Genomic DNA, 144,179 nt, shown 5'->3' on the forward strand with positions numbered 1-144,179 from the left:
GATCGATTACATGCAATTGAAGCTTACGTCGACAGCGGTGCCATCGGCAATTATGTGGATCATGAAATGGTTTTGAGGATGAATCTAACTCTTTGTCCCAAGGCTGTAAAGGACGTCATTACTACGGTGGATGGTACGGAGATAGCCTCCGGGCCAGTAACGCATACCACTCAAGAGGTGACGCTAGTAAGTCAAGATGGACACCATGAGAAGATCGTGTTCGATGTGATCAAGGCCCCTCAGTTCCAGATTATTCTAGGAATACCTTGGTTAGAGAAACACAATCCTCTGATCGATTGGCGAGCAAGAACGGTCCAGTTTCCAGAATGTGTCTCTACTTGTCACCCTCCACCTGGTGTTGCACTGGCAGCAATTTCTTCAGAGACTCCCCAGTTACCTCCCGAATACCTAGAATACCAAGATGTTTTCCGGAAGGAGCAGGCTAACTCTCTACCTCCTCATAGGTCTTATGACTGCCAGATAGACCTGATACCTGGATCTACTCCTCCTTGTAGTAGAATTTATGCCCTCACCGAGCCTGAGAACCTTCACCTTCGACAATACCTGGATCAATACCTGGCAAATGGGTTTATTCGTCCTTCCAAGTCCCCTGCCTCTTCAGCTTTGTTCTTCGTTGCAAAAAAGGAAGGAGACCTTAGAACTTGTATCGATTATCGCTCCCTGAACCAGATCACCGTTAAGAATAGATATCCGTTACCTTTGATCCCTGAACTCCTGGACCAAGTCAGAAAAGCATGCATATATACAAAGCTGGATCTTAGAGGAGCTTACCACTTGGTACGAGTAAAAGAGGGCGATGAATGGAAGACGGCCTTCCGCACCAAGTATGGGCTATTTGAATATCAGGTCATGCCCTTCGGACTTTGCAATGCCCCGGCCGCCTTTCAATATTTTATGAACGATGTCCTCAGAGAGCTCATAGATGTGTGTGTTGTTGTTTACATCGACGACATTCTCGTTTATTCTTCATCGGAATCTGAACATCGGAAACACGTGAAAATGGTCCTCGAAAGATTGCGTCAACACAAACTTTTCGCTAAGTTGGAAAAATGTGTTTTCAACGTGACTGAAGTTGAATTCTTGGGATTCATATTATCACCTGGCGGAGTGCGTATGGATTCAAAGAAGGTCGATGCAGTTCTCAAATGGCCATCACCATCCTCCGTAAAAGGTGTGCAAAGCATGTTAGGCTTCGCTAACTTTTACCGCAGGTTTATCCCCGAGTTCTCTTGAATAGTCCAGCCCATCACTGCCTTGTTAAAGAAAAACAAACGTTTTGAATGGTCTACCGAGGCGGAACAAGCTTTCCAGGATTTGAAGACTAAATTTATCTCTGCACCAATCTTAAAACACCCTCGCCCCGAACTCCCCTACATCGTGGAAACTGATGCTTCAAGCCTTGCCATGGGGGCAGTTCTATCACAAAAGGACCCGGTAACCAATCAGTTGCATCCCGTGGCATTTTGGTCCCGCAAATTCTCGCCTCCTGAAGTCAATTACACGATTACTGACAAGGAACTTCTGGCTATCAAGTCTGCCTTTAAGGCTTGGCGGCATTATCTGCTGGGGGCCCGACACACCGTTACTGTGATTACGGATCACCGAAACCTGCAATATTTGAAAACCGCAAAAGCCCAATCCTCTAGACAACTCCGTTGGGCATTATTCTTTGCCGAGTTTGACTTCATAATTACCTATCGACCTGGTACAAAGAACGGTAAAGAAGATGCCCTTTCTCGGATGGGAGTGGAAGAACACTTGATCAACCCTAAACCTGTACCAATCATTCCCGAACAAAGAATTCTGGGTGTAATCGCCACAGAATCCATAGAGGAAGTTAAGGATAAAGCCAGGCAACTTGTAACTCCAGCAGACATACAGAATTGGCATCTGCAGGGAAAGGACTTTGCAGTAAAGGACAACTTATTGTATTTCCAAGAACGATTATACCTACCCAGCACAGATTTACAGAAGAAAGTAATCTCTTGTTATCACGACTCTTTAATGGAAGGTCATCCCGGTATAGCCAAGACCTCAGAAAAGATCAAGCGCTACTTCTGGTGGCCGTCTTGGAAAAAAGATATCAGAGACTTTATAATGTCCTGTGGAGTATGCGCCCAAAACAAGAGTCAAAAGGAAAGACCAGCAGGCCTCTTACGCCCTATTGACATCCCACCTCGCCCTTGGCATACGCTTTCTATGGACTTCATCACCGATCTACCTCCATGCTCCGGATACAATACGATTCTAGTAATCGTGGACTTATTCTCCAAGATGGCGCATTTCATTCCGCTCAAAGGCTTGCCAACAGCAGCAACTCTGGCCCGAGAATTTCTCGAAAACATCGTCCGACTGCACGGTTTTCCTTCGGTTCTAATTTCGGATCGAGGTAGTCAATTTATTTCTCATTTTTGGCGAAGTTGCTGTCGGTCGGCTCAAATTGATGTGAGACTATCGACCAGTCACCACCCTCAGACCGACGGACAAACCGAGAGGACCAATCAAACTCTGGAACAGTATTTACGCTGCATGCTGCAACAAACTGAAAAAACTTGGAAAGATATCCTTTGGATAGCAGAGTATGCCTACAATAATTCTGTCCATTCGGGAACTGGGAAAACCCCGTTTTTTCTTTTGTACGGCAGTCACCCTCGAACCTCGGAGTTGGATCCCCTCCAAGATCTTGAAACACCAGCAGTAGACTACCTGCATTCTACAATCACCCAAGCCTTTAAGGAAGCTGTTTCTCACCTTCAAAGGGCTAAAGAACAATACAAGAAAGGAGCAGATCAACATCGGAAGGAAGCCCCTCACTATCAAGTAGGGGATCAAGTCTGGTTATCCACCAAATATCTATCTCTAAAAGGGCCACGCACATTCAACCCAAGATACCTTGGTCCCTATTCCATCACTACCATAGTAAACCCAGTAGCGGTCAAGTTGGACTTGCCCCCGCACATGAAGATACATCCGGTCTTCCACGTCTCTCTATTAAAACCCGTGCAACCTCAAACCCGACTAACCAAATCTCCAAAACCTATCCTAGTTGATGGAGAACTCGAGTTTGAAGTCAAAAGCATTCTGGACTCCAAGATCTCCAAATCTAAACTATTCTACCTAATTGACTGGAAAGGCTACGGCCCCCAAGAGAGATCCTGGGAACCTGCTGAATATGTCCACGCTCCTCGCCTAATCAAAAGATTTCACCGAACATTTCCTGACAAGCCAAAACCCCCGGAGAAGCCCGGTTTGGGAGGGGCCTTGAGGGGGGATACTGTCATGATCTCTGCTTCCAAAAGGTCAGGGTTTTCCCAACTCCCTTGGAAGCAGATCCATAACCCAGGTTCCGAGTGCCAACCAGTCCCAATTGGGACCTTTTGGACCCAGTCCTGGCGCCAGTGGCACCAGGCTCATAAATATGCCCAGTCCCAGCGCTGGAAGCGCCGGGCTCATAATGCTTGGGTGGACTTACCTGCAGCAGACCATGCTGCTTACTTGCCTGCCAGTTGAGCCTCTGATCCTCTTCTGTTTGGAACTACTTTTCCTGTTGGGTGGGGCTGGAGCCACTCCCTAGATTCAGAACACTGGAACTCTTCTGGAAGGCAGGAACTCTTTTCTTACCAGGAACTCTTTTCTTACTTAGGCGTGGCTGTGGAAGGAGACACCTAAGCACTACAGGAGGCTATTTAAACCACACCCGGTGGATGAATCTTGCTTTGCGTTATTCTGCACCCTCTGCAGCAGAACGCTCATCGTGTCTTCTGCATCCGGTCCTGGGCCTAAGGAAAAAGGCTTACCATCCTGAATCCAGTCTTCAGCAACACCTATAAAGACAAGAAAGAACAGGTTAGCATTCCGGCATCTGAAAGGCAAAGGCTGACCTACTCTTCGTGCGCTCCGAAGGTCTTCACACTGCATTCCGGCATCTGAAAGACAAAAGCTTACCAGCTCTTCGCACGCTCCGGAGGCCGTCGGCAATGCATCCCGCATCTGAAAGACAAATCAAGGTGCGTTTAAAGACATTGGGGAACTTTAATACTCACGTGCCATTACTCCTTTCCACATCTAACCCAGTGGGTATCCCGGCACCCTGCAGCCGCTCCGAACTTGTACCTGCAAAATAAAAAGACAGTTAGAGCGCATCGTGAAGCTGGCAACAAGCGCTTACTTACGTGCTTCCAGGCGCTTCTATTCATCACACGGGCTCCATCTTCAACTCACTTCAGCCCGTCATCCGCCATCGCCGGAACCCTGCAAAACAAGAGACATCATTATTAAAGACTTTAAAGACATTTGAGTTACTCGAAACTTACCGTTCGTGCAGTAAACGACGGACAGCAGTCCTCTGAAGTCAAGAGGCCTGCGCTACCTATCCAGTGAAGGAACTGGTTACAGCACCCTGCCCCAAGGCAGATGGAGAGCTCGGCATTCACTTACCTAAGACATCTTACTCTGCACGTCAGGCATGCAGGGCACAGAGGTCCAGCCCAAAGAGCCAACCGGGTGCTGCACATCACCTTTGAAGACACGGTAGTCGCCCAGTCAAGACCAGCGCCTCTGCGAGAATCAGGTGAGCGTTACAATGTGCCTTTCGTGGAGAGCGACGTGTGTTGCTGCTTCCTGTTGTTATGCGCGCCATCACAACTTCACAACTTCACAGCTATCAAGGACGTATCTCTTCTTTTGGCGGGGGTATTGGCTACGCGTGTTTTTCTGCATCGCGCTAGTCAGACGGTGAGTCGCACATGCTCTTTTTCCCACTGCGGGTGCCCCTGTGTATCGCACCCATTTTTCATGTCATAGTAGCCTGCGTGTCCCACGCGTACGCGTTATTCGTGTTACTGGGTGCCACCGCGTACTGCGGGAGTTTGAATCCACGCACGTAGGCTGCAGGGTTACGTGCACGGTTTTACTGCAGTTTTGGGGTGCCTGAGCATTGCGTGACCCGTCACTATATCACCGGGGTAACATACAGCCTTGCAGGTGCAGGGGGGGCTGTTAACATCTTGCTTCCCACCCCTTCACCCCAATTGCCCAGGTCAATTGTGGTGTACACCTCCCATTGGCACCACTCCATCTGTGCCGGCACTACTACATCTGTGCCATGGTTGGGAGGCCACCAAAGGTGAGGGGCGCCTCAGCTGGGTGTCCTCCTCATGGCGGGCGTTGTCGGGGACGTGGCCGTGGTGACCAGGGAGTAGGGGGACTCCAGGGTGTCCAGGGCGGCCACAGAGGGGGAAGAGGCAGGGTGCGCCACTTGAGCACAATGTTGTGCCATGTGTCGGTGCAGTCATGCCACCACCCAATGTGATTCCGGGGGATGCAGCTTCTGCATCTGGCACTGGCGCCCGTGTGACCCGGCAGTCCATTCCATCGACTGCCACGGGCCCAAGGGTAGTGGTAGCTGCAGGTGCAGCTGTGGACACCGGCACTCAGGCTCAGGGTCTGCCAGCGCAGGCTGCGTTGGCACTTGAGGAGCCCTTGGTAGATCTCCAACAGGCCAGGAGGGAAACCATAGGGGCAGGCTGGGCTGCTCAGAAAAAGACACGTGCCCCTGGGGCAGTCATGTCATCTGCTGCCCGAACAGCCGGGTGTTGGCAAGTGCACGGGCAGATGCACCCAACAGCACCCCGGTCAATGACCCTGCCACAGCTGATGTTGCTGCGCAGGGTCCATTAGTGGGCACCCAGCTGCCACTGACACAAGTCAGGCCTTTGGTCATCCCTCCACCTGCCACTCCCTTGGCTCAATCCACCGAACCCACTGGCCATACTGGTCAGGGCGGCATTAGCCAGCCAGGGTCTGCGCCACAGTCCAAGAGGAGGAAGGTTGCACCTGCAGCACAGGCTGGGACCCAACACACAGCCACGACCTCCTGCACGTCGAGGAAGAAGCCTTTCTGCAAGCAGGAACTGGACTTCCTCGTGGACTAGGTGCGGGGCCACAGCCGTGACATGCTAGTGGGTGCCAATAGTCAGACTACGGCTGCCCAACGTGACACCCACTGGAAGCATGTTGCGGAACATGTCAGTTCATTCGGCCATGAGGTGCGCACGGCGCAAGAGTGCAAAAGGCGTTAGAATGACATCAAACGCAGCACTAAGGCTAAGCGTGCCTCTAATTACAACTTCACTCTGGTGACTGGCGGTGGGCCTGCACCAGAGGAGGAAGAGCTCACTCCGCATGAGGCACTCATTGCGGAGTTCATACCACCTGAATTGTTCGAAGGAGTGGGAGAGATGCTGCACTTTGATGCCCAGTCCAGTGAGTGTTGATGCATGTTTGTTGAGGACGTGTGTGTTTCACTTGTGGGATGTGTTGTGCATGATTGCCACTACATGTGACATGTACATGGTTCTGATGTGTAAGTAATGCAATGCTTCCGTCATGCATGTCTCCTCTGCCTGCATGCGGGGACTCCATGTAGGCATGCTCCCTTGCCCCTCCTCCGCCACTCTGCACCCCAGTTCCACCTTTGTACTGGTGTTCTTCAATCTTGCCAATGTGTACTTTCTTGTTCATGCGTCCTGTGTAGATGCTAACTTCCAGCGTAGAATCTGCCAAACATATGCCATGTGGTACAGCCTTAGTACTTGATGCAGGGTATCTTACTTGTACTGTGCATAGGTCAGATGTCCCGCAGGGACATGAGTGCCCATTCATGCTCCATGTGCATTGCACGCATGCCCCTATGTGTCATTGACTGGATGATCACTGTAATACAAGTCCTTGGTTACATACATTGCCTGCCATCTCATCAGCCTTCCTATGTCAACTGTGGATCAGTCCTGCGTTGCACACATGTTTAGGGTCTGACAATCTGTGTGGCTCACAGGCCTCAGCCTGTTCAATGGCCAATGACTCTGTCCAACTGTTGTTGTGTCTTCTTCACACATGGGCGGAATCCAGAGTTTTCATCATGTGTCCTGCTTACTGTCCCAGCATCATTTGCAGTGTTGTCACTTGAATCACATTAAGCTGTTGATGCCAGTCAACACTGCCTGTCAATACACAGGTGTATGGTCAGCCTTTTGATACCATGCTAGGCATCCCTGCTTTGGTACTGGGGTGGAGGGGTGCTTGGCTTTTAGATATGGTACACATTGAATGCACAATGCACGTGATGTCTGAATTTGACATTGCACTGCCTTCCCATTTCCTGGCACACACCATGGAGTCCTTGTACATGTAGGTAGTGAGTGGCGTACACATTTTCTGCACTGCATAGACCCACTTACATGGAAACTGCCACCTTTCAACAGGTTTGTTTGTTTGTTTGTTTGTTTAGTATTTATTATGCGCACCGGACCCTGGGGTATAAGGGCGCAGGAAGTAAGAAGATGTACGGCTTAGAGCATAAATTACAGGTTACAGTTACATGTTACAGATAATTACCAGTTACAGATGCAAGTTTACAATGCAAGTTTACAATCATATGGTACAGATGCTGTGTAGCAAACAGGCGTGAGCATTATCATAATTTCAATTAGCAATAGCTGTCGTCAGCCAGTTAATTAAAATTTGCCTGAATTTGGAAAGAGAATGTTCTAGCCTCGCGGTAGTGGGTAAATCGTTCCACAATTGAGCAGCTTTGACTGGGAAGCTAGCTCCGCCTATGGTAGTCAGTTTAAAGCGAGGTACTTGGAGGCGATTGGTGTAAGCAAGTCTGGTTTTTCTTGTGGGGTGTGATCTGGTGAATCTGTCCTTAAGGTATTGAGGGGCTTTGTTGTGTAGAGATTTGTATGTGAGAGATGCAGTTTTAAGTCTGATTTTCTCATGGGTGGAGAGCCATTTGTGTTTCCTTCTTGTTTCTGTAATGTGTTCTCTCCTGGGGCTATCCAGTGCCGCTTGGAGGGCCTTGTTTTGCTGTATCTGGATTTTGTTGATGATGGATTTAGAGGCTCCTATGTACAGTGCGTTACAATAATCTAGTTTAGAGATGATAAGGGCTCTGGCTAGTGTTAGACAACTGTGCTGGGATAGGAATTGTTTTCCTGCTCTAATGAGCTTACATGTGTAGGCTGTTGAGGAAGCTAGGGAATTTACCTGTTTGGAAAATGATAAGGTAGAATCAAGGTAGATCCCTAATGTTTTAACTTCTTTAGCAACTTGTATGCAGTTCCCATCTATGATGAAGGAAGAGTAATTTGTGCTTAGTTTATTGATGAGGGGTGCGGTGCCTAGGATAAGAAGCTCAGTTTTATCATCGTTCAGGCATAGGCCGTGGGTTGCCATCCATGCCTGAACGATGCTGTATATTTTGTTCACCAGTGCTAGATCTTCTTCGTAAACCCCCGTGAGTGGGAGGAGGATCTGGGTATCGTCGGCGTAGTTAGTATACGTGATACCCAGATGGTCCAAATCATCAAACAGGGGCTTAGTGAATATGTTATATAGCGTTGGTGAAACGCACGATCCCTGTGGCACACCGCAGGTAATAGGGATGGGGTCTGCAGCTGCTGTAGGTGAGAAAACCCTCATGGTGCGGTCACTAAGGAAGGATTGTATCCATGCTATGGCCTCAGTGGAGAAGTGTGCTGCTGAATCTAGGTGGTTGCATAGGACTTTATGGTCCACTAAATCAAAAGCGGCCGATAGGTCTAGTAGCAGGAGGAGTGCTGGTTTTCCAGAATCTCGTACTTTGTCTATTTGGGCTTTAAGGTCAATCAGAGCAGTTTCTGTGCCGTGAAGAGGGTGGAAGCCAGATTGTCGGGAGCCTAATAGTTGGTTTTGTTCCAGGAAATTCTGGATTTGGATATATGCCACCTTGTCCAGTATCTTCAAAAGGAACGGTACCGTAGTAATAGGTCTATAATTGGTAGGTATAGTGGGGTCTAAAGTAGCCTTTTTTAAGAGTGGGAGCACCCAAGACTCTTTTAAGTTACTGGGGATAATGCCTGTGGTAAAGGAGGCATTAATTAACTTAGTAATAAATGGTGCTAGATCTCGTGCGGCATCTTTGATGAGTTGTGCTGGACACAGGTCTCCTTTGCAGTTGGACGGTTTTAGGCCAAGTATTACTTTTTCTACTTCTAGTATGGAGAAGTGGAATTGCGTAGTAGGTTTGAAGTTAGAAAGTGTCTTAGTAGGCGGTAATGTATTGGATGCTAAGGTCTCGCGTTTTAGTTCTATTTTCTTTTGGAGGTTTCGGACTTTGTTAGAGAGAGCTTGCTGGATTTCAGAGCACCACTTTTTATCTTTAAGACAGTTATCTTGAGGTGTTACTGGGTTTTCCAGTTCTCTGAGTATGGCAAACAGTTCTTTTGTGCTTGAACTAGCTTGTGTAATTCTGTTATTGTAAGTCTCTTGTTTAGCTAAGATGATTTCTTTTTTATAATGAGAGGAGATATTAACTAGTTTTAGTTTATTTTCTGGAGTGGGGCTAATTTTCCACGTATTTTCCCATTTCCTTTTTTCTAATCTCAGATTTTTTAGGAGAGGGGTGAACCAGTTGTTCAGGTGGCTCTGTGGTTTGCTGTTTCTGAGCTTGAGTGGTGCGATGTCGTCAAGGGTTTTGTTCATGATGTTGTTAAATTCTTCCACTAGGCTGTTAGGGTTAAGGTTCTCAGGTAAAGCGTCCAAGGTGGGCAAGATGCCAGGGAGTAGTTTGTCTAGTGTCATGTTTTTTTTGTTTCTGGTAAGTGCGGGTGGTGCACACGGTTGTTTCAGTTTAGGGGTGACGGTGTCCAAGGAGAATGAGATAAGATGGTGATCTGACCAGATTTGGGGTGAGATGGTGAGAGTAGATATATTGCAGTTGTGGTCAGCAATCCAATCGAGGGTTCTCCCTTTAATATGGGTGGGCTCAAACACTCTTTGGGTGTATCCCAGTTCTGTTAGGGTGTTGGATGCTGCTGTGGCGTGTGAGTCGTTGATATCATTGAAGCCAATATTGAGGTCACCTAGTAGTATTGATTGAGTAGTATCTTTGAGGTTTTCTGATAGGATGGTAGTTAAGTCTTCTATGAAGTTCTTGATAGGACCTGGAGGTCGGTATATCAAGTGAAGGTTAAGAGTTTGAGAGTTAGCTGTTGATGTCTTGGTAGTCATTATCTCGCAAGATTCAATGGTTGGTGAGGGGGTGAGTCTCATCCCAAGTTTAGTTTTGACGATGATGGCTAGTCCGCCACCTCGAGCTCCGCACCTATCCGTTCTGAGGATAGTATAATTGTTGGGCACAGCTAGGGATAGTGCTGGACCTGATGCCTCATGCAGCCAAGTTTCTGTAATGGCTAGGAAGTCGTAGTCTTCTGTCGAGATGACTTCAGATATTTCTATGGCATGGGCGACTAAGGATCTAGCGTTTATTAAGGCTCCTTTAAGTTTAGGTGTGCGGTTAGGGTGTGTAACAGTATTTATTGCTGCATTAGGAGTGGCATTTGTTTCTTTGTTTGTTTGGTAATTGTTGTGTTTAATGTAGTTATGGGTGAAAGGTTTGCGAGTGGGTTCCTTTTTGGCTCGAATGGTGTTAGTTTCGTATTTGATGAGCGGATCAAAGATTCTGGGTAGTCTTGCTCGTAGTCTTAGGTTTCTGTCGGCTATGTTACATTGTATGGTGGATTGTTGTATTGTGGTTGCTATAAGAGGTGACATGGTGAGTCGTTCCAATAGGGCGAGTGAAGAGGCCAGGTATACTAGATAAGATAGTATAAGGAGCATTGTATAATGTGTGAGAGTCCTGTATCTAGATGGATGGCTAGAGTTCTAGTTTTGGGTAGAGTGCAGGCAGAGTAGCTGCTACGTCTGCTGTGTTAAGCGACCAAAGGGCACGACACGGTTGCAACGGCATTAATGGGGTGCAGCGCGATATGGCGCATAAGAGTAGTAGCAATCGCACCATGCACACGAGCAACAAAAGTTAGCAAGAGTGAATTCGCCAAATTTGTATGTATATGCTAGCAATAAGCAGTTGACATTCCCATGAGGACCGTAGGGTAGACTAAGCGACTAAGGGTATTATGCTTTACTCACAGCGGGTTGAATCCAGACAATGCAGGTAAAGAGTACTGGTTCCACGGCTCCAGAGGCGAACAGGGGCAAACAGGAAGGGGCCTTACTCTCGAGGGCCTTCCTCGAGTGGGCCGGCTTCCGCCTGCCGGTGGCCTTCTGGGTCAAATGAACGTGTTGCTAGGCAACGCGATAAACAATGATGGCGACGGCCATCTTAGGATCGGGTGCCTGCTAGGCGGATGCGCGGGGTGGAGCGCACCGCCGATGGGCTTCAGGCTCACCTGCAGTGGGCAGAAGGAGGGGGGCTACAGATGATGCACGGCTGCTCCAGCAGACCGTGTTGATGTAGGTCGGGCTACAGATGATGCACGGCTGCTCCAGCAGACCGTGTTGATGTAGGTCGGCAGGATTGCAGAGGTGCATCGGGTGCACAGTGAGGGGCTCCTGCCCTCTCAGGCGTCTGGATGGAGTGGTCTGATCACAGAAGCAATTCAAAGTTGACCCAGCATGCATGCCAGGTTATATGTTGTGTGTCACATATCTGCCTGATGCGTTTGCTGTCGGTGTGTATTGTGTGCTTCTGACATGTGTCGTGACCTTTTTTCTCTCTATTTTTCAGGTGATGACGCAATGGAGGTGGAGGATGGTGTTGTCATGCCAGACACAGGGTTGTTACCACTACATCAACCCGGCACTAGTGGGGGTCGTGGGGTGGTAGGCCACGAAAACCCCCAAGTGCTACAGTCCATCTTGTCTCTGGCTGCCTATGAGTCCAGCCTTGATGACAACTCTGACGTCCATGTTGAGTTGGATGAGCATCAAGTCCATGTGTCAGGGGTGAGTGATTCTGATGTGGACACTCCTCTGTCTGCGACACCTGCACTGAGGGATCAGACAGTCTTGGTTCCTCCTCCCGTGGTGGATCGGGACGCAGGGTCACCCTCCACACCAGTCACTGATGTGCCTGGGACATCACGTTGATGGGGGCATGTAGTCATGCAGCCGCGGGCGGTGCCAACACAGCGAGGACCCCTGGTCCTTGGTTCCCACAGGGGTCAAGCCCGGCAACGCGGTCACCGCGCGCAACCGCAGTATACTGAGTGGGAGCAAGACATGACTGCCAATTCAGAACGGCAGGGGGCAGCAATGGAGAACATCGCTGAGAGCATGAAGCGTGTGGCCCGATCTGTGCTCCCCCTTGCTAGGCAGGTGCTTCTCCAGCAGCAGGCGACACGGTCCACGGCCCACTCGCTCAGGCTGGGCATGGCGGCCTTAGACAGGGCACGCCAGGCTGAATTGTCGTCTCTGCATCAAGCAATTGCTGCTCACGCAGAGGCGCACATGGATGCCCTGAGGGAGGAGTATGCTTCCCTCAGATCCACTCTGGGTGTCCTTATGATGTCCCAGAGGCAGCAGGCAGAGAAGAGGTTTGCACAGCTTGAGCGTATCATCTCGGCTGAGCTACAGGCTTGCCAGGAGGTGCAGCGGTTGTCCAGCCAGGCCTTGCAGGAGGAACTCCGTGTTACACATGCTACCTTGCAAGAGGAAGCACGTGTATCACGTGAGGTTCTGCATGCAGACCTACATCACATCGCCACACAGAACCAGGCTTACCCGTCCGGCAGACTTGCTGCCGACGAGGGGCAAGCTGCGGCTAGGCGTGGCCAGGCTACTGTGCCATGTCCTCCTTTACAGGATGAGCCAGACTCGGAACCATCTATCTCCCACATAGGTCGGGCTGTGCAGGCGTTGAGCCCATGGAGAGTTTTTTTTTTGGCTCAGCATCATCGCATGTGGATGTTGAGCAGCATCCTGTACCTCCCACCTACTTGGTGCCTCCCCTCCCCCCGGGTCGTATGTGGCCATTTTTGATTTTTCTTTTAGTTAAGTTTCTGTTTGATAGTTAGTTTAATTAGGTAATGTAGGTTTTCCATAGTTAGTGTAATTAGTTAATACAGTTTAAAATTGCTTGTCTATTGTGCTTTCATGTGACGGTGCGGTGCTTTGTGGCTTTTGAAGGCATCCACTGTCTGTTCCAGCTGAGCCCTTCAGGCTTGTCTTGTGTATGTGTTTGCTGCTTGGGGTCATTGACTCACATATGCCACTCCTGCCTCCCTTATCCATGGGCTCGCAAGGATGGTTCGGTATCACAACCTTTTACACAAGGGCTTTGGACTGTCATATCTGTGGCATGTCTGGTGCTGTGTGACTTGTGTTTACACCCCTAGTGGGGATGATTTTGGTGTTATTGTCCACTGTTCAGCTTTTGCTATATGGGGTGTTTCATGATTAATGTGTACATTCATTGCTGTGCATTGTGTAGTATGTTTCTTATCTTTACTGTACACGTGCTTGTTGCAATTCATGCTGTAGATAGTGTTCCACACTTTGGAGGTGAAAGACGGACTGATGGTGTGATTTATGATGTGACTCTCTGACATGGTCAAGTAATGAGATGCCTGAAGAGACACACACAGATGACTTTGAAGCATTAATCATGTGTTTCATGCCCTTTCTGCAGGGGGATGAGCCTCCAGAGCACCGTTGCCAGCAAATATGGCCCATTGGACGACGGAATTCTGGACACGTTTGTTGGTGCCCACATGCACATGTGTGCACAAGGAGAGGCACAGGGATTGCAGACCTACATCCTAGAACTGCTGACATGTTCCAAGGAACTCCAGGCAAGGTGAGCAGCACAGGGGGTCCACAACACAGCACAGCAAAGCTTGCACCAGGCGAGTTGCACATGCAGGCTTAGTCACAGCACTGAGGGTGAGCTTGGACGAATATTGGTGTTGAAGCACACAATGCAGCTCAGATGTGTTGGTGGACTGATGGCTGTTGATTGTAAGGTTGTCAGGGACACCTGCAGGGGCAGTGGCACATACCCTCTGGTACACCAAGGTCCATCGAGGCACTTGTATCAACCATGTAGCCTTCCGAGACATGGAAAGGGGCAGCTCACAGGGACATACAGCAAGGGACATACTCGGGTGCAGTGCATTTCATTTCCATGTACATTATGATAAATGCACTGCCAACTTTGTTTCGGTCATGGTGGTACACAACTTGCATGTTGTGTGAATTGTGACACATTGGTGTTCCATTTGCCACGCACCCACCAGCGGCTGACTTACTGCATTGACTGTGTATGACCCATCACAGGGGTAATGTTATATATGGGTACGAAGCATCTACACCAGATTGTCTGTTTGTAGAGTAGTTTGTTGCTATGGGGCATGTTTGGTGGTGTGTTTTTGTGTAATTGGCACGTACAGGTTGTTGACTGTGGCTCTCTTTGCAGCATTGCAGTGCTCCTGTAACCGGACCTGAGAGTGCGCAGGCAGGAGGCCAGCACTCAAAACCAGAGCTAAGTGTCTTGTTGTTTTTTTTCAAACTGCTCTGCATAGGCTTGCTGGGGGGTGCACTAATGCATGGATGTATGTGTAAATCAATTTGGTATGTTTTTTCCCCCCTAATCACCCGGAATCCTATGCAATTTTGAACCCTGTACCCTCTACCCGGTGTTCCTGCTTCCCGTACCTATCCAAGCAACCTTCCCTAACCTTCTTTCCCCGCTGGGGTTGCAGATGCCTGTGTAAGCCACAAACTTGCAGGCGCCAAAACCCTAGAGGGGGTGGTTGGTTCGTGCCACTCCTAAGCCTGGACTACAGAAGGCCATGACAATGATGTCCAAGTTTGTTTGGATTGTGTATGTGTTCATGCAGGTAGTACATTTTTGTGCATTCCCTACTTTCATGTGTCATTCCTCCTCCCCTCGCCTGCCACTCATTCCAATTATCCAGAGTGCCAACACTGTCCCGACTGCATATCCCTGAACCTCCTTCCCCACCAGTGTCTCAGGGGCCTGTGTGAGTTTGACCTTGCAGGCACCCGGGACACGGTGGGGGTGGTTGTTTCGTGACACTCCCACGCCTGTACACGGGACCTGTGACAGTACACATCCGTTCATGGTGCATCATCCTATGTTATGTACCACACATGGTTCACATCCTGTTGTGACATTGTTTTACTGTGCTACCTTGGTTGTTGCATCATTGTGGTAGTACTTGGCCTTTGTGAGGTACTGCTACGTCAAGTCATCTACTGGAGGGTGTTCCGGTTCATTTTTATGCCTTGGATTTTGTGATTTTGGAAATGATTGTAGATTCTGAGGGTGCAGGCACCTTTTTACATACAAGGTGGGAGATGGTGACGAAGGGTAAAGGTGATCCTGTGGTCAGGTGGAATTGAGGGTTGAAGGCTCCATGACCCAGGTGCAGTTGTTCAGTGGGTCATGGTCATTTGTGAGGGAGGGGGGGTTGTTGTTGATAGTTGCCATGCCCTGCAGTGTGATGGGAACCCTGACATTCTAATGGTGGTATCCTATGTACATGTTGTATTCTGCTGATCAATGCCTGTTCATGTGTTGTGTTTACCTTTCAGGTGCGAGGGGATAGTTATGGTTTGACATGCTGGGGTGTACACATGGTGAATGTTCACATGTGATGTGTAGAGAACACTGATGGTCACTTGATTGCACATGTATATGTTGAGTGCATGTCCTTGCTGACCCACACACTTGCACTCTGATGCACTACATGTACTACCACCCTTGCATATCCACGTGTACACTGTTTGCCTTCTGGTGAGCACTGTGTCCCTGCAGCACATGTTCTGTGACCAATTGTGGATCCTGTACATGCCTAATTTGCTTTTTAATGTGGTCTGTCGCTTAGATGTGATGCTCAGGGTGTGCATCACACACAATGGCTGTTCACTGTGCTGTGCGCTGAGCAGTGTGTTGCAGGAGTAGGACACAGCACACAGAAGCTGCAGTGTTGATTTTGCAATGCACAATGTGCATGTAGACGGGCATTCATTGTTATGTTACGTCTACAACTCTTGTAATGCATTTGGAAATGACTTATTTTGGGTGGGAGGTTGTTGGTCAGTCATTTCATCTGATTCCAGGTCAGGCATCATTGTCTGATGCCACTGTAAATTTTGGACATGGCAATGTGTACCTTATTGTTACTGTGTTGGTGTATGGGTATTGCTTGCCATGTCATGTTGTGGTTTGGGAGGGTTTGAGTGACATAACAGTGATGGCCATGGCCTGTTTTGCAGGTGTGTGTGATGCACACCTTGCATGTCAGGGTCATCCGCTTCTCAAAGCAACTAGCTGGGGGTAGATCTCTCTCCGCGGCAGGGCCCTCCCTCTGGAACAGCCTTCCTGCCTCACTGGAACTTGAGGGGAACCATCTCTGGTTTGGGAAGCACCTCAAGACCTTCCTCTTTGCTTCTGCTTTCTCTCTGCCTCTCCCTTGCAAAATTCTTCACTGGCACTGCACTGGATCTGCAACTGGGCCACTCTCACCGACCTCGGTCCCTGGCCCAGCCACTCTCCACTTGCACTGCCTCCCTGGCAACCCCTGCACTGTGGTACTGTCTCTCTATCCCTACAGCCCCCACCTTCCCAGCACTTGTCTGCACTTACCTTTGCAGTTGCCACCAGCTGGCCTATGTATTTGTTTTTTGGTCTACTTACCCTGTACTGCACTCCCCTCCTCCCCTTCCCCTTGCACTTTTCCCTTCCCCCTACCCCTGCACTTGCACAATCTAAATGACACCTGGCCTAGTAGTACCGTTGTCTGTCTTCCCTTGTCCCCCGCTCCCTGCCTCATCGCACCTTGAAATACTATATGTATAGGCCATATCATGTCATGTCATATGTGTGCCTTTTGGTCACACAGGATAGCTTGTGTTTAAGTAGCTAGGGATGCAGACAATGTGGCACTTCCATGGCAACTATCTCAGGGTGGTAGGGTTGTGACAGTTGACTGTCTCTTTGTCATCATCGATTGTCACCTGGTATGTGCCAGGCCTGTGTGCACTCCGCAGGGGTGGGAGTTTAGGTGAAAAATGTGGCCACAAGCTGGGTCCGGGCTTCCTCACCACGTGCCCTGTCCCCTCCCATGGGCAGCGCCTGTGCCTGTGGTTGGGGATGTGGGGGCACCACCATGTCCACCGGGACGCCCTGCCGTGTTGCAACATTGTGCAGGACACATGCTGCCACAATGATCCTGCACACTACTGGTGGTGCATAGAGTAGCTGCCCGCCAGAGCGGTCAAGGGAGCGGAAACGTGACTTGAGCACTCCGAATGTGCGCTCCACTATGGCCCTGGTTGCAATATGGGCGGCGTTGTATCTTACCTGGGGTGGTGTGGTGTGGTTCTGGATTGGCGTCATCATGTGGTTGCTCAGAGGGTAGGCACTGTCCCCTGGGGAGGTGTAAATGGTTGTGATTATTGGGGTTTGTTTATTTGTGTGTGTGTCACATGCATGCGAGTGCAAGGCATTTGTACTCACCTAGGAGCCATGTGTCGCCATGCTGCCCAGCTTCCAGTGCCCGGCTCAGGGTGGACATTCTGTATATGAAACTGTTATGGGTGGAGCCAGGGTAGTTTGCATAGACAGAGGTGATGATTCCCTTTGCATCGCATACCACCTGTACATTGATGGAATGCCAGTGCTTGCGGTTTCGGTAGATGTGCTCAGTGGCCCTAGGTGGACGTAGGGCCACATGGGTGCAATCTATGGCACCGAGCACTTTGGGGAAGTGTGCCACCCTGAAAAAATCCAGGACAACGGCCTGCCTTTCTGCAGGTGTTCTGGGCATGTATATGTGCCTGCGGACTGAGGGGCGCGCTGTCATGATTGCCAAGACCTGGTGTAGGCAGCTTGACTGGGTGGCCTGTGAGACCCCCCCCACTATGGCAGTAGTCCGCTGAAATGACCCAGTGGCCAAAAAATGCAGGACATTGAGCAGTTTCTCCAAGGGGCTCAATGCTTGGGAGCAAAGGGTGGGGGATGTAAGGTCATCGTCCCACTCCCTGACCAGGTCTAGGATGATGTGGGGTGGAAACCTATACCTGCCATAGACCTCATCGTCAGGCATCCCAAAAAGGCTTGTCCGTGGTGCGAAAATGCGTGCCCTGGCTATTCTCCTCCTCCTGCGGTGTCCCACGATCAGTGCGCGACAAATGGGGCATTCATCGTAGCTGTATATACGTGTTTGTTGTTTGCGCGCACTTTTATACTGTGCGCGGGGACGCTTCCGCCTGCCTTTGTGTGGCGGACGCGTTGACACCTGTGTGCGTCTTTTGCCGTGCGCGGGTTTCCCGTATTCGAATCCATGAATACGGGTTGTTCGCGTGCGTGTGAGCGTTCCGTGTAGTTCCCTTCAGTACTTCCCCAGTTACGCCTTCTTTTTCACGCGTTATTCCCCATTCCGCGTGTTACGCCCACTGTTCCACCCACTTTGGGTGTGTGCGCCGCGCTATGTGCGCTTTTGCTGTGCCGTGTATGCCTGCGTGCGCCATGGCTGGATTGGGCGCACGGACAGCGGTAAACACGCACAGCGTCTTCCTTGCATCGCACACGTGCGCGTGCGCTGCGTTTCCCGCACTTGCGCCTGCTTGCGCTGGGATTTTCGGCGCGCGTTTGCTCCATGAATCGACCCCTGTTTCTCGAAAATACACCTATCTGTTTACTTTGCAATGCTCTTCATAAAAATGCGAACACATTTTTTCTTGTCGTTTGACATCTGGGAAAATTATATATTGTGTGTTTTTGCCCATGTAATTTCCGTTCATCCACGTGTCCAGCCTCCTTCCTTCCAATCCCAGTTTGCAACTCTTTACACTAGCTATAGATTGTCTTACATCACAATGGAGGGAGCGCACCTGTTCTCCCATGTTATCCTCCTGACCCTTCCTCCTCCTTTCCTTTAATCTGTGGGTCCATTCCAATTGACATCGATTTCCTATTTTTTATAAACGTAGTTTTTTTTTTTCCAAACTTTTCTGAACTATCTCGCAGGTTTTCAGACATTTGTGATTTCCAACTTTTGTGTTAAAAATATTGAAGCACAGCACAGGGACCCACAATCATAGAAGATCCTTCAATATGTATGTGTGTATGTTTTAATGAAGTTAGGTTTCAGCCCAATGCCAGGTAAACCTTCCACCATGTCTAACCTGTTAGGTATATAGGGTAAACAAAGGTAAACACATTTAGAGATTCTACAGACAAGCATGAAACAAATGTGGTGTTCACAAAGTTTCCAGTGAGGGGACATTGGCAAACCTGAAGACTTGTTAATAGGGAGGGGCGGATTTACTAAGCCTGATTTCTGAGGAGTCAGGCACATCCAAACATCCACCACCTGTAATGAAGAGAAGAGTAGAGACGAGAAGAGAAGAGAAGAGAAGAGAAGAGAAGAGAAGAGAAGAGAAGAGAAGGAGAGGGGTGGGGAGGGCAGGGAAGAGAAGATATGAGAAGAGAAGAGAAGAGAAGGAGAGGGGTGGGGAGGGCAGGGAAGAGAAGATATGAGAAGAGAAGAGAAGAGAAGAGAAGAGAAGAGAAGAGAAGAGAAGAGAAGAGAAGAGAAGAGAAGAGAAGAGAAGGAGAGGGGTGGGGAGGGCAGGGAAGAGAAGATATGAGAAGAGAAGAAAGGAGAGGGGTGGAGAGGGAAGGTAGGGAAGGGGAGGTAAGGGGCGGGAAGGGACGGACAGAGCACTACCTGGACCATTATTCCAAAACAGGGGTGTTGCTAGTTTTGTAAAAGACCTGGTGCTACATTAATGTCAAGACTATCAGGACTCGGGGCTTGCTAGCCTTTTAGTTGTAGCCCCTGAGCTTCTATCAGGGGCTACAACCAGAAATCCGCGTGCTACAACTCCCTCACCCCCCCCCCCTCCAATACACCCCCTACACGCACAAACCCAGCAACGCCTATGTTCCAAAATAAAATAACATTGTTCTGGTTACTTGTGAGTGGGCTCATCAGTTTATTCTAGTCGTGGCTGATTACTGTCACGATGCTCATCTACGCTGTCAAAGACATGCCACTTCAGCTGTTCTTAAATTGCTTTTGGCAATCTAAGAGTTGAGTGGTCTACTAAATTATAACTTAATATTTAATGGATGGGCAAACCTTCTAGCAAAGTGTGGCTTGTCCATAAAGGGCGATGGGGCACTGACCCGCCCATCATTTTGCACATCATGGAGGGGTTACATAAAAATGGCATAGAGAAATCTAGTACCTAGACAGCTTTACTGCAGGCGGCCAGAACAGCCTGATGCTGCAGCACAGACAGCGTCCATCTACACTGCATGCACTCCATTCTGACAGGTGCGCTCGCTTTGTGAAATCAGACAGCTGTTTCCCCATTTCACATGGCGAGGACTCGAAGTCAGATGCACTCTCTTTCACCTAGATGCGTTTGTCATAGGCTTCACCCAAGTCCTGCTGGGCAGGGGAAGGCTGATGCACCATACATTCTATCTTAAATAACTATTTGCTCGATGTTAGTCTCACACGTCAATATGTATACTCCATTTGGCGTGCACTTAACACACCATACACATGAAATACTTTACAGTTCTGTAGTGTGGTAGTTCTTTTAATTTATTTCTTTTTTGTTGCAATGTACTGCACTATAGTTAAGACATTTGCTGTCTAACATATTTGTACAGAGGGATGCATTTACATTATTTCACACTATTCAGCAATGCTACGACTACATTTCAACATGTGATTATTAGATAAGTAGAACCATAGTGTTTAGACGTTCACAAATAAGCAGGTAAAACGGGTGTGGAGGGTCGCGATTCATGCTACAGGCTAGCTGTAAGCGACCTCCTAGGACCTACAATGGGCCGAGGGAATTGAACGTACAGCTGCAAGGGTTATGTAATCATTGGGTGGGAAGGGGGTCTTGGTGTCATTTTATTCTCGAAAGGTTCTATTGTCACAACAAGAAGTCATTGGAAGATGGGCTTAGAGTACTGCATAGATTAGTCAACTGGAGTATAATTGGCCACGTTGGGAAAGGATCCCGCTTTGTGGGGAGTGAATTCCATGAATGGTAGGGTGAGAGGGAGGCCGTCGAAATACAGTGGGTAAGTTGGCCAAAACATCTGGAATAGTGATTTGCATGACCGGAGGTAGGGAAGAAGGGTGACCTAAAAATATACGCTGCACGTTTCATGCAAGGTTGATGCCAGGCTTCACATTCTAGAGGCGATAAAAAGTCAGAATAAGACATTCAAGTTCATATAGTCACTTAGTTTGCTGTAATAAGAGGGTATATACTCAAGTTTGGTTAGTGGGAATGTTCCAGGAATAGTATACGGTTCCAATTGGTTAGAACCATTGAGCAAATGGTGGGTGTTGTTTAGAGGGTGTTATGTTAAGTTAAGTTAAGTACATTTTTAAAGCACACAGTCACCCGAAGGTATCATGGCGCAAGGAGGGCCGAAAGACAGACTGGTCAATCCCTGTTAAGAAAGAGTTTTTAATGGGCGTGGCATGTTGTTCCACAATTGGGCCGCAGCCACAGAGAAGGCCCGGCCTCCTATGCGCGAACGACAAAAGGACGACACGCAGAGCAGGCCAGCAGAGCCAGCCCACAATACCCGATTAGGGTTAGCCAGACCACAATGCCCGATTAGGGTTATAACAGGCAAATTTGACCCATAAATATTCAGCTCCTAGATCGTGCAGAGCCCGTAGAATGAGTGAGATATGTGTCCCATGGGGGATCCCGTCACCACTCGCGCCGCCAGATTTTGAAAGTGGTGTAGCCGCTGATCGAGGCCCTTAGACTGGCCCAAGTATAGCGCATTACAGTAGGCTAGGTGACTCAAGACCAGAGCTGCCACCTCCAGTGGCCTAAGATTTAAAGGTAGAAAGGGAAGCACCTTTTGCAATATTTTCACATGAAAATGATCAGCTTTGCACACAGCGGGCACCTGCGCATCCATAGAGAGAGAAGATGAAATAACCACTCCCAGATGCTTAACTGTGACAACCGGGACAGGGAGTGGGCCAAGTGAAGACAGCAGAAGGAGGACACCCAAAGTGCAGGATCAGGGGGAGCACTCACCACCAACACCTGCGTCTTGTCTCCATAGCACCTGACACCTAAGGAGCGGATGAGACACACCAATGGCCAAATGTAGATATTAAAAAGGATAGAAGACAAGGCGGAGCCCTAAGGAACCCCACAACCAAGGGGGCAGGAACATGAAAGAAAAGAAGGGAGTGAAAGTATTTGGGTTCTCTCTGCCAGGAATGAGGTACACCAGGCCAATTCCTGGGCAGAAATCCCGACCTGTGCTAACCGGGCCTGCTGGGTAGCATGGTCCACAGTCTCAAAAGCCACTGACAGATCGAGTACAATCAGGGCGCCGACCCCACCTGCATCAACCAGCCTAGCCATTTCGTTCTATACTGACACCAGAACACTTTCTGTGCCCTGGCCAGGCCTAAAACCCTGACTGGGTGGGGTCAAAGAAATAGGATGACTCCATGAAGGATGAAAAAAGTGGCGATAACAAAGATTCCAAAAGTTTTATAGAGAAGGGCAAGAATAAAATAGGGTGAAAGTTTGCAGGAAGTGCAGGATCAAAAGAATGTTTTTTGAGAAGGGGAATCACTGTCGCTATCTTCAATTCCCGAGGGATAGAGCCCATCTGGCAAGATGCATTTATGGCCACTGTGATCTCACTCAGCAAATCCGAGGAGATATCCTTCATCACCACCAGGGGCACCGGATCAGACGGGGCCGCTGACTTAAGTTGATGAATGGCAGCAGAAATCGTGGTCTCTGCTAACATCGGAAAAAGAGACCACCCCACGGTTACAGCCAAACTGTTTACAGCTGGCGGCTCCCTAACAGGAGCGGACGCCATCACCGCCAGTGAGATACTGGCCCAAATGGTCACAATTTTAATGATAAAGAACTGAGACGATGAGTCACAGAGTTCCTCAGATGGACTCACTGAGGACACAAGGTTAGCCATAGATGTCAAGGATTTAATCACCAAGAAGAGTTCTCTAGGTTTGCACAGGGCTAGCTCATTTTTCTGTGCCACGCATACCTTCTTTGCGGCCAAGTTGGCCACAAAGTAAGCAGCCGCACACACTTTATATTGGAATCTAAAACGAGGATTGTAGGCTCTCCGCCATTTCCACTCAACCTGCCTTAGATCAAGACAAGCCAGTTTAAGCTGCTCGTAAAATCAAGGTTCAGAAGCGAGTTTCCACGGCTGAATTTGCCTTAACCCCCTTAAGGGGGTTAATTGTGCCTCTCACAATGAGAGATACAACATGTAGAGGTTGACCCCCGAGGCCACAGGCACTGGGCCTGAACTGACGACACAAGGGCCTGAAGATCATCCAAACGCTGCGTGAGAACTGCATTAAGAATAAAGGTCAGAAGATAGTGATCAGACCACAACACGGGCTCCGCCGAAGAAATAGATAATTGTGTTTTTTTGCCCAAAACAAGTTTCGAAAGTATTCCCCAACTTGTGAGTAGATTGAGAGACAAATTTATGAAGGCCAAGATCGGCCAAACTGTTCAAAAAGAGGCGCAAAATTGGGACCCGTGGGCCATTTAAGATTAAGATCTACAAGATGGGCAAACTCGGGGTGGTTCAGATATTTAGTTTCATGTCTCTTCAATGAATTGGTGAGAATGGATTAAGAGGTTCACATTGTAGTAGACGTTATCCATCTGGTATATTTTAAAGATGAGTATTTTCAAGTTTTTGTGAGATGTGATGAATAAAGGGGAAAAGTGTAGCTATGGCGGAATAAGTGAGTTCCATATTGTTGCGGCCCATTGCTGAAAAGGTTTACAAGAGGTTTGGCATTCCCAAGCATATTTCTTCTAAATTTCTTACGGACTGAGAAACCCTAGAAATTAAGTTTATTTCTGCTATGTACTTCTGTGTGTTAAGATGAAAGTCATGACATGTAAATTAGCCCATTTTGAACACACAGTGCACATCTATTAGGAGCCAGTGTCATATTATAGAGATTGGGGTGACAAGTAACAAGCGCCAGATATCATCCTGGCTGCATCATTTTGAATAGCTTCTAGTGAGGCCAGATATGTTTTAGGAAGGCCTACTCTTAAGAAGTTGCTCTAGCCCAGCAGTACTATTATTAAGGACTTCAATGAAAGGTTGGATTCCATAATACATTCTTTTATGCTCTTCAGCATAAACTGTAGCGTAGTTGGAAAATGTGTCCAAGGTGTGGCTTGGCAGATTCTGATCACATACATATGTTTTCTGTTTGCCCGATGATGTCGTCATTTTGGCAAAAAATAACTTACCTCTTTCTAAGATTAAACACTGTACCATGAAGCACAATAAGGAATTCCTTTTGGTATTAATTCAGAATTTGCTTCCTACACAAATCTGACACAACAGCTTTTCCTGTGATATGTGTTGTTAGATTGACTATATGCTGTGGTTCGCGTCTGGCAAGCATCCATAGTCTTTTTTAGTTATTTACTGAGCTGAAACTAATTAGCATAAATTACCAGATGGGTTCTCTGTTATTATTAAGCTCTCAAGGGATTGAATGCAGTTGTTATATACTTGGTCGTGTGAATCAAATAATAGGTTGGTGTATTGTTTTTTTTGTTCTTAATTACTTTGTTTTCCATCTCTCTATATAATCCAACTATTGTGTTGATCCCTTTTCTGGTATTTGTGGTGTGACAATTGGTTTGGTCCTATTATTAGGTGTCTCCATAGGTCCAGATTGTTCACATGTAGAGAAAGAATTTCTATTGTAGAGAAAGAATGTCTATTTAAATACATGGGCACAGAAGTGAGGACTGCACAATACGCTAATCCTTGGAGCAGAGTCGGGCAGAGGGACCCTGAAATCTGTCATGCTCGCTAGGTGACTTATTACAAGACTGGGCCATGCTATGCTGTGAAGCCATTGAATGAAAAGTTGTGTGATAGACTGGATTACTTCAATTTGCCTACACACAGTCTACAAGGTGAGGGCATCCATTCCATGTCCATTTGCCTCCACTAAGATGGATCCTAGCAGGACCTATCCTCAACAAGCATTGACAAGGGCAATAGGCTCCATTTCTATTATAGATATCATATATGCATTTGCCAAACCTTCACCAAATGCTGAATTTGACCATCATAAAACCATGTACTCATGTTTATGTTTAATAAATGTATAACGTTCACACTACAAACCAAATTGCCTCGAGGTGCTAACAATAAACGAGAACAATTATATTTTAGTAAGAAAAGGGCAGTAGGAAGGCCAGAAGAAAGACCAGATAATGGATTAAACCAGGAAGGGAGAAAAAGAAAAATGACAAAAAAACTGGAAAAAGAGTAAGGGAGATAAATAGAGAATTGAAGGTTAATTCCATTAGATGATGGTGTGCTAAACATATTTCGGTACTGTTCCGTTGAGACATGTGAAAATGAGACAGGTGACCTTTAAGTCTATCCTGTATTGAGCGGTTGCCAGTCATTTGGTCGAAAACAATTGGTCGACTGGACAACTGGTCGAATCAATTTGGTCGAAAACCAAATGGTCGAATTTTTTTTTTTATTTTCACCCCTTTTTTGTTTTTTTTTGGGGGCGTCCCCCCAATCCCTTTTTTTTTTTTCTACACGAAAACCCATAAAACACATATATAAATAAAAAAAAAAATTCGACCATTTGGTTTTCGACCAAATGACGTCGACCAAATTGCAGTCGACCATTTTGTAGTCGACCAAATGACTGGACAGCGTATTGAGCAGGTTCCCTATGTAGGCTTCTGTGCAGTGCACTCACAGACTTGTGGTTTTTCAACATAAAAATAAGCTGAGCTGATATATTCTGAAATTGTAGGCGCTTTTGAAATTGGTAATCAGGTAAACCAGCATACACAATGTTATCATCAGTGGTAGCTGGTGAACAGTTGCACAGGATAGGAGTACACATTCCCCACGAATGAGCAAGAGCGATTGAGAATAGCAAAAGAGCCTCAAGCAATCAAGTGTGCTTCACAGAGCCTTCCCCAGAGAATGTTTTCTAACTAATGGGTTCAAATGATTCATTTTGTACTACACTTTTTGTAAAACAAATCCTGAAGCTTTAACATCAGTTCTGAAGGGCAACATATTAACACATTTCAATAAATGCAAAGGCACTAAAATTCTGGCATAAATGTAGGCAAAGGAAGTACTTTATTAGTACTTCCTTAGCTTATAGTTATGACAACATTCACACTGTAAAACACACTTCACAATGTCTGTGTCCACAATGCCATTTATCCTAATGCTGATCATTATGATATATACTACAACTGCTTTTGTAACAAAACATGTTCATGCTGGTTGTGCAAATGTATTGCAGTATTACCACTGTAAGCACCCACTCAAGTTGGCTGTGCCCAATAATGTTATTATTGCCACAATATGGAGACGTTTTCAAATTGGCTCTGTCAATATGTCAGTGTTGCCATTGTAAGGAACCATGTGCATTGTGGCTATAGCAATATATGGCAATATTGTCTCAGTAAGAACACTCTCATGTTGGTTGTGCCCAATAATGCCTGTATTGCAACTCTAAATAGGCATGCTCATGTTGGTTGTGTCAATATATGCCAATTTTGCCAGTGTTAGATTTAATATTTCCATTACAGAAAACACTTATTTTGGCTGCTTTTGATAATGAGTATTGCCAGCGCAAGAACAAACTCATGTTGACTATGCCTAGTAATGCCAATATTGACAGTATAAGGAAAACACATTCATGCTAGCTATATCAGTGCATGCCAATATTGCCACTGTTATAACACATTCATGTTGGCTGTGCCAATAATGCCAATATTGTCAGTGTAAGAAGGCATTTTCTTGAAGTTTGTGGAAACAAATGTCAGAATTGCCACATAATGTATTGCTAGGAGGCATCTCTCTGCTTGAACATTCCCAGGCTCTCCTCAATTCTCCCTTCACTTCCTAACATTGCACTGCCCTCTTCCCCACCACACACATACATGCATGCTTATAGATATGCACACAAACACACACACACACACATTTGCATTTGCACACACACAATTCCTTATATTTACCTGCTCCAGTTAGAGATGGTTGTCCATCCAATCTCCCATGGCACATAGCCCTTGAGACAGGGCTGTGAATTGGTGATAAGCTCCTGAAATGTGAGAATGAATATGCATGTCTTGCAGGGAAGAGCAGGACAACTATTATGATGTATATTATCTTGTCAGAAATAAATGAGAAAACACAGTTTTGTGTTGTGAACTATGACACCAGTCACAGATTGTAACCTTTGATGCAGGCTGTTGTTGTCCACCATGACAAAGTGGGTGAGGCAGATGAGCATAGAGAGAGAATCATGTACAACAGAAAGAAGAAGGTCATCTTAAACATTGCTGAGAGTAGTTACTGTGCCATGTAGAGAACAACATCCGGATTGACAGACTACTGGCAAAATTGTCGATAGGGGCCACATCAATAGCAGCTTAACAATGGACCCAAGCAGCATTTGAAGGCCGGACTGACTGAAGCCACTTGAGGATTTTTGATTCCTTGTCTTTCTGAAGTCAAACTGAAGAGGCCTATAGCAGAAGGGCTGTCCATGAGTATACAAGACACATCAGGATGGGGAGAAGGGTTGAATGAAGGAGCAATTTAGTCTTTAATTTTTGCTACTTTATCAATGAACAATGCTTTTGCAGAACGTTTGAGTCAAAGGGATCATAGTGATGGAACAATACAGAGAAAGTGCATGAACTATTAGGAATAGGTTCCTAGGCTAGTTGATGGAGCCAGTGATCTTTTTAGAGTAATACAACAAATACTTTGAATTAAAAATGGCTTCATGCTAAGTAGTACTGACACATTGGAATTGAGATGTTATTAGCAGGCTTTCCGATTTTTTCCAGGCTAACTACATTTGTGGAAGGATTATTTTATAAGTAGTAGAGAGTCAGTGTTGTGTCTTGTGATCCCTGCCTTGGTCCTGCATGATTGCTTGCTTGAGAGAATGCCTGGTGGAATGTATGCCTATGGAATGTTGTGATGTGAGTGCTCCTGTAAGTTCCATGAATGTCAGTTGGAGTGAAGGAGCTTGTGAGGGTGGAGTCCGGTGGATGTTTCCTCTGTACCTTCCTACTTACTTAACCTTGAACTTACCTGATGTATATACCTTGCCACTGGAACTTCATAAAGAGTTTCACTTCCCTTGCCTGCAATATCAGAGTTTCATTTCACACCACTGCTCAAAGGATACATAGCGGTCTAACACCACAGAGATGTGGAGGACAGAACAATATATAGAACACTGGTAAAGAAGCATTCAAAGAAAGGTCCATGGAAACTTATTGAGAGGTGATTCTTAAAAATAGTGGAACATGTTTTTTTATTTTTGTAAGGCCAGAAGAAGAATATTTTGGTGTATTTCTTTTGTAAATTGAGGAAGAAGTGTGAAGCCGATGCAGATCTTGGATTGACCAGACTAGGAAACCAGGTTGAGAAAATGATTTCAATGCAATGTCCTTTAATGTGAGAAGGGGATCCAGACCTAATGTCATTTCAATATGTTGAAAAGTTCCTTTGAGGCATTGGTGTATCTATCAAGATGACGTTGTCTCCAAAAATCAGACCCTGGTTAGAAGCATGAATGACTGGTTGAGGAAAGACTGAATAATGCAAAAGAAATAATTGCTGGGGTCATAATGCAGAAGCATGTAAGTATTTGGTAACAGGTTTCAGGATTAGTGGAACGTTTAATGGAAATTAGTAAAAAGCTGTTGAAGGTGGTAAGGATATGAGAAGGGAGGATATATGAAGAATGGCACTCCACCATCACTTCCTCCTGGACAATTTTAAAAGATCAGTAAGAAACTCAAGGGAACCAAGTAAGGGAAATTTGGCAATGAGTTGGAGTATAATTAATATCCAGTATTGGATTGTGTATGCTAATAGCAGGTGGAATGGTTGATCAGGTAGCAATTAGACCACATGTGAAAGGAGAGGGGAGTCAGGCTAAATGGATTGTTTTTGGTACAGTAATATAGAATCTCAAATTGAGTGGGAACATTGAAGTTGCTGACGTGTATGATGGCTTCTATTTTGTAAACAAATCTTGCACTCATGATAAGATGATGAGAGGGATATTCAAGGCAATTCAATTATTGGGCAGCATTTCAGCAGTGATGTAATGTCAGCAGGCACCACAATACTAATGGCAGTCACCAGGGGGCAGTATGTAAGTGTCAGGGCAGGTATGAAGCTATTCAAAGGGCAACTTTTAGTTTGCTGGAGAAATGAGGGTGCACATGTTGAGAAGCAGCAAAATACTCAGTGCAGGAGCAGTGGACTCTGTATTCATTGTGTCACACTTATAAGAACGTGGATGTTAAAGGATAGCCTTTTTTTATATGATCAACTCAGAGAGTCTGAAGGATGACACCCACTGGAGTTTAGTGTCTCTCTGGAGCAGATAACGTAGATAAGAAACAATAATTCATTGACAAAGCCAATGGAATTGGATGTTATGTAGGGAATGGCATTAAGTATCCGGACACTGACACCATTTGCCAGCTATTGACATCATATGCCCCGCAAGTATTATCATTTGTCAGGTAGTGTGTAACATAACATTCTCTGGAACTCAGATGACAGGTATTGCTATGATGTACCAGGTTATGTCATTAAAGATTTCAAGTTTTTGGTATAAATCTTGAAGCACTCAGAGCATTACCAAGTATTTCCATCAAGCTCCAACTATTTGCACCATTGTCATCATCTTCCCAGGTACTTAAACCATTGCCAAGCAGGGTTGGATTGGGCCGTTGGCCATCAGGCCTGTGGCCGGGCTGAAATCATAAGCCCATGCCTTTGTTTTTTAATGTAACTTACGTTACTTTAAGTAACATAAGTTACATTGATTGCATAGGCAGCTGCCTCGGCCCGGCCCGCTCTCCGTGAATTCAAGTGGCCGTGGAGTTACGCATTTGCAACTTAAGTTGCAAATTGCTTTGCTTAGGCACCGGGGGCAGGGCGGGGGAATTTCCTGAGCGTGCCACAAAACCCTTGCACGCCACGTGCCGCCCCGGCAATCGCACAATAGCGGGCATTCGAGGGTGAAGTTAAGGACCCCCAAACATCGCCAGGACTGTCTACGGCTACTACTGGGGATATAACTGCACTATAAGGACCAGACAACCACTGCCTCCAAGATGCCAGTGCACGGGGGGCACGTCGCCCCTCAAAACACCTACTTGGACACCATCACCAGGAAGTTCGATGGTCAGAGTAAGTCATGCCCCCTACCCTCTTTTATGGCTCTACGTTTATGTACATGTTTAGGTTTTTGTTTAATACCCTTTTGCTGACATCGAGAATATATTTAAGTGAGGGAATTTAGACGGAATGGATTGCGCAAGACCACAAAGGTGGCTGTGCGAGGAAGCCGAGAAAATGACATGGTTTCCCTGGTTTCATTGTTGACTATGTAGATACTAGAGCACATCTCTGGGTGGATGGGCTGTGCTCTTTTTCGTTGTCTGTGCATTCATTGAGGAAGATGCTCTAGTAGGCAAATTAGGCGCATGCTCACTCACAGTTAGCAAGTATCTTGGCGCCAGAGTTCGGCAACTGTGTACTGGGAGACAACTTTGAAGAGGAGGTGGCAGTAGTTATAATACAAAAAGGCAGGCGTTTAGGACTCAACGAAAAAGGCGTGTGCTTATAACTTTCTATGCTATGCCCAGAGCACTTATAATGGTTTGAAGTCTACACATGTGTCTCTGTGTGTGTTTGCGTGCTCGGGGTTCCGAACTTTATCATACAATCTGGACAGTCGAATCCTTTGAGAGGAATGTAGCTCAGTGGGTTAAGTGCCTGCTGCATGCAGTCGGCAAATTGTAGGTTCAAATCGCAAATGTGCTCACAATTACGTAACGCCCAGTTCAATAACCCGAGTATCACGGAGCTGGATGCAGGAACGATATTTGACATGTAAAGTGATTTGAAGCTGAAAGCAGCCTGTTTCTGCATATCACGAAGGCTCACGCCTGATATCCGACTAAATTAGTCTCAGTCCTGTCTGCTTTTCGTAAGCAGCGGCCTGCAATCCACACAGGCCTTTTGGAAGCATATGCCAGTACTCCGCAGCTCTTGCAAGTTTGACGATGTGTTGTGCTCTTAGGGGATTAATGACTAGGGCACACAATGCGTGTGCTTGCGCCCGTGCGTGCTCCTCATTTCAAGTTCACGCGCTTATGCCCACAGTGCTTCTCTATACACGGTGGTGTGCTCGCCTTCGCTCTTCAGGGTGCTAGTTGTCGGAATTATGTGCGTGTGGTATATGTATGAACGTGCACATGTGTGTGCCTCTTGAGTACTTCTATTATCCCCTGCTAGGGGAGGTTCCGGTCGTGTGCCAGCCAGAGTTCAGCAACACGACACCGGGCGCTGCCTGGACTGTTTGTGTTACAGACACCTGAGAGTGCAGGAGACAGGTGCTGCAGGGTGACAGAGGAGCTGGTCTGGAAGGAGGATAGAGACCCAAGGGACCGCTTGCCGCACATCAACAACTCCTGGTATTTCCCTTAGCAATGCTGGTCACGCAAATTACGCATTTTAAAGAATATTTATTCAGTAACATGGTCAAAACTACTAGATGCATAAAGTAACTAAACAAACTGGTCCCAAAAAAGTAACCCACTTAGACCAAAAAAACAAGCCCACGCTCGCATTTGTGTTTTTGTTTCAGGCATTGCACTGTTGCCATATGCCCGAGCCAGTCCGAGCCTCGGGGTGAGTCTTTGGGCGGGCACGTGGCGATAGGGTGATAAAACTCACCCACTGTTAGGTCACAGCACCCGTCTTCAGGATCATGAGCAAGGTTTTATTTCTAACATTGTACGGCAGAAACAAAATAAACACTGAAGCGCGTTTGCCATAATTGCCATTTTAAGCTCAACATAATGAAGCTCATTTTTTAGAGCTCACAAGTATGCAATCTTGTCTTGTTGACACTATGGTATGGGCCTAATCCACTGAGCTTTTTCCAATAGGGTTTTGCCAATAAAACACGCTTCTGTGAATTAGGCCGGGCCCCAGTATCAGGATTTTGAACTGTGACCCCAGATTACACAAAGATCTATGAGGCCTGTGCTGTGCAATACCCCTTCCCCCCTCTTTCGCCTCCCATAACTGGCATTTCAATTTTAGAGTAGAATAAGCACCCAGACCATTTCGGACTATGGGCCTCATTAGGACCCAGGCGGTAAGGGGTTTACGGCGGCCTAAACAGCGCCGACCCTTACCGCCTGATTCCGAGGTCCCTTAGCGCCATGGAGGATTTAACACCTGCTTTTAGCAGGTGTTAAAATCCATGGCGCTAAGGGACCTTGTTGTTAATTACGCCACCGTAATTTACGGTGGCGTAATTAACGCCTTCCCCACTCCGATTATGCCCTATGGGGCAAAAATGGGAATGGGGAAGGGTAAATGGGTTAATGGGAACTTACCGCCCCGCCAACCTCGGAATGGGGCGGTAAGTCCGCCAACCACCATGGCGTAAACGTAGTTTACGCCATGGTGTTAAAGGTACGACCCAGGCGGTAACTTACCGCCTGGGTCGTAATGAGGCCCTATGTATTTTGCTTTTCGGAAGTTGCAGTTAGGGAGAGGGGATATGTGGGGGCAGAATTGTGCGACGAATCATTATGGTTGTCTATGTCCAGGCGAAGCAGGCATGACATGTGGTATTAGTGGCTAGAGAGCCATTTTGGTGCAGCCAGTCTAGTCATTCCTCAGTTTGGTATGACTTTTTTTTTTAACTGCGCATTTCTGATAAAGCAGTCCTGCTAAGAGTAATTACCTGGCTAGACTGGAATTTGGGTAATGCCAGTCTAGCCGTTTCTTACTGCAGCATTGTATTTTTTCTGGTTGTATACAAATTGTTTGTTTTACAACTGTTCGAATGACAATTGACCTTTTCACGTGTGACCGAATTGTGAAGGTCAATTGTACCATATATGTGGGGGGAAACCCCCCACAACCTCCCACCCAACGCAAAACCCCCCAAACCCCCCAACACCCCTTTATTACATATATATATATATATATATATATATATATATATATATATATATATATATATATATATATATATATATATTCAGTCAATTGTGAAAAGGTCAATTGTGACCCTTTAAATTTGATCAATTGTTCATTCGAACAATTGTAAACGAACAATTTGGGTAACACCTTTTTTCTTGGGCACCTGTGATAAAATGATATGATATAAGTCATATATAACACACCTGTAAACAAGTCTTTCTAGGCAGGAAAAGACAAGGGAGGGAAGATAGAGGGAGGACAAGACAAGTGATCTTTCTAGGCCTTGTGTCATTCAGATCGTCCAAGTGCGAGAACGAGAAATGCAAGGGGAAAGGGAGGGGGGAAGTGCAAGGGAGAGGAAAACAGGGCAGTAATGATCTGAGTAAGTGCAGCCAGGGCAGCGCGGCTCTCGGTAGTGCAAGGAGAACAAGGGATTGTAGGGTTACAGCAACAGCCCCTAAGTGCGTGGTAGGCCCGGAGGCAGTGCAAGGGTGACTGATCAAGAAAGGGCCTGGACTCAGTGAGACTCTGAGAATAGCCAAGCAAACAGTCAGTACAGCAGACAGGTAGGTCAGTTGGAGGAAGGTCATCAGGGGAGGGAGAGAGAGAAAGCAGCAGGAGGCACCTGCAGAGGAGAGAGATCTACCCCTCACGCTCTGCCTGGAGAAGCATCTAACCCTTGGAGGGTTGGAGGTGCTGGGAGAAGGAATAAAGAAGGAAGGTATTTTGGAAATGAGCATTGTATATAGTGTGGGCCCCGATCCCAGAAAGCCTGGTAGACAATGCAAAGTGTCTTGAACATGATCCCTGCAGCCACCGGGAGCCATTGGAGAGATTTCAGGGCTGGCGAGATATGATCCCTGGGCTTCAGTCCTGTTCTTAATTATTTGCAGAGGGCGGAGAGTAGAGGAAGGCAGATTGAGACAGAGTTTGTTGCAGTAGTCCAGCCTAGAGAGAAACAGGGCTCTGGAGACAAAGAGCTTCTGGGGGAAAGTGATAAAGGGAAGAGTCAATTTTGTGGAGGAGCATCTGGCAGTGGAACTTCTTGCGGATGTCCGAGATGTGAGGAGAGAACGAGAGAGTGGAGTCGAAGATGACACTAAGGTTTTTTGCCTCGCAGGAAGGCAAACGAGACAGCCCAAGGGGGACGACCAGAGTGAGAGAGGGAAAGCAGGGGCAGGGTCCCCAATGAGAAGGATCTCCGTCTTACTGGCATTAAGGCATAGATCGCTGGAGGTGGCCCAACCCTGAATCAAGGATAGACAGTCAGGAATGAGCGAGAAAGTAGAGGCGCCTGAAGGAAAGCAGAGTGTCATCCACATAACACTGAAAGTTAGAGGAGAAGGTAGAGATTAGGTGGGCCAAAGGGACCAAGTAGAGGTTGAAAAACCAGGGTGAGAGGATAGAGCCCTGGGGAATGCCACAGGTAGAGAGAGAGAGAGGTGGCAGAGAGAAAGGGACAACATTGGACCTTGGAGGGGTAGTCCAAGAGGAAGAGGGTTAGCTACTCCAGTGCCTGATACGTGATGCCCAGGTTCTCACGTAGTCGATTGATCAGGATGGCATGGTTGACTGTGTCGAAAGTGGAGGAAAGATCAAGGCGGATTAGGACAGATGGAATGCTGGAATCAAGGTTAGAGAGCAAATGTTCATGGGTGTTCAGGAGAGCAGTTTCCGTGCCTCTGGCAGCTCTGAAGCCAGACTGATGGTCATGTCATGGAGACAACCAACAGATTTAGTCAGGGACGTCATTTAGGGGTCACCAGAGGTCGCAACTGCGACCTCTGGTGTCTCCCTTGTGACCTCTGTGATCTCCCCTGCGACCTCTGACCGCTAAAAAAAATATTACAAAAAAAAAACAGTTTTTTATTTTCTTTGTAATGCAATCTCCTGGACTGTGGCCAGCACCATGTGGCTCTTAACTTCTGGAGTGGCTGGCTTTCTTTTTCAAGCCCCTTAAAAAAAGAAGAAACATAGGAACAGGAGTGCCACAAGTCTACTTGTATACAAGTATATAAGTGTACTTTTAGCACTGACCCTAAATAAGAAAGAATAGGAATACCAAATAATGTGTCTTTCTGGAATTCTACAGTAATTGCTAGACTCATTAAGGGTTTATTTCAGGCACACTTCAGGGGGTGAGTCACTGATTTAGTCTGTTCTTAAACGCCTCAACTCAGCCTTTCATCCTTCTGAGGTTGATAAATGAGTACCAACACAGGTTGGGTGATATTGAGTGAATATTTTCTCTATATAAAGCGCTTAAGTGTAAATGCTATATAATAACACATCATTGTCATTTGGTCATGGACGTCTGCTTGCATTCACAGTAATTTGGTAATATGGGCCTACACACTGATCTTAATGATACATATGGCGATACATTCTTGTATGAAATGTATACATCACATTATAGTGATATCGTAACCATAGTTTTCGTAGTGTACAATGCTATGTGATGCCTCTTCCTGTTTTGTCAACGTGCTAAAGGTCGTGTTCCATCGCTTTCCGCGATATTACTTCAGGGTGGGGCAAATTACATCACTTCCTGTGATGTAATTAGGGGTCAAGGGTTGTGTGATGTCACTTCCGCCACCCCTGGCATTTTGGTGAAATGACGTCCCTGGATTTAGTGTGGAGAGTAAGCTGGGAAATGGCCAGCTTTTCCAAGAGTTTGCCCAGGAAAGGGGTGTTGAAGATTGGGCGATAGTTTGCCGGGCAAGTCGGATCGGCAGACAGCTTCTTGAAGAGTGGATGAAAAAAGGAGTGCGTAAGGGGAGAGGGAAACGTTCCAGTGGCAAAAGAGTGATTACAGAAATCGGCCAAGGCTCGAGCGAGTGTGTGAATATGGTCCTTGATGGTTGTGGAGGAGCAGGGAAGCACCTGTTTGGACGAGACTTTCATAGATCAGGCCTTGTCTAGAAACCTCATCAGGTATTGTCAGAGAGAAAGAGGAGAAAGGAGGAGTAGAGTTAGAGATGGCCAAAGGGGGGCTGAGAGATGAAGAGGGAGAGGAAGAGGAGATAGAGGACAGAATTTCCTGAGTTTTAGCAGAGAAGTGAGAGGCCAGAGCCATACAGAGGGCCTGGGAGGGAACAGGAGAGGCAGAGACCGCAACAGGATTGACCAGTTTCTTGCAGATTTGAAAGTGTTCAGCCGTGTTATTAGAGGCTGCAGAGACCCAGGCTTGAATGTGTTCTCTCTTCTTGATGAGTGTTATTGCTTCGACTGGCATTTTGGTGCAAACAATCTGGGTATGTCTAAATGTGGCCTGGCATGCTTTACTGTAATGTTATTACATGTCTACACTGGTCTACATTGTGCAGCCAGTGGGACATGTTTTCAATGTGGCATGGCATTGTTAATAGCAAAGCATTAATGTTCCTGTGCACTGTTGGTGATATGCATGTATGGGATTGGCCTTACCCTACAAAACAATTGCAAACACTCTGGCTTTTTAGCCAATTTTTCTATGAAAGTGTGTTGTATATTGCATCAGAACACATATTTATATATTTCTCCTAGTACAGGCAACCCCTTCAGCAGAACATTTGTGTGTATTGGGTAAGTGTGATAATCTAGGCCGGCCCAGAGTGTGGCACGATTCATTATTTGTTGCCGAGTTGGGGGGGGCCCTCTGCATGGCTCGCAGGGGGGCCCTCACATTTTGTGTTACGCCACTGGTGTCCTTGGTCACTTGACAAAATCCTTATGCCTAAAAGCTTGTGTACAGTGTAGAAATGTTTGACCATAGCACATCAAGCGGCATGGCCACTTGATGTGCTATGGTCAAACATTGACTTATTTGTGCCACAATGAATGCTTTGTTGTAATGTGTCTATCTTTCCCATCTCCCTGGCATGCTGTTCAGGATGTTTGTTTGCATGTAGGAGGTAACGAGCTTGGGATGTTCTGTGAGTGTGTTGCTTTCCCTATTTTTCCAACCTCTGATTCCGAAGCCTGAAAAGTAGAGGCACGCAGGCTTGACATGCGGCCAAATTTGCACCAGACCTGCAGATTAACTTAACTGGTCTGCTGTTAAATCTCAGTTACCAGTTTAATGCTATCCACTACAGATTAATTGCTCATTTTACTATAGCCAATATGATAGCTCAATGGGTTGAGCCCTCGCTACTGTGATGTGTTTGTTATCTGCAGGTTGCAGGATTGAATCCCAGCAATGCCATCTCAGCCTTTCATAATTCTGAGGTCGATAAATGAGTACCAACACAGGTTGGGTGATATTGTATGCATATTTGTTCTACAAGAAAAAGCTGTGCTATACGATAACATATCTTTTGGCCTTGGACGTCTGCTTGCATTCACAGTAATTTGACAATATGGATCTATAAACACAGATATTAATGATACATATGGTGATCCATTCTTGTATGAAATGTATATCACATTATTGAAATCATAACAATATTGTTCGTAGTGCACTTAGGAACAATGCTATAACCTCTCCCTAAACATCATTCAATAAGTGTGATTCCTTGCTAAAAAGAGAAAAAGCATCTTTGAAAATGTTAAATTATTTTTGTGACACACTGACCTGTTATTGAAAATAATGTATATGTGAATAATGTAGAACAAACTATTAAGTGCAATTACAGCAGCAGTGCCAAGTCCATTAATCCCAGTTAGCACAGTAAGGCCATATTCTAATATTTATAGCCATCACAGTAAAGCTAGTGATCTTTATGTTAACTGAAGCCAAACTCCAATTTTCCCATTTAGTACTTCAACACCAGAATCCATTGTGGCCGTACGAGTGTGTGGTGCTGGGCAGTGCATGTGCACTACTGGAGGCTGCGTGGGTGTAGTGCTATGGGCAATGTGTGCAGGGCTAGGGCTGTTGCTTTTGTGGTACTGTGGGAAGTGTGTATGTAGTGTTGGGTTATGTGGGTTTAGGGCAGTGGTGTGTGTGTGTGAGTGTGTATGTGTGTGTGTGTGTGAGAGAGAGAGAGAGAGAGAGAGACAGCGAGAGAAATTAAACACTGCAGAAATGAGACAGTGGGCCTCATTATAAGCGTGGCGGTGACGGTATGAATGGTGCAGGTAAGGCACCGGCACCGTTCATACCATCCCGCCGAATTACAAGTTATGCTCGTGGGTGCCAGACAGCGTAATTCGTAATTGCGCCAGCACCGTTATCAACGGTGCCGGCGCATCCATGCTCCCCACCCCCATTCTGCCCTATGGGGCAGAATGGGGATCGGGAGACTGGCATTACCGCCACCGGCGAATGGGCGATTAACGGCCCATTCAACTCGTAATGGGCCGGTTATTGCCCAATCGCGAGAGGCAATGCCGGGAGCAAACATGGTGGTAGCCGTGCCTGCCATACAGTCACGGCTACCGCCATGCTCATAATCAGGCCCATTGTGTTTATGTAGTGCTAGAAGCATTGCGTCAGTGCAATGGTTAAGGTGGTGCTGTTAGTTTGTGTGCTGCTGAGGAAGTCAGACACTGCAACTGCACTTCATGTTAGGATAAATATCCATAATAATGTTCTCAACAAAATGAATAACCGTGTTGGGTGATTCACCACAGCGAAGCCCCCATTGGTTTAGGCTGATCAAGTATCCACTACTACAGCATGAGCACTCCATGTGCTACAGTCAAACAACACCCAAGGCTGTGCATCCTTACTTATATTCATCGCCCCTCCACATTGTTATACCCAAAGATCTACCACATTAGGCGATTCAAAAAGTGAATCAATACACTCTGCATCAAGGCCAGGAGATTGCAGTGAGGTTGTGGGTTTATGTGTACGGGTCTGGGTGCAAGATTCAAGCGGTCAAAACCCAGTCTCTCGAAGTTGTGCCAAAATCAACCAGCCAGTGCCCACACAACGGCCAGAGACGAGAGACACTGCAGAGCAGGCAGATAGACGGGACATACAGGCACGAGGAATCCAGACTGAATGGGGTGTTACAGAGGCACCCTGAGGTCTCTGGCAGGCAGACCAAGTTCACCACTGTAGGTCCAAAGGCAATTTGAATATGACGTGGAGCAGATCACTATAGACGAGGAGCACCACCGAACAGGCAGAAGCCTCAGAGATACCTCTACAAGGACACGCAGAAGATAAGGATGTGAACACATTAAGCTGCGGTGAGATGGGAGGTGCTAGTGAATGTCAGAGTGGATCACGCCTTGCCAAACTCCTCACTGGGTCTGATATAATGATATGTTATGCACAGTTTGTGAATTGGGGATGGGAAGTGAAATGACATTTTAAAAGGCAACAGGGAACCGTCACATTTTATTCTGCATTTCTACACCCTGTGCTGCCTCTATAACAGGTTTCATAAACTCCACAGCAGCTCATGCTTTGCGTATCCGTTTGCCATGCACTACTTTGCATATAGGAGGATGTATCCAACACAAATTCTCACAGTAATCTCTCCGGGGTGTCTATTTTTAACCTGCTCGTGAACTCTCTTTCTGTGTCTGTAAATTACTTTTTCTGATACATATCTCCAGAATAAACAAGGTCCTGTGCAGACCTATTCTGCTGTCCTTGCCTGGTTCATGTTTTTGGTAGCTGCGAGTGTCTAAAACATCACCTGGGGTCAGTGGTAACCGTTCCATGCCCAGACTATCGGTACCAGCTTCAAAAAGCAGGATCAGCCAGTTTAACAGCAGGAACCTTGTTGCACCAATGTGTAACAGTTTTATGACACGGCACACTCCAGCCAGGTACTTTTTCCACTGACAATGAATGTGGGGCACAGTAAAAACGCCTCTGACCTTTATTTCAACCATGGGTTTTTTGTTTGAGTAGGCACTCAACCCGCCTCACACCCCCCTTAACAAACACCTTGTGTCACAATGGGCTAGGAACCAGGCTGGTATGTAACAATATGATATTTATTAATTGTTATGGTTCAATGGAAAATCAAGCAAAATCAAATAATTGGGCAGCAGTCACCAATGGAGTGACAATACAAATAAAAAGATCCTCAGAGCGCAGTTAATTGAACTCCTAAGACAATGTACGGAAATCTTTAATACCAAACGTAAGCAAGATTGTTTTTTTGTTTTAAATAACAGATAGCACTGATGTTATGCACTCCCCCTGCAACACTCACCCCGAAATTCAGCTAACTAAACCCTTTGTGGATGAAAGGCAGTGGCAAGGAGTCAGAATGAAGAGGGCAAATTCGAATTTAGAATTTAGCCCACAACCCCCAGATGGGGGATCAGAAACGAAATTGTAAACCTTATTTGTGAGCAAAATGGCATAAACGGATTACACTTGCTACTTGCACAGCGGTTTATCACTGTGATGGGTTAGCTAGTACAGAAATTTGTGTTGCTACACTCGAGTGATTAGGAAGCTTACAGATACTAAGCACAGCACCAAGGCAATGTGAACACAGGTGAGAAAATCGATTTTGAGAAAAACAGAATGCAAAGGAAACACACTCAGCAGAATGACAATTCTTATCTACGCAGGGCTTTTAATTACAGGCAGCCATGGAAAGGGCTGGGCTTTCAAAATCGAGAATCGTATTTCAGGAAAAGCAGCAGAGGCACTTAACAGATAGGATTCTGATAGAAAGGGGTTACTCTTACTGGGATTACGGATTGGGTTTTTCTAGGGAATCGGAATTGGTAGGAAAGCACAATGCACATCGGAATTGGTAGGAAAGCACAATGCACATGCACATTTTGTTTTGTTAAACAAGGACTATTTCTGTTTAGACTATATTTTAATGGCTATAATTATATAATTAAAGAAAGGCACTTGACAAGAGGTGGTTGATTTCGAATGGCAACGAGCTCACCGGGGATCCCTATATAGGGGAATTAATGAATTCAATTGCAAAATAATACTAATGGTTTAACAGGCCATGGTAGGCTATGGGAGGGCTTATCAAAAAATTGCACTAACATACACAGGCTAATTCAGGCTAATACAGATTTGTCTGTGGAAAATTGAACAGATTATACTGGCAATTTGGGGGATTTTGAATGGGATTTCAATGCGGGTGCAATGGTCAAAAGAGTGGGATATGCAATTTGGGGATTGGGTGATGTGATACTTACAATGTGTTTGGGGTTCAGGACTGCCAGCAATGTATCTGGACGACCAAGGTATCTGGTCACTCTGGACGGCTAGGCCAAGGGCTCTGGTCATTGGGACAAATGGGCCAAGGAATCTGGTCACTGGGCTCTCCTGAATTGGATGCTGGACGGCTAGGCAAGGTCTGGTCATTGTGAATAGCTGGATGGGAGCTGAGCAGCTAGGCAAGGGATCTGGTCACTGAGCTCTCCTGAATGGGATAAGCTGCCTTCCCTCCTTTCTCCCTGGATTCTGGGGTATGTGCCTGGATCTGGATAGATGGATGTATTTCTGTTTCCCTGGATCTTGAGGTCAGTGTTTCAGTGGATTGTCAATTGATTGTCCCCAGTGTTCCCTGTCTCCCACTTATATAGCTAAAATGACATCATCAGATTTACACCCTGGGGGGCAAGTACTATGGACTTACCCCTCTGCTGGGATTTGGCAGTCTCAAAGTGTCCCCTCTTTTCTCTGAGCTGATTGGTTCAGGGGAAATGAGATAATTTATGTGTCTGCATTTATGACCTTTCTTTGTCTCACAAAGCTATTTTTTTAACCAAAAATGAGTAATCAAGCAAAACTTCAAATCTGTACCAGCCACCGCCATAAGAATCAGATAAGTTGGAATCCATGTGTCACAGGGAATTGGACAATCTAATCGGCACTTCTGTGCAATGTCGCATCTCCCTTTGGCACATTTGTGCCCTTTTTATGAACAGCATAATATTTAAAATCCTGCCAATGGCTACACATATTTCCAATTATATATTGCATTGTCCCACTTAGTTTCAGATTTGTGCCATTTATAACTCACCCCAAAAAGTGTCTTTCATGGCCTTTTCAGTTCACCACATGCTAGAAACATGTGTTTAGTCTCTTTCTATGTGTCTAAAATCACATGAAGACTGTCATAATATCACATTACTGCTTATTCAGGTTGCTGGGAAAAATGTCTCATAATATAAATGTCCTTTACTGTCAATGGGGTAGATTTGTCACAGATGTGGGTGGTGCTACAACCCCTCCTCAGCAGCTGTCTCTGCCGGGCTTAGTTTGCAACAAAGGGCTTTTATGATGCCTTTTGAAGTTTTTCAAAGTTCCCCCTTTATAGGGGTGCTGGAAGAAATCACATCTCCCTGATATGCACCACCCCTACTGGCTCCCTTTGTTCATTCTGGCATGGCTGCCAGCCAGTCTAGAAGGGCTGTGAATCCTCACTCTTTGGCCTCTTCATGTATCCTTGTGGGCCCGTTCACCTCTGGATGCAACATTTCCCACTGTTGGAGGCAGGGCTTTGTCATTGAATTTAGTGCCTGGGCCAGAAAAAAAACAGTTCTACTGGTTTCTGAGTCCTTTCCAAGTACTGCTTCTTATGGAAACAAATATAATGTACATTAGGTAGCCATGTAACTGGAAACCCCCACCCACATATTCAATAGTGTTTCTGTGCGAGCAACAGCTTTCATTTAACATTTGACTTTGAAATGACATTTGTTTCTCTTATTTTAAAGAGCAGATTCCTACGTGTGCAGAACTTTTCCTTTCCAGTTGCAAACGTGGTTCTACATCCTGCAGGATTATGTTTTCATTAATCTTGGGTAGGGCTTTTACATACACTTTGAGTTCATGGACATGAACAGAGACTGCATACAATTTCTTTGAAATTGACATGGGAAAGAGAGAGCGCCACGCTTTTTCTTTCCTCTGCTGTAATTTTGCGTGTGCTGGATCATTTCAAAGAAAACAAAAGCTGTGTTGAATGAAAGCATAATTCTTTGCTCTGATTAGTGAAGCAATGCCGTTCTTCAGATGTATTTACTTACTTCTTGTCAGTTTGATGAAATAGACATGCAGCGCTGTATTTCAATTGAGCGCACACTTTGTAGTGTTTAAATGAAGAAAAAGAACAAATTGCAACGCCGTCTGAAATGCTGTGCATAGCCTTTAGTCTTCAAAGGGCAAAACAGCCAATGCAGAGGCACTCTGAATGTAGGTTATTTTCTTTTTGTTTTAAATGAAAAAAAGCAAATGTAGCCATTCTTTGAGTGGCAGTGTTTAAAGCTCGCCACACATGTGCCAAGCAGACAAAAGCACCACTGTTGTTGTGGTCCTGTTTAAATGCAGTTTCTTGTTGTAGGGGAGTTCTGATTTGGGCCTTAAATGTACCCCAGAAAGGCTCCCTGTCAACCTTAGACTAGGCTGTCAGTCTAACGTTGAACGAGAGCCTGGGTGCAGCAACTGAGCCTGGGTGCAGCAACAGAGCCTGCCAGGCAGCTTGCAATCTAGCTTAGTTGTCCTGTTATGTGTCATTGTGTTGTCCAAAGCTATTCGAACATTGCAATGACCGATGAACACCAGCTTGGACAAAGGCATCCACTATGCTGTTGAGGGATTGATCGGAAGGATGGGAGCGCTTGGAGCCCCATCCTCTGAGGAGGCTTCTATGAGCTGCAGTGCTGCATCCTAGAGTGTCTGCTGCACTTTGTGGATTTCACCTCCCTCAATGAGAGTGAGATCGATTAGGCACTCCAGAGAATAGACATCATTGCAACCCTTTCAATTTTCAAGTAAAAAATCATCACATAAAGTGTTTCACCATCACAGACCAAACCTTAAGGTGCCAATGAAACAAGAATTACCGACATAGTAAATATCAGTTTCCTGGACAGAACCATGAAGTTCAGATTCAATGAAAGGTCTCAAATGTTGCCACATAAGATATCAATGGTGATCAACCCAGAGGTTCTCCTCCCAGTGCATAAAACATTGCCATCATTTTGGACAAAGTTGAAAAAGAAGATTTAATATCATGTGTTAGATGCAAGCGGTTGGGGGGAGGCAGAGCATTTGCAAAACCATGCCACATTTAGCACTGAACAGCTTCAGGCATTGAGTGCATTCCGGGATCTGGTTTGAACGGCTTGGGGCCATGGACCCAGAGGACGGCAAAGGAGCATATCACACAGGTAAAATACAGGATGCTTTGAACCCATAATATTAATCAGAGCCTCTAAGTGTTATACTATTGGACACATAATCTGGCTAGTATAGTGATGGCTGTTTTTTCTCTTCTTTTTTTGGTTCTACCCTGCACGAGAATTGACGAACAGGGATCTAACTCTCACACTTGATGTTGACACACATGGAGATTCCCAATAAAGGCAAAGTGACTAATCTCCTGTATTCTTCACAGGCTGCAACCCGTATTAAAGATGTTTGTCAAGACATTTATTACATCATTCAAATACTATATGCTGTCTAACATACTTTTGAGCTATCTCACCTACGATCTGAAAGCCCATCCCCATAATTAGCAAATGTTTCATGTGTATTATTTTCTACAGGTCAGAGTCCCAGGAACACACCTGTTTTGTGCCGTACTGACATTTGTATATACATTGAGGACTGACATGTCTTACAGTACCACTCACTGGAGTCCTTTTCTGTCTGAGAACTGAGGGGTTTGCTTTGAACAGTAATAACAGTAATGCACAAATGAGCTCCGATTCGGAATCACTGCCTTTGCCTACTGCTGCCTAATTTTTTGTTTATTCAGTCTTGAAAGTTTCATTGCAGAAGATGACTGTTAGACGAGTTTTTCAAATGATAAAGCAACAAGTATAATTAAAACATTCTGATTATGGTTCTTGATTATGCCGAATGAATAGGAATACATGGTAAACAACAGCAAATTCGATTGTCATGAGCCAGACAGACCAGAAATTTCAAATCATATTTATTGATTTTTTAGGACAATCACTTGTAAACGTCCAATCAGCAGACACGACTTTGCTTAACATAAGACTCCCTTGAAAATAGAATCTGCAGGAGGCAGATCACTGATTACATATGTATTCATTTAGTGGTCGAAAATGTGTGTATCTGTTTTGTGGATGAAGACTTTGAATGACTGTTCTTGTATGAGGGATTGCGTGTGCTAATAATGTGAAGATGACACTGATACACAATGGTAATTTTGAGCATTAGAACCCTTTTCAATAACACAAAATGTACATTTTGATATCTTTTATTGGATTAATTGAAAATATTATGCTCAGATGCTACAATGCATTAGCTTTCAAGTACAATGGACTTTTCTATCTGATGGTGGTCTGAGAGTGAAATGAACAACCACAAACCCACCTGGACCAAAAGAACATTTTCAGTTTAATCATTGCTGGGTGAAAGAAGAGTATGTGTAGAATGTAGGTCTGGCACAGCTGCCACCTTATCTACAGAGTCATATGTCTGGCAGCAAGACATATCATCTCAGTATTTTATATCCAGTTAATCCCCCAAAAAGTTATGAAATGTTGCATTTTGTGTCCTTTTTAAAACGCACCTTACAAGATGTTAAACCTTTTTTGAAAACGTTCTTTTACAAAGGTTTTTTTTTAAAAAAAAATAGATATGTCTTTGTTTTTTCACTGGAAACACTTTTATTTTTTATGAAATAAAAACTGTGAAATTTTATATCAGGTATAGCATTGTGTGTGAATGTTTGAGGCTGTGAATTGTTTTCAAGGGGTTCATTATATATCCAAATAACATGTGACAGGATTACACCAATGGATTTTCCATGCTGTAATTTACCCAAAAACAGAACTAGCACATGCTTCCCAGATGACCTTTCCAAGAACACATTTTTTTGTAGAGGTCTCAATAAACATTGGAGAAAGACAAAGCTGCCACCTCATTTCAGTGCCTGCCACATCCACAACAGCGTATATGAACAAGCCTTCAAGAGAGCCAAGCAATGATGCCACGAAGGATGCATGGATGCCACTTCCATTTTGTCTTAGGTACTCTTCTGGAATTTGAAGGAACTGAATCCACTGATCAAGGGAGGGTCATTGAACTCAGGAACCTTTAGACTTGCACAATCTAAAATCTAGAAACAGCATAACTAATACGTATGGTGATGGCCTCTGCACAAATCGAATGGCACCCTCTCTAACCCGTTTGAAGAAAATCAATCACTCAACTGGAGATTCCTGTTGTAAAGAAAGGCTTGACCTCCAAACAGGCATTTTTAGTTTAAAGGCAGTTCCCTCCTTCTGGAAATCATTGCCACTTTTATATTCGACCTGTACCTTAATTTCTACAATTCTGCTTGAAATCAAAGACTTTTCTCCCAGAATTAGAATAACTGCTGATCCCTGGGTTGTTGTCTTTTAGGGGTTTTATTTTCCTCCTGTTTTTAGTTGTTGTGTTTTATGAAGTTCATTGTACTAGCTTGAAATGTGATGTATCCAGTACAGCACACCAAATGCTACTTGTGACAATGTACGAGCTTTATTAAACACTGTTCATAAAATAGATTCCAGACGCATCTCTAATACACTGGTCGTTCTAGATAATACGCCATGCTGCACTGCAACACCGAATTTGATTGGATGATCAAACATATGAAAGAGATCCATAGAGTGAAATGGGACAGATGTTTGAGGAATCAAACATGCACCATCAAATACAGAGGTATAAATGCTACTAAGAGTATTCTGAACACACATGAACGTTTACATACTCTTGAATCCTGATGACCATTGCTGGTGTAGCAGAAAAGATTCAGCAAATGTATTTCAGCTGTTGATAACCAGCAACAAATTGCTGGAGTGATGACAGGACATCATAAAGAGAATTGATTTGATGTTGGCACCTGGAATAAACGGTCCCCATGAGTTGATCCTCTCCAAAGATATGACAACACAGTACGGCTTAAACAACATCCAAATGCAGTGGATTGCAAGCTGACTGATGGCTTCAAAAAAGTGCATTAACATACTGAAAACTCACAAATTACAACCTGGAAATGGAACACAAATCTAAATCTATTTGACCTATTAACCTATTATGTGAAACATCTTCGAACCATGTTATTGAAAAACCAATTGTGTTGTTGTTCTGCAACAATTAAAATGTAAAGTGTATTTCAACAATATGCACTTATGCAGACTTGTGTAATGGAATGTGTTTCAGAGGTAGACATGTTTGTATTTTACACTTAAATCAAAGCACACACTAGGGTTTAAATACTTCAAAATACAGTCTTCATTTTCCCCCGAGACACACGTCATTTACAGATCTAAATACTTCCTCTACATTAAATGTGGTGCATGGTATTTTTCTGATCATGTGCATGTAACTTCCAACCTATATATATGTGCACTTTCAATCTACTTATGTGTGCAAAGCTGTCAATGAACATTTGTTTGAGCAGCTTTTCATCTATTTTTTTTATTATTTTGCTTCACATTTTGAGTTGGAGATTCAACATTCTCAAGCAAAAGATACCACATTAAAAAAAGATGGTAGTATTGTATGCATGATTCTATGCTGGCAGGATCTATAGATTGTATTGTAAATGGTGCTTCCATTTACAAAAACACTGTGCATTTAAGTTTGCACCAAATTCTGTCTGTTTTAAACTGTGCTTCTAACTACAACAATGCATTGGGCTATAAGGAAATGACATCTCTTTTTTTACTCAATTTAAAAGGGTGACATAACCTACCATATTTAATACTGCACCAGTAACTTTGTCACATGTGTATCCTTCGGAGCTCCAAGTCCCATTGATTCCTGGTATTTTACTATGTATATTCTATAGGGTCAATTTTGATTTATCTCACAGCTATACTTACATTCTAAATGTGGCTTCTCAATTTTGGGAATCATATTGGACCCTCAATCTGGGGATACTACCTCGGAAAGGTAGTTTTCAGATGGCTGTCTGGAAAACAATATGGTGTGCTCCTCACTTCCTCAAAGGCCTCCTTTATGCCACCAGCCTCGAAACCACTTTCTAATTGGTCTCTATCACAGACATTTCCCTTCAGTTGCATATAGAAATATTCTTTCTTCAATATTAATCTCTAATTCCTAGTGCAATCAATTTTAAATCATCTACTTCTCCCCTCTTTATTGTGACTGGGGTGTGACAAAGAAGGGAGAGGGAAGATCTCTTAAATTTACAAAGAGGCATTTTTCTGATTTTAATGTAACTCTGGATGTGAATGTTCCCGTTTAATAACGTAAAGTTCACTAAGTTATTCAAATCAGAACACACACTTCAAGATGCTGAATGTCCCAGTACGTTGTATTTTTGCAGAGAGACTCAGTTTCCTACTTTTCACACATTGTTCTCATTATGCACCAGATGGATTTTTAGGTTAGGGGCAAGACTTAATTTTTATCTACAAATAGCAATTTGTTTTTGTTTGGTAGGAGCTATTGCTATAAATATATAATATGTTTAACTTAACATATTCTGGGTTTACAATGCAACATGTACTTTCTTATTCTGTGAAGAAATGCTGACTCCGGCCACCACAGGGCACTGTTGGTACATCCCATGTGATTTCTCCATGATATTAATACATGTCAAAGGTAGTTTATTTGGCTTTTTAATGGAGATAAGAAAAGGTGTGCCATTACTTTTAGCTTAATTGAATGTATGAGGGGCCCAGATTTGATGAATGTGACAGGTCTCTTTGTACCTTAGTGATTAGCCAGATATGACAGTGCTTATCCCTGGTCTTTCAGAAGTAGTTTGAACATTAGGCATCAGGGTCTTATTGCGGCTTCATATCTTGTGGTATGGTTGGGGGGCTTGAGTGAGGTGAATCCTAGCTCGACTCTGCTTAAGACCCATCCATTGGTTTAGGCCTGTCACATTTCAAGTTAAATAAAAACACAGTACTTTTCAGAGTGGAGTGAATGGCAAGGAAGCATGCAATTAAACTTTGATGATGCCTCTTTTTTTACTTTTTACTTCACATAAGTTTAGCCAAACTAAAATTAACAGCAAAATGCAATCATCGAAGATTAATTTTCTTTTTAATATACTGTCCAAATGCATTTTTGTTCTATAAGCTTACAACCCATTTCACAGTGATGAAATTCTGGAATTTGCCCTCATGGTTCTATTTAGGTCTGCTAAATGTTGTGGATGTGGCAAACACACTCTTTTTACATTTGCATTTTTGTATATGTGCTTGCATACTGACCAGACAATAGTTGAACAAATACATGAATATCATGTGTGTCTTTAAAACATAAAATCCAGCCTTTTGGCACTTTCACAAGTAGAAAGGTCCACTTAAAATAGGTATGGTTCTCTGCATGTCTTTAGTATCAACAAGCCAGTGTCTGGAATGCTAGAAAGGCTTACGGTTTGCCTTTCAGGTGCACACATAGCCATTGTTACCTCACATTTCAATGGGGAACACTTTTTCATCATGGCAGCAAGGGAAATGCACTATGCAACACGAAGCATATTTTTTTAATGGCCGCCTCTTTCAGAAAGCCTTTCTGGTGTTATTTCACTTTAAGAAAATTACCTGTGCTGCATTGTCTTCTACACTAGTTTTATGACATTGTGATACATTGATGCACGTCTTTCAGGATAAAATTGATCGTTTCTACAGATTCACTGTGTCTTGACACCCTCCACACCTGCAAACCATCAACCATGCTTGCATTACTCACAGAGTATGCCCAACCTCAACACAAGCCATCAGTAAGCTTGAAGAACTTCATGCCTTTCTCTTCAATACATGAAACCTGCAGCTCACAGTATGCAATTTTAGGACACATAGTCATCATGACCAGATAATTCAAAATATAAAATCATAATTCCATAGCATCACAGTGCCCAAAATGCTTAAACATATCTATATAACCTCCTCTAACAGCAAATATTGACTGAGAGGTACTATACACCTTCAGGCCTATCTCTGGTCCGATGTTTGCAGTCAGAGCACTAAAAACAGTAGCCACCTTACAACTCTCAGGATACAAAGTCAAATGATCTCCCAGATCTTTATCAATAAGGTTTATGTCTGATATGTGGCACCATAATTATGATATTACACATTTGGGCTGAACATATGCCAGCCAATAAACAGGGCAAGGATTGAGCCTTGGTTCACCTCAAAATATCTGCTGCTTTCAATACCCTGGCTACACCATCCTCCTAAGTGACCTTGAATGGTCTTTTGGTATGGAAGGTACTGTGCTGGTTTTGCTACCCTTGCTTCACATGAATCACGTGCACAAAGTGAAATGGTCATTCTTTCTGACTGCAGTCACAAATATTGTTGTTGTGTACTACTAGGGCCAGCACTGCCATTTATCTACTTCAATATTTTCATCTTTAAAGGGACCCTGCCCATGGTTAACCTATGATTGTTATTTTTCACACAACCATAGTTTCAAGTGATAACAATATTGAGATGGATGGAACACAAGTCTACCCTTCGAACACATCAAACACACTCACCAATTGATTGTAATTGGTTATATATAATGCACTTAATACCCAGAGGTTTCTAAATGTTGACTCAGGGATTAAACCTGTGTTACTCCACAGTGTCTTGTGTAACCAATTACAATCAACTGGCGAGTGTGTTCGATGTGTTCGAACGTTAGACTTGTGTTCTCCTAAAATGATACTTTTGTACCGTAAGAATTGACCATATGGTATACTTTCAATAGTCTAACGTGGATGAAAACTTGAGGCAAACAAAAGACTATTCTGGTCTGTCAGCCTATTCCAAATTGTACTTTCCAATCTCCCACCCTTTGCATATAGCTGTACATCCAATATGGTACTCTTTTGTGTGGTAAACCTAATTCTGGGTGCCAAATTATTCATGAAATCAAGAAATTCTTCCAATTTGAAGAAGAATATGATATACTATTGACCATGGATGTCTGCAGATTGTACACTAATATAATGCATGCTGCTGGGTTGGGGGCCATGGAATGGCTCTTGTTAGACTCTGAACATTGTAGAGCTAATAACATCTTCACATTGGGCCTCATTACGAGTTTGGAGGCAGCCATGCCCTTAATAAGGGCATGGCTGCCTCGAAACTCTAGTCCATGGTCCCTGAATGGGGAAATACCGGGCCATTCCGACTTTGGAGGGCCCGGTATTTCACCATTCAGGGACCACGGACCCGGACCATCCCCGTTCCCATTTGAGCCCCTATAGGGCTCAATGGGAATGGGGAGCATGCTAACAATGGGCCTGTTAATGACGGGCCCGTTGTTAGCATGCTGGTCCCCTCGTGGGACCCGCAAAGGACGTCTGGTCTGACCAGATGTCCAGAGCGGGTCCCGCGAGGAAACCTTGTAATGAGGCGGTACGGGGTTAACGGTGCCGGCACTTTTACTGGCGCTGTTAACCCCTTACCGCCTCACTTGTAATGAGGCAGATTGTGTTTACTAAAGGCGGTATTGTCTAATAGCTTCTTTCGCTTTAAAGATAAACTTTATATTCAAATTTCTGGAACCTCAATGGGTGCAGCACTGTCACTGAGTTATGCGAACATCTACATGGCGTATCTTGATAAGGAGTTTGTTCTGAATGACATCAGAAGGACTAGTCTTCAATGTCTATTCAGATTCATGATGATGTTTTTGGAGTGTGGGTAGTCCCACCCGAAAGCTTGGAAGAATGTTTTGAATCTATGAATAATTTGGCACACAGAATTAAGTTTACCACACAACAGGGTACCACCAAAATTAAATTTTCATTTCAGGAATTTTCGATTGTTCAATCAATTGATTTCAATATCCTTCTCAAAATGCTAGCCAAATATAACATCTCATTTGATTGCAATTAAATTACACTCAGTAGCTGTATACTAAGAAACAGACTTGATATATGGATTTCTAAAATTACCCTGATATGGTTCATAGCGGATGCCCAGTTATAAAGTTCAATATTTTCCATAAAGGGGCAGTTTTCCATAAAGGGACTTATGAGAGTTTGCCATCTCTTTTGTGGTATACTTTTAATTCTGTATAAAACTGGAAAGTACTGAATTAATTAATTGAGATGCTCATCTTGAAATAAGCATAGGATTACCCCTGTATGGATATAAATATATGAGTAGAATAGTAATTTTAATCAAGTTAATGTGATTTCTTAATGATAATGGAATATGTTGCCATTTATTATAGAGTACTATTGCTTCTTGTATAATCACCTCAAGATGTTTATGCACTAATTGGGTAATATCCTGATGTATATTAAGCCCCAGAAATACACCATTACAGAATTGTCTCATTTTTTTGAGGTGTAAGCGTGTTTAAATTATATTAAGTTTAAAGCCAGAGACGGAGCCAAAGCATGTGTAACTCCAATGAATTCAATGCTCAATGTTCCACTCAATTTTCAAAGAGGTTATTAACATATCATCAGCATATTATGGTAGCTTCTGGTTGCAGCCATTTATAGGAGAGAGAGATTTGATCTCAGAGTCATTCTTCAACAAGAGTGCAAACGATTCAAGACATAAAATAAGGGGGATTGGTGGAAGGGGGCACCCTTGTCTTGTACCTTGTCCTATTTCTTTACCATTCTGTGATAGATCCTTCCCATTACAAACTCTTGCTCTTGGTTTCCCATATAATCCATTAAATACACCAATCTATTCAAGAGGAAGTTTCATTTTTCTTAGTGTAACTAGCTAACCCTATAAAAGTCTTCCTTAGAATCCTAATGGAATCTAGAGCTGAGGATTTTGGCAAAAATGTAACTATCAACAATCAGTACAGACATTTGTTTATATGATGTATGCAATTGAGGATCTTTGCCCCCTTACTTCCCTTCCCCACTTCAATGTATGGCTTCACTTTCTGTCTGGAACTGAACTGCCACTGGCCATCTTAAGATCAGTGACATCACTTCGGGCAGCCATTTTGGATCAACCCCATCTCCATCCAAAGGGCACAAGATGCTTCTCTGAGAACACCAATCAGGAAGAAATCGCCTCATCCCAGCAACACCAGGTACAATATCAGAGAGGCCAAACACTGATGGACTAGGCAAACAGGTGACAAGAGCTTGTGTCATCCCTTCTGAACATCCTAGGGGTACCTAAACAGGGGAGTCCTAGTTGAGGGTGAAACATGGAAGAGTGAAGGCCAGCCATTGAGCAGCCTCTTTGCCTCTTGGCCTATGAGGCTTTGCTTTGCATTTCTCCCTGTTGCACATGTGAGAACCCCAAGCTTTTAATTACTGTACTGTCTCTCCACACTGTGCTTCTCACCTATAATGCATTCACTCCTGCTCCACCTGCTGGTCCACCTACTCACCTCTCCCTGCACTTTCTCCAATCACACGACAACTTCCTCCTTTCCTATCACTCTCATAAAACTCACTTCCACCTCCTTCCAACAAACAAAGCCAACAAGATAATCATACCTTTTCTAACACTTATACACCTCACCTCTATTCCTCTGAAACTCAACTTCTCTACTCTTCCTTATCTCATCAACTGAACATTGCAATCTGGAATGCTCAGTCTGTATGCAACAAAATGCCTTTAACACTGGCTGCTTTCACACCGGGTCTCCTCCCCTAGATCTTCTTGCTATCACTGAAACATGGATTTCTCCATCTGACACTGACATTCTGATGGCCCTACACAACTCCAGACTATCCTTCATTCACTCTCCACAACTGACTAGCAGAGTTTGAGGTGTTGGACACCTACTCTCTTCCCGCCTGAATGCCTCACAAATCTCTAATGCCACGTACTCTCCTACTTCTTTTGAATTCTCCATCTCTACTAGTGTTCTGCCTCACTTGGTTCAAATCATCTCCCTCTATCGCACCCCTGGTCCCACAAACCATTATTTTATGATCTTGGGCAACTCCTTGATTCTCACTAAACATCACTTTTATTCCCTTAGGTGACTTTAACCTTCCCTCTCCAACCATTTCCCATAAATCAGAACTTTAGTATTTTCATGGTGACCATGCTCTCCACACTATCCATAACATATCTACCCTTACAGGGGTTAACTCTTTGGCTCTCATATTCATCTCCACCTCCCTCTCAGCCACTAATACTACTGTCACACAATCCATTTCTGAACACTCAATTGTTACCACCACCAACTCTTTTCAACCCTCTTACTTTTCCTCACCACTGGCTTTACCTATTTTTAAAAGGAAATTTAAACTTTCTGTCATTCCCCCTTTCTCTCTGACCTACAGTTCGCACTCACCTCCTTCACACCCAATACCTCTTCAATCAATACTTCCATACAGCTTCCATTCCGTACTATATTCTCCTCTCACTTCCCACTTCGTACTTTCACCCCTAAGTCTCAGCATCCTCAGCCATGGGTCACCCCATTCATATGTTCTGTCTGCACGGACATGCGTCGGCTGCAGCGCAAAGGTAGGCATGTCCACTCGCATAAGGACCTGCAACTCTTCCTCTCTGCTCTGAACCCTGTAAAGTCCACTCATGATAAGGCGAAAAGGGAATATTATCTACCCCCATTGACTCTCACTCCAACCATCCTCCCCGGCTATCGGGCAACCTAAACGCATTATGCACTCCTCCTCAGTCTACGACTATGAACTCCACTCTCACAGCTAATGACCTAGCTGAATACTTTGCTGCAAACATTTTCAAAATGAGAGACTGTCCCCTGTTCTTCCATACATTCCCTTTGCCCACATCTTACACTCTGACTACTCTACCATAATGCTCTGACTCTATCTCCCACTTTAGTCACACTAATACTGATGAAGTGCTATCTCTACTAATGAAGGCTAACCCCTCCTGTGCCCTGTCAGACCCTCTTGCTTCTCAGCTAGTCAAGCCTGTTGCCATTTGGTGTTCTCTCACCTTGCTAAACTACTCAACCTGTCCTTCCATTATGCTAGCTTTCTCTTTCTTTATTCTTGGGGTTCAGAAGAGAGCCCTGGCCTGGATTGAATCCTACATCACACATCACAAGGTCTCTGTCTCCTGGAGCAACAACACCTCTCAACTCACTCCTCTAACTGTTGGTGTTCTACAATGCTCTGTCTTGGGTCCGCTCCTCTTTACACTCAATGCCTCTACTCTTGGGGCAGTAATCGCCTCCTTTGGGGTCTTGTGCCAACACTTTGCGGATGACACCCAAATCTTCCTCTCTTTTCCTGAACTCCCCTCTTATCTCTGTATTAAAACTTCCACTGTCTCTCTGCCATTAAATATTGGATGGTTTCAAGCTCTCTGATGTTAAACTATACTAAAACGTAGGTGCTCTTCTTCCCTGTAAAAGCTCTCTCTCATCACTTCCTCTGCCCATCCAGGTCCCACCTGCCACTCTCCCCTACTCTTCTTCAGCAAGAAACCTCAGTGTCATCTGTGACTCTTCTATACTTCCATCTCTAAAATTTGAACAGCAGCTCGTCTGAACCTTCTAAACATTTGAAATCAATCACCTCCTTCCTTTCAACAATGCCAGGCATTGCTTAACCACACTTGTTTTCTCTAAACTGGACTACTGTGCCAGCATAATGTTTGGTCTCCCCAACTATAGTTTCTGTCCTCTCAACAAGATCATTAACTTCACTACCAGGACTATCTTTGAACTCCCTCACTTCACACCTACTTCCTCGTACCGTCATCATGCTAGATGGTTGACGATGCAAAACAGGGGCAGATTTAAATTTCTTCTCACAGTTCACAAACCTATCCACAGTAGGGCACCACTGTGTTTATCCTCCTCTATTCAACTCTACAAGCATTCTTGTAATCTCTGCTCTTCCTCCTCAACTTCCCTTTTAGCTCCTCAACCTCCCATTGCTTCCTCTCACTTCCGCTCTTTCTCTCTTTTTGATCCACTTGCATGGAATTCTCTTCTCCTGGACAGCTGAGAAACAGTCCACACAGATTTCTTCAAAACCAAACTACCTACCTCTTCATCCCCAAGTTACCCTCTTAACCTACCTCTCATCTGCCTGCTAGCTAACAGTTTTCCCTCACCTCTAATCTGTCTTTGTCCCTCAGTTCCTCTGCCTCCACTATAGCTCTTCATCCATTATCGTCACATCCTGAGCAAAGCTACCTGTACCACCTACCTGCACTTGAAAAATGTCCAATGTTCATTGTCCTATGTATGTCCACTTCTGTACTGTCCCTGGTGACTGTTCTATTTACTCCCCTACACAACCTGGTCAGGATGTCCCTCAAACTCACAGCATTGTAGAAAGCTCACTCCTTCCCGTCACATCTGATTTCTTATCTAATGTATGTTTGTTTGTGATCAAAAGAGCATTGTTACTGCTGTATGTAAACATAAATAAATGACACACCCTCTGATCTTAATCACTTATTTATTTCGTGCCCATTTCTTAGCCTATTGTTTGCTTTAACATCCCATTCAAACCTTTCTAACTCTCTTTCAGTTGAGATTGAAAGATGCTGATTATTCAACTTATTTTTCAAGCAAGCTGGATTTTTCAACCGGACCTGAGCCCCCAGTGCTTGAATTTTACTTATACCATTCTCCAAAATCTAACTCAGCCGGTTGTTGGAAGTGACTCAGCAGGTAATATAATGTAGGAGTATGAGCTAGCATATATAACATGTTTTGCTCTTTAGAGTTTCAAATGTAATTCGGACAGTTTATGGTAATGTGTAACAGTTTCTCACGTTCTCTGAACCTAGGGATTCAATGTGCTCTGCATATTTGTTAGTAGATCCCGTTTGATTTGCTGGGTCCAATAGAGATGCTTTTAATAGCAAAGAAGCACATTTCCTTAGATCAGTGGGCACTTATAATGTCAACTAAGGAACCTCTGCTTTCGTTAAGTTATTCCTCTGTTTCTTATTTTCCAACCGCCCAGTGTAGGGATGAAGTGCATTGATCTGTGTGTCCCTACCCATCAATCTACAGTAAGCAGTTGCTGTATCAGCTTTTAACAACTCTGAATGCGCCTCATCTTCTGTCGCTGGATCTTGTAAAACTTTTATATGACTCCCTATCTTCTCCAATTTAGAACCCAACTCGTCAAATTTGATGTCAGCCTTACAATGGTCATCTATGATCAGGGCTTGTGCTTCATGAAGGGCTCGTCATATGGGATATTTTCAACTTCTAATGCTTCCAGAGAGGACATTGAACTTCGAGATTGATTCTGACGACCTTGAGATTAAGCGTCTTTCTGTCGTTGTTTTGAAGATAAACACAAGGTCTTTCAATTCCGTCTAATTTTCTGATGTTAAGTCAGAATCTGAGCTTGCTGAATCAAAGTCAACTATTGCGCTTGAAAGGATGGAGTTTAGCTTCTCCATGTCGAAGGTTTGCACAGTAGAGCAGTGTCATAGCCGAAGCCTGAGTTGCTCCCCTCAACCTTGGTTGTTCAGACAGACTGCACAGCACTACAGCTTCACCTCTGGTTTAAACCGAATGTATGCCAGCTCAAAGGCACTACATGTGTGGAGCTGTTCCATCCACTCTTCAGCAGCTAAGAGGGTAGATCTGTACTCCGTTTGAGCTCCATCAATACCTCTGTGTTTCAAAGTGTGCCACAGATCCATATGAGGAGCACTGTGGCTCTCGCTAGCTGCTGTCAGTAAATAAATATCAGAGAAGGGGAGCTCACAGTATCATCTAAGATACTGAAGCGTTTAAGGGACCAGCTGGTGACACCCACCAATGTTCCAATCCCATTTGACTCCCTAGTACCATGATTGCAGCCACCACGCGGGCATGCAGTGATTGTATTCATTCTGAGAATTCGGATCTCCTTCAGCACCCTCCAAGGAGATGTTCCCCGTCCGTGAACTGGCTTTGGGGACTCCTGTTCTCAATGCATCCTCATATTGGCGAGACAAGAACCACACAGGGTGGACAGAGTGTCCAACCAAATCAATCCTGGAGGATGCTAGAGGGCTGGCAGTGGGCCGCACTAGTGTTTTACTCCAGCACCATATTTCCAGTCCCTAACCAACAGTTCTTAGATCCATAATTTCAGATTGACCATTTACCCTCTGAGTCCTCCTCTGATGCCTTTTATATCTTCTATGACAAGAAATGAAGAGATATTAAAAAAATTTGTTCTATAAAATCAAATTTTGAGGAGTGCAGCAGATAAATGAGCATGAATGTGCTTAAACTAAACCCCTCTAAAGCTGAGGTGCTTCTGTTAGGTTGCTGCCAACAGTTGTTGAATCTATGCCGTTGACCCATACCCTACTCATTATTTAACATTATTTGTTATTAACTACCTAATGCTCTACTAAATTACCTCACACAGACAATCAATGTGATTCCAAAGTACACAATAAAATATCAATTCCGATGTATGGTCCTTCTTATTGGGTTTATATGCAACCAATCAATCACCCCGGCTGCTCCAAGGATGCACTTTTGCGGTAGTTCCCAATTGCGCGGCAGACAGTTCTATTTTTAATCAAAATTTCCTAGCATATACATAGAATTTACAGGCGTGAAGCTTTACAGCACTGCGTACACAACGTGCATTATTACAACTGTTCAACAGCAATCCAGTGTAAAGCCATAATTCGTTCTAGTATCTCCCTGGCATGGGCGTGAAGATATTGGACTGTAGGTGGTAGGGCATGGGGAGGGTGCTACTGTCCTTTTGTTTGCATACCTCATTGGTCAGATTAGTTGGAGCAGCACCTGGTATGGGGGCATACGTATCTCAACGATTTTGCACACTCACATTAATGTTTCCAACGTGTTAGACTTTCTGAGCAGTAAAATGTAAAACTTGTTTCCCAGACGTATTTTACAAACAGATATGCCACACCTTGTATCTACTCCGAAGGCATTTTCTGAACAATCAAGAAGGTATGACAGGAACGTGGGAGAGATCGTTTTGCAGCACAATAGTGCGGCTTTATGTTCTTTTGAGAATGGGACACCATCTTGGTTAACTATTAGTTCTATAATTGCCAATTGACATGTAATCAGCAATTGTAACACACATATTCATGCAATAATGTAGCTCACAATAGTATGATATTAACGATGTAGGCAACTTGCCCAACTTGTTTCGTGTCATTTTTTGGGATGCTGTGTAAAGGGAGCCGCTGGAGTTGTGGGTGGTGTGGGGGTGTAATAGTGGGGTTAGGATACTTCCACAATTGTGTGAAATTGCCACTGCAGTGGGTAACTACCAGATCCTTTTAATCACCTTTTGTCATCCAGGAAGTGACCTCGCACAGTATATAGACTGAAAAAGGGCAGTGATGAAAGGGTTCGGGCGAGCTGCCTGGGATGCTAGAAAAACAATTGGTACAATTTGTACAATTCCACACATGGTGCAATTGCTCTGTCATGCTAACTGCAACATTTGTTCTTTAGCACCATTCATTTTAATGAACTATGAATTAATGCTTCGCCTAAATCCTTATACATGTTTGTTTGTTTGTTTGTTTATTTATTTCTATAGCGCTCCGGACCCAGGAGTATAGGGGCGCTTAGTACAAGGTTACAAGGCACGGTACAGGGTAATAAGCAGTGAAGCTAGAACAATTTAAATAACAGTTATATACAGGCAGTGAGGGTGAAAGCACGCGGTAGTGACATAAGTGAGGAATAAGCAGTCAATACATTCTAGAGCTAGGTCTGACTTCAAGGTTGGCTATTTGTCAGTAGCCACCCAATGACCAGTTTCCTAAATGACTGGAAGGAGTTGGATGCTTTAATGCTCAGTGGCAAGGAGTTCCAGAGTTGGGGGGCGAGGACAGTAAAACTCGAGCCTCCGGCTCTTTTGGAGTTAAATCTAGGCACTGCAAGGCATAGGGTGTTAGAAGATCTCGTGGTTCTAACGGACGGTTTCATGGTGAGTTTGTCGGTCAGGTATGGGGGTGCTAGATTGTTGAGAGCTTTATACGTCAGGCAAAGTGTTTTTAGGTCGATTTTATGTTGGATAGTGAGCCATCTGCATGCCGTTCTGGTGGCTGAGATGTGCTCACGTCTAGGGATATTTAGCGCTGCCCGAAGTGCATTGTTTTGAAGGACTTGGAGCTTGTTAATTGACGCTTGATTGGCACCTAGGTAAAGACTATTGCAATAGTCTAGTTTAGATTGTATAAGGCCTCTGGATAGTATGAGGCAACTATTAGGGGAGAGAAATGGTCTACAGGCTCTAATGAGTTTTCCGGTATATGCCGTGGCAGAGGCAGTAGCATTAATTTGTTTGGTGAAGTTAACGTTGGCATCGAGATAGAAGCCAAGTGTTTTCACATTTTTGGCGACCGGGATGGTGTTGCCATCGATTATGATGTTCGAGTAGTTAGGACTTAATTTTTGTAGGTTATTCGGTGAGCCAACAATGAGCAGTTCGGTCTTCTCGTCATTGAGGCAGAGGCCATGTGTGGCCATCCATGCCTGGATGACAGAGAAGATTTCATTGATCCTAGCTACATCCGTATCGTAGTTGCCCGAGATAGTGAGGAGTATCTGGGTGTCATCCGCGTAATTTGTATAAATGACACCCAGGCGGTCTAGTTTATCGAAGAGGGGCTTTGTAAAGATATTGTAGAGGGTGGGTGAGACACATGATCCTTGTGGGACACCACAGGATATGGGGATAGGGTCTGCTGCTGCCTCCAGAGAGAAGACCCTCATAGTTCTGTTGGCTAGGAAGGACTGTATCCATGAGACAGCAGAGGGGGAGAAGTGGGCGGCAGAGGAGAGGTGGTTACAGAGTATTTTATGGTCAACCAGGTCGAAGGCCGCTGAGAGATCTAATAGGAGTAGGATGGCAGCCTTACCCTTATCTTTGATTTCGTCAATCTGGCTTTTAAGGTCGACAAGAGCAGTTTCGGTTCCATGCTGAGGCCGGAAGCCAGACTGACGCAATCCGAGTAATTGGTTAGACTCTAGGTAATGCTGAATTTGCAGGTAAGCAACTCTATCGAGTATTTTTAGCAAGAAGGGAACAGTTGTAATGGGCCTGTAATTTGTGGGGATGGAGGGATCCAGAGTCTGTTTTTTTAGTAGCGGGAGGACCCATGATTGTTTCAGATTGTTGGGTACCGAATTAGTGGAGAAGGATGCGTTTATGAGCTTGGAAATGAAGGGGGCGAGGTCTCTAGCAGCATCTTTTATGATCTGTGCAGGGCAGCTGTCCCCTTTGCAGTTTGATGGTTTGAGGGAAGTTATGATTTTTTGCACTTCTAGTGCGGTTACGTTTTTGAAGGTGAATCCCTGGTTGGTGTTAGGGGTGGTAGGTGGGCTGGGCATGATGGTGCTAACGGTGGGGCTGCTATTAAAGAGTTGAAGTCTTTTGTTTTCGATTTTAGTTTGTAGGCCAGTAATTTTGTTTGCCAGGGCGTCTTGGATATTTGTGCACCAAGATTGGTCCTTCACAGACGAGTCCATAGGTGGATTGGGGTTTTCTAACTCCTTCAGGATAGTGAATAGCTCTTTGGTACTGGAGCTGGCATTACTTATTCTTGTGTTGTAGGCTTCCTTTTTTGTGCGGATAATTTCTTTTTTATAGAGGGAAGATGCATTTATGAGATTGACTTTTTGTTCCTCGGAAGGGTTCTTTTTCCAGAGGGTTTCCATTTTGGACTTATTTTTTCTTAGTATTTTGAGTTCTGGAGTATACCAAGAATTGAGGTGTGCCTTAGGTTTACTTTTGCGTAATTTTAGTGGAGCAGCACGGTCAATAGCATTGGTCATGACGCTATTGTAGGTGTCTACTAGAAGGGTAGGGTCTGATGTGTTAGGGATCATGTTAAGGGTAGGTAGAACTAGAGGGATGAGGGCTTCACTGGTGATGTTCCGTTTGTTTCTCGTCAGGCATGCTGGTGCAGGCGGGTGTTGTCTGTGGAGGGGGTTGTTAGTGCTAATGTCGAATGAGAGTAGGAAGTGGTCAGTCCATATCAGTGGTTGTGGGTCTCTGCAGATGATGTTGCAGTTGTGGGCAGTGAGCCAGTCTAGGGTTCTGCCTTTTTGATGCGTGGGTAAGGTGTTAAGTTGAGTGTAGTTGTGTTCGCCAAGTACATTAGCGAGGGAGGCAGCTGGAATGTCATGAGGGTCATTGTAACCCAGGTTGAAGTCACCGAGGATAATATTCTGTGATAGAGGTTTGGATTTTTCGGCTATGAGGGTGGTTATGTCTTCTTCGAATGAACCTATAGGCCCAGGGGGTCTGTATAATAGGTCCAAGGTAATGGAGTTCTTAGGGGAAGTTTGAATTTTGATAGATAAATATTCGCAGGACTTTAGAGTAGGGGCGGTCATCGGTCTAATGTCAAGTGAGGATTTGAAGATGAGTGCTACACCTCCTCCACGGGCATCCGGTCTGTCGGCCCTGAGGATGGAGTAGTTGTCTGGAACTGCAAGAGATAGAGAGGGGCCTGCTGCAGTATGGAGCCAAGTTTCTGTGGTAGCTAGGAAATCCAGGTCTGCTGCGAAGATGATGTCTGCAATTTCCGTAGGGTGGGCCACAAGGGATCTAACATTAAGTAGGGCTCCTTTGAGTGGCACAGAGTTTGCAATGGGGTTTTTATTGGTGATTTTAGTGATATGATTCGTGGTCATTTTGCTGAGTAGGTTAGGGAGTCTGCATCCTAGTCTGTCGTTACGGGTCATGATGTTGGGGTAGGCTACAGGGCTATGTTCAGTTGAACTACGCAAGTTTAGGATGTTGTCAGAGTGGTCATCTGTAACGAGGCTGCGTGGGGTATTACCTAAAGTAGCGCTCGTTTTGGTAATAGGGTCTATGGATGCGCTGTGGGAGAAAGGAGGTAGGGAAGGTAGGAAGGGTGTAGGGCAAGGTATGGGGTAATGTCTGGGACAGGCAAGCTTGGCGAGTCCATTACTGAATGGGATATAGCTATTTCTACTGCATGGTGTGCAGTCCGGCATAATGCAAAAGGGGAACATGATGAGAATTAGCCAGGCTGGCATAGTTTGGGAGTGGATTTGGGTAGTATCTGGCTAGCAACCAGAGGGCCCAGCACAATCAATGTGGTCGAGTAGCGACCAGAGGCACAACTCAGTTACAGTGGTCCGTTAGCGACCATAAGGCATAACTCAGTTAAGTTACAGTGGGCACAACTCAGGTACAGTGGTCCATTAGCGACCATAAGGCATAATTCAGTTACAGTGGTCCGTTAGCGACCATAAGGCACAACTCAGGTACCGTGGTCCGTTAGCGACCATAAGGCATAACTCAGTTAAGTTACAGTGGGCACAACTCAGGTACAGTGGTCCATTAGCGACCATAAGGCACAATTCAGTTACAATGGTCCGTTAGCGACCAAAGGCACAACTCAGGTACAGTGGTCCATTAGCGACCATAAGGCACAATTCAGTTACAGTGGTCCGTTAGCGACCATAAGGCACAACTCAGGTACCGTGGTCCGTTAGCGACCATAAGGCACAACTCAGGTACAGTGGTCCATCAGCGACCATAAGGCACAATTCAGTTACAGTGGTCCGTTAGCGACCAAAGGCACAACTCAGGTACAGTGGTCCATTAGCGACAATAAGGCACAACTCAGGTACCGTGGTCCGTTAGCGACCATAAGGCACAACTCAGTTAAAGTTACAGTGGGCACAACTCAGGTACAGTGGTCCATTGGCGACCATAGGCATGACAGGCCAGGGTAACATAATCAGGAGCCAATTGTATGCAATGGGGCAGGGTGGTAGCTATGTAAGTATCGTTGGGCGCAAGTTATAATAGGCAATGGTGGTAGTTCGGGGTTTAGCAGATACCAGTTTGGAAAAAGTCAAGGTGAAGTGCAAGAAAAGGAATGTTGTTTAGTGTTCAATTTAGAATGTAACCGCAGATATGTACTCACGGGAGTTGTTAACTGGTGGCCGAGTGTAAACTGCTTTTCCGACTTTGCAGGAGGTTTCACTCTGCCAGGCTGGTGGCGCAAAGTGGCGAACAGGGGCAAACAGGAAGGGGCCTTGCTCACTTGGGCCTTCCTCAAAGTGGGCCGGCTTCTGCCTGCCGGTGGCCCTCTGGGGGAGAAGTACAGTGTTGCTAGGCAACACAGTAAACAATAAAGGCGGCGGCCATCTTGGAGTCGGGAACTCGTGTCGTAGTGCACACGATTCCGAGTGCCTACGAGAGGGGGCACGGCGTGGGTGTGCACCGCCGGTGGGCTTAAGGCTCACCTGCCACGGGCGGGGGGATCAGCTGGGCGCTTCCACGCGCTTCTGAAGTTGGCTTCAGATGATGCACGGCTGCTCCTGCAGTCCGTGTTGTCGATAGGCGGCGGGACGCGGGTGGTGCATCAGGTGCACGGTGAGGGGGCTCCTGCCCTCTCGAGCGTCGGGATGAAGTGACCGAACGGGGCAAACAGGAAGGGGCCTTGCTCACTTGGGCCTTCCTCAAAGTGGGCCGGCTTCCGCCTGCCGGTGGCCCTCTGGGGGAGAAGTACAGTGTTGCTAGGCAACACAGTAAACAATAAAGGCGGCGGCCATCTTGGAGTCGGGAACTCGTGTCGTAGTGCACACGATTCCGAGTGCCTACGAGAGGGGGCACGGCGTGGGTGTTTAAACATGTGTTTAAAGATGCTAAACAACCAAATAACCTCCAATAATTAGGAACCAGTAAGTCAAAGACTTCCATGCATAGAGCAGTGTTAATAATATGAGTTTAAGGTGTGCACCCTTATTCTTAAAATGTTCTCACACGTGCGTGTGGTATTCTAAGTTTCCTTAAAGGTCCCCTGTAGTCCCTCTCAACATTCTTTGTGAAAATGTTGGGACTTTTAGTAATCCAATTGTTATTACACTTTGTCGTTTTGTTTCCATACTTGAAGACCTCAAAACAGACATTAAGGGATTGATTTCACCAAAAAATGGATGTTCATTATTTTGTTATGGGAGTCTCATCATTTACTCCGAACATTGGAAGCATAGAAGTACTTTGAATACCCCCCCCCAAAAATGGCTTTCACATTTTGTAGTCTAGAATTTTAGATCTCTATTTCCAAGTATATGTAACTGAAGCACTGCCTTGAAGGATGCGTAAACCCATCAGGCATCGACGATCTTCTTCCAGATGGACCCACCATATCAGACAATCTCTTAGAGAAGAATTTTCCCTACCACAAGCGCGGTATGGAATTTTTGGGAACTAACGAAACCCAGACAAACTCCTAGTGGGCTTCTGGATCTCGCATATCTCCCCAGAGAAAGGTGACCACAAACCTCCTCCACATGTTCTAGGTCTTGGATTATTTTGGCCTGTCACTAGGGAAAACCATAGAGGAGGAATAACCTTAGGTCTTCTTCATGGTTGAGGGTTGTGGAAAATGGGTCAAGTACGAGTAGTTGTCAAGCGGCAAGAAGGTCCATGCTCTAGGTGTGACAGCGCTGAAGACCAACATGCGCTGGTGGAGCAGTTTGGCCTACCAAGCACACATGTCCTCAGCAGAAAGTGACTGTACAGTAACCACTGTCACCTCCAGCAGTGGTGAGGAGGAGGGCCCTGGCATTTCCTAAGGACAGGTTGTAGCAGAGCAGTGACATTGCACACCATGGTTAACCCCTTCATCTGTCCATTCTTCCAAATCAGTAGATGTTGCACTGGCAACTGTGGCCAACTGCAAGCCCATTTGGTCAGTGCTGCCTCCACAATCATTTGGGTGGTTCACCACCGACAGCATTCATCGTTTGGCAGTAGAGCCTGGACTACATCAGCAATGGTGAACCAACTATCTTTATTGCGAGCAGTCACTTATTGCTAGAGAGCTAGACCATATAGTGGTGGCAGGCAACCACAGGGGTCATATGAAAATCCACCACCCTTCCCACCTGCATACTGTTTTGCGGGTGGAAGGAATGATGCAGTTTTGGGGAAGGGACTGGCCTCACAGGGGTCTTCCCCACTCGCGAGAATGTTAGGGGTCTGTGTCTGTGTGAGAGATGGAGGACTTTTACAAATTCTCTGTGAGAGAGCTTGATAACGTTAGAGGATAGCTGGCCCTTTGAAAGAGCTCTTAAACCTTAACAATTGGGTGTGCCCTGTGGTAGAACATATGAACCTTACTGAATGGCTGTGCTTTGCAAAAACATGAGAATCTTGAAGCGTTTATGCGCTCTGTGACAGAACCTGAGAACCGTAGTGGGTAGATGTGTGTGAGAACCTTAAGGGGTGACTAAACCCTTAGGGGAACCCAGTGCACCTTAATGGGTAGCTGTGCCATGTGAAAAACGGACAACTTAAGTGTGGCTAACCCTGTTGGTGAACCCATGACATTTGGTGGACATTTGCATCGTGTGCAATACGCAAGAACTGCAAGGGGCGACTATGCCCTGTAGGCGAGGATTATAAACATTCCTTACAGGTGGTATCCAGTCATTGCATCAAATGCATTTTTTTCAAAGGTAAAGGTTTTATTTTAATTGTAATGGGTTTTAAGGGGTAAAACAAATAGGGGTTCGGGGGACCCCCACCCCATTAAAAAGAAAAAGGAAAAAAAGGCATTCAATGCTTTTTTTCATTGTTTTCTTTTTAGATGCTAAGGCATTCGATGCAATCACTAAAAACCCTTGCAGATTTGTCAATGCCCTGGACTGTGCATGACCGTAATTGGCCAGGGTCTCTCATCCACAGTCCCTGCTACAAGTATCCATTTCCCAACCACAAACACTACTTGTTAGTGTCTGAACCATGAATCAAATCATCATCCAAGCTATCTCTTTGATTTGGGTAGACCTTGTTCTATATTCTTCTGCAAATATGTAACAGTTAATTTTCATGATTTGTGAATTTTCCAAAATTAGTTTTGTTCAGGTTTCTCCTGTATTTGGCAGCAATAACCTTGGATGCACGAACAATTCCCTCATACTTCACTGTTGAGGGAGGGGCAGCATAGCAATTCAACATCAACTTGCACAAGTGTTGTATCCAGGCCAACCAATCGCTGTAACAAAATTGTAATTGGTCATCATCCCTTTCCATTGATGATGTATAGTGGGGATAGGCAGCAATCATGTGCGGTGTTGATGGCACACTGTCTCTTCCTGTTGATGGAGGAGGGTGTCCTACATAGTTACCCCTTGCAGGCTGTGTCCACTCTGCTTGCAAAGCTTTCAACATATATCAGTGATGCACTGCCCATTGATGCTGTCTTCATCTGTGAGCTTATCATAACCTATGTAGTTGGAAATATTTGTGCTTGTAGGTGTTATTTCTGCTACCTGCATTCTTGTGCATTTGAATTTGTGAGCGCTGAAGCAAAGCATCTTTGCACAGTGTTCCTCCTTGTGATGTGTGATGGAACAGCTAATTCTCCTGCCCTGGGGCATACAGATGAAAAGTGGCTACTACTACTTTGGAATAACGTAAGCAAGTAGGTATTTAATGTTACCTTTCAATTCAACTACCCAGGGAGCACCACCCAAGCTTGAAAGAAGTTCTCTCACCAGCCATGTCACATCAGCACAGGCACTCATTATGGTGTCCGGGTTGAGATCAAGCAGAAACACCAGAGTCAGGTATGCGTTGTGATGGCTTTCCTCTAGCGCTCTACTGCAAGTGTTTCAGTAAGCTGTGATTACATTGCAATGGTCATATAGCCTGTCCAGGATTTTCAAAATAGATTTCCAACATTTGATCGCTGAGATCTTCAGGCTGTGAAATGGCACCTTGTGGCATACTTACAGTTGCATAGTAGATTTTTTGCATGGTATGCCAGCTTAAATTGGATCTGATCTTCTGAGCCAAAGCAACCATTTCTTCAACAGTCTCACACCTATTAAGAAAGACATGTGTAAAGGAGGCGACTTCCATTTTCTAGCCAATTCTTTTTTATTTTCTTCCTTTATTCTATTGGTTTAAATAAACCTTATACATAGACATTACACCATTATATCACAATACAGTACAGCATTCCAGTACTTCCAAATTAGTGTTACTATGACATGATTATAGTGTTACTATGACATGACTATATGCCCACACAAGCTCCCTTATGGCTGCCTTCACCACCCCCACCATGCAGTAGTATCTTTTTAAGCCCCCTGCGCCCAAGAGACAGGCGCTTGCCACGAGGGACACGCAAAATTTAAGATGGCGGCTGCTGCGGTTACCGGAGCAACGACACAACAACATTAACTATAATATACTGTTCTTATTTCTGTAAAGTTGTGTCTCCTACCTTTTTCTTTTGTTCTTTTTCCCCTTAATTTTTTAGGTTTCCTTTTTTCCTTTTCCTTTCTCTCCGTTCTGTAGTAATCATTTTTATTACTTTTGAGATTGGAAAATGGTTCTGTGCAATATGTTTTTGAATTATAATTGCATTATGCACTTTATGTTCACTTTAGCTCATAGGATGCCTACTAGATCAATATGCACTTTAATTGGATATATCCAACACTGATTGTTTGATTGTATGCTGTTTTATCATGATCTCAGCACTACGTTTAATGTTATTAGATATATGTATAATAAAGATTGACTGATTTTATATGATCCTTGGCCTGGCCTATCCCCTCATTGAGCTGCTACATTGAGAACAATTCACCCCTCTTGATTCCTCAGCGGTTTGATTCACGTGACCCCCCTTCGCCTTTGCTCATTGTTCTGTTACTCCCCTGGGTCCACGTGGTTGGGGACGCTTATCCTGGTTTACAACTCTGAATATGCCAACAGGGCAAAATATACAAACTTTGAGAGGGACCAAGAAGGCAAACTAAAGAAAATAAGAGACTACAACTACCAAAAAGTATTGGTGTCAGATATGAATTCTGAAGGGGACAAGAATGCAAACTAAAGAAATCAAGAAACTGCAAATACCAAGAAGTATTGTTGTCACTTATGATTTCTGATAAGGCCAAGAAGGCAAACCAAAGAGAGTAAGAAACTACAAGTACCAAGTAGCATTGGTCATGCAGAGGTCTATGTAAAATCCTTGCAGTTTTGAAAGTTTTGGACCGTGAAAAGACAACTGAGACAAAATGTGGGGAAGGGAACCCCCACAAGGCACAAGACAGGTTCGAGCCCGGGTGAGCAAATCCTGTGCAGAACTGTGTGATAATGTGAAATGTAGAGGACAGGTTCAAGCCCGGCAGAGGGAAGCCTGTACAGAACTGTGGGATAAAGTGAAAGATGAAAGACGGCCCGAGTCTGAGAGATGGAAGCCTTTACAGTGAATGCCAAAAGTAGAACTGCATATTTATGATAAGCCGGATGAAGCCTAACGACGTGATTGAACTACCAGAAGCTTGAATCCCAAACCTGAAGTGTTGAACTGTTAAACTGTACTGTTAAACTGTACTAGTAAGCAAAAGTATGCAACACTAAAATAACTGTGCCATCCAACTATACTTTTTATGAAACTCTCTAGACCCTGTGGTGCTAAACGTGGGGAAGGGAGTTATTATTTAAAGCCATTTTGACATTTCATTTGAGAAGCCATTCTGACATTTTTTTTGAGACACTATTTCCCATTTGCATTTCCTTAACACATTCGTTATATTTAGAAGAAGGGAAAGGTTATGTCTTCTTAGTATAGGCCTTTTATGTTGACTATACTGATTGGGACTGTTTGTTATTTATTTATTTAATGGTTGGGATTGCTCCCATTCTAGAGTTAGGGCCAGCTAGGAATTCTACCAACCAAACAAAAATGAACAAATAAAGGTTCTTGAAACTTGTATTCATTGTGTCTGTGTCTACCAATGATACCATACCTCTCTTACAAAACATATAAGGGTGCAAAGCTTAAAAAGAGACGGGACATTTTAGGTCTCTAAAACCTTACGAAGAAACTAAAGTAGTGAAATGAAGGGAGAAGGGGAAGAGGAGAAAGCTATTGTTCCACCCCCTTTCAATAGATCATTTCCATCATTAAAGCTGGCTGCAGGATATGCAAATCCTAGACGGGCATCTCCAGACAGGGAGACGACAAACAAAAATAAGGCAGAGCCAGAACCTAATTCGAAGGTTAAGACAGCAAAAGAGAATAAGAAATATTGAACAGACATTAAGGAAAGCACACAACAGCAACTGGACTCAATGTTTAAAGAAGCAGAAAAGGTAATGGAGAGGGAGCTAGAGAAAAAAACACAAGGGACGGGGAAAGGGAGAGGACCAGCAGGAATGGACAGCAGGACATATCAAATTTGAATTGATGACTTGGAACAGGACATGGAAGAGGATAAGCCAGACATGACAGAAGGTAATAATACAGCATCAGACTGAGAGGACAGCAGTGACAATGACAATCAGGATGACACATTCAACACTTGTGATTTAACAAGTGTAGGTAGAGGAAGGAGGAGAAAAGAAGGGGAAGAAGAGGAAAGAGAGGAACAAACAGGGAACCGGGGAACTAGGCTTCGAGGCAGGAAAGCAAGGATGGCATTAGCAATAAAAACAGCAAAGAGGGGTTAAGCCCAGAGCACAAACTCAGTTGTCCCTTCTACAGAAGGCAAAGGGGAAAGTACATTACGTACACTGGTAGACAGTGGGCAAGGATCATTTGGTCTACAGTTTACCTTTACTAATGGCAGAGACCAGCAAGTGGATATATGTATTCGAGAAGGAGACAGCAGAGATTGCAAAGGACATAGGTGTCAAGTTTTTATTGACAGTCTTGATGGGGATTTAAGTGACAAGATTTGGCAGCAAGCAGGGAATACAGAGATAAAATTAAGCACCAACATACATGACAGGGCACCTTTTAACAATTACCGGGCACACGTGTGGAAAGCTTTGAGAAAGCAGTATCCAAATACGTCAGATATGGGATCAATATTAGCACGTAAAATGAAGCCAGGTGAGGACCCTGCAGAATGCATACAATCAATAGAAGAAATGTGGACACAAGAGAATAAATAGTCATGGGACAATACAATTCCTTTATTCTATCACATTCTATTGAGGGTGATCCCCACAGATGTGCAGGGTTCCCTAGAAAAAGTAGTGGGGATAGAAGCAAAAGGATGGCCGAATATACAGGAGACTATCATACATGATAGTAAAAGAAAACAGAACAAGACAAGGAGGCAGTAGACAAGGCAGTAAAAGCAGAAATTAACTTGTGCAGAAAAACTGCCCAAAATAAGCATGGAAGGGGCAGTGCTCAGTGAACCAGTTAGTAGTATTCTCCCACCCAAGACGGGGTCGCGGGGGGTTCCAGTAACAGCAGTAGCACAGAATAGGAGATATACCCAATCACCATAACCCACAATGGAGAGTACAACAGATGCAACAGCATCCCGGATGTATAAATGCACATCAGCCTGATTTGCATATGCAGTAGGAGAAAACCTGTACATGGGACAATATCAGATAGGAAGGGGATAGTATCCAAAGGGAAGGGGATTTGGATATAGGGGTATGGGGCCCCATTGTGGAGGACAGTATTTTGTTTGTGGAAATTTTGTTCACTATTTCCGAACATGCCCCCTCATTCAACAAACAAGACAGAGAGGAGTGCAGCCACAGCAGCAATACATGCAGACATCCACACAACCTCAACAAACGCAAATGATACCACAACAACAGATGCAACTGCAGCCTATACAGACATAGCTCGTAAAAACACAGGGACAAGTATTAACCCAAGGGGGATGATAGCTGGATCAAAGGGCCCCATAAGTGTATTGCAGGCACCAGCGCGGGCACACACACAAGAGAAGGTCACAATATTGGGACAGAATGAGGTGCCCCATTACACCGGGGTTGCAGTTGTAGGTGGAAATCCATTAATATCTTCAATCAATACGTTTTCCCAATAGGGTTGCCCATGGGAAGTATGAGTGTGTCCTGTGCTAGTAGTAACTGAAGACCCAGAGGAGGAGCCTGAGGTTGCAGTCCAAATAGGACAGATGGGCATTTTCTTTCTAATACATACTGGAGCAACTAGATCCTGTATAAAAGAAGGGGATTTCCAATTATCCAACAATAATTGGACACGCAAGGCTTTCCGGGGACCATCCAAGCGTTCCTCTAACAAAAGATCTACCCTTGACAATAGGACACAAAACTTTAGCACCCTTATTGTATTCAAAAGACATACCTATCAACATATAAGAAAGAGATTTGTTAATCAAATTGAACACCACAATTTCAATTTCAGACACAGTGATGGTGTGCACCACACCTGGGATGTATCCAGCCCGGGTGGCAGTGATGATACAAGCATACTATGCAGAGAGCACATTGAGAGGGATACTCATGCACTCAGAGTTGTTCTCGTACGGAGTGCAAGTACTGCTAGCATGGGTCCCAGGAATACAAGGAAAGGTCTTTTGACTGTCAAATGCATTTTTATTCAGACCTCAGTGCCCTTCAACCATCACACCAGGCACACACACACTGATATAGCTAGAGGAAGTAGTAGCGCGAAAATATATGGTTATACTGATTGCTACAGATGGAATCAGCCAAAAAGACCAAGATTAAAAGACTGAATGGGAGATTTGGCCGATTCTGCCGTTCGAAAATACTGAACAACCGAAAAGTTCAACCAAATCCCCCATTCAGTGTTGGGGGCTGCAGGGATGTCCCCTGCACCATTGCTCACTATATTTTGAGTGGGAGTTGCAGGGGTGTTCCCTGCAGCCGGTCCCAAACAAACCAAAAAACAAAAAAGGAAAGGACCCTGTGGTGCCTGTTCTCGATCACGGAAGTGAAAGGGAACAGGCATTGCAGGGACACAGTGAGTCAGCAGCAAGGTAAGTAGGGGGGTTGGGGTGTGGGTGGGGACGGTGACCAAGTCAGAAATGTCGAGGGGAGAAAAGACTGGAGATTATTTCAGAAAAATAATCTTCAGTCTTTTCTCCTTCGAACATTACCATCTTGGGCTTTCAACCCCGATCCGCTACAGATGACGATAACATGGAGTAGCAATCAATACTGTGAATTGATCTCACACTAACACTAACAGGAGTAACAGACACAGAGTTATTCACTATCCAAGATGAAGAGGTGGGAGAGATAGTGTTTCATTTGAACATACCCTGTCCAGTACAGATAAAGGAAAGAACAGTGCCCAGATGACATGACTGGTGGAAAAAGAGACAAAATACATGCAGCAGGGTTTGGAAAATGTTCCAACGAATCTAGGAACCAAGGGACCCATGACATGGGAATATTGAAGGGGGCAGAAGCAGTGCACACTAAGATAAAGGAAGGCACACTGCTACAGTCGCGAGTGAAGCAATACCCCTGTTCACAATAATCAGATGAGGGTTTATATGAGACACTGCATAATTTATGGCAGCAAGGTTGCATACAGGAATCTATAACACCTGGCAATATGGCAACCTAACCAATAAAAAAATCAAAAGGGTGTGGCATTGAGATTCATACAGGATCTCCACCCTCTTAATAATGTAATCGAAGCTGAATTTCCTCTAATTTCAAACCCTTTGACAATTTTCGGCAGCATCCCAGCAGAGGCATGCTACTTTACACAGTAGCAAATTTGAAGAATGCTTTCTTCGCCATTGCCCCACATCCAGAATCCAGGTATCTCAATGTGTTTACGTATTGCGGGCCCAGATTTGAACACACAAGAATGCCCCATGGGTAGTGTGAGGGACCCAGCATATTATAAATGGACTTGAGCAATTTGCAAGTGGCAAGTACACTGATACAATACATTTATGGCCTCTTAGTGTGTAACACAACAGACAATGAGTATAGGGAGGACTCAGTGGCACTACCATTGTTGCTGGCTGACAAGGGGTACACAGTGGAAACAGAAAAAATGCAGTATTGTCAAAAAGGAGTGGTTTACTTGGGGGAGATTGTATCAGAAGATGGGAGAAACATAACACGAGAAGAAGTTGAAGCAATACATAAAACACCCTGATTTTAGACTGTGAAAGAAATACAACTGTTCCGGGGTCTATGCAATTACTGCAGAGAATGGGTCTTTGATTACTCTACATACATCAGGCCACTCCTCCAAGCACTTAGGAAATCACATAAAAACACAAACAACATCAAATGGACAGCTGAGATGAATTAAAATGTTGACGAGCTCAAAAATGAGCTGGCACATGCACCAGTATTGGCCACACCCAATTACAAAGAGAACTTTCTTTTGTTTTCTCACTCAGATGGTAAAGTAATGACAGCTGTACTGGCATATTACAGTGGGTCACTAGACCCAATGATGCAAGGACACTGTCCTTGTGAACAAGCACTTGTTGCCGCCTCATTCTCAATTGAGAAGGCATCAAAAATAATAATGGGATGCCCAATCATTGTGTATGTGGAATATGCATTGTTTGCAGTACTAGAAAGGTTCAAATAAACAATGACAACCGAGAGAGCATCAGGTTATGAAATTATAATGACAGACCCTGCAATAGAAATTATAAGATGTAGGATGGTAAACCCAGCATGAATTGCAGAACCAATAGAGGAGGGAGATTATACACATGATTGTGCTATCGTGCATGGACCAGAACGAAGGGAACCCACTGGTAAAAGGAGAAGTAATTGAAGGGGGCACATGATCTTTATTGATTGGTCTTCAAGTTTTGACCCATATCCAGGACAGAGGCATTCTGGTTCAGCAGTAGTAGGACACAGACATGGAATACACAATGAAGGGGTATTCACAGTTTTCTCCCAAACACGAATGCCAGCACACTACTCCGCACACGCAGCAGAATTGGGGCTTTAATTGAGGCACTAAACATGTCATTAGGACATACAGTAAATATCTTTTCAGATTCTGCATACGTCACATCTACAGTCCATTCAGGACCAGCAAGATGGGAAATGAGAGGGTTCAGGAAAAGTAATGGCACACAGGTACAACATGCAGCACATTTGAGTAAATATTTGGAAATGCTACCACTCCCAGTAGAATTTGCAATAGTCAAGGTCAAAGCTCATACATGGGGGCAATATTTTATTTCATAGGGTAATAAAAGAGCAGATAGAGCAGCAAAAGAAGCAGCATATTATCCAGAAGTGCAGCATGTGCTGTTCCCTGCAGTACCATTTTAACAGTTTCTTGGGCCTAGGGAACAGACAGCCTTAGGGCCACACTCGGAAACCCATGTCCTACTCCCACCCCCCTTGAAATCATGGTGCCCCACCTATCCTCCCGAAACCCATGCCCCCAAATCTGAAAAATAAAGGCATTACATATTTTGTTTTAAATTCAACAGATACTCGTCTAAGCTTTAAAGTATTACCTAGTCTATATAAATAAAAATGTAAATGTTTGTTTGTTCAAAATCTTAAATCTCCAAAAATTCTTCACCGATTGCCTTGAAATTTTGCACAACGTTGCATTAAGATACGCGTGTGTTTTTATATACCTACCATGCATAGATGTCACACCTGTGACAGGTAAAAACATGCTTTTTCCGAAACACAGCGCCATCTGTTGGACTTAAACGCAACACACGCTATTCTAAATATTTTACGATTCCATTTCAATGTTTCTGATTTAGAATGGCTCAAATACATGCCGAGGAAGCAGCAGAGCGATGTGCAGCCAGACTTCAGGATGCACGGTTGTAAGCACGGCAATCACGTTCTACATCTTCAAATCTGCTTCGTTCTCAACAGAATGAATGCGACAGACTGAGAGTGACTGAAAGACGTCAACGAGAAACGGGAAATCAGCGTCAAACACGATTCTGTGCTCAGCAATCACGTGATTACAATCGGATTGCATTCCGGTACAAACCAGCTGTTGATTGTAGTTTGAGCCGGCATGTTCTCATTGGCACTATGACCGAAGTGTGTCCTTATTGCAAGGCTCTGAAATTTAATGGAGGAATGAAAGGAATGTGTTGCGCCGCCGGGAAAATTATACTGCCTCAACTTGGAGAACCGCCAGAGCCATTAAAAACTTTGCTTGTCGGATATACTGCCGAATCAAAGCATTTCCTATCTAACATCAGGAAATACAACTCATGCTTCCAAATGACATTGTTTGGCGCAGAAATCGTAACAGCTCAATTCATGCCAACTTGCGTTTGCAATCACCATCAACAAAGCTCAAGGCCAATCTTTAGAATTGTGCGGTTTAGATCTAGACACAGATTGCTTCTCACATGGACTATTATATGTTGCGTGTTATATGCAACATATCTTTCTTGTCCATTTAACCAGACGGAGCCACAGCATTGCGAGGCCGGGTATGGCGAGGCAGTTGTTAATAAAATCTAAACATTACAAATCTCTGTGACCTGTTTCCCCAAGAGGATGATATATTAAGGACATTTTCACTTTGTTCTTTTTATGGCCTAGTTTAGTCCAAGAACGGGAATGCACCATTCTTGGGAGCATTGACTGACTTCAAGCAATATCTGTGGGGTATGAAATGTATGCTATGGATGTACCATTAGCCATTCATATATGTCCTAGGCCATAACAGGCTCATCACCTTCCCTATTTTAGAACAGAGTATGCTATGTTATGTTATGTTAAGTGAATTTATATAGCACACGTTCACCCAAGGGCATCATGGCACTCACCAGACATGGGGATTAGTTGTCCCCACCCTGAAAGTGACAAACACCATTAAGGTGCCAAAAGCATGATTTAGACAGTAACTGCTTAATTTGAGCCTTGCTACTGTAGACTGTGCCAGAACACCTCGGTTCGTATGCAAGTGTTGATTGCAATATTATATTGAAAAGATAAACAAAGCATGTGACTGGGGCAATACGTTTTGGACCTACACTTTTGCGATGAACCTCGGATGTCGGTAGCTTTTGTGTGCCCTTTTCACTCCGATAACTGATGATCCTATTCTGTGAATATTTTGCTGTGATTGAAGTGTGCATCAGGTGTTGGCATTATGTCTCACGCGCTGCCATTAAAACTTTAATATGTGCAAAACCTGCACATGGAAAACTAGAGACCAGGAACCAGAAAGGAACCCTCATTAGTTCCCCCCCAGTGGTTCTTTACCGGTGTAATTGCACTGTAGCACCAATAAAATGATGTCTGCATCGCTTTGTGGTCATTAAGCTCCATGAGAGCTCTAGGTCAGCTCTCCTTCATTTAGCGCGACTCTGGAAGGTGGCATTTTTTAACCTTGGAATAATGCAAATTGGCTTGTAAACCAAAGTTCCCATTTTCAGGGTGTGTGTAGATCTTAATGCAGGATGTCAGGCAGCGTGTCTTTGTTTTGAAACTGTAAACCAAAGTTATGCCACTATAAATAAAGGCCCAACATCTGCTGGGGACCTGTGGTCCAAATTTCTGTAAATTAGAATTGTACCCATAAAACGAATATAAACATTTACTTGAGTTCTAAAGCTTACTACGCTTATAGATGGAAGTGGTATATGGTGTTACACTCTCAGTATTGAAGACCACCACTTACTCTGTGCAACTCAAGTGCTGGTGTTTATGCTCTGAAACGTATAATAAAAGAAATATATGGTTGGGTCCACATTCTTCATAAAGAAGGCAAAATTCATTTTGCTTTGAATTGTATTGTACTTGTCATTTATATAGTTCCTTTTATCATTATTATAGTCTCAATGCAATGCTAGTGAAAATGCCCTCAGAGGACCAAAGTCCAGAGTGTTGGAGGTCATAGAGTAAGATTAGGATGCGTTTCTGTGTTTGGCCAAATAAGGCTTAGCAGGGCTGCCCAGGGTGTGGTAGAGAGCAACCCATGCAGTTGCGTTTGTGTTTTATTTTGTTCCACTTCTGAAGGGTTGAGGGGTGCGTGTCTGAGATACATATCTTCTGACTATATGTTATGGTGTGCATTGTATGTTGTTTGCCAATCCATGATTTGATGCATTATTGTATTTTGCAGTATAGTATGTTTGATTATGTTGTGTTCCTCTTATGTTTTGCCATGATAGGCTTAGCTGAGGGGTGGCCTGGAAACCAAAAGAAGCCCTGGAAATAATTTTGAAAGTGACCCCATATTAGACATTTTGAGCAAGCCCAGCCGCCTTTCCATTGAACATTTGGAAATAAATAAAGGACCATGATGCAGAGGCCTACTGGGAAATCTCCAGCTCTCTATTCCAATCGACTTTCTTTCCATAAAAACTGGCAGACCTTGCTAAACGTGCTTCTATCTTTTCCAGGCAGCGCAATGAAGTGTGGATTTTCTCCACAAAATTGACAGCATGGCGACATTTAGCACTCTAAATAATTTAAATGCCCTTTAGTACATCAAGATATGGGAAAATTTTCGAGCTGCAAGCTACTACTATCAAGCCATAAAAAGACACTGGCCATCTCAGTTCTACATAAACATAGGACACCATTTCTTATTCGACAGGAAACTATATCACTAGCCAATGGCTAGTGGTGACTGCACATTTTGAGCCTGGGAAAAAGTGTAGCTCCAAATGTTGAGTAAAGAGGTCGGCTCTCCTCCCCTTCCTCAACACCAGCAGCAAAGGCCTGGGTATGCAAATATTTCCATGAAGAGTCTAGCGCTGGCTTAAGAGGGACCCTTTTTGCACAGCATCACAGTAATGCCAAAAGGGACTGTGCATGCCGGAATGACTCCGGTTAGAGCAGGCACAAGGAAGCTTTTTTTTATTTCTTGTCACTGGAGCAGAGGCCAGGGACGTCATTTCACTAAAATGCCCGGGATAGCGGAAGTGACATCACACGACCCTTGACCTCCCCAATATGATCAAAGGAAGTAATGTAATTTCACCCAACCCCCAAGTGACATCACAGGACGGGGTGGAACATGACCTTTCGCCACTCAGTATCACGCGAAGTGGAATCATCTGCTTTCATAAACAACTCAAATGACACTTTGCAGAACAATTTTGCATAAGAACATGGCTACCTTTCGTGAAAATATTTGAATTGTAGCTACATACAAAATGACTCTCCTCTTGCATACCCCATCTAGACTACCTCTCTAGACTACCTCTCTCCCCCCCCACTCACATGACAACAAGACATGGGTGGCTAGAAGGGACTTGGCCACCCCTTCATTTCCTCGTATTGGCTATAATGCACACATGCATACTAGCACCTCCTCGAATTTCCCATACCTTGGACTTCGGTCCCACTAGAGGGCATTCAAACTACAGCGACTTGTGACCATACCAATGGTGAAAGGTACTATACAAATGACACATTACATTACATTACATAGCAAAGTCCTTTACTACAGTAAGAAAAATATGGTTACAACATCACTGTGATGTGACAAATAATTCATAAAAGAATGGATTATCATATCTATCGTTATTATCAGCGTGTCAAGGCCCATGTTACTATGTGTAGTCTATGAACCAAAATCCCCTCTTTATGTGGATCCGTCCTGTTATTTCAACATGATTTCAGCGCAAACTCACATTCTGGGGGCACAGGGGCAGATGGGTGGGTATAGGGATAGGGGCAAGCCAGTATAGAAGGGGAGAGGGAGAAGCTGCATGTTCTACTTTCTCCATAAACTGGTGATACAAGACATAACATGATTGTCACCTCTAGGTTGGCAGAGCAGCAGAGAAGCTATATCATGGATAAGAAACACATTCAGAAAGAAAGAAACATGCTTCCAAAAACATCAATCACAAAAACATGTGTTACCCTAGCTAAGTAATCGTCATGAATAAACAATGGGAAGGGATTTATTTGAGGCTGGTCAAATAAGTGACACATTTAAGGGAAGACATGAATCCTTTCAATCTTCTAAGCAGGGAAAACACTCCATGGAGTTAATGCACCTCCTGCAGAGACCTATGTGCAACCTGTAGCTCCCACATTGCTTTACGGTATGTATGCATCTGCAGGAGATGCAAGCGTTCATGTTCCCAAATTTGATTGAGTACCATTGATTCTTCATAATAATGCTATACACTTGCAGGCCTATGGCAGATATAACTGTGGAAAAATCTGTGTTTGCTAAAAAGGTATCCACATGCGTGTACGCCCTGTCAACAAAATCGAAATCTGAAGGTAAACTATGAAAAGCCCTCATATTCAACATACATCAATCCTGCATGTTATTTTGTTCTTTGGTGCGAGGTGTTTAAATCCCTCCTCACCTTCAAATACCATAAGTCTAGACATTCCTATTGGTACATAAGAATTTCATCCAGTTTGTTTTTGGGCATTTTAGAATTGCCCTGTTGTATTACTTTTATAACATTTTTAGAATCGTACAGTGATAATTTCTCAAGGTGCTGTATTTTTAGATGAAAAACGATTAACTGAACATATAAGTTTAGGCTTTTCACAACAAGGACATCAACAAAAACATCAAGAAGAACAATGTTCAAACGAATTAGAAAGTGTTTATCCCGCAGTGCTTTTGTTTTGACAAATAGGCACCTGGCTTCTTTTCACTTGTTGTAGCAGGGTCTATATTACACAGTTTGTCGTAGCAGTCCTGTAGTTATGGTTAAGTTGCTGAACTCATGGGAAGAGCACTTTTTTTAGCAGCTTATAACTTTGCTCCCTCTGGACAAAGCCTTACCAAACTTTGCAAAAAAAGTATATGGCCTGTCCGAATTTCTTTAGCAAGTTTGGTGATGTTTCGTCAATATGGGGGTAAGGTTATAGGGGGGCTCAATTTTGTTTTTTTGCCATAGACGCAATGGAAAATAATGTTTGCTCACACCTATAGCCCAAACCGCTGCACAGATTTTCACCAAATTTGTGGCAGGAGCGTCGGCCTGGACCCCAAAGCGTGCTTTTGTAAATAAGTACAGTAGTTTTCTTTAAAACGGGCTAAAAGCAAGTCCAAAAAATGTTGTGTTTTCTGTGTTCGGTCCCCGGAATCACTTCACTGTCCGGTCCGCAGACGGGCTACTCATTGGCCTAGAAGGCGATGTGAAGTCTGCTGACATGTTGGGTTTGGGGACATCTGCCGGTGTCCGCGAACATCGCAGTAAAAACAGGTTAAAAAACACAACATTGCACTTGTCAAACGTATCAAATAATCTCTGGGGAGTTGACGGGTGATAAGGATGGGATGGGATATGACCGTAAAAAGCCAAAAAACTGGTGTTTTTCATCCCCGAAATCCGCAAACAGTCTGGATGTCCAGGTACAGTCCTGTGATGTTCGCAAACACTTCAGATGTTCGCGCACATCTATGCCAATTTTTGCATTACAGGGTTGGTGAAAACCAGTTTTTGGATGGCTTATAACTTTGTGATACTCAATGAAACTGCATGACATTATGCAATGTCATTCTCGACCTGATTCTGAATGGTTCTGGAAAGTGTGGAGCTGTTTTGTCAACAGGGAACAAAATTAGAGTGGGGTTCCTAAAATATTGTTAAGGCTTATAATTGTGGTGCCATTTGATGAATCTGCACAAACGTTTGCAAAATTATTTAAAAGCTAGATATAAATGTTTTTTTAGAAGTTTGGTGGATTCTGTCAAGAGGAGGCAAAATTAGAGGGGGGGTTTCAAAATATTGTAAAGGCATATACATGTGGTACCGTTTGACAAATCTACACAAAGGTTTGCAAAACCTTTTAAGATCTAGATATACATGTTTTTGTAATGTTTGGTGGGATTTTGTCAAGAGGGGGCTAATTTAGAGGGGGAGTCTCAACATAAGATGTCTTATAAATAATTTTCAGAAAGATTATAGACCCAACCTTGAATTTTTGTGCAAAGTCTGCATGGATTTTGTCAAGTGGGGCTAAGTTATATGACTATTGTGGGTGAAAGGGGCCCCTAGGGGTCCCTCGCGTTATGAAAACAAGGAAAAGCACCACACACGATAGATATGCCAAACATGAGATTGTATTCCCAAAGCTAGTGTTTATTGCAAAGCAAATAGTCTCAGTAGGCCAACTCGGTCTCACGCCCCGCGACGTGTATCTCTAGACCTCGAGGGACGCAAGAGAGCGAAGTACGTACATCAGTTACATATATACAAAATGCATATCATACAATCAGCTGTGACATGTTTAACACCCCCCTTTATTGGGTTTCTTTGAACTCGGTTTGATGATGGACACTTCAGACAAATATGACACCTTCAAATATCTATTCTAGTAACAATATGCAACCTTGCAAGTGCAGAGACATCTTTTCTTTGTTGAACAGATCACAGTGCTTCTGTTCTTGTAAGCGAGCTACATATGGGGGCAGAGGCACATTGCAGACCTTGCTATCTATGAGGTGCTATTCGTGTCCTGGGAGCCGATACGCTCTACAGTGCTCGGAAAAGGGGGGCCGTAAGAAGAGCATAATTCAAACCTTTAGCTGCTTTATTCTAACATATTCTACCATATAACGAGACTGTCTGGCAGCTGTGAAATGATTAAATGCCCTACGGCTCTGCTTCAAGGCTACATGTGGGAGGGAGCCGGGCATTCTTCTCCGCAGCTGCCTACGTTGTGTTTCAACGAACTCTTATTAGCCTTGCGGCCTTGCGGACTTGTCCTTTCACGTTCAGACAACAATGTTAACAGTTGAGCATTGTAAGCAGAAATGTGCTGCGAAGCAATTTGAACAGAAAGCAATGAGCAATCGTTAGAAAACAAAATGGCGATCCTTGTTACATCAAAATGGCCGTTCATTGGTCAAACTCGGAAACCTGTATTTGTATCGTTTCGTACATGAGACAGTTGGCCTTCGGCCACCAAAATGCGTTTGCCGTCCACCGTGAGAGGTGTCAATTTTTCCTAGACCGACATAGGTGCATACATTTTGACATTTTTGAAAAAATAGAACATGTGCCGATTTCCAGAAAACTCATGTAGGGAGCATTGGCAAGGACCTTGAAGCATGGTTTTGCAAATGTGCCAGTGTTTTATTTTTTGACAAGTGTCATAATGTTGGTACAAAAAACAGAGATATACCTTTGGTGACTGAGGTATAGCCTGTAACAATGGGCAGTGGCCAGATTGTCTGGGTCATGGCATAAGGTCATTACGCGGACAATCTGGCAACTGGCCATGACCACAAGGGAAGACAAATGGGGTTAATGTGGCCATGTCCAATTTCGACCAGCTATGTGATAAAGTTATTAGAAAGTGGGATAGGCTTGAAAGGACAAACAAAACAATTTGCTTGTGGTAATATGGTCATAGGGTTCTCTCTTCGCCTTCTGCAGGCTGCCATGGAAAGGGAAGAGGGGCTCTGTACAGAGTCCCGCCTTCCCTTTCCATGGTGGCCATCTTGGAAAAGGATTTTCCTTCCTAGAGTGGGACACTTCAGGCATCCAGGTGTAGGAAGAAAAATCCTTTTCTTTTTAGAACCCCGGGTTCCCACTTTGGGAACCCCGGGTGCTAATGACCTTCATCCCCCATTGCAGGGGCTGGAATGGGGTATAATGGTCCGGAGCCTGCATTATCCACCCTTGCTTCGCTTGGGCCGATAATTTTGGCAGCCGGGCCGTTATCCCGCGTTCCAGTCACTGGAACGGGGGATGGCCATTACATTATTGCCATTAGCATAGCACAAAATGCTAATGGAAATGTTGGAAAATCTTATTGAATCAATGTACTTTATTGAGAAATGTAAAGTTGATGGAGTCTATAAGATTATTTTTGTAGTTCTGTTTTTTAACTGTGAAAGGTGGTTCCTAAAGGAACCTTTCTTTTGTTGTTTATTTTTTATTTTTTGCTGGAGATATTAAAACATAAGGTGGGGAGGGAAATGAGGGAAGAGGCACCAATCACTAATAAGGAGGGGCATGTGAACTAGGCAAGAGGTTGCACATGTGTTACTTCTAAGGTAGAGGACAGTGTTTCTCATGCTCCTTGATTACAGCTTCAAAAGCAATTTGAAATTGCTTCCTTCTGCAGAGTGTGTGTTGCATTATAAACAGAGGACTGTTGTCTTCGAAAAATATGGATCAACAGCCTCTTTTATTGCTTGCAAGGTAGCTGGAGGGATCTTGTGTCCCACAGACATAGGCTGTGTGGTTAAAGTATTGGTTGAGGAAGATGAGGTGGAGGTAGACAGCCTACTACTTGCTAAGGAAGGAACAATCTTTCTGAGAGCATTACAGTGCTTGTATTTGGTGTGGTGGCATATGGCGGTGCTCCCGTAAGAGTACTGCCCAGGTAGTCTGAGACTCACTCGGTGCATTTCACTTTGGCAGCTTTAGCCTTTGTATGTTTCCAACAGTGATAAAGAACTGCCACACCCATGATTTTCGTTGGGTGCTAGAGGTAGGCACTTCCTCTACCTCATCTTCTTGGTCCTCTTCATTGTCTTTGGAAGTACTGTGTTTTTTGTTGTTGTGTAGGTCCTCCAGCTGCTGGTTGGTGGAGGTAGCTCTTGGGGAGGGAGGATGCAATAGCTGATGCCATTTTTTAGCTAAATAGCAGTTTTGCTAATATTCTTCCAAGTGGGTGCTTTGTATTAGATTGTTAATGGATAATGAGTAAGAATCGGTGTAGGAGCTGTGCAAGGGAAAATCCAGTTACAAACGGTCCTCAAAGCACAGACCCGATCTCGAAGTGTGGACGCATTCGCAGACACGTCCTCATTCCATGCATGATTGCATGGTCACGTGGCACTGTCCAGAAAGTCCGTGATGACTTCTGACATTCACAGACATCGACGGATGCAAAAACAGTGGAAAAAGTTGCAAATTGTATATAGAAGTGTTAAAAATGAGGTAAACTTTGTAAACTAGACATAAATGTTGCTATATTGGGGTAAGTATGATATTCGTAGGTTGTAGGAAAATAGCATGCACTGATAAAAACCCATGAAATTCACTGAAAAAACATTGTTGAAGGGAAGTTAATGTTAAATTGCACTAATAAAAAACGATGAAGTTCAATGAAAAAACGTTATTAAAGGGACGTTATGGCTAAGTTGCACTAATAAAAACCTATGAAATTCAATGAAAAAAACATTGTTAAAGGGACGTTATGGTTACAAGTAAAACTGAAAAACCTCAAAAATTTGCCAGTTATGGTAAGCTAAGCAACCATAGCTCGTGCCAACACCATGCACTGCTAAGAATAATACCCAGGACATTAAAGATGACATTACAAATGTCATTGATGACATCACTGATGACATTTCATATGAAATTAATTTTGATGAAAAGTCCCTACAGGGGGTTGTGTTTATAATGTTGGTAACAAGATGTCAGGGATGATCAGGAGAACTATCATGAACTACGTAATCTATTAAAGAATGCACTCATCTAAACAACATTGTGTTTGAGTGTTGTTAATAAAGGAACCTAATCATACATGAACATAGGCAATGGCTGCTGCAATAGTTTCTTTGGGTATCCTTGTGTTCTCAATTTATGTTCAATTTCCTGGGCATGTTGGTTGTATTGTGATATTTCTGTGCAGTTTCTGTGTATCCTTAGACATTGCCCATAAGGCAGATTATCTTTCAAGTGTTTGGGCTGGTGGCTCTGGTAGTGTAGGAACGTTTTTTTTTTGTATCTGTGCTTTTTTGTATAGGGAACATGCTAGTCTTCTATGTTCATGATGGCTAGATCCAGAAAGTTTATTGACTGTGAACTGCTAAACAGCATGAACTGGTTTTCTGGTGCACGTTTGTTTAGCCACATGTGGAACTCATTGAGTGTTTGGAGGCCCCCCTGCCAGATCAAGATAATGTTGATGTAACATTTCCACTTGTTAATCCTGTGGAGGAATGGATTTGTATTGTTGAGAATGTATAGTTTCTCATATTAATCCATGAATATCACGATGAGGCTAGGGGCAAATGCAACTCCCACAGCTGTTCCACAGACTTAGAGGTAGTATGTTTCTTTGAAGAGAATGTTTTTTTTTTTTTTTTTTTAATAGGGCTCCTGCAAACAATTCTAGTATGAAGTTGTCCGGGACTCTGTTCTGTGTCATATGTTGTACAAGGTGGTTCCTAATGCATTGTAATGCTGCTTTCTGTGTGATTCTTGTGTATAGAGCTTTGATATCCATTGTTACCAAGAGATACGGTGCAGTGTCGCACAGAGTGTTTTCAAAGAAATATATCATCAACAAATTGTTTTTGTGATACATAGGTGTTTCTTGGCTTAAAGGTTTTAAGAAGTAGTCGATGAACTTGCAAATAGTTTCTAGGATAGAGCCACAACTCAATATCATGGGTCTTCCTGGTGGGTTCACAGAGTCTTTGTGTATTTCTGGCAGAGCCTAGAAAGTGGGGACTCTTCCTTATGAGTTGTTTAGATATGTGTGTGCATTCCTCGTTATCCATCCATGGTTTGGAGCACATGACATGATTTCTTCAATTTCTCTGATGATGTCGGGTGTTGGATCCTTTCTTAGTTCCTTGTAGTTTCTGCCATCCTCTAAAAGGTATTTGACCATCTTCTGGTATTGATCAGTGTTTTGACTGCAATAGTGCAGGTAATACAATGCGCCCTCCCTTGTCTGCTGATTTATGACAATGGGCCTCATTACGGGTCCGCTGTTAAACCCTGCAGGTAAAACCGGCGGGTTGCCGCTGGATCCCCAAAGAATTAATGGCGACTGACTTCCCGGTGCAGTGCATGGGAATGGGGATAGGGAGCACCAGCACTGTTCCGTGAGAACACTGCGAGCTAGTACCGTCCTGCCCGGCAGTTCTGACCCTGGTTTACCGGCACTGTTGTTTCTGGACCACCCAAGGTCTTTATTGTTGGTGAGATTTTTGAGGGCTGTCTGTTCCCTGATTGTCAGGTTATTTCTGATCCGCTGTTAGCTCATTTGCAGTTTGATTATTTCTTTTGAAACACATTTAAAAAATAAAAAAAAGAGATTATTTCTCTTTTATAAATACACGTTGCACATTTTCATGAATCAGGGTTTGTGTTGGCAGTGCAAAGTCACTTTTCAGCAGTGCAAAGTCACTTTGAACCGTGCAAAGAAATTGCATGCATCAGGCCCTAAATGGCTTAATTGCTGCTGTAAATTGATCCAAGTATACCTTCAGCCACTTGATTTATGTTTCTTTCTTGCACTGAAGTCCTGTTAAAAAGAAGCATTGACTAATCCAACAATTTTGGCTTGTGTATAGGTTTCATGTAGACATTTGACAATCACTGTTATCATGTACCCAGAGATCAGCACACCATTTTCAGCTTGTTCCCTTCTAATAGGTCAAGTAAGACCAATATAACAGTTATTAGTGAATACCTAGCCCAGGCCTACACAATGGAAAAACAGCTAGCTATGCCCATGCATGTTTCATCTATCACTTGCTGCTACAATTTATGACATTGAGTAGCATTGTAAATGGCCAGTGCAACCATCGCTCATTTTAAATAAACTCTATTTATTTGCATAAAAAGGATGAAAGGCTGAGTCTGCTCTGTCGTTCCTGGAAACTGTAATTGGTAGGGTGAACTGAGATGTTAGAAGCAAGTGCCTAACACTCTGAGCTGTGCTATTTTACCTGACTTGGTTTCTTCAGATACATACCATCTAATGCCATAGAATAATACACAGGAATGTCCTGTCTAATTTTACAGTAATCTGAAAATGCATCCTTAAATAGGCACATTCCAATGTGTAAACTCTAGTATAATTCACATTCAACTGGGAAAAAAAACAGCAGCCGTTCCTTCCATTTGAAAGGCAAGCTGCCCTTCATTCCCAATTGCAAATCTACCAGCGACATTTAAGCCTGTAATGGAAAACTAAGCACTAAGATACGTTGAATCTCGCTCTGCTATCTCTGTTCTGGGAGAGCCATAGACTATGATGCAGTGCAAAACCAGAGCTTTATATACCTGAGCTGTGTGCATTCCTAAAATAAATAAGTTAAACACCACATCTTCTCCTCTATAGGACCTGGTGAGAGAATAGCAGCCTGGCTGACATGTCGGTAGGGGCTCTGGTGCCTTAAAGTCTAATGCCTGTGTACCTTGGTGCTCTTTCATATGGCGCCATACATTCATATGTGTTCTCAGAGAGGCTGTATAGAGCCTAGACTGAAATGTGTGGTGCGTGCGATGCTGTAAGCGGCTCAAGAAATGAAGCATTGTCAGCATCAATAGTTATGACCTTTGCGTAGGCATGGAGTAGGCATGGGATAGGCATTTGTCAGGCACTGCTGTAATTACACTGCCTGGCCATATGATGGCAACAAGAAATAGCGTGAATACCTGGGCCAATATGTCAGTGCCTGCTGCCTGGCAAATACCTTTCTAATGCAGTGCTCACTAGCTAAAACTGTTGACGATGACAATGCTTGTTATATCCAAGTACAGCAAATATGATCACACAATTAATGTGTTACAAGGAATAGGGAGAACACGTTTTCTGCAACATAAAAGGCTATCAAATGGGGGGTTGTGCGGTGCATAGATTATAATGGGTTTTTGGTTCCTAATTCCAATGGGTGAGTTCCCTGGTTTTGTCGTTGAGAATGGGTTTGTAAAACATGAGCAACCAGGAACTTCATTGAACTTCAAGCATATTAACAGAATACAGATGTGAAAAGCAGGATGTAACTTGTCTGTGATCACTGAACACATTTTTGAGAGTTCTAATTTGGCTGCTAATTGCATTGAGAGCACATTTAAAGTTACACGGCCTGTTAGTGGAGACTGATGCTTCCTTCGGAAATATTTACATGCAGCCAGACCACCTTTTGGCTTGGGTGCAATCGTAGATATAGAGGGGGCACAGTGGCTGTAGATTGGGACAGGTTTATTGGACTCTGAAAGGCAGGAGAAAGACGTAACTGAAGTCCTGTGAACACATAAAAGGTAAGCTTTAATTGACAGTCACAGGACAGTGCCCCGCACACACACACAACCCAGAATTCAACTTGAGATCATAACACTGTGCCTTCTTATAATGTGATGGGTACCTATTAGGGAGAATTCTCTTATAAGGCTAATTTCCCAAACCTAGTGAGTCCCCCAGCAGCTTTGCTGGATTTTTGGGGCTTGTTTTTTTCTCCTGCTAAGAGTGAGACTCTTTTCCTCCCACTCTTAGGCATGATTTGGGGTAGGTCTTTGACTTTTTGTGTGCTTATGGGCTATGTTTTTTTTTTTTACTCCATAGGGTAGCATCTGTTTTTGTGTATGTGTTACACAGCACCCTCAGTGCAGTAACACAGGGGAGTCATAGTGACCCCCAAACATAGACTCCATACCCTGGGACTGACTACTGTCTCCCACAGCATGTAAAGTCACCATTGACTTTACTAGTCCAAAATTGTGAACAGAACCAGTACAAACCATCATATTGTGGAAGTACTGGAAGGGGGTAATTCGATTGCCCCTGGGTCTGTTTCCAAGGGGGCACTGTCCAGTCCCCCCTTGTCGAGTTTCTGGCTGGTGGCAGTGGTTACCATGCAAAATATTCCACCGGAATATTTCCTATGGGATTTTCCCATTGATTTTAAACGCACCACTTTTTGGTGCAATGTTAAAGATACCGCCGGTTTATTTATTTAATATTAAATCACCGGTTGGGTCTTTTTGCCAGAACTCTTTTCTAAAATGGCGTTCGTGTCTGTTTCTGTAACTCCACCCAAGGTCGGGCCCTTTGTTCCACTTTTTGGCGGGCTTCTTCACAGAAGCCCTTCAACTGGTGCCACTCTGTCTGAGTTCCACAGGATGTGTGGGTGGGGGAATTGGCACCCTGGACTGCGTTGCCTTAGCAAACCGAGTCGCACTCTGTTCTGATTGGGCCAGTGGTGAGCCGCCCTGCTCACTACTTAGCATGTTTGAGTGACAGCTAGGCTGTTGAATGGGGGTTTTTCTGCATAAAAGCAGGGCTTTTGGGACTGGAACTTCAGAAGTCACCACAGGACCTAAGAAATTCGAAGAGAGGAGAAGCTGAGCCATCTGCAATGACGACACCACCAGTGGAGCCCTGCTGCAACGACCTCACCACTTTCCCGACGACAAGAGAAGATCTTCTGCTGAAAGAGTCTTCTTCCTCTGAGCTGGTGGGATCAACCAGAGCGCCATTTCGCCTTCCAGGACGTTTCTTGGTTGAATCGCCCGTGCCAAGCATCCCGGCGGCCGGATAGCCAAGCTGCACCACTGTGACCGCAAATACCAGGAACGCACCTTTTAACCGACAAACTCCGCGGCTGGTTTCTTCCCTGGGCAGTGCAACGACTCCAAGTTTCCTCCTCGACAAGATCATCTCTTCCCCTGGTCGAAACGATGAACTGCACCCGCTGCCAGGAACAACTGCCACCGCTGGAGCTTCCTCAACTTTAAAGGTACTGTGTTCCACCTAGCCTCCCTTTCTTCGGTTTGCTCAAGGTGACCCTTAAATCCTTGGCTTTCCAACTGTGTTGGCCCCCAAACCTTCTAACTTTATCTTTTGAACCACCCCAACCTCTTTTGAACATTTCTACAAAGACTTGAATGCATTTCGCAACTGTGTGATCTTGGGCACATTTCACCTTGCTCCATTTAAAGTGGGCCTGGCTTATGAACTTTGGCTCTACAGTAGACTCTGCCTTCACTAACTTGTTTTTGTCTCTTAAAAGTGTTGGGAACTGTTTTATCTTCATGACCTGCCTTTTTCTCTCCCTTTTATTTAATTATTGGGAGTGCCATCTAAGTTACACGCTCACCTCTGTTTTGACCAATAGTGGTGTTTTGACTTAGACTTGTCTAATAATTCTTAAGGGAGGTGTACATACTTTTCTGATTGTGTTTTGAACTTACTTTGATTAATAGTGCTATTGTATTTTCTAAAGTGTGTGCTAAATACATAATTATATACTTTTGATACAAAGCTCTGGTCAGTGTTTGCTTGTTCTACTGCGTTTTTTGCCCTATTGTGTATCCTTTGTATACTGCCTAACTCTTCTTGAGAGAAGTCTGACTGCTCAGCCATAGCTACCAGGTAAATCTGGGTGGTACAGACTGCTACCAATTGGGTTTACTGCTTACTCCTGTAGTCTTAATCTTTTTGAAGTGCTCCCCAACGGAACTGCACAGGATTCTGCCAACAGTACCACCACCATAGAGGTGTGGTTGCACTTATAAAGGAGTGTATGCTGGGGTTTACAGGACAGGATGGTGATTTCTGCAATATCCCTTACCACTTTTGTATTTCCAAAAAGATCTGACTTTTTTGCTGGGTCAGCATAAGTGAAGGAACGCCAGCTGTGCACACGTTCATAATGCTGTGTAGCACAAGCCTTTAACAATCAGCTGAGGAGAACTCTGTGCAGGGACTGAGAGACAATCCGAAAAGCAATTGCGATTTTTGCACCTTCGTTGGTCTGACCTGGCACTCTTATGACAGCAGAATGTATTGATTTGTTAGTTTGTCTTCTCTACCAGGCACCTCGAGGCAGGATGCCAAATTAATTGTAAATTGCAAACTAAAAAGCAGCCCATGCCGACCCTGCATGTTATTACAAAATGTATTGACCAAGGGCTTTTTTTTCTTCTTACAAAGTAAACCGACAACAATTAGCCAGTTTGTGTAAAGTAAAGGAAAGCTTGCACCCCCTTGCTGGGTTGCCAAGCAACACAACCACTGAGATTAAAGGCTGGTTATTTTTGCAAGGTCAGGTTGAGAGTTCATGCAGGAAGTGGTGGTGGAGGCCCTTATGTGCAGGCTGCAGGCAGTCACATGTCTCACTCTCTCGGCTCAGACAGTATCTGCACATAATTATATATAATCAACATCACATTCACACATCTCGCCGGACCCCCCCCTCCAAAGTGAAGGACATGTGGGGCCCCCCTCTCCAAGCATCAAAGCATGGGGGCCCGGGGAACAAGCCCTGTTTGCCCTCCCATAAAGGGGTCACTGTATCACTGGAGCCAGAGAAAATACCACTCATAGCATTGATGAAAACAACTAAAGAACAAAATGCACTGTCGGAAGCTTTAATGCAACACCAATAGTGCAGGTAATAGAATTACAGGGAGAGGCACTGAGTGATGAAAAAAGTTGTTTAATGTGGCCCTGGAAAAGTTTCACTACCCTGCCCATGTATCAAAAGAGCATGTAGCTGTAGGGATAAGTGAGGATTGGTGTGTGTCACATTTACATGAATGCGTGTCTGAATTTGTGAACAATTGTATAGTTTTCTCGAATGTCTTTACCTGGCCACACTTTGTGAGTGATACAAGAAGCAATACAGGAAAGGCTCTTCCGGCACTTGCATATAGACTATGATCATATGCCAGACTGATGTACCTCTTATATATAAATGCTTACTGTTGTATGTCAATTTTTACGTCCGCATTATATATAATGGTCCGCATTTTGCAAATGATTGGATTGGGGAAATAAATGCCATTCTGGGAATACGGCACACGCTAGGTGCCATTTACCGCCCAGAAGACAACGGTGTGGCTGAGAGAATGAATGACTTACTAATGGAGTGCTTCGATAAGCTGACACTGACTCTTGGTAAGACATGGTTGCACTGCTTACCTCTTTCTCTCGTTGGTGTGCGCAATTCACCTGGACGAGGCCATCACCTCACTCCTTATGCAATGGTTACTGGTCAGAGAATGCATGCGCCTATCTCCCTGCCACGTACAATTTCTGGTGCTGACATCTTGGGGGAGGAGTTTCGTACGTACCTCACAGAACTTACAATATTGCTTGCCTTTATATCCCAACAGACAGGTCCAAGAATATGGACAGAGCAAGCAGGTGAAATAAACAATGGAAAGCAGGCAAGGCAATTTCTGTGAGCACCACTTCTGTATGCCAGAGATAAAATCTGCATAAAAAACCATGTCAGAAAGTGGAAAGAACATTTTACGGGTCCACTTACAGTGAAATACTCAACAGCAACAGCAGTGAAGGTCGCAGAGGATGGGTTCACATCACTGACGTGCGCAGGGACAAGAGCACCGGCTCCCCCGGAGAAGAGGGGCAGAGCGCAACATGATGGGAAGTATACATCAGCTCTCATTAGATTTTTTCTCAGCAATAAGGTTTTATAAAAATAAACAAGGGAAGAAGGGGAGGGTTTTTTGTGGGACAATTGGCCTCATTACGAGTCTGGAGTTAGCCATGCTGCTTTTAGCAGCATGGCTATCCCCAAACCAGGTACCGGTTCCGGGTCCAGGTCCGGGTCCAGGTCTGGGTCCCGATAATAGGGAATTACCGGGCCATGCCGACTTTGGCGGGCCTGGTAATTCCCATTTTTCGCGACCTGGACCCGGTACATCCCCATTCCCATTTGAGCCCCCATAGGGCTCAATGGGAATGGGGAGGATGCTAACAACGGGCCCGTTAATGACGGGCCCGTAGTTAGCATCCTGGTCTTCTCGCGGGTGCCACTAAGGATGTCTGTCTGACCAGACGTTCTATGCAGCACCCGGGAGCAGACCTCGTAATGAGGCGGCCCGTAATGAACGGTGCCGGTCCCTTACCAGCACCGTTCATTACGGGGCCGCCTTCTTCGTAATGAGGCCCAATGTTATTACAAAAAGATGACAAAAAATGTCTGTTCTATGGAGTGCAATCATTTTAACATGAATTAGTATAGGATTCATATTATTATTATGTGTTCTTCTCAAAGAAAAGGGTGTTACACGTTCAAACATCAGTGTGAACAGAGCAAAGAGAAATGTGTTAAATGAAGAAGTGTTCCATCATGACACTGAAAAGGGGCAGGTTATATCATCCGGAAATGTCTGGTACGATAAAATGTTACCTCTGAGAAGACAAAGGGCAGCACATGTTACGTCTGCTCACTCATTCACACACACATAATAGGGGCACCCAAGCTTTTACTGCCTCAGGCTGTATCTTATGCGTAAGCTGGATGCCTAATGCATCTATCCCTCTGAAAACCCAGGCATCTATTTCAGGGAACAAGTGTTTATGTTCAGTGGGTGGATGAAGAGCAAGAGGTTTACACAGATAATTATGTGCAACTTGACAGGGGGATTGAAAAAATTGAAACTAAAAAGATGATAGTAGAACATATAACAGAATGCTCTAAAAGGGGAGCAAACGATTAGCAAACACAAATGACTGCAGTGTGTAGATAAAGAGGGACATATCATTCTCCTGGTGTAGCACATGACCATTTATGAGATTAAAAGGAACAGTATGGTATTGTGGCCAATGGGAGAGGGGAATAATGCAACATCGAGCTGAAGGTTTGGTGGGATTTGAACAAAATGTGGTGTCCAAAGTAAACAATAGTTGCAAGGCAGATGGGGGAAATATGTATATGTATTAACTTGGATATGTGAAACTCATCAACCAGTTTACATAATGAACTTTCCTTGATTCCCTGTGTGTTTCAGGTCCAGTGGGTCCATCCATTTGGGAACTAACACCGGTTGTGCCAAGGTGACGAGGAGTGTGGCACTGACACAGGGGACAGCCATTATAATCGACCTGAGATGGGCATGTGAATTGAAGGCCTATTACCTGTTTCCTCCTGATTGGAGTGGGGTTTGTGCAATTGTTTTGCTGCACAGACCTGCCCTGGTGGTGCCCCAATGCCACAACAACATGGGGCTTTCATTAAAGGATTAGTCAATTGTGCAGAAGAAAAAAGTGGTCCATCAAAGCAAGGAACAAACGATGCAAGGACTACTAAACAAAGAGAGGATAGAAAACAACTATTGGTCCAAGAAGAGTGCAGAAAATCTGACCGCAATTCCTGCTGACTTTCCACAGTTTTCCAAGGCAACCACTTTTTTGGTATCTTTACTGCTTCCAGGAGTGTAAACTGCACCTAATGCGCATAATGCCAAGTGGCTGCAGCTCACCAGATATGAGTTACTGTGACTGGCCAACTGAACAGCAAAGCGCCTAAATGCAGTAAAGGAAGAGTTGAGGGAATTACATTTGTTGGAACTCCAGAATAGGAACTTGTTGGACTTTCTCACTGCCATAGTGGGAGGATTTTGTGCCAAGATAGGAAGCTGTTGTACGATAGTGCCCAATGGAGAAGCATCAAATGGAACAATCAATGAAATACAGACACACCATGAGAAGATGACAATGAAGCTAACGTAGTGAAATCAAACAACTGGTTGGCCAGCCTTTTCGCCTGGGTGCCCGCTTGGATGTCAGGAGTATTTAAAGTGACTGTCCATGTGCTGGTCCTCATTCCCGTCAAATTCTGCATTGGCAAAACTATTTTCAAACTCTATAATAACAAAAGGAGAGGAAAATATATGTTGCCCCTGAAAGTTAATGGGGTAAACGATACAAATAAGCCCATTAACAAACTAAACAAGGATGAAAAAGTTGATGATGAAGTTGACTGGATCACAAAACCACCGGAAGATATAGAAAACTATGATGCTTGTTAGATAGAGGGATTATTGGAAGACTGGGAAGAAGATGGAGGTGATTTCAGGTAGACTAAAACAAATATGGATCCCTAAAAAGATAGCTGCAGAGTGGTGACTGGGGAAACAAAAAGACTTAGTTATTGATAGATCAATAAAAAGGGAGAATAATGTGATAACAATTCACATTGAGTGCAGTGCAGTAAAAAGGTGCAAAATTATCAGCTGTGGGATTAGCCCACTAAAATGGAGGTGGCTTGGTTGATAACCACACAGTTCTATGTACTATGCTTCAGAATTCCCTGGATAATTGTTTTTCAAGCAAATAACATATTGGCGATAAAGGTGGGTTACAGGTTAGTATACAGGGGTACTGTAAACAGGCCGCAGACCTTGCTTTTCACTAGAAACAAATTCACATTTTATGAACTTGCTTAGTAGCCTTTGAGGCTAGCAGCACTTTGCAAACTACATGTTCCCAGGATCATAGAGTAAAAGAGAACAGCCTTTGACATTTTTGAGGTCAGAAAGTGAAGCTTGTGGTGGCGGCGAAAACCATTTAATGCACAATATTTTTTTTATTCAGCATATATAAAACTGGACTACTGATGGTTTCAAAATGTCCCATGACGATTTCAAATTGCCCCTTTGCACATCCTAGCCTGGGAAGAAGTTCGAAGAGTTCCTAAACTGCAACAATAAATGGTAACTTGTCAATGGTTCAAGGCTCTTGCAGTGTCATGTTCAGTTGTATTCCCATGAGACAGGATGGAGATGACCGGCATTAGATGAATAAAGATCTGCTGGTCATCTCAAATATCTCAATGTTTTGGCATTATGATGTGGGAATTGTGTGTTGGACTGTAACGTCACATAGGTGGTCGAAGGTTGTGTGGCAAGATTTGCAGGACCCAATCATTTCAGTATAATATATGTCCCACTATAGGGGAATGACATAGCTCTACTAATTAGCTTCACATGGAGGCCTGTCCCAATGTTGCCATGTGTTTTGATGCTAATTCGTTTGTATGATTTTGAAAGCTTCTGTCTAAGAGGCATATCTTTGATAGTGCTTTTCATGCAGTTCCTTTCCACATTCTGTATGAATCTAGATTTCCCAGCTGTGACTGCACCCAGAATAAACTGCATTACTTCTTGTTTGGTATACACTCCTTTTTGGATTACCTTTATAATTTTGTATTGTGAGTTCCGAAGCAACCCACTGTACAGTTTGGTGACCAGGCCTCCTGTGGGCCTGTTTGAATTAACTCTGATTAGTATGCGAGGGTGCCAGCATCAGCTAACAAAGGAAAGGGTGGATCCATGGAGCCTTTGTTAGTAAATTGGGCTGCCATGGCAGGAGGAAGGTTTTGCCTTCCCCTTCTGAGATGCCTTGAAGTACTGTTGGCTGTCATATTCCTACTAAATATGATAGGGGGGACAGCACCTGTAGGCTGTGTCTACCCACAGTGCATGGGTCTATGTGTATATTGTGTGGTGAGCATAGGAGAATTTGTGCGGATTAGCCCCACACATTTTCCAGATGTTGATCTACCATCATTCAATTTCATTTTTTTTTAAAATGTAAAAACATGCGAGCGTGAAACTACTGTGCGGATGGTTGAATTCCTCACATGCCCCCATCCTCAGCATGTGAACCACCACCCTACTGAGGGCCTGGTTCTTCATCAAGGCGAAAGCACCAACTGAATCGATTGCATTTCCATGCTGGAAGCCTGGCTTGTGCTGGATGTCCATATCTAATCCTAGGAGGGATGTGGCCCAATGCAAATGCTTAAGGTTCTCCACTTGCATGGCCATTAACCATCGGAGATGGATTGTCTGGATCGTAAATTGCTACCCAACGAAGTAGGGGTTCAGCTTCTTTACGGCACACGACTGTGTAATCCCCTTCCTTTCAATGACAGCCCAGTTCCTTTCCCTTTTTGTCAATCGTCTGCTAATGTAGGCAACAGGTTGAGAGTTCAGCTGAGCTAACACTGCTCCAATTCCAAAATCACAGGAGCCTGTCTGGATAATGAATTCCTGACTATAGTCTGGCACTTTCAGAACTGCGACCAGGCCCAATCCATCCTCAGATCCTGAAAGGATGTTTGACAGGTGGGGGTCCAAGTTACCTTCTTCGGCATCGTCTTGGATGTTGCATCATTTAGGGGCATGACAATGGTCCCACACCCCTTGAAAAATGACCGGTAGTACCAGGTCAGACCTACAAAGGCTCTCATCTGCATATGTGTGGTGGGGATATCCCAATCCTACACAGCCTGTACCTTTGCTTCGAGGGGTTATTTCTTGCCTCCACCGACCAGGTGGCCTAGGTAAATTAGGGTGCACTGTGCTATCTGGCACTTTGTGTCCTTGATAGTCAGACAGGCATTGTGCAGTGCCTGAAGCACTTATTTATGCATTATTTAAGGTGGGATAAGTGATCCTCCCAGGTGTGGATGAAGACAGCAATGTTGTCTAAATAGGCGACACTGAAGTTTTCCAGACCGGACAACACCTTTCTAACCACCCCCTGAAAAGTGGCAGGGGCATTCTTCAATCCGAAGGGCAGCTAAGTGAACTGATAATGTTCTTCTGCGGTTGAGAATGCTGACCTCTTTCTCTACATCTGTCAAGCCGACCTGCCAATACCCTGCCATGATGTCAAAGATGATCAGGTACTTGACAGCGCCACACCTGTCAATGAGCTCATCTGCCTGAGGAATTGGGTGATTATCTGTCTTCCACACAAAAGTGGACATCAGTCTTTCCGCTGCTGGTATTTTTAGGGACCAGTACCACTGGAGTAGCTCAGGGGCTGTAAGATGTCTCTAGCGCTTCTAGGCACAGCATCTTGGAAACGTCCTCCTTGATGATGTCCCTGAATTTATCAGACATCCTGTGAATCCTAATCTTCACTGGCATACTGTCTCCACTGTCCACATCATGGGTGCACCAATCTGCGTGATTTGGAGTCAGTTAAAACAGACCAGCAAACTGTCCCATTAAACAGCGACAGTCTGTCAGTTGCTGTTCTGACAGGGCTGTTGCAAGGTTGAAAACTTCAACTGACCCATCTGTGGCTTCAGGGTGCAGGAGGTCTGGGAGGGTATTGGTCTCCTCCTCAATCTCTCCGTCAATCACTAATGCCATGACCAAGTCATGTCTGCTATAATGAAGTTTTAGCCTGTTGACGTGAAAGACCCTGCCCATCTGTTTAGGTCCTTTCACGTCAATGAGATCATTCACCTCACTGACTTTTTCCATTACAACATAAGGCCCATTTCACTTGTCCTGAAGGGCATTGTGTTTGACAGTATCCATAATCCACACCCACTGGTCTGGAGAATAAACTGCTACCGTGGCTTTCTGGTCGTGCCAGTGCTTCATCAGCTCCTGACTGTGGTCGCTAGGTTTCTTGCTGATTGTTCCACGTACATAGTTCAGCACATCTCTTGTAGGGGATGAGAGGTTGCCCTCCCACTCCTCTTTCACTAGATTGACAGGACCTCGTACAGTGTGTCCAAACAGAATCTCAAAGGAGCTAAACCCTACTCGGTCTGTGGCACCACCCTGTAGGTGAACAGCAGGCATGGCAGGCGAATATCCCATATTATCCTCAGGTGCTCTTCTAAGCCACCTATCATGCCTTTCAGGGTCTTGTTTAACCACTCAACAAGCCCATTTGTGGATTGATCTAGAGAACTGGTAGGTGACTCCACACGCTTCTCACATAGCCTTCATATACGCTGATATTAAATTTGATCCCCTGTCAGAAACTACTTTCTTCGGAAAACCAACATGGTGGAATATCCCAATCACAGCCTTCACAACCACAGGGGTTTTGATGCTCCTCAAAGGGACAGCCTCAGGGTACCTTGTGGCCTGGACTACCACCACCAAGATGTATCTATTCCCTCAGCCGGTTTGAGGATCCAAAAGACCCACTGCATCCATTCCTATTCTCTCAAAAGGTCACCCAACCACTGGTAGTGGCATTAAGGGGGCCTTTATGGCATCACCTGACTTGCCAGAAGCTTGACAAGTCAAGCAGGACTGGATGTCATTTTTAACCTTTACGCCATACTGGTAGTAGCCAGTAAAACTGTGAAGACAACCGGTCTAATGTCTTAGTCTTTTCCAATTGACCTGCTAAAGGAATATGGTGAGCCAAATCCAAAAGGAACTTTCTGAGCCCCTGGGGAATCACCAACATTCTTGTGCCCTTACCCTCAGGGTCTTTTGGCTCACTCTACAGTATTCCATCCTCCCAGTACACCTTGAACAATCCAGGGGACTCCTCCTTCTGCAGACACACCAGAGTGGGACACTCTTTCTGGGCAGTGAAGAAGTCAGTCTTATCTGGGCGCCCAGCTGATGCAAACTCTTCCAGGTTGGGCAGGCCTTTCAAATCTGCAACCACCTGATCCTACACCTCAGGTTTCTGTGCTGCACCAGGCAACTCTGAAGTTACTGAGTCCCCTGCTACAAAAGTAGGATCCTCAGTGGCTACTGGCCTCTCTCCCGCAAGAGTAGGCAACTCAGCAGTCTCTGGTACTAGACTAGGGGCTTCCAGACATGCTGTCCTTCCAACCAGCCCACTGGAAACACTTCAGGCTCTAAGGCTCTGAGAGTGTTCAATCTGGCAATCTCTTTAACACTCAATCGGGTAGCCGCTGTTACCATCTCGGGATCAGGAAGATCATCACCCAACAGACATATATACATATATATAGTTGCACTAATAGAAACCTATGAAATTCAATGGAAAAACATTGTTACAGGGACGTTATGGTGACAGGTAAAACCGAAAAACCTCAGAAATTCGCCCGTTATGGTAAGCTAAGCTAAGCAACCATAACTCGCGCCACCACCATGCACTGCTAAGACTAACATCCAGGACATCAAAGGTGACATCACAAATGTCATCGATGACATCACTGATGATATCACATGTGAAATTAATGCTGATGAAAAGTCCCTACCTACAAGGGGTTGTTTTTATTATGTTGGTAACAAGATGTCAGGGGTGATTGTGTAATGTTAAACATGTAATAACTAGCTAATAATTCAAGACTTAATACACACTTGTGCTAGTAAAAACAATACATATGAAGACCCACAATGCATATGCCATTGCCCCCCCCATGCATGTGCACCATGAGCTGAGACCAAACCCTAAGGGAAGTACTTCAAGAACATACAACAAGGTTAACATTTTGATTTACAGCTCCTTTTCCATTTAAATATTGTGATTGTCGGTGAATAAAACCACCTGGCCTAGATTTTTCAGTGAACCAAAATAAGTGAGTCAGATATGCGATGTCATCAGTGATGGCATCAATGACATATGTGATGTTATCTTTGATGTCCTTTACCTGTAACGTAACGTCCCTGTAACAATGTTTTTTCATTGAATTTCATAGGTTTTTAATTAGTGCAACTTAACAATAACGTCCCTTTAACAACGTTTTTTCATTGAATTTCATAGGTTTTTCGTAGTGCAACTTATCCATAACGTCCCTTTAACAAAGGTTTTTCAGTGAATTTCATGGGTTTTTACCAGTGCATGCTATTTTCCTACAACTTACTAATATCATACTTAGCCAATAAGCAATATTTGTGTCCAATTTACAAAGTTTCACCTTAAAACTCTGCCATTCCCCTCCTTATAGCATCATTTTTAACATGCCTATACATGTTTTGCAACTTTTTGAAATAATTTTGCATCCGTAGACGTCCGGCAATGTCTGACTTCATCGCAGACCTTCTGGACTTTGCAACGTGACCATACACTTGCATGCGGCATCGTAACGTGTTCGCAAAGGCGTCTGCACTTCATGATCGTATCCGTGCTTCGAAGACAGTTCGGAACTGCATTTTCTACTGATCTAGGAAATTTCAACTTCAACATTTCCCTTGCACACCTTTTACACCTTTTCGTACTCATTATCCATTACCAATCTAGTACACAGTACAATTGTATCAAAACTGCTATTTATCTTAAAAATGGCATCAGTTATTGCCATCCCTCCTCCCCAAGAGCCACCACCACCACCATCTGGAGGACCTTCACGACAAAAAAAAAACACAGTACTTTCAAAGACAATGAAGAGGATCAAGAAGATGAGGAGAGGAAGTGCCTACTTCTAGCACCAAGATCGAATCATGGGTGTGTAAGAGGATTCAATTCAACACTACAGCTAAGTCAACGCCTAGTCTATAATACGGAATGAAAACCCTTATTGATATATCTTTATGTCCAGTTCATGCGTTCTGGATGACTACCCCTATATAACACCCCTCTCTCAGAATCCCCCTGACCCCACTGAGCCAAGAAGTAGTTCTGTTTTGCAAGTTAAAAGGTTTATTTGAGAAGTAAAGCAATATATATCTATCACACTTTTTAATAATTAATAATTGAATATCACACTTAATCTGATATGATAAAGATTAACAATGGAGAATCTGGCACTGGCACACTTCTTTATAATCAATGATGAGTGGTTATAGGATGGATAAGATAGCAACAATACTTTATGGTTTCAAATGGATGCAATGTGGAATGAAATGCAGTAAAGAAAATATCTTGATAGGATTTCAGCAAAGACAATGTAATCACTTTCTTGTACAATTCACCCCCCCACCCTTTTATGCAATGCAAGGAAATGGAAGGAAGGCACACAGTTCTCAGAAATGCAATCAAATGTGATTCAGTTCACCCCAGCAAGCTTAGACTACAGATCACAGTTTTAAACACAGGCCCAAAATGCTTTTATATGTGCTGGCAATGAAGTGAAAAATATGCTGAAATGCTTTTAATTCCCTCTAGAGGTTCAGGGTGAGTGGTATCAAGTTAATATTAGTCCAGGATCACTTTAGCAAGGATCTAGGGTGTAGCTAGCAGGTTAAACGAATTTTTGGCAACTGAAAGCAAGAAAACTGCTGTTTTCACACGTTGAGAAATTTGCAAATCGCGGTAAATTCGCGAGTGCGTTTTTCACGATTGCGGCAAAACTATAGGGGGCAGGAATGCGGTTCTAGGTTCGTAGAAAAGCCACAAGTCTCTATCATAAACGGTCACGGAGATATGAGCGATTAAATAAAGGTCGTTTTTCAGATTTGAAATTTTAAAGTTCAAAAAGACAAGTGCAGCTTGCAACTAGAAAATGACAGGTGACAGCTTTACAAATGACAGGTGACAGTTAGGAGGCAGTTCTACTTAGATTAAATAGATTGAATTATATTATTTTAACTAAGAGATTGGTTCTGCACAGTTCTACTAGGTACTCACAATATCTTTTAAGATATGCCTCGCCACGGATCTGGTCAGGTTTTAGACTGGACTCTGGTCTCTGCACTTCACAGTGATCTGGGTCAGCTCTCTCTGGTTCTGCTAACAGTGATCTAGGTCACTCTGAAGGTGGATAGATTGAAGTCTCTATGTTAGCTCTCTGAAGGTTGATGGAGGTAAAGTATGGATTTTCCCGGCAGAGATTCCAGCTGCAAATGGATTTGAAGGTCCCTATCTGTCCTGTCTGTCTGCTTTTATCTGTTTTTAAAATGGGTGTGTGTGCAGCATCACTAGACCCTACCCCTCTCCACTTATCATTGGCCAAACTATCATTTCTCCCCTGATTGGGGGAGCTAAGTTGTGTCAGAGTGATGTCATTTTACAGCCTGCAGAAAGTCCACTCCTCCTGTCAACTTGCACACAAATCTAGATTTGAACCAAATACATATTTGCAGAGGTACATATTGTTTTAAAATTACACGCACCCATCACATATCACAGGAGGTATACCCTGTCCAAATCTGCTCTTCCTGGGGGCTTGCATTCAGAAATGGCACATATTTCACTTTTTAACTGATTTTGCAATATCGGACATGAACCCAAACTTACACACATGTGCGCAAGGAGTATGGACATTAGTTGATGAAGTGTCAGATTTTTCACATGCACACATTTTGAGTAATATCCTCTTTTCCGCTAAAACCCCCCTGAACATACCACCGGGTCCTAACACGTCTTAAAATGTGGGCAGAAAAATCACAAGAATTATGGTATCATTTAAATAATTTTCCCAAGTCTGTACTATGAGTTATTCATCTTTTTAGAGTTATGTTCTGGCCCCAAAGGGGTGTGGTTTCCCCCCAGCACAAGGTTGAATTTCTGGTTTTTCCAGTTCTGCCAAGCCAGCTTGCTCTCACAGGCAGTGCCCCTCCCCTTCCCTTCCAGGAGGAAGCTACATTTACGACATCTGCAATAAACCATCTGCCTGGGTGAAGGGGGTTGCATTGTTCAGAGCTCCTGTATTCTGTGGGGGCTCCCCTTAATTCAATTATCAGAGAGATGGCATATCCTTAGTGTGGCCAGCAAAAGGCAGATAGGCCTGGGAACACAGCTGTGACTCAAGTTTCACTCCTGATGGGGGGTAGTTGCCAGGCAAAATTGGAATCTCTTTAAGCCAGTTTTTAGCTACATGTCATTTCTGTTCCCCAGTTTTCTGCATTCAAATAAAACTAAACATTTTTACATATGCAGCTAGAATGCTGATTCTAAGTTTAAAACTATGACATTTAAACAATTGAAACCTATGTGACACTCAAAAGTAGGTCACTCAGTCAATTTAAACATTTAGATTTTTAGTGTCTTTCAGTCCAAATTTACTTAAACTGCTGAAATCCACAGCTCAGCCAGTCTTGTTATAAACCTTCAAGTCACTTCAGAATATAACTTTACATTGGATCCACCTCTCAGTAAGTCTTTCTTTGGCTTGCTTTGGGTTCATTTATTCAGTTTTATACAAAAAGTAAAATCTGGTGTTGTTTTAAAACGCCGGCTTTTGGATAGTGGTGAGTACTGGTACTGCACCCCTTTTTGGGATTTAAGAAAATGAATTCCCAACAGTTATGGGTTTGCTTTTGGCAATCAGCATTGCCATTCCCAATGGTTTCAGACTACTGTGTGGGTAGTCCACTGGTGGTTTTAGGCAGTGTCCTTCTGTGCCCATAACATCGGCAAAATGGGTGGCAGCCTATTCTTCATGCACTTCCCTGTGCATTTTCTGGGAAGCTCTGGCCATCATGATGTTTTCCATGTCAGTACTGCACAGTTTTGAGGTAGGGCTCGGATGCATGGGTAAATACATCCCACAAGCCCCCCTCTTGCGATGGCCATTCTGTTTCACTGATGGGACTCGCAAGACCTGGGATGTTTCCTCATCTTCTTCCAATAGATGGCACAGTTCAGCATCTCTTCCTTTATCCGGTGGATCGATCGGTCATCCTCCCCGGTCCTGATGGGAATATTGGACGGTACACTGGGCCCCCTTGCGTCATCCTCCCAGTCTCCGGATCGTCCTCCTTGGTCATTCTCCATGGTTTCATCTCTCCTAGGATGATAAAGCAAAAATGGCAATACCTACTCATAGACGTTTTTTCACCACTGTTGAGATAGTGGGGCAGCATATGCATTTCATCATAACGAAACATTACATTCTTATTTTGAAAAAAAAAACAGTATAACTAAGAGACAGTTTCATGCAAATCACAATATTTTAGAGACTAGATGTGGTATGTTTTATGGTTGGAACTGAATTAGTCTGAGACAGTACCCGCTAGGATTCCAGAGGATTCCTCCAGTTGTTGCAGAGTGTGCCTGGGATGGCAACATTTCAACTGGTTTATGTGGACCCACTTGTCTTCCCCCGCTGCCAAAGGACCTTTGGGGATGTGGATTTTGTAGGCCACAGGGGAGATCTTGTCGATGATCTCAAAGGGTCCCTTCCATGTAGGCAATAATTTCCGCTGTTTTGCCTGGTTTCTTTGGAAGTTGTATAGATAGACCCGGTCCCCCACCTGATATTCCTTCCTGGAAGTCTTCAGGTCATAGTGGGTCTTCATGCTATCAGCCGATCTTTCTAGATTCCGCTGAGCGTAAGCAAAAGCATGTTGGAGGTGTTTCCTTAAATTCTCCACATACTCATGAGTAGTGGAGGCATTTATCAGTGTCTGCTCTTGGGTCCTGTAGAGCAAATGCTGAGGAAGCACCATTTTGCGCCCAGTCATCAACTCAAATGGTGACATTTTGGTTGCAGATGAAGGGGTAGATCTGATGGCCATTAGGACAAGAGGTAATCGGATATCCCAACTTGGCCCAGAATCTGCCACAAACTTTTTTAAGATGCTCACAATTGTACGGTTATATCTCTCTACTGCCCCAGAAGAAGCTGGCCTGTAAGCAATATGCAACTTCCTTTTGACCCCCAGTATCTCCCACATCTTTGTCATTACTTCACTGGTGAAGTGGCTACCTCTGTCTGACTCAATCCTTTGAGGTAGACCAAAACGGGAAAAGATGTGGTTAATCATCAGGGCAGCTGCAGTTTCTGCCTTGCAATTTGGGGCTGGGAGACATTCCACCCACTTGGTAAACAAGCATGTCACAGTCAACATGTACTTATTCCCCCTAGCAGAGCGAATCACGGGGCCTACAAAGTCGATTTTTAAATCTGACCATGGCAGTGTCATCCCCCGCTTTTGGAGAGGCGCACGGTGCGTGAGGGATGATGGCTGAAATTGTGCACACACAAGACACCCCTTCAAGTATTGGTCGAGGTCCTGCCCCATGTGTGGCCAGTATGCAACCTCTCTTAAGATTTCCAATGTTGTGGGAAACCCCCTATGACCGGCGGTGGCCGCATCATGGGCGTGACTTAACATCAGGCTTCGGAAGGAGGTAGGAACCACCCACTGATCGTGGCCAGCTTTGGATTTCCTTACCAACAAACCGTCTTGGATCCGGAACATTTTTGGACATTTCATCAACACTCTTAGGTCCTCTTTCCCAGTGTAATCGGTATCCGTCAGGGGAAAGTTCTCAGGGTCCCCAAGGTGTTGGTAAAATTTACCAATTATTGGATCCCCCTTCTGAGCTGTAATCAAATCAGCATCAGGGGTCTCCTTACTCCATTGTGCAATTGAAAGGTCGTTGTGAGCATTTGTCTGGGACCTAGTGATAGCAGTGACCTGGATTTCCCCCAACAGGGACTCAATCTCAATTAGATCCCCTTGGATGGCCCCAGTTTTGGCCCGCTGATCAGCTAAGTCATTTCCAGTTTTGTCTGGTCCCTCTACTTTGGAATGACCCTTGATCTTCTTCCAATAGATGGTCATCTCACTCGAGGTGACCAGATCATCAATGTTTTGGATCAACTTCCCATGTTTCAAGGGTTTGTTGTTAGCACATAACATGCCTCTGGTTTTCCAATTAACCAGGTGCTCCACGAACCTGTTCCGTACATAATCCGAATCTGTGATTATGACCAGTTCGTGGAGTTGATGCTGGACAGCAGTGAGGATGGCCTGATGCACAGCCATCAATTCTGCCACCTGACTACTTCGGGGACCAATTTTGTATCCAGCGGAGGGTTCTGGGGACTCATTCACCCATGCATTCCCTATGCCGGCCACCAGTTCTTCCTCCCCGTTGTTGTCAACATGGTAAGAGCATCCATCCACATAGACAGTGGGCATTCCCTCACACTTGTCCTCTTCAAAGACTTTGTGTGGGGAATTAAGGTATGCCTCCGTGTTGTCCTTGATTTTTAGACTTTCGTCCTCGAGACAGTTTTCTCTGGCACAATCATGCAAGTCAGCCAGACCTTGCGCGAGGGGACTCTTCTTGTTTTGGCCATATCTGACCTCCACAGGAAAGCCTTGCATTGACAGAATCCAGGAAGTAATTCGGGAATTACTCACATTTCCGGCCCGGATTCTGTCACTTTGGAGATATTGCAGAGGCTGGTGTGGAGTCTCCACTATGATGTGTTCCCCCTGGATGAACGGGCGGTAATTCTTCAATGCCCACACCGTTGCCAGGAGTGCCTTCTCACAATCGTTGAATTTTTCCTCCACAGAGGATAAAGTTTTGCTCGCATAGGAGATTACTTTATTGACCTTGTCATGCTTTTGGTATAATACTGCCGTCAAGCACGTATTAGAGAACCCCGTCTCCAGGAAGAACTCCTTGTTTCTGACAGGGTAAGCTAGGCAAGGCCCTTGTGAGAGGCTTCTTTTGAGTTGTCTTACTGCCTCGGCTTGTTCTGGACCCCATTCCCACTTGACCCCCTCTTCAGGAGATGAATCAGGGGTCTGGTGATCTCTGCGTAGCCCTCAATGAACTTTCTGCTGTAATTAGTCAGTCCAAGGAGGCTCCTTAGTTCTCGCAGAGTTGTGGGGTCTTTCAGTTTCTGAAGTGCTTCCACTTTCTTTTCCTGGGGACAGAGACCCTGAGGAGTAATCTCATGCCCCAAGAAATTAACACGGGTTCTACACCACTGTGCTTTCTGAAAGGAAAGTTTTGCTCCGGCGGCCCTCAACTGTGTCAGAACATAGCGGATCTCCGCTATGTGTTCCTCCACAGTTGAGCTTTTGATGAGGACATCATCTACATAAGCCAGGTTACCCCTCGCACCCAGGTCGGGCATGGCCTTATGTAGGAAAATATTGAACTCATTACCGGAGTTAAGGTATCCGAAGGGAGTCCGGGTCCATGTGTACTGCTGGCCCCCAAAGGTAAAAGCCAGCTTGTATTGGTCCTCCCTACTGACAGGCACGGTCCAGTATCCATTGGTCAGGTCTATTGCAGTGAATACCTGTGACCCCTGGATCTGGGCCAGCCCTTGGTCAATGTAGGGCAGAGGCCATCGGGAAGTATGGACCCGTTTGTTGAGCTCCCTAAGGTCAGCGCAGAGTCTCCACTGGCCGTTTGGCTTCAATATTCCCAGCACCGGATTATTGAAGGTGCTGTGGACTGGACGGATTATTCCCCGGGACTCAAGGTTCTTAATTATTTCAGTAAGGGACTCCATTGATGCGAGAGGCAAGCGATATTGCTTCACAAACACAGGAGTCATGCCAGGGTCCGTGGGGATTGTTGTTGTGTGGATGTCAGTGCGACCACAGTCATATGAGTCTACCGCAAAGAGATCTTGGAAATCCAAGAAAACTTGTTTCAACTTTTGCTTTTGTTCCAAAGTCACACAGGCATCAGCTAGGTTGACTCTCTCTTCCACCATCTGCCTGAAGCCTGGAAAGACTTCTGGTTTGGCTATTTCAGTGGCCTCCTCCAGCTGGGTGGAGAAGTCCCTGGTCAGAGTGCTGATTTGGACTGGAGGCTTCAGGTGGGAAAGGCAGCCCTCATGGACTTGGAAAATCACCTCATCCCTCCTGAAGTCACAAGTCACATCTTCCTTACCATAGGGGCAGGAAGTGTACACCAGGAAGTTCCCCCCATGCCGGGTAAAAATCCTGTCTGGTGTTGTATTGTCATCACTGTCACTGTCAAAGCAGTCCTTGGGGATTGGCCCTAACAGTTCATTACCTAAGTCTATGGAAAAATGTCGGTCATCAACCGCCATTCCAATAATGGTGCCTGCGGCTAGAGTAATACTCTTCAAGTCGCTGTTATCCACCTCTATTAGAATGGTGTCATGTTCTATGTTGACTAATGGAGTTGGGTTTACCCCTAACCCTTGCAGTTGGAGAGAAGCATTTAGATGTATGTAAGCATCAGGGTTTTTCAACTCTTGTCCCCTTTTAACTTTCACTTCCAGGGAGAATTGTCGGGTCCTTTCTGGGATGGTGACTTCCTCTTTAACCTGAATTTCAACTGCGTAAGGTAGCAATTGAGCTGACCTAAATGCTTTTTCTGGATCATCAAAGCCCATGGGATTATCCGCTAATCGGGACCAAGCTTTGAAGTTTATTAGGTCCAAACTAATGGCAAAGCGATTGAGAATGTCACTGCCTAAGTAAAAGGCGGCAGTGACGTCTCGCCCGACCCAACAATTATGGACTATGCTCTTGTTGCCAATGGAGATTTTGAGCATACACCTGCTTGGCAGGAGATGTTTGGAATTAGGTGCTTCCATGTCCATTTCCCATTTGTCTATCAGTTTGAAGGTGGGAATGGCTGGATCTTTTGGGAGTTGGCGAAACATGGCTTCGCTGATGAAGCTCTTACCGTTGTTCACACAGACTCGAGCGAGAACAGAGTCCTTCCCATCATTTAATTGGACAGGGATGAACAACTGGGAGTTTCTGATTGTGGATTAGTATGGAATTTCAGTGTGTTTCCTTCCAGCGTGGAGTACCACTTTAGACTGGAAGGGAGGTTGATTTTCAGAAATAGAGAGGACCCCCCATCACCAGTCTGTTGTCCTACTGCTATTACTGTCACGTCTGGAATCTGGTTGTTCTGGAAGTGGAATTCTACTTGGTCAGATTTTTGTTCAACCATGTGGCATGTGCCGTTTAAACTAACATGGTTGACACTCTGTTTTAATTTTGTTGGTCGGCTAGTCTGGGTCCAGAGGACCTTGTTTACGCAATCGATTAGGGGTGACAACCTTCTCAGGAGGTCATTCCCTAGTAAACAAGGGGTGCCCTCTGGGGTCACTATTATGACCGGGTGTTTCAACTTGTGTCGCCCAATTTTAATGTCCAAATCTGCCGTCCCCTCGACAGGAATTTCCTTCCCGTCAAAGTTCTGCAGTTGTCCAGGAAGAGAGGTGAGAGGAATTTGGTAATTCTCTCCCCTTCCTGCATTCAGTTCATCAAAGGCCCTTCTGGACAGAAGGGTAGCTTGAGATCCAGTGTCCACCAGCGCTGAGATTGTACCCTGCCCCTGTACTTGTACCGGGGCATAATATCTTCCCTCCTTCTCCTCAAGGGGGCACAGATAATGTACATTTTTGGACAACTGGTGGGCTAATTTTCTGGTTTTGGACATTGCTAGCGAAGAGATTTGGGCAGAATTCTGTGGAGAGCCTTGGGAATCTGAAAGAAAAAGTTGGCAACTGGAGATCGGAGCCATTGTGGGTTCCCCTGGCTCTGGTTCTGGGCCGCCCTCCCCTTTTTGGAGGCAGTCATCAGGATGGGTTTGAACCAGGGGATTTTCTTGCTGTTGGTTCTGGGATGAGATGGTGGGCGGCGGTAGCTCAGTCTCCACATCTCCCCAGTCTGGATTTGCATCCCTAGGGACCCATTTTTCTTTGGGAGGAGTTCCCCCCTCTCTGAAGGAGAAGATCCTTTTCCCAGGATCCTCTGAGGATCCCTCTCCCTCAAATTGGAATATCTGTACCTCCTCCTCAAACTGAGTCTGTTTGGGTCTTTTGTTTCTCCTACCCCCCCCTCTGCTCCTTAGGAGGCAGACTTTCAGGGGCAAGAGATTTTGTTTCCGGTTCCTGGGTTTCCAGGGGCTGTTTACAAGTGAGGAAGGAAGCTTCCTCCAAGGCTTTACACCCCCTTTCCCCTTGTGCCTCCTCCCTGGGAACCGGTGAGTTATCGGGGTGCTGCCCCTGTCATTGTTCTGGGGCACCAGGTCCAGAGTTGGGTGCGTTCTGCGCCGGCATGCCGTTCTGAGGGTTCTGCTGCGCCCTCAGTATGTGACCCAGATCCCGCGCCATGTTTTGAACCTGGCGCTCTAACTGGGAAACCCGCTTAGGCTGATACGGGGCCCTGTTTTCTCCCCTGGGCTGATCCCGGGAAGGGTAGCTATCCCTTCTTTGGTAGTACCCCTGGTTGGGAAGATTTGGGTACCCCTCCACCCTTGGCCTCCCCTCTCCCAGATTAGGTTGTCTGGGCTCAGGGAATTGGGGAAAGAAGGGTGGAGGATTTTGGGGCTGGAAATTGGGTGGATACCTGGGGAAAAAGTTCTGCCCAGGATTCGGAGAATTTCTGCCCTCCGGTGGGAAGTTAGGAGGAAAGTTCCCTGGGTTAGGTTCTTGGCTGGATCTCCCCCCTTGGGCTGGAGGAGCACACACATAACCCAGGATGGGTCTGTTTCCCTTGTAACGGGGGCTTACATAATCAGGAGAGCGAGGGACCCCATTTGTGGGGCTGCCTCCCTGGCTCCCTGTCTGTGACTGGCCCGAGGACCTTCTGGGCCTAGCATTATTAGGTGCAGGTAGGTTTTTAGGCCCCCCCATCTCCAACTCTAAAACGGGGGTGACCTTTACCTCTGCCACCTTGGCAGCAGCAGGGGTGCTGTTGGCTTTGGGGTTTTTCTGGGCATTATTTTTGCTATCTACCGGTTTCTGCACCTCATAGATCCGGGTAGCCTGTTCAATGACCCAGTCTAAAGATCTTTTCTCGTGAAAATCCCTCACGAGCTGGGTCATTATGTATTTGGGCAAGGCATGAAAAAATGTATTAATGAATTCTCTACTGTCTGTGCGCACCCTTCTGGTGGTCTGCGCAAAAGCACGTTTCAGTTCTTGCACAAATTCTTGTGGGGCCTGATCCTCCCCACATTGCAAATTGTAGGCTGCCTTGCGAGCCTCTTGAGGATTTCTGTGAACAGAAAAATGTTTCAAGATGGCCGCCTTATAGGTGGACCATCTTAAATGATTTTGGTCCACCAGCCCCGCAAAGAAACTGGAGTATTCCGGGGAGAAGGTCCACTTTACATATTGAATACAGCTTTGGCTGTCCTTCAAATGAAAAGTCTCCATCATTTGCTCATAGAGCTCCAAGTGTTCCCAAACAGAATACTTGGCGTTCTTATGATAAGGCGTGATGACACTCCTGATCGCCTTAATCTGCTTTAAGGGGTCCCTAAGCCAGGCCCTTTTTGCCTTATTGGCCTTTTTGGTTCGGGTAACCCTTGTCCATTCATCCTCTGACTCAGAGGCACTGCTCCCAGAGGTTCCTGTCTGTTCTTCCAGGTTTTCCCGGATTCTGCGATGGGAATGGCTGGCAGAATGTGGGGACCTGGTCTCCTGTTTCCTGTGGTGCTCAGAGGAGTCCTCAGATCCCTCCTTGCTGCCAGGATTTGCTGGGTACCCCCCCCACTGACCTAACTGGGCAGAGGTTTTCAGGATGCCCTTAAGGGGCCTACTCTCCTGGGGTTCCCCACTGAACTGTACTGTACTTGGATGCCCATACCCGGATGCCCACCCCTCCATTCCCGAGTGGTACTGGCCTATGAGCCCCATACTTTTAGCTGGATAGTAATCTGCCATCCCTGTGGCCCTGTGCTCATGTGCGCCAGGGGACATGGGGGTGGTAGAGTCCAGGGACTGGGAGAGATGAAGGCCCCTGGTGTTAGGGCTCCTGAGGTTATGGTCAGGAGTCTCTCTTTCCCAGCGGACCTCATCTCTATCCGCCCCTGCTCCCTGTTGCAATGCAAGAGCCTGCATTTTTGCTTTCAGTTCCTCAGTCAAGGCCTTACTAGACTCTATCAGTCTCTCCTGCATCACTACCTGTTGTTGGAGCCTATCATTGTGTTGACAGAGGGCCTCATTTTCCCTCTGTGCTTCCTGGTTGGTCCTGGAGAACTGGGCCAGTCTTTGCTGCAGGAGGTTTACCTCCTGAGTCCCATCCCTACTGGCCTGCTCCTTTCTTGCCAGAGCATCTTCCACCCTTCTGGTGTGCTCTACCAAGTTCTGGTTTTCTTTTTGGAGGTCACCCAGCCCCTGGAGGGCCAGGTGATTTTCTTCAATTTCCTTTTTTAAGTGGCAGACTTCCTGGTCTAAAGTGTCTCTTTCCTGACTGAGAGCCTGCATCTGTGCTGCCAGGTCGTCCCTCTGTCGTTGAAAGGCACCAGCTTTTTGGCGCTCCTCATCAAACTCTGCCTGGGTATCCAGGTCTTTCAGAATCAGTTTATTGCTCTCCTCTTTCTCTCTATCTAGCTGGTTTTGCAGGGTGACTACCTGCTCCGCGCATGCCCTGTTGAAATTGATCTGTTGCTCCAACTTTTTCTGGTTCTGCAGTAAGGAGTCCAAACTGTCTTGGTGCTCCTTCTGCAGGGCCAGAAATCTGGTATCCTGGTCTGTCTTTTCCTGTTGTAGGATGCCCATATCCTCTTTTATTTTAATGATATATTGCCTACTATCATTTTCTGACTCCTGGCTCCTCTGCAGCCTCTGCTCAGAAGAGGCCAGATCAGTTCGGGCCTTCTCTACTGCCATCTGTTGCCTATTTGCCAGATCTTGGCTTTCAGTGCATTTATCCTGCATGTCTCCCATATATAGGTACAGGTATGCTGCTATCCTGGCAATCTTATTGTGTTCATCTTTGGCTTTAGGAGCCATATATAGTTCACTCAGGGCCACATGTAATGGACCCTGATCTCTCCATAGGTCTGACCCTGTTTCAGTGACCTGTCGCGTGATGGCCTGCAACCAGGCATCCTGGCCCTGTTCAGTCCATTCACCTCTCACAAATAGTTTATGTAAGAGGTGCTCTCTGGCTATTTTCGTGTCTACTAAGGTTGTCATTCTAGAGATTGGTCTCTGTCCTGACTTACAGAAGTTTGTATTTTATTTTTGCAAAACAGACCTTTTCCTAAGAGCGTTCCTTTGCGGAGTGCTTTACAGCGTAACACAGCGTGGTGATCCGACCGGATATGTGTATCTGGTCAGCTGGCACGCTGTATTAATCTGCACAAATGGTAGATCTAACCCAAACGTCCGGCACGAGCACCCAATTTGTAAGAGGATTCAATTCAACACTACAGCTAAGTCAACGCCTAGTCTATAATACGGAATGAAAACCCTTATTGATATATCTTTATGTCCAGTTCATGCGTTCTGGATGACTACCCCTATATAACACCCCTCTCTCAGAATCCCCCTGACCCCACTGAGCCAAGAAGTAGTTCTGTTTTGCAAGTTAAAAGGTTTATTTGAGAAGTAAAGCAATATATATCTATCACACTTTTTAATAATTAATAATTGAATATCACACTTAATCTGATATGATAAAGATTAACAACGGAGAATCTGGCACTGGCACACTTCTTTATAATCAATGATGAGTGGTTATAGGATGGATAAGATAGCAACAATACTTTATGGTTTCAAATGGATGCAATGTGGAATGAAATGCAGTAAAGAAAATAACTTGATAGGATTTCAGCAAAGACAATGTAATCACTTTCTTGTACAATTCACCCCCCCCCCCTTTTATGCAATGCAAGGAAATGGAAGGAAGGCACACAGTTCTCAGAAATGCAATCAAATGTGATTCAGTTCACCCCAGCAAGCTTAGACTACAGATCGGAGTTTTAAACACAGGCCCAAAATGCTTTTATATGTGCTGGCAATGAAGTGAAAAATATGCTAAAATTCTTTTAATTCCCTCTAGAGGTTCAGGGTGAGTGGTATCAAGTTAATATTAGTCCAGGCTCACTTTAGCAAGGATCTAGGGTGTAGCTAGCAGGTTAAACGAATTTTTGGCAACTGAAAGCAAGAAAACTGCTGTTTTCACACATTGAGAAATTTGCAAATCGCAGTAAATTCGCGAGTGCGTTTTTCACGATTGCGGCAAAACTATAGGCGGTTCTAGGTTCGTAGAAAAGCCACGATTCTCAGCTTTCAGGGGAAAGTTACTGCAAGTCTCTACCACAAACGGTCACTGAGATATGAGCGATTAAATAAAGGTCGTTTTTCAGATTTGAAATTTTAAAGTTCAAAAAGACAAGTGCAGCTTGCAACTAGAAAATGACACGTGACAGCTTTACAAATGACAGGTAACAGTTAGGAGGCAGTTCTACTTAGATTAAATAGATTGAATTATATTATTTTAACTAAGAGATTGGTTCTGCACAGTTCTACTAGGTACTCACAATATCTTTTAAAATATGCCTCGCCACTGATCTGGTCAGGTTTTAGACTGGACTCTGGTCTCTGCACTTCACAGTGATCTGGGTCAGCTCTCTCTGGTTCTGCTAACAGTGATCTAGATCACTCTGAAGGTGGATAGATTGAAGTCTCTATGTTAGCTCTCTGAAGGTTGATGGAGGTAAAGTATGGATTTTCCCGGCAGAGCTTCCAGCTGCAAATGGATTTGAAGGTCCCTATCTGTCCTGTCTGTCTGCTTTTATCTGTTTTTAAAATGGGTGTGTGTGTGCAGCATCACTAGACCCTACCCCTCTCCACTTATCATTGGCCAAGCTTTCATTTCTCCCCTGATTGGGGGAGCTAAGTTGTGTCAGAGTGATGTCATTTTACAGCCTGCAGAAAGTCCACTCCTCCTGTCAACTTGCACACAAATCTAGATTTGAACCAAATACATATTTGCAGAGGTACATATTGTTTTAAAATTACACACACCCATCACATATCACAGGAGGTATACCCTGTCCAAATCTGCTCTTCCTGAGGGCTTGCATTCAGAAATGGCACATATTTCACTTTTTAACTGATTTTGCAATATCGGACATTAACCCAAATTTACACACATGTGCGCAAGGAGTATGGACATTAGTTGATGAAGTGTCAGATTTTTCACATGCACACATTTTGAGTAATATCCTCTTTTCCGCTAAAACCCCCCTGAACATACCACCGGGTCCTAACGCGTCTTAAAATGTGGGCAGAAAAATCACAAGAATTATGGTATCATTTAAATAATTTTCACAAGTCCGTACTATGAGTTATTCATCTTTTTAGAGTTATGTTCTGGCCCCAAAGGGGTGTGGTTTCCCCCCAGCACAAGGTTGAATTTCTGGTTTTTCCAGTTCTGCCAAGCCAGCTTGCTCTCACATGCAGTGCCCCTCCCCTTCCCTTCCAGGAGGAAGCTACATTTACGACATCTGCAATAAACCATCTGCCTGGGTGAAGGGGGTTGCATTGTTCAGAGCTCCTGTATTCTGTGGGGGCTCCCCTTAATTCAATTATCAGAGAGATGGCATATCCTTAGTGTGGCCAGCAAAAGGCAGATAGGCCTGGGAACACAGCTGTGACTCAAGTTTCACTCCTGATGGGGGGTAGTTGCCAGGCAAAATTGGAATCTCTTTAAGCCAGTTTTTAGCTACATGTCATTTCTGTTCCCCAGTTTTCTGCATTCAAATAAAACTAAACATTTTTACATATGCAGCTAGAATGCTGATTCTAAGTTTAAAACTATGACATTTAAACAATTGAAACCTATGTGACACTCAAAAGTAGGTCACTCAGTCAATTTAAACATTTAGATTTTTAGTGTCTTTCAGTCCAAATTTACTTAAACTGCTGAAATCCACAGCTCAGCCAGTCTTGTTATAAACCTTCAAGTCACTTCAGAATATAACTTTACATTGGATCCACCTCTCAGTAAGTCTTTCTTTGGCTTGCTTTGGGTTCATTTATTCAGTTTTATACAAAAAGTAAAATCTGGTGTTGTTTTAAAACGCCGGCTTTTGGATAGTGGTGAGTACTGGTACTGCACCCCTTTTTGGGATTTAAGAAAATGAATTCCCAACAGTTATGGGTTTGCTTTTGGCAATCAGCATTGCCATTCCCAATGGTTTCAGACTACTGTGTGGGTAGTCCACTGGTGGTTTTAGGCAGTGTCCTTCTGTGCCCATAACATCGGCAAAATGGGTGGCAGCCTATTCTTCATGCACTTCCCTGTGCATTTTCTGGGAAGCTCTGGCCATCATGATGTTTTCCATGTCAGTACTGCACAGTTTTGAGGTAGGGCTCAGATGCATGGGTAAATACATCCCACAGGTGTGCCAGTTCTTTGCTACTGTTGGGAGTGTACCAAAGGCTCAAGCTACCAAATTGAAATGCACTGAGTGCAATTTTGTACTCCATCGCAGACTACCTGAACAGTACTCGTATGAGACCACCTCCATGCACCGCCTCACCAAATCCAATGACCGCAATACTCTCAGAAAGGTTGTTCCTTTCTCAGCACGTAGTAAGCTGTCTTCCTCCACCTCATCTTCCTCAACAAATACTGTAACCACACAGCCTGATGTCTGCGGGCATTGGTGCATTTTAAAAAAATAAATAAGTAAATAAATAAGGAGGGCTATCAACCATTATCATCCATTGTAGCCCTTGAAATGGGATAAAGGCCATTAGCACCCCTGGTTCCCAAAGCGGGAACCCAGGGTGCTAAAACATTGATTTTTCTTCCTATAGCGGGACGCCTGTGGCATCCCGCTGTAAGAACAAAAGATTATTCTGACAGCCAACATGGAAAGAGAAGACGGGGCTCCGTACACATCCCCTCTTCCCCTGCCATGGCAGCCTGCAAAACCATATGAACATATTACCACAATCACTTTTATTCCCTTTCAAACCTATCCTACCTTCGAATAACTTTATCACATAGCTGTCCCAGGTAGACATAGCTACTTTAACACCATTTTTCATCCCTAGAGGTCATGGCCAGTAGCCAGATTGTCTGCTTGACCCAGACAATCTGGCTACTGTCCATGGCCACAGGCTATACCTCAGTCACCAAAGGTATAAGACTATTTTTTGTACCTACTTTTTCTCGAAATCCGCCTATGTCTTATTTTTTAAAAACGGTTAAAATGTATATACATAAAATAGTCATATAACTTAGCCCCCACTTGACAAAATCCATTCAGTCTTTACACAAACATTGAAGGTCAGGTCTATAATCTTTCTCAAAACTTTTGTCCACATTCATCAAATAGCAACAAAGTTATAAGACATCTAAAAATGTTGATACTCCCCTCTAATTTCGCCTCCTCTTGAGAAAATCCCACCAAACTTTAGAAAACCATTTATATCTAGATCTAAAATCGTTTTGCCAAATGTTTGCAGATTCGTCAAATGACACTACATTTGTATGCCTTTACAATATTTTGGACCCTGCCTCTAATTTTGCCCCCTCTTGACAGAATCCCACACATATTTTGCACAACCATTCAGGATTAGTTCTACAATAAAATTTTCAAATTGCATGCAGTTTCATTGAGTGGCACAAAAGTTATAAGCCATCCAAAAACTGCTTTTCCCCAACCCTGTAATGCAGAAATAGGTGGAGATGTCCTAGTACATCTGAAGTGTCTGCGAACACCACAGGACTGCCCCAGGACATCTGGAGTGTTTGTAGACTTTCGGGGGGTGAAACAACCAATTTTTTGGCTTCTTATGGCCATATCCAATCCAATCCTCATCCCCCCCACATCCCCAGAGATTGTTTGTTGAGTTTGACAAGTGCAAAGCTGCTTTTCTTTTTAATGTTTTACCACGCTGTCCACGGATCCCAAAAAAGTCTGTGAATCCAAGATGGAAGGTGGTTCAGGAAAACCGACGCATTTCACGTTTTCTCACCACCCACTCAACGGCCGCGTCCTGATGTCCACGGACCACGCAAAAGTCTGCGAATATTTCTGGCCAATCAGAGGCCAGTCCGTGGACCGAACAGCCAATCAGAGGCCAGCCCTCGGACCAAACAGGGAAGTGAGTCCGCAGAGCGGACATTGATATCACACTTTTTTTGCCTTACGTTTTGGTCATTTAAAAAAAACCGACTGTATGGATTTACACCAAATTAACAAAAGCACACTTTCGGGAACAAGCCACCGCTCCTGCCGCAAATTTGGTGAACATCCGTCCAGCGGTTTGGGCTGTAGGCACGAAAGAATTATTTTCCCATTATGTCTATGGGAAAAAAAAATGTTTGGGACCCCCCTCTATAACCTTGACCATACCTCACCAGACTTTGCAAAAAATATGGAGTGGGCCATATACTTTTTTTTGCAAAGTTTGGTGAGGATTCGTCCAGGCATTTATATATATATATATATATGGCATTTGTAACACACCTATACACAAGTGTTTCAAGGGACAGGGATGGAGTCTTTCACTGCTACACAGCACTGGGTCATTTTACCTCACGGGCTGAACTATACTATCAGCAAGGGGCACTTTATCTTTCCATCAAACACACTGATGTTACAATCAGGCCCATCAACATATTGACCTGGCTGCCCCCACTGCAGTGTGACAGCAGTGACACTAGCCACAATGTCCCTGACCACAGGAGTTTGTGTCCATTTATATACACATGTTCTAAATAAAGTTGAGAATTATTGGGAGCTGCGATCTCTTCTAGAGACCTGGTACCATTCCCACTCAGTGTAAACAATCGACATCCAGCCATCCCTTGGCCTAGTGGGAAGTCCTCCTTTTGGAGACCCACCTAATGATGGCCTCTTCCATGAGTCTAACATTCACTATGGCCTACTTGTGTAAACCCTTGCAAGCAGGATACCCTTTCCTATAGCCCAGCTCCTTACACACAAAACAACCTTTGGGTGGTGAGAACGCAATTGTCCCACTGTAACGGGTGCCTGCACTCTTCTTTTCAGTTTTTGAAGCTGAACTAAAGTTTTGGGATTTCCCTTCATTCTTTTCGGGACCTGACTTCAAAGAAGAGTGGTTTGGACCTTTTTCCTTCCCATTCTTGTTTACCTTTTTTTCTGAAGATTTCTCTTCTGGTTTGGGTGTGCTCGTCTGAGCCTTTTTCTTTACTTGAGTAAGCTCCATAGGGTCTGTGGTAGTCTTGTCCACAAGATGCTGGTGTAGGTCAACCTCACAATTCTTAAATACATGCTCACACGCAATAACATTGTACATCCCTTTAAATATGTCAACTTTGTTAGCAGCCACCCACCCGCTCAGATATTTCAATGTCAAGTGTGCAAATGCTTCAAATGTCTGCCCACTTTTCTTTCTGAGCTCTCCAAAGCTCTTTAAATACTGTTCAGGGGTTTTACAGAACTTCCTGAGGCATGCCAACCTCATGCTTTCATTAACAGGCCTTTCCTTAGGAGTTAACTGAAGAATTACAACAGTCTCTGGTGACTAATGAATCCTGCAGCCCACAGTAACTCGTCCACCTGCTGTAGCTGAAAAGGTAACTCGATTGCTTCAAACCAGTCAGAAATATCCTTCCCCACTTTTCAAGCCTACACTAAATCTTTGGGGATGTGTCACTGGGGTTTATCCTGGGCACTCTGGTTTCAATCACTACTGCTGCTTTTGCTAGAAGTGGATCTGTTGACCTCCTTCTTCTCTTCGAGCGCCAGCTTGCGCAGCTCTATGGTGACCTTGTCCTGCTGTATCTGTTCCTCTAGCGTTAGTCTCCTCTCCTACAGCAGGAGCTTTCTAGCCAGTACCTCGTTAACAGCGGGAACAATTACTGAGCCACTTAGAGATTGTGCTGTGGTCTGGTACCTGCAAGATGCTACACTGGCCCCTGATTTCACTGACACTCCATAGTGATGGAAATCCACGCTTGCCCTTCAGCGGGATGGTTGGTGAGACACACTGGAGGAGCTGTATTCCTCGTCCACTTCCCCCTCCGGAAAGTCTTTTTCGCGCGGGTAACCAGGGCCTAGCCCATCCCCTGGGGTCTTCTCCCTACCAAAGGGAGGGAATGGGGGCACAACATAATTAAGAAGTTCAAGAATGTAATACTTCTGCAATGTCCATAGATGTTTCGCTGAGTTGTTCAACTTGTATGGTTTTATCAGGTGCAAAAGGGTAAAAAGTGTCAAGGCCACCTGAGACTGGAAAGGAATACACTAGCAAGACCTGTTGATTTACAACAGGTAACCCTTGTATGCACTACGAAGGGACTCAAGATGCATCCAAGTCTTGAGTAGTTGCTATAAGAATAAGGAAAAACATGCTCCAAGGTCCTTAAGAAGGCTTTTTGAAGAATCCGAACGCGTTGGCATTCACTAACAATTCTTTCAATAGTGGAGCTTATTAGGATGATAACAATCAAGAGTGGAACTTATTAGGATGATAATAATTGTACCCACTTTAGAAATTGTGACGTCGGTATACAATGTTGTGTGAATTATGTAACACAATTTACCACTGTATGGCCTAAACTCTTCTGGGCATATATTATATTCTTACCCTTGAATTTGTTAAATCATTTTTTCCTTTATGATGCTTATTATGATTATACTTTGAATTAACCAATTGAGTCTGAAGGTCTTTTATTTATCTATTTAATGAGACTGTGAAAAGTTTCTATTTACCATAAATGTACAAACATGAGGTATATATCCAGCCTCTGCTGAACACTGAATACGTTTGAAACTGTTAACACTGTAAACGCACTTGAGGGATCCATCACTTGTGGTCTAGTACTTTGGATGTTTACATAATGATTTGCGATTTTAGTCCCTTGGGAGTGCATATAAGGGTTACCGGTCTTGCTAGTGTCTTCTCCCCTACCGCCATCAGTTCTCCCCAAGTTTGGAGGCTGGTCAGCAGCTCAGGTTTAGTGCTGTAGGAAAGTCCCCTCTCTTGACATAGGACGTGCAGGAACTCCTTGGTCATGCCTTTTACAGTTTTTATGTCAAGATCCATGATTATTACAAATACCGAGCTGTGTCTAAACGTTGCCTTCTACAGTACTTTTATCGTTGGGTGACTAAGCTCTGTGCGAGGCTCCAACTACATCCGACTACCTGCCACCAATGTTACAAATCAACTTCTAAGGCACCAGTGGTCCAGAGATGAATATTGGCTTCAAAACCATCAACCAGCCACACACCTCTAGTACACCAGAAGGGATCAAAATAGATTGGAAACACAAGCATATTATAAACACCCTTGTCCAATTTTGGTAACGTGGTTGGAACGACAGGCTTATTTCCGCAAGGTCGTGGATCATTGGTTAGTTGCAACATAGCGAAAATACAATTACTACCCAATGATAAAAGGAACTGTCCAGTCAAGGTTGTATAAAAATATCTACTTTATTATTAAATATTAAATTATTATAAAGTAATGGAAGGAACAGACAGTTTTGAAGCCCAAAGGGGCTCTTTTAAATTAGTAACACATCATACAAGGATGGGGATGCAAAATAACTCTTACACTAAATAATAAGACTGACTCAGGAAGATGGCAAAATGTCTCCTCCGACAGTTTTACTTTAATTTCATTACAACAGACATAAACAGACGTTCGGTCATGCTCTCAATTTTCTTTGCATAAAACACACTTATATAGCACTTATATAGCAAATATGTGTCATGCATGACATCATACTACATGGTAAACTAAGAACAACCTATGGGGGATTGTGATTGGCTCAAGAGAAACATCTAAGTATACTTTGTTTAAGGTATTGGATGTGATTGGGCTCTACAGTCAGGTGGACAACCTATGCCCACCCCTAGAGCAAGTCATCTTCATCAGTTACTAGATACATGGCAGACCATTGGCTATCAAACTATGAGGCCCTTCGTTATATGGCCTTCTACCATTGGTTGGCACACTTGTACCCTTATAGAACATTTGATTCACTAGCAGCACATGAGCTGTACACCAGGTGCCAGCGGGTTGACTTGACCCTGTCTCCCCACCAAATTATCCCAACATCGCTCATCGCTCATGCCTTCTGCCATTCAGACTGTCTTTGAACTTGTCCTTGCAAATAATCACTGCTCCTGAGAATAGAAGGGAGTATAGGCACACTCTTATCGCAGTTCAGGTTTGTACGCCCAATTCCAATTTCCATCCTTGACTCACGTGACTGGAGACCGTACTTCAGCCTGTTTTGCAGCATTTAATTGTCTTGAATTGGTAAACTTGCACTCATGATGTTCGTTCTAGCACCTTAACAAGGGCTGATTCAGCTTCTCACATTCACTGTTTTTCAAGGATAGATAACCAGTTCTTGGCTGCTCCATCCTTTGACAGCAGGCCAGATAGCTATTCCAGGCCGTTCCTCAATCTTCAGCTGTTTTCTTGCTGCAAAAGAGCCCACTGATTCTTCTTTCTTCACAGGTCTGAGGTTACTAAATGTGTGACACCGATGTCCACAATTCAATATAAGGGTGGCACTGCCTGCAATCTACTCACTACCGATAGCCAGCCTTTAAGATTACTTAATCTACTTGCATTGCTGCATCAGTTATAAAAGGGCTTGCATTTTCTGCAGTGCTCATCAAACGTGCAATCTTCATTCTGCATATAAAGGTTTTCTCAGTTCTTTACTTTGCCATCAGATTCTATAAGGTCTTATGCAGCTTCTTCTTTTACCATTCCACTCAGTGCGTCAAACTAATTTCTTGTAATGTCACCAGCCTCTTTTCCTCTCATTTTCACATTCCTTCGTGGACCTCCTCCAAGAGATTGTCATCTCTACAGGGATACATCACATAGGATACCTTTTCTCAAAGAATCTCTGTGGAATTGCTGCAATCACTGGTGTTGTGCATGTCACGATTTCCGGCTTCCAACATATAGGCAGGATGGGGCTGGGACTTCCTGCAGAGTCATTCAGCTGCTCCTCTACACTCCCCCCTCTGGTTGATTCATCAACCATTCTTTCACCAGTTTCCACATCTTGTTATCCTCTCTTGAAGAGGTGCTTCTTTGAGTGTCCACATTTCCACTACTCCCTTCAGGGATCCTTTACATGTTACATGTTCAAAAAAACTCCAGGTCATATAGCTGCACTGTCCATTCGGATTACAGTAGATCCATCGTCCCACAGAATTTGTGTGGTTCCTTGGATGCAGGAACTTTGTTCCCCTAGGTGCTACAATGCTGGCTTCTATATATTTCCTGATCTCTTCATCCGTCAATTCCTTGGGGCTAAACCCTGACTCAACATTGATCATTGTAGAGGGACTGGTAGGGGGTGGTCTGTACTTCTGCTCTCTATATGGTAGAGGGGAGGCACAGAGGACCCCAGCCTAGATTCTCTATTCGGTAGCTATGTTCGAGCAATCAAGGCCTAGCTTCTCAGGAGGTGATGCAGGCTGGTTCTTAAGTACAGTGTGGTCCCCAATCCCCCACAAAGGAATGTCCACACACTGTATTGGTTAGAACACAGTCTTTATATAATCAATATTCAAGGTTATGTACACTTATCATAATAACTCACTTTGTACTTAGGAAAATCAACAATGGCAAATATAAACAATTCTAAAGTGGTACCACCCGTTGTATTAGATCTCATTAAAGTGCATCAACAATACTGTAACAATGTCACACAGATCAATAGAGTGAAACCAGCAATAGAGAGAGGAGAGAAAATAAGATGGTTGAGCAATAGGCAGAATACTGGCCCCTACCACTAGACACAGTTCTGTGTGGAGATCCCCCCACCTGGGCAACCTGTAAAATAAAGATATAGCACAAGCCCAGTCCATATATTGTTCTGCAAGTCTTATTCCCTCCTATAATGTTTTTACCCCCCCAATGTACCTGGTGGAGTCGAGTTCTTCGAGAAGGCGTTGACAGATCCTTCTTGAGCGACCCCCTTTCAAGCAGGAGTCACGGATCGTCGAGAGGCGTCGAGAAGCGTCGAGGAACTCGGCGTTCGGCGGCGGGGAATCGACGGCCCTTCTTGAATGCCTTCCCTTTCAAGCGGGAGACACGGGGCGTCGAACGTCCGACAACAAACAGGGTAGACCGGCGTCGATGAGGCGGCAGCTTCGATCTAAGCGGTGCTCGTCGACGACGGAGCGTTGGCGTCCTGCAAGGCAGAGGCGTGCGGGGCACCTCGATGACAATTGTTCTGGACTGCAAAGATTGTGGAGACGGGGGCCCGGCAAGGGCATCGAGTCGTTCGAGTCTTCGTGGTCTTCGGGTGGCGGGAAACCCACCGGCAGGTTTCTCCTCGGCGCGTTGGTCGTCCTCGACTTTCTCCGGCAGGATAAAGCGGTCGACGATGCGGACGAGGGAGTCCTTCGATTCAAATGTTCTTAGGCAAGGAGCGAACGGCTCCGGTCGTCGGCGGCATGGCATCAAGTGGTTCCCACGGCTGGGCAACACAACTTCGACGGGCCTCCAGCGGTTACACAGACCTGCAAACCCTGGTCGACGGCAATGGACTTCGACGGCGGTGATGTCCGGGTGCATCACTTCGATCTCGTCGGCGGTCCCGTCTCGGGTTGGCAGCCTTTCGAGGGTCTGACTTCCAGGGCGCTTCGGCGAAGATGGAGCGGTGCTCGATGGTCCCTCGGAGCACGGGAAGAGAGCGCCTTACCAGGTCCTCTCTCGGGTCAGTCTTCGACGATTTCGGCAGCCTTCGGATCGGTCGAAGCAAATGCAGCAGCAAGTCTTCTTCTTCCAGCTGGGCGTCGAGGATCAGCAGTTCCAGTTACTCTTAGAGTGGAGACTCAGCTCCAGAACGCTTCTGAACAATTACCAGTGGTGAGAGGTCCCCAGATATACTCTTCTGTCTCTCATCTACACTGCTGGCACACACTCAGCAGCCAATCATACAAAGGGGCATTCATGCAGTCAGTCAGCCAATCAGGCACACAGTGCATTCAGGCCACACTCCTCCCTTTCAGACACTCACAACAAGGAATGTGGATTGGGACAAGTACCCAGCCATTCAACACTACACACTGCATTCAGGCCAGTTTCGGGCAGGGCTGTCTCAGTCTTTGTCTCTCATGCCAGAAACCAGACAACCACAACAAGGAGTGTATATTGGTCACACACTCCATTCACCCAGGTCCCACCCACAGGAGGTACCCACAACATACAGTCACTGGGAAGGATCCAGTCAGTCTACCTGAGCCTTCACAACAACACCATATATGGAACTTCCACCCAACAGCCAGTTAGGGGGAAGGGACAGAGTCAGGGCTTCCCAGGACTTTGGATAAACAAGGTAACAGGCAATAGAAAGCAAGAGGCCACAGGGGGCATCTTGTTTCCTATCAGGAATCAACTGATCCCAATGGCAGGGCCTGGGTATCCCAAAATGGAGGACACCCAGAGCACCTGTCAAATTCAGCATGGAGCTGCCACCAGCCCATACCCTGCTCTGTGGGCCACCCACAGGTGCCCAAAAACATACACTAGGGGCGCAGGGTTGTACCCCTACCCATGGGTGCCATAAGGGTATCCCATGGGTCTGTTCACCAAACCAAAAGAGAGAGCTGCACTGCCAGGAGTCTCACATGGACTCCTGGGCAGAAAACACGACAGAACACACGATACAAAGCAGTAAAGGACAAGGATTCAGAGGCCCTGTCCCTCTGATGCATTTCCAGCATCACAGTCTCCCCCCCCAGACTGAGGTGGAGGGTGTCTAATCTCCCACGGGATAGACACCCTCATCCAGATGGTCAACATACCTTCTGGAATGGCCATCTGCATTATCGTGACTCTTCCCTGGTCTGTGCTCTATGGTGAAGTCTAGCCCTTGCAGGCTAATGGACCACCTGAGCAATTTCGGATTCTCACCCTTCATTTGCATAAGCCACTTCAGGGGCTTATGATCTGTTTGGACCTTGAAGGTAGACCCCGTAAGGTAGGGCCTAAAACGCCTAAGGCTCCAAACTATGCTAAAACACTCCTTTTCAACAGTAGCCCACCTAAGTTCTCTACCCTTGAGTTGTCTACTGATGAATATGATAGGATGTTCTCTCCCTTTGTCATCTAACTGGGACAAGACAGCTCCAATTCCGGTGTCGCAGGCATCTGTCTGGACGATAAAGGGTCGGCTGTAGTCAGGCGCACACAACACAGGTGCCCTACACAGACTTTCTTTCAAGCCATCAAAGGCCCTCTGACAGTCTTCGGTCCAATTAACCTTCCTAGGCTGTTTGGGTGAAGTTAGAGCTGTCAGGGGTGCAGCTATGGTTCCATAGTCTGCCATGAAATTGCGATAGTACCCAGTGAGGCCCAAAAAGGCTCTCACCTGGGTTTGAGTAGTGGGAGTCTCCCAGTTCTGTACATCCTGTACTTTACTGGAGAGAGGTTGGATTTGACCCCCTCCTACCTCATGACCAAGATAGGTAACTTTCCCCTGAGCTATCTGGCACTTGGTGGCCTTGATAGTGAGGTTAGCCCTTTTCAAGGCCTGCAACACCTTATCCAGATGTGTCAAATGCTCTTCCCAGGTGGAACTGTAGACGGCAATGTCGTCTAAGTAAGCCACACAAAAGGCTTCCAGCCCACTGAGCGCATGGTTGACCAATCTCTGAAAGGTGGCAGGGGCATTCTTCAAACCAAAAGGCATGACCCTAAACTGGTAGAGTCCCTCAGGTGTTGAGAAGGCCGTCTTTTCCTTGGCATGGTCCGTCAGAGCTATTTGCCAATAGCCTGAGGTAAGGTCAAAGGTGCTCACAAATTTGGCAGCACCTGTGGTGTCCACGAGCTCATCAGCCCTGGGCAATGGGTGCGCGTCAGTTTTGGTGACTGCATTGACTCCTCGGTAGTCCACACAGAACCTCCAATCCTTGGTACCCGCCTGGGAACTTGCCTTGGGGACAAGGACCACTGGACTGGACCAGGGACTGGTTGAGGGTTCAATAACACCCAGATCCAACATCTTGGCGACCTCAGCCTGGATGTGGTTCTTCACAGTATCTGACATACGGTAGCACCTGCTTTTGGCAGGCACACTGTGACCAGTGTCAATTTCATGCCTACACCACGGTGTAAGGCCTGGCGTCAGTGAAAACAGAGAGGCATACTGTTGGAGCAAAGCCCTGCAGGCCCTCTGTTGCTCTGTTGTCAAATCCGGAGAGAGATGTACTCCCTCCACTGAGCCATCCTGAGGGTTGCTATGCAGCAAATCAGGAAGGGGCTCACTCTCATCCTCTTCTTGCCCTGAAGCTAGCAAGAGACATGAGACTTCTGCTCGGCGGTGGAAAGGCTTGAGCAGGTTGATATGGAATACCTGAGGGGCTACCCCAGAGGCTCCCATGTCAACCAGATAATTGACTTCGCCCATCTTGGAGATGATCCTGAAGGGTCCAGTCCACTTGTCTGCCAAAGCTCTAGGCTTGGTAGGCTCCATCACAAGGATTTCCTGTCCCGGAGTCCAATCCACTTGCGAGGCTTTAAGGTCATGCCAGTACTTATTCAATTCCTGGCTGGCCTTGAGATTTGCGGTGGCCTGACCCATCATCTGTGTCATCCTCCGTCTGAGGCCTAACACATAGTCCCCCACTTGCTTGGCGGGACCTGGAGGGGTGGCTTCCAAGCCTTCTCTGATCAAGGCGAGGGGCCCCCTCACGGGATGTCCAAAGAGTAACTCAAAGGGGCTGAAACCAACACCCTCTTGAGGTACCTCTCTGTAAGCAAACAGGAGGCATGGCAGGAGGAGATCCCATTTCCTCCTTAGGGGTTCTACCAAAGCCCCTAGCATGCCCTTGAGAGTTTTATTAAATCTCTCAACCAGACCATTGGTCTGGGGGTGGTAAGAGGTGGAGAACTTGTAGGTTACCCCGCACTCTTTCCACATGGTTTTCATGTAACTAGACATGACGTTGGATGCTCTGTCAGAGACAACCTCCTTGGGGAATCCAACACGGGTGAAAATGCCCAGGAGAGCCCTGGCAACCACCTTGGCAGTAACAGTCCGAAGGGGTATTGCCTCAGGGTACCTGGTGGCATGATCTACCAAGACCAGGATGAACCGATGTCCACCTGAAGTGGGAGGGTCAAGGGGGCCGACGATGTCGATGCCCACCCTCTCAAATGGTGTGCCAACCACTGGCAATGGCTGCAGTGGGGCAATGACACTGCCTCCAGTCTTGCCAGACAACCGACAAGTTGGGCAGGTCCTGCAGTGGGACTCCACCTCTACTCCCATCCGTGGCCAGTAGAAATGGGCAGAGAGCCTCTGCTTAGTCTTCTTGGTCCCAAGATGACCAGCCAAGGGCACCTCATGCGCCAACTTCAGTAGGAAGGGCCTGTAAACCTGGGGTACCACCAACCTCTTGAGGGCACCAGGTTCAGGCTTAGTGGGCTCACTAACAAGGAGCTCACCCTCCCAATAAATCCGGAACGTCCTAGGCACTTCTCCTTGTGCCTGGGACAGGGCCTGTTTCCTCAGTCCCTTGAGAGAGTGGCACTCTCTCTGTCCCTTACAGAAGTCTGCCCGGGAGGGTCCCCCTTCAGCTAACAAGCATTGAAGGTTGGGATGATCCTCCGGGTTGAGAACCTCTCCCACAGGAGAGTCTTCTGTCTCTTCTCCCACAGGAGTTGAGTTTGGGTTTTCCACTGGACCCAGCCCGTCCGGAGCATGGATCCCAATGGGTGCTGTCGGAACAGCAGGAAGAGAAGGTGTTCCTCCACAGAGGTGGCCTTCTTGGTCTTCCTTCTTCTTGCCTTAGGCCTCGCCTTTGGCTCGGGTACCTGACTCACAGCCAGACCCGGTGTCACCTGTGACCTAGTGACTGCAGCAGCAGTCATGGGAAGATCATACTAGATCAACCCCAACTCTACTAGATCATTTCCTAACAGAATGTTAGCAGGGACATTGTCCTGAACCAGGACAGGAAGCTTTGCTGTCTTGTCTCCAATCATGAGTGTGACTAAGGCTACAGGCGATAATTTGGGAGGCCCACCAGCTAACCTGGTGGTTCTCAGAGGATCACCTACATAGTCCTCTGGCTTGAGCAGGGTCCTGTCCACCACTGTCATGCTTGCCCCAGTGTCTCTCAAACCAGTAGAAGACTGGCCATTCAAGAGGACACTTCTCAAAAACCTATGGGTGTTCTGTGGGATAGTCGCCAGTACTTCTGCATACTGGTCCCAGGCCCCACGGGACACTAAGGAAATCTTTACCGGAGCACCAAATGTGATCCCGGTAGAGGAGGGGAGGACAGTGGCCTCCACCTCAGACACGGGGTAAGGGTAGGTCAGGCTGACAACCTGTACTCCAAGTGCCTTACCTTTACACTTGGAGTCACCCCTTCTGTGATCCAGAGCCCCACAGTCCCAACAAGTGCCAGGAGTGCGGGGTACGGTACGGGAACCACTGGGAGCCTGCTTTGCAACAGGTGGACCACTACTCTTGGTCCCACCCACAGATGACTTATCCCCACTAGATTGTTGGGTCTTGGGAGAGGAAGGTTTAGGTTTACCCGACTGTGACTGCTTGTGGGACTCCTCAGCTTTCTGAGAGGCCCCCTTTTCTTTGTCCTTGTCCTTCCCACTGGAGTCCTTAGGGGACACCCGGTGGGAGACCCACTTGTCAGCCAACCTAGCCAGCTTAAAGAGGTCCAAAATGTTCTGGTCAGCCACATACTGACGCAGCTCTGGTGAACAGGCTTCAGAAAAATGCTCAAAAAACAAGAGGTGGGACAATTCAACAAAAGTCTTAACCTTGTATCCATCAATCCACCCCATCATGTTCATGTGCGCAGCACTCACCCAGTCAACCCAAGACACATTCTCTCTTTTCTTAAAATCCCTGAACCTTTTAAGGTATTCGGTTGGTGTCTTGCCAAACTTGGCAATCAAAGCAGACTTCATACACTCATACTGACCCCTTTCTTCCACACTCAGCTTCAGAATACAGTCATATCCAGTTTGAGGCACTCTGCTTAACAAACACTTAGCCCAATCTCTTTTATCAACATCATGAATCGCACAAGCCATTTCAAACGCTTCAATCCATTGGAGGATATCTGAACCCTCCACAAATACACCAACCAAATCTTTCATAAACTTGGTGGCTGGGGACCTGACACTCTCACTGGTTTTAGCTGAAGTCTCCACTCTAGCTTTCTCTAGCTGGATTCTCTGACATTCAGTGTCCTGGCTCTTGAGTTCAAGGTCCTTATTCTTGAGCTCCACTTGTTGAGCCAACTCCTCTTTCTTAAGTTCAGCATCTATTTCCAACTTGCGGTATTCAAAGGCCAATTTCATCCTTAATAACTCAAGCTCCAAGGAATTGCTGGGGTTTGGAACAGAGGCAGCAGGAATGGCGGCATTCCCAGAAACAGATTCAGCAGAAACCCCAGGGGCAGAGTCCTCATTGGTTGCATTCCCCCCCTCATCAAGAGTTTAACCATCAGTCTGGTAGTCCACCAGGGCAGCTATCAGCTCAGCCCTAGACTTATCCACAAAGTCTAACTCCCTGGCTTCACAAGCACTCTGGAGAGCCTCCAAGCTCATCCGAGTCAATTTGCCATTTGCAATAGACTCCATTGTTTGTAATGCAGTTATCTTGTACACAACTAAACCTTAATTTAATAAAGTGCAGATATTTTGTAAGTGGCACGGTTATACACTGATTCTTAAAACCATAAGCATCCCACCGCTGCCACCAGTGTAGAGGGACTGGTAGGGGGTGGTCTGTACTTCTGCTCTCTATATGGTAGAGGGGAGGCACAGAGGACCCCAGCCTAGATTCTCTATTCGGTAGCTATGGTCGAGCAATCAAGGCCTAGCATCTCAGGAGGTGATGCAGGCTGATTCTTAAGTACAGTGTAGTCCCCAAGCCCCCACAAAGGAATGTCCACACACTGTATTGGTTAGAACACAGTCTTTATATAATCAATATTCAAGGTTATGTACACTTATCATAATAACTCACTTTGTACTTAGGAAAATCAACAATGGCAAATATATACAATTCTAAAGTGGTACCACCCTTTGTATTAGATCTCATTAAAGTGCATCAACAATACTGTAACAATGTCACACATATCAATAGAGTGAAACCAGCAATAGAGAGAGGAGAGAAAATAAGATGGTTGAGCAATAGGCAGAATACTGGCCCCTACCACTAGACACAGTTCTGTGTGGAGATCCCCCCACCTGGGCAACCTGTAAAATAAAGATATAGCACAAGCCCAGTCCATATATTGTTCTGCAAGTCTTATTCCCTCCTATAATGTTTTTACCCCCCCAATGTACCTGGTGGAGTCGAGTTCTTCGAAGAGGCGTCGACAGATCCTTCTTGAGCGACCCCCTTTCAAGCGGGAGTCACGGATCGTCGAGGAACTCGGCGTTCGGTGGCGGGGAATCGACGGCCCTTCTTGAATGCCTTCCCTTTCAAGCGGGAGACACGGGGCGTCGAACGTCCGTCGAGGAATTCGGCGTTCGGCGTCGGGGAATCGACGGCCCTTCTTCAATGCCTTCCCTTTCAAGCGGGAGACACGGGGTGTCGAACGTCCGACAACAAACAGGGTAGAACGGCGTCGATGAGGCGGCAGCTTCGATTCAAGCGGTGCTCTTCGACGATGGAGCGTTGGCGTCCTGCAAGGCAGAGGCGTCCGGGGCACATCGATGACAATTGTTCTGGACCACAAAGATTGTGGAGACGGGGGCCCGGCAAGGGCGTCGAGTCGTTCGAGTCTTCGTGGTCTTCGGGTGGCGGGAAACCCACCAGCAGGTTTCACCTCGGCGCCTTGGTCGTCCTCGACTTTCTCCGGCAGGATAAAGCGGTCGACGGTGCGGACGAGGGAGTCCTTCGTTTCAAATGTTCTTAGGCAAGGAGCGGACGGCTCTGGTCGTCGGCGGCACGGCGTCAAGTGGTTCCCACGGCTGGGCAACACAACTTCAACGGGCCTCCAGCGGTTACACAGACCTGCGAACCCTGGTCGATGGCAATGGACTTCGACGGCGGCGATGTCCGGGTGCTTCACTTCGATCTCCTCGGCTGTCCCGTCTCGGGTCGGCAGCCTTTCGAGGGTCTGACTTCCAGGGCGCTTCGGCGAAGATGGAGCAGTGCTCGATAGTCCCTCGGAGCACGGGAAGAGGGCGCCTTACCAGGTCCTCTCTCGGGTCAGTCTTTGACGATTTTGGCAGCCTTTGGATCGGTCGAAGCAAATGCAGCAGCAAGTCTTCTTCTTCCAGCTGGGCGTCGAGGATCAGCAGTTCCAGTTACTCTTAGAGTGGAGACTCAGCTCCAGAACGCTTCTGAACAATTACCAGTGGTGAGAGGTCCCCAGATATACTATTCTGTCTCTCATCCACACTGCTGGCACACACTCAGCAGCCAATCATACAGAGGGGCATTCATGCAGTCAGTCAGCCAATCAGGCACACAGTGCATTCAGGCCACACTCCTCCCTTTCAGACACTCACAACAAGGAATGTGGATTGGGACAAGTACCCAGCCATTCAACACTACACACTGCATTCAGGCCAGTTTCGGGCAGGGCTGTCTCAGTCTTTGTCTCACATGCCAGAAACCAGACAACCACAACAAGGAGTGTATATTGGTAACACACGCCATTCACCCAGGTCCCACCCACAGGAGGTACCCACAACATACAGTCACTGGGAAGGCTCCAGTCAGTCTAGCTGGGCCTTCACAACAACACCATATATGGAACTTCCACCCAACAGCCAGTCAGGGGGAAGGGACAGAGTCAGGGCTTCCCAGGACTTTGGGAAAACAAGGTAACAGGCAATAGAAAGCAAGAGGCCACAGGGGCCATCTTGTTTCCTATCAGGAATCAACTGATCCCAATGGCAGGGCCTGGGTATCCCAAAATGGAGGACACCCAGAGCACCTGTCAAATTCAGCATGGAGCTGCCACCAGCCCATACCCTGCTCTGTGGGCCACCCACAGGTGCCCAAAAACATACACTAGGGGCACAGGGTTGTACCCCTACCCATGGGTGCTATAAGGGTATCCCATGGGTCTGTTCACCAAACCAAAAGAGAGAGCTGCACTGCCAGGAGTCCCACATGGACTCCTGGGCAGAAAACACGACAGAACACACAATAAAAAGCAGTAAAGGACAAGGATTCAGAGGCCCTGTCCCTCTGATGCATTTCCAGCATCACAATCATGATCTTCATTCCTACTGCTTTATTTGCTGTACTATTGCATTGTGTGATAATTATTCTGATCACACAGTGTCCAAACATTAACATCACCAATACTGCTCCCAGGAGTTTGAAGATATTCAACATCCATTGTGGAACCCATGAGAAGATAGACGCATACCAGCTGTCATCTCCAATAACTTCTTTCTCCCCTTCCATCTTGTTGTGTAGATTCATCATCAACGTTATGGCCTCTGTCAAGGTGCCATTCCCGTCATTATGAGAAGGTATGAACGTGCAACATGATTCTCCGATTTTGGTGCAAACTCCTCCAACCATTGCTGTGATCATATTAAGGACATAACTGTTCTGGAAGGTCATCAATCTTATGGTACTCAGTTCTTCCCTGATTGCATTGAATCCCTTTATGGTAATGTTGATCATCTGCAGGAGCTCCCAGGCAGTGACTGTAACCCCTTCACATTCACATTCGCCAGTGTCTGGATGCCTGGCATAAAGATAGTCATGAAGATCGAAGCAGTTTTGAATAAGGCAAAGTAGAGCACTCGTTTTGACATCCGTGCAGAGCCTGACGACGCAGGTTCAAATCCCAGCAGGGCCAAACTCAGCCTTTCATCCTTCCAAGGTCGATAAATGAGCACCACACACCGTGGGTAATCATAAGCAGCACTCAGATGACTGAGGGTTCGTAGCGCTATATAAATGCTAAATTATTGTTATTATTATTTATTATTATAAATTTAGCAGAGAAATAAGTCTCCCTTCTTGTTCGGTTGAGGAATTCAAGTGATCTTCTTCTCCTCAAATGCGCATCTGCTTTTGGAAACTCTCCAATGTTCAAGTCACTTTGAGGAATCACTAATGATGGAACATGAATAAGCACTATGGAACAAATTCCACCCAGTCCCTGTGCAGCTTCATGTAGGCTATGGAGTCCACACTCCCTGTAGTGGTCCATCAGGACTATTGGTTCATCCTTCATACCTGGTACAACAAGCATTCAGCCACACTGGTGATTTTCTCTGATTTTCCTCATGCCATTATTTCTGAAACACAAAGATGCACTTGCTAGAGGTAGTATCTGCAGTGGTCCTCCTTTATTGTGGTCCCATGTCAACAACTTCACAATCTTCGGCCAGTGGTTCTTGCATTCATTCTCTGCAGTACCTATAACTGGTTCATAATTCCCAGTTAATGTTGCTGCTTTGCACACAATCAGGCCTTCAGCCCATCCATCTGGAGTCTACACTGTTCCTTTGATTTGCAACTGACCTCTTTCCAAGCATCTCTGTATTTCTTCTTTATTCTTGCCTTGACAATCTAGTATCTTATTTTCTTCCATTCAGTTTCCTGCTCCACAATGGACCCTCTTGAGAACTGACCATTATGTACATACCCTTGGCTCCTGCATATGCGTGCAATGTGCCCTGTCATCCCACAAGTCCAACAAACAGGAGGAGCCCTCCTAACTAGTCCCCCTTGTTTCAACCCTCCTTGCGCATTCTGATTCTCATGCTGTGCATTCGTTAACCCACCTTGATTGTTTTGGAATCCAGCCCTTCCTTTGTATCCCATGCCTCTACCTCGTGGTACAAAACCCATTCCCTCCTTGGTTCTTCAGAAGCTGATCATTTGCCTGCAACGTACTCACTGCTTGCTGGACTCCTAATCCGTCTGTGCTTGTCAATACTGTCCCTTCTATGGCATATTTTGACAAAATATATTCTGTACTAGTTTAGCTTCCTCAAGTTTCCTAGCCTCTTCTTTCTTCTTGTTTTTCTCCTGCAACAGCCGACAGTGATGCACTATTGTCAACTGTATTTCTGCGCATGGCTTTGCTTCCATTCCCACTTGCTTCTTCATTTGCCTCTGTACATGCTCAGTCAACCATTGACATAGAATGTGCTAAAATAATGCCATATTTTTTCCCACTGCTCCCTCGTTTCAGGAGTCCAGCACTCTTGAATGTCGTGAATGTAAGCAAGAGGATATTTGTCTTCTTCATTGTATGCGTCATGATTACACCCATGTCTGATGTGTCGGAGCACTGTACCCCAAGAGCCCTCCAGACATCTGCTCTGCAATTATTGAACAGCGCTCCATTGTGCGCTGTGTTCTGTTCTGTAACACTCAAATAACCTGCTCTCTTCCATACGTCATCAGCTCTTTCCTCAAGAATAGCTGCTAAGAGACCCTTCATGTCCCCTATGGCTTGCATGTTTCCTCCTGTCATTTTGCCCAATTCATAAATCCATTTTCCCACACCCGATGTCAAACTCAGGAGCATCTTAGATTCTCTTTATCCATCGCGGCCATGGAATAAACTGTGGTCTTGCTCCCCCTTTTTCCAATAGGGGAAACTGCGCAAACCCTAACCCGCAATTGGCTCCCATCCTTTGCCTATCCATAGTAGGGACAATGTTTCCTGACCGCCTCTTCCCTGGAAACGACCTTAACCTGCTCACATATGGTGGCGATTCTCCCTTCTCACTAAACAATCCTTTGTTTGTTCTAGATCAGACTATCTTACTTCCTTATCTGCCTGCAGGCCTCCCTCTGGGGCACATGCACCTTCTTCCTACTCCCCGTGGAAGGATTCCCTTTCTTTCTCTGACATATCTAGTCCCTAACTAGTGTGACTCTCATCCCCTTCACCCCTATCTAAGGTCAGTTTGCTTAGGGATAAGGCTCTATGTCTGAGACTGAACAGAATTTTCTTTTTGCTTCGTGATTGGAGGACCAGCGAGTGATCTCCCTTCCCTCGGCTTCCTGATGTACTACCTTCCCTTAATTCTTAATTCTGTCTCCAATATTTCGTATATCAAAATTCTCTTCTAAGAATACTCTAGATGGCCCTGACATTGCTCGTTATAATGGGAGGAACACCGCTATACTGCCCCATTGTATTTCTGGACCGGGTACCACCAGCTCCTTTTGAGCAAAGTTAGCATCACACTCCCGCTGTCTTCTCTTTCGTTCTAATTCTTCATCTAATTATCTTTGCTTTCTCACCTCCCATCTAACTCTCTCCTCTTCCTGTCTCCTCTTCGTAGTCAGACTGTAGTATTTGAAGATCCTGCACAGATTGGACTTGGGTGACTGGTGTACACAACCCAATAGTGACTGTGTCCTAGTAGGCTGTGGTGGCAGTTCCCTACCTGCCTTTCTAAGAAGATGTAAATATCTACCCAGAGGATCATCCCTGTGTAATCTTTTAATTTGACTTGTACCCCGTTGTTGGGCTCTCCTCCTTATGCGGCACTGCCTTATGCCTAGTTGTGATTTTTAGTCTCCTGCTGGTGTGTACATGTTCTAATATGCAGGGCTGTGCCCCTCACTTATTTCAATGCTGACATATGTTTGATACCTGTAACTTCTATGTTTCATGTTGTATGTACTGTATGCGGCCTCGTACCTTCCCGTTTATGGTGCACCATATAAATGCAATAAAGTAAAAGTAAAAAGTTATCTCCTTTCTCCTTTCTTCCTCTTCTTTTTGTCTCTGTATTCTTCTATTCTTTAATGTCTGTGCTTCTCTTTTTTCTTTCTTGTCGATCACGTTCTTCTATTATTCTCTGCCTGTTGTCATGCTTCTTTTGTTCTTCTTACTTTTGTTGCTCCTCCTGATACATCTTTTCTAGCCGATGTCTGCTCTTTCTTTTATGCTCATCTTCCTTTAATTTCCTTTCTCATTCCTTGTCTTTTCTATGTTGTTCGTCCTGATCTTCACTTTGCCTTACTTCCTCGATGCTCTTCCCATCTAGCTTGAGCAATATCTGTCCTCCCATCCATTCCATCTGTACAAGCGTTACCTCATCAGCTTTATCCTTCTCTCATTGCCATCTCTTAATTTCTCATTCTATCTCTGTCGATATATTAAATTGCTTGCTTTTCTCCCCCTTATCCTGTAAGATTTTAAAAAGCTCCTCTTTTCTTTTGCTCTCCTCTGGGCTATCATCTCTGCTATAAACGGGTGGTTTGTATATCGGATTACTATACCTTGGTCCCGCTTTCAGTTCATTTAAAGGATACTATCCTACATCTTCCGTACAAACGCCATTTACTTCCGGCGAGGTAAGAGGAGTTGAGGGGTTAACACCTTACTCTTCAGGTGGAGGATCTTCCCTCTCTTCCTGTTACATCTTCCAAAGCTGTAAAATAGGTACTCCTTTTTCTAACTTCTTTCCCGTGTATGCAGCGTGCAGATATGTGGTCATGTGTTGCAGTACTGCTTTTGACAGTCATCCCACTTGTGGCCATGGCATGAACATCTTATCTGTCGTGCCTTTCATCCATTCCGCTCTATACTTTTTGAGCTTGGGCATGTGCTTTGCCAATGCCTTACATAAATGCATCAGAGGATAATGTTCCCATTGTGACGAGTCTCAATTGAATGTCAATGCTTACCAGTGTTCCCAAAATACCTTTATGAAAACATCAAATATATCACTGCTCAAAACCTTTATCTCTCCAATTCTTTCTATCTACCTCCGGATCGGAATAGATCGCTTCCCTAGATAGATGGTATAACATTTTTACCTAGTCTAAATTCTCATACAACAGTTTGTGTGGCTCCTCCACACCTTAATTTAACATAAATACATAAACAGACAAACAAGTTGACTCTTTCCACAAAAACCTTAGTGATCACTCTTACTCTCTGCCCCTGATAATACCCTGATTTACAGCGTTTAGATTGTCCTGCATGTTAGCCTAGATTACTCCCGTTAGAGTGTGAAACAATCTCTTGTAAAACCCCTTGGGTTAGGACTCTCGGGTCTTCTATCTCTGACGGGCCCATAGGTCAGCGCTCACCCTCTAGAACTTGTAAGACGAGATAGCTGCACCATGTGAAGACAAGGGATGCAGGATTCACTTACTCCAATATGACTCAATAATGAGGACTCGGCAAAGTTGGCAAAGGGAAGTCCGTTTAATGACAAGTACATCAAACAGAGAAACAATGGAAATCAGCAGCATTGCGATCACCTGTCTCGCTCCGACTTCCTCAAACTTCAGTTGAACAGCAATTCTTATAGGCAATATTCATCATCGTTGACGTCTAACTCTACAAAAACTCGACATGCAATATAATTGGTTAGGAAGGGTAACTTAAGTATTGGTGCTATATCTGCATATGATAATAGGGCATGCTGATTGGATAACTCTTATCGGGTGAGCGTCTATGCCCATCCCACTACACCACACGTGATTGACGACACTACAAGTACGACGTCTTATTGGTTCTACGATCTATAGGACTCCATATAACTTCGTCCATTGTGATTGGGCAGGTTACACCCCTAGACATAAATCCCCGTTTTAATTAGCGGCATGCAGAATGGACACCCATGTGCCTGGTGTCCCAAGTTTCACACTGCCTTCGTTCCATCAATCAGTATCTTAGGCTATGTGTCAATTAGTTGGCTGGGTATGGCCTCGAAACTGTAGCCTCTTATCAGGAAATGTTATGGCATCCTCGGGTCCTGGATGAGATCAGGCAGTGGTACTTCTTCGCGCCTGGCTGGTCACGTGTTAGTTCACCATGAATCTGCTTCAGTGTCCAGCTTTTAGTGCATTTAATTCTGTTTCAGCCTCGCCACCTGCATGGGCCCCCCTTAACTTGACCTTCATGGGGCAGGCTGGTATGCTCTGAAGTTTGAGTCTTGCTAGCTGACGCTCTCCTCCCTTTCTCTGGTTGACCTCGATTTCTTAGGCATGAGCCACTCTTTGTTGAATTTCAATTCCGCTCCTTCTCTTGCCTTGGCTGGGTTACGAAACTTGGCCTGTCAGGCCTCTGGCAGCCTGGGTACATTTCTGCTTTTATAAAATGGAGTCGCACTTGTATAATGTGCCTTATTGAGGTAGATATGTATAGTTGGCGCTTGCCGCTCTAATCTTCTACTAAGCATTGCAAGCAGTATCATTTCTTTTGCCTCTTGTGATCGAAGCCTATTTACACGTGTTTGACAGGTCGGTTGCTTCCATCTTGTCTCGTAGCAACGTTTCCTCATGTTTTAACATTGTCTCTTCTCTGTGGCCATTACATTTATTTTTGTAGTTCCTTGCACTGGCGTGCTATCTTTGATAGCCACTTTTGTTCATTCACAAGTCTGTCCAGGCCCTTGTGTCATTTCCACTGGCCTTCCATTAGGGCTCTTTGGGTCTCTTCATGGACCGTCTGTAGGTACTCTTCGTTTCATATCAGCGGCTGATACGGCTGTCTGATAGGGTACTGTGCTACCCAGGTTTGTCTGGTTATGGGCGCTTCAACAGGTATGGATCTTCTGATGTATACTGGGCAGAGTCCCAGTGCAGCATTTTGTTGGTTCATTTGCTCCTCATACGTCACATACCTTGGCGAGTACGCTCCGGGTACCTCGAAATGAGGGGATGGGGTGCAGGCCATGTCTGGGACCTCCTCTAAACTCCCCCCTCTGGTCGGTCATCGACCACTTCTGCAACCTCTTTTTCATTTATTTATTTTGATTCTTCGGTGTCATGTTCATCGTCTTCAGGGTTTGTAAATGATGGTGTGAATGTGTGAGCCTATGGAGTCCATATTTTTATCACTCCTTTCAAACTCCCTGCTGTTTTAACATGTTTATCTTTGTTCCATGTCATTAGCTGGCATTGTCCATTTGGGCTGCAGTAGATCCATTTTCCTTCACATCACCTTCGTTTCTTAAGGTTTGTGAACATTGTTCCTTCTGGCGCAAATATGCTGGCCTTCACAAAGTCTCTTATTTCTTCATCAGTCAGGTCTCTGGGCTTCCACCCTGGTTCGACATCAACCATTATTTTCATCCCTGTGGCTTTCTTCGCAGTTTTCTGACACTTTGTAATGATTATCTTGATAACACAGAATCCTAGCAATACCATTGCTAGTAGAGCGCCCAGAAACTTGAATATATCTGCCATCCATTGTGGGACCCATGAGAATAGGTCTCCAAAGCAGCTGTTATCGTCCACGTCATTGCTTTCATCGATCATCTGGTTTTCTCAGGTTTGTCAACATACTTAAGGCCTCTGTTAGGGTTCTGTTTTCTTCATCGTGTGATGGTACAAATGTGTAACATGATTCTCCGATTTTTGCACAAACAGCTCATCCATTGCTGTGATCATGTCAAGCACATATCTGTTTTGGAGGGTCATCAGTCTGATTGCTCTACGCTCTTCTTTGATCGCGTTGAATCCTTTTATAGTGGTATTGATGGTCTGCAATAACTACTATCTGGTTATCTGCAACCATTTAGCATTCACTCCAATTTGGATGTGGGGCAGGAGTAGTGCTGTGAATACTGTTGAGGTGAGGCTGAACAGCCTGTGTTCGTACGGGATTGCATGGAATGCCTCTTCTGATTTGGGAGAAAAGTAATTTTCCCTCTTCATCCTGGATACCAGTTCCACAGATCTCCTTCTTCTTAGATGAACATCTGCTTTCGGGAAACTGTCCAACTTCAGGTCATTCTTAGGGATCACTAGCGCGGGAACGTGGACGTTCACTAGTGTGCATATGCCTCCCCAGTTTTTCGGCAGCCTTATGTATGCCTTGGATCCACACGCCCATTAATGGTCCATAATAACTGTGGTTCCTTGTGTCATTCCTGGAGCTTCAAAGATTTGTCCGCAGTTTTGATTCTCTCTCATCTTCCTTGTACCATTGTTTCTGAAGCATAGTTTTGGGCTCTCCAGTGGCACTATCTGCAGGGATCCCCCTCTATCTTCGACCCATGTTAGTAACATTACTAGCTTTGGCCAAGGGGTTTGGACAGTTTTTGAGAGTTTTCTATTGCTTCTTTGCAGGCTCCAAGGAACATCCAAGCTTGGCAGATCACTACTCCTTCTTCCCATCCATTTGGGGAAACCACTGTTCCCCATATCTGCATTTGGCCTCTGTTCTTCCAGATTTGTGCCTCTTCTGCAGTTTTTCCTTGAATATTCAGTCTCGGGTTTGTCACCCATCGTGTTCCTGATCCTTTGACGTCAGCATTCTTGTATCAGATCACGTGATTCCTGGTGTGCGCCCTGTTTCTTGTTTTAATGTCCTGGACGTAGCCATCTTCTTCTGGGTAGTCCTTTTCGGTGGCCCATATCAGTGAAGCGTCTCTTCCCATAAATTGTCCTCTGGTGTTGCACATTGCTACGTGTGACATACAGTGTGCTATGGGGACATCAATTTCTACAGCCACGAAGTTTTGGATTTGCCCATGCTGTACGGCAGGAGAGCACAGACAAAGCATTCTCCATCTGACTGCCTTTTTTCCTAATTCCTTCATGTGCTGCTACCATATGTTTTTTCTGAGATGGGCTGTGCTGTCCAGGTAATAATTGAGTTCATTGTCATCTTTGTACAGGCTTCTCTTGATTCTCAGTGTTTTTCTATAGTTTGCTATGACTATGTCTCTAAATGCATCTGTGCTGCTTTTCCACTCTGTGCATCTTGGTGGAGCAGGGTCCTTTTGCTGCATTGCTGTGGTAGGAAAAGGTTTTTCGTTTCTCTTCCTCTCCTCTTGTAGTTTTTCATCGAGGTTCTCTGGCCGCCATTGGCTCACCATCTCCCCAACGTGTGGCTGTGTCCTAGATCTGGTGCTTGTTAGTAGTGTTCGAGCTGGCGTGCTCGTTATTACAGTATCTGTAGTTCTATTTTTCAGCTCCTCTTGCAGATTCTTTGCTCTGACTGTGAATGGGAACAAATAATCTATCAGAGCTTGTGTTTTATCTGTGAGTTCCTTTGTGGCTACTTCTGTTCTTTCGAGGGATTTTGTTATGCCCTCTCTCTTGGGTGTCTCACTTGACTTCTCTTGGTTACTTCCACTATTTTCTGGAACCAATTGCTCAGCAGGCTGTCTCCCCTTCTCTGCAGCCTTCATTGGAGGCCCTGTAGCCATTGACACTTGCCCTTGTCTGTGTGCATCCTGTGTGTGGGTGCATGCAGTGGTCAGTGCAGCGTTTTCATTCATTCCGTGCTGACCCTGTCTCCAGCTTTTCTCTTCATTTGTTACCTCAAATGTGTCTAAATTACTGCTAATTACATTTAATTTTAGTTTGTTAATTTTATCATCAGGGTTTCTTGGGACTGGAATGACTATATAGGGTCTGGGTGCTTTCGTAGGCCCCAGATGTTCATTATCTGGTGGGTGCACTGAGATTGGGCCACTTCGTGCACCAATAAAGAAAGCAGTTCTGATTGTTAATGACAGAAAAACAATAATAATAACTATACATATACGCATAATCGTTCAGAATGACAATTTGCAGCATTTTCTTCCAGGGAAGTGGGGGCGCCCTTCTGCTGGGGGTAAAACCAAGTTACTGTTCTGGGCCCCCATTTCGAATGAGTTCATAGTCAGGTATTTATTCCTTCTCTTGCTCTGATCTCGTAGTTTGAGAGTTCATTACTATTAAGTGACGAGTGCTTTCCAAATGTCCCCCCTCATGTGACTGACGACGGTAGCCTCTGGGTATTAGGTACAGTTCCTGTGCTAGACTATGGAAAAGGGTTAGGCTAGCAACTTTGGTACATCACGTTCATTATGCATATCTATAATAGGTAAGGTCCCAGTGCACTCCTCAAATTTCCTTTGGTCCTGAGGATATGCTGGAACTTGCTCAATGCGAAGGAATGAAGAGATGGATCTGCTAAAAATCAAACAAAAATAAAATGTTGTAAAAATAAAAATAAAAATAAAAGTGAACATGATAAATAAAAATAAAAATGAAAAATAAGGAAGAGTAGAGGGAAAGTACGAAGAAATAATAGGATGGTGTAGTTCTTGTCTTTGCTCTCCTCGATCTGTCCTGCGGCTAAGTGGTTTAAGAACCGTGTCTCTATCCTCGATCTGTCCCACAGCGACAGTCTTACTCGAATCTCCTAAGGTACTCTCGCTGGAAGTTGGATAGCTCCACCTGGAGCATTGTGCCACGGAGGAATGTGCCCATGTGTGGGGCATTGGTCGGATCTCTAAGGAAGGTGATGACGTAAACATCTGCAGGCCTCTCCACCATTTCCGGATAGTCTGTGACCAGTCTAAGCAGGATGTTGTGTGCCAGCCGAGTGTCCTTGAGAGATAGGGACATTTGTTCTGGTCATTAGCTTTTCTTTTAATTAACACAGTCTTTACACTTTCCTGCTGCGTGGATTGTGATCATGTAATTTAGCTTGATCTACAATTGGTTCGGGTATTCATTGTTTCTTGGTTCTCTGATGAATGTTAGGGTATCCATGGTTCTCCCTACGATTCCTGGGCGTTCCTCTATGATGCGAAAGAAGAGCGTGTATGTCAGCTCATCAATGATCACTTGTGGTGGAAGCATCTGTGTCCTTATCACCGTACTCGGGCAGTACAATGAAGGCTTCCGCGATGACAGTCAGTAGTTGCCAGATTATTTTCTCGTTTGCTGGATCTTGGACAAAGTCTGTGATACTGGTAACTCTCCCTACAAGCGATGGATATGTCTCTAGCACTAACTGAAAACAGGACAGCACATCTCTTGTAATATTCCTGTTGGGGGATGTCATACGTTCTGCAAAACAAAGTCTGGGTGTTGGTTGATTCAGGTGACTGTGTGATGTTCTTACCTTTTGCTCTTTATTCATCAATGTCTCGTTTACTAATAATGCTTCAGGATACCGTGTTACACTCTCAGAGAATATTCTGTTTACAGTCTATCAGAGTCTTGATTCTTTGTACTACTTGGGCATGACATGCTTTAAAAAGTTCATTTTATCAATGTTGTTGTGGCTTTGGATGTGCTATTCTCTTCTTCACCCTGCAATTAGAATGCACAGAGTGTTCGTTATCTTCTTATCCTCCTTTACTTGGAGAAACTGTCCAGTTTTATGCCACAACTTGCATCCGGGTTCTTTGTCTTGATTTTCCTGCTCATGCATCCTTCTTCCTCGCCATGGATCTTGTCTGCACGTGCTGAGGTTCTTCCCTGTTGTCTGTGGTTACTTCGCAG

This window comes from Ambystoma mexicanum, chromosome 11, assembly GCF_040938575.1.
Source record: "Ambystoma mexicanum isolate Mex_15411 chromosome 11, UKY_AmexF1_1, whole genome shotgun sequence".
Classification (NCBI taxonomy): domain Eukaryota; kingdom Metazoa; phylum Chordata; class Amphibia; order Caudata; family Ambystomatidae; genus Ambystoma; species Ambystoma mexicanum.